Source organism: Physella acuta, unplaced genomic scaffold (assembly GCF_028476545.2).
Source record: "Physella acuta isolate Inbredline_101_S28 unplaced genomic scaffold, ASM2847654v3 ptg000562l, whole genome shotgun sequence".
NCBI lineage: Eukaryota > Metazoa > Mollusca > Gastropoda > Physidae > Physella > Physella acuta.
Genome location: NW_026732081.1, coordinates 698,499 through 842,677, shown reverse-complemented (window position 1 = coordinate 842,677; position 144,179 = coordinate 698,499). Strand labels below are relative to the sequence as shown.

The 144,179-nt window shown below is 37.8% G+C and overlaps 5 protein-coding genes and 1 non-coding gene across 14 annotated transcripts; 3 read left to right on the top strand and 3 right to left on the bottom strand.

Annotated features, from left to right (window-relative positions):
- Positions 1-6,718: 6,718 nt before the first annotated feature.
- Positions 6,719-16,877, top strand: LOC131946535 (RNA-binding protein 33). The gene is made up of 17 exons (XM_059307364.1): positions 6,719-6,748; positions 8,682-8,736; positions 8,850-8,965; positions 9,719-9,749; positions 9,884-10,134; positions 10,622-10,811; positions 10,994-11,062; positions 11,225-11,363; positions 11,511-12,571; positions 12,776-12,840; positions 13,125-13,308; positions 13,413-13,566; positions 13,878-15,004; positions 15,174-15,377; positions 15,659-15,781; positions 15,896-15,984; positions 16,221-16,877. Exons 1-17 carry the CDS (start codon positions 6,729-6,731, stop codon positions 16,267-16,269), a joined length of 3,927 nt encoding a protein of 1,308 aa, XP_059163347.1. The 5' UTR covers positions 6,719-6,728; the 3' UTR covers positions 16,270-16,877.
- A 7,253-nt stretch (positions 16,878-24,130) lies between these two features.
- Positions 24,131-38,313, top strand: LOC131946534 (protein FAM193A). Of its 4 annotated transcripts, none has more exons than XM_059307363.1 (22): positions 24,131-24,507; positions 25,787-25,937; positions 26,088-26,149; positions 26,616-26,681; positions 26,896-26,987; positions 27,105-27,245; positions 27,363-27,576; positions 27,902-28,023; positions 28,117-28,270; positions 28,592-28,779; positions 28,932-29,168; positions 29,535-29,736; positions 29,851-30,024; positions 30,209-30,448; positions 30,918-31,102; positions 31,337-32,420; positions 32,738-32,809; positions 32,988-33,197; positions 34,961-35,815; positions 36,154-36,217; positions 36,695-36,776; positions 37,073-38,313. In XM_059307363.1, exons 1-22 carry the CDS (start codon positions 24,274-24,276, stop codon positions 37,167-37,169), a joined length of 4,926 nt encoding a protein of 1,641 aa, XP_059163346.1. In that variant the 5' UTR covers positions 24,131-24,273; the 3' UTR covers positions 37,170-38,313. The 4 variants fall into 4 exon arrangements, with proteins under 4 accessions (XP_059163346.1, XP_059163343.1, XP_059163345.1 ...); XM_059307360.1 differs by having other exon boundaries at positions 36,151-36,217; XM_059307362.1 differs by having other exon boundaries at positions 24,132-24,507; positions 29,854-30,024; positions 36,151-36,217.
- Positions 38,314-38,580: 267 nt separating this feature from the next.
- Positions 38,581-47,717, bottom strand: LOC131946495 (leucine-rich repeat-containing protein 27). Of its 5 annotated transcripts, none has more exons than XM_059307298.1 (12): positions 47,105-47,717; positions 46,446-46,638; positions 46,022-46,171; positions 44,757-44,994; positions 43,725-43,883; positions 43,445-43,530; positions 42,379-42,461; positions 41,690-41,769; positions 40,952-41,078; positions 40,323-40,383; positions 39,475-39,542; positions 38,581-38,767 (listed from the first exon to the last, which is right to left on the bottom strand). In XM_059307298.1, exons 1-12 carry the CDS (start codon positions 47,522-47,524, stop codon positions 38,696-38,698), a joined length of 1,737 nt encoding a protein of 578 aa, XP_059163281.1. In that variant the 5' UTR covers positions 47,525-47,717; the 3' UTR covers positions 38,581-38,695. The 5 variants fall into 5 exon arrangements, with proteins under 5 accessions (XP_059163281.1, XP_059163284.1, XP_059163282.1 ...); XM_059307299.1 differs by having other exon boundaries at positions 38,585-38,767; positions 39,475-39,546; positions 47,105-47,716; XM_059307300.1 differs by lacking the exon at positions 39,475-39,542 and adding an exon at positions 40,050-40,082 and having other exon boundaries at positions 38,682-38,767; positions 47,105-47,716.
- A 78-nt stretch (positions 47,718-47,795) lies between these two features.
- Positions 47,796-132,339, top strand: LOC131946494 (serine/threonine-protein kinase 32A). Of its 2 annotated transcripts, none has more exons than XM_059307297.1 (13): positions 47,796-47,920; positions 48,242-48,540; positions 93,723-93,778; positions 97,055-97,240; positions 107,232-107,371; positions 121,768-121,805; positions 125,874-125,963; positions 128,942-129,045; positions 129,345-129,461; positions 130,683-130,808; positions 131,016-131,141; positions 131,599-131,666; positions 131,944-132,339. In XM_059307297.1, the coding sequence occupies exons 2-13, from the start codon at positions 48,432-48,434 to the stop codon at positions 132,158-132,160; spliced, it is 1,377 nt and encodes a 458-aa protein (XP_059163280.1). In that variant the 5' UTR covers positions 47,796-47,920; positions 48,242-48,431; the 3' UTR covers positions 132,161-132,339. The 2 variants fall into 2 exon arrangements, with proteins under 2 accessions (XP_059163280.1, XP_059163279.1); XM_059307296.1 differs by having other exon boundaries at positions 47,812-47,943.
- A 350-nt stretch (positions 132,340-132,689) lies between these two features.
- LOC131946469 (small nuclear ribonucleoprotein G) lies at positions 132,690-137,654 on the bottom strand. Its single transcript, XM_059307240.1, has 4 exons — positions 137,415-137,654; positions 134,638-134,660; positions 134,199-134,323; positions 132,690-132,949 (listed from the first exon to the last, which is right to left on the bottom strand). The coding sequence occupies exons 1-4, from the start codon at positions 137,444-137,446 to the stop codon at positions 132,899-132,901; spliced, it is 231 nt and encodes a 76-aa protein (XP_059163223.1). The 5' UTR covers positions 137,447-137,654; the 3' UTR covers positions 132,690-132,898.
- Positions 134,750-135,012, bottom strand: LOC131946567 (small nucleolar RNA U85). The gene has a single exon (XR_009387719.1). It is a non-coding gene; the product is annotated as a small nucleolar RNA U85 (small nucleolar RNA).
- Positions 137,655-144,179: the final 6,525 nt, after the last annotated feature.

The following is a 144,179-nucleotide window of genomic DNA, read 5'->3' as shown; positions in this document are numbered from 1 at the left end:
GTGAGACGGGAGAGGGGTGGAGGGGGGGGGGCATAGCACGCTGTCCTTGTTCAGGTGTGGGACAGGAGGGGGGGGGCGTTAATACACACTAGCATCAACGTTGGACTCAGTAATATAACAGTGTCAATGCGACTACAAGTGTGCGAAATAATGGCTAGTCAAAACACCGCGAAATATACTAAATTAAATGATTTGTATCAAAAGGCGTATCCTTCCAAATTGAAATATCAACTTCAAAAAGAGGTTAATAGCCTATGGCTTAATTTAAAGAGGCAGCCAGAAGAACAATTTAATTTACAGCTAAATTAAGGGTCTGACATAGCATAGTAGATTTTTAAACACAGTCCGATGTAGAAGCAGGGGCGTAGCGAGGGGGGGGGCGGGGGGTGCGGACCGCACAGGGTGACACCATTTAGGGGGGTGACACCAAGGCAAAAAAATAGCAATATATATATATATATATATATATATATATATATATATATATATATATATATATATATATATATATATATATATATACTTGAGGGGGGGGAAATCGAAAACTTGAAAGTTTGTCCCCGGGAAGGGTCGCGACGCCTCCGGGGGGGGGGTGACACCATTAAGTGCCGCACCGGGTGACACCCGACCTCGCTACGCCACTGTGTAGAAGTGTTGTTTTTTTAGGGCTGGCAGCTTTAGCCAAACAATGTACACTTCTGTTATATTCAAGGTTCAGATACTTTGAGAGTATCTAGCATCACCCATCTCTTTAAAGAGTTGACGTTTTGACCAAGTGGTTTAGAGAAAAAATCTGAAACATCTCTAGTTCAATGCACACTCTCACCTGTATTGGTTACACTATAGGAATTCCTAAACAGGCCAAGAGAGAAACATCCCATTAATAAAGGCGTGTCTGATGCCCTAATTGTAGACACGGACAGCGTTTTTGTCCCTGCGGTCCCGGGTGGTAATACAATACCGGATGAGACTCTTTTGTAGTGCATCACAGCCCCCCCCCCTCCCCACCACGACACGTCCGCAATTGTCTCTCCCCTTTCCAACCCCTCCCCCCCCCCCCCCCCCCCCAAGTTCCAACCATTTACTCCATTTGGATTTAGCTGGCTGTAGTCAACGTTTTCATCTCAATTAAGATAAGTACAATTTTTTAAATAAAGTATATATATATATATATATATATATATATATATATATATATATATATATATATATATATATATATATATATATATATATATATATATATATATATATATATATATATATATATATATATATATGTATTTATGGGGGGCATCTTCCGCTTGAGTTTGCCCCGGGCATCTACATAGGTCTGCACGCCACTGCTGTAGTTAGACCCAATAAATGTGTTATATACAACCACAGGCTTCTGTCGTCAATCTATTATAACTGGCGACGAAGGATAAACATCTACTAGAAAGAGCACCTACTTACGCAAAAAAGAGGTTTGCTAGAGCTTATTAGCTAATTATTTCTAGAATTATGGCGCTGTATGGCCAAATAAAAGAATTTGATGCGAATGATGAAATCATTCAAGATTACCTAGAGAGGTTAAGCTTTTACCTAGAAGCAAACAACGTGACGATAGAAGCCAAAAAGAGAGCTATTTTGTTAACAGTCATAGGGCCTCAACAATTTAGGCTACTAAAAGACTTATGCGCACCAGTTAGTCTAACTACCAAGAGCTTTAATGAGCTGAGCAAATTGCTAACAGACCACCATGCGCCTACCCCATCAAAGTTTCTATGTAGAGCTAGATTTGACAGTAGGACTCGTCAACCAAACGAGTCAATATCAGAATATGTTGCTGCTTTACGTCATTTAAGTGAATTTTGTGAATTTGGAGACACGCTGTCTGACAGACTATGTGAAAAGTTTGTGACAGGTGTAAACAGCCCTGATATTCAAAGAAAGTTGCCGCTCGAGTCAGATCTAAAATTGGAAAAAGCAATACAACTTGCAACTTCATACCAGCAGTCATCAGATGCGGCGAAATCTCTAACGCCTTCAGGGATCCATGCAGTAAACAGCAGGTTAGTCAATAAACATCAACCCCAACAGAGCATTCCAACTTATGCTAAACACCCTGCTCGTTCAAATCCTAGATCTAAATCTAGTAATAATTATCAAAAATGTCATCGATGCAAAGGTCCCCATGCATCTCATCTGTGCAAGTTCAAATCTGCAACTTGTTATAAGTGCGGTAAGCAAGGTCACATTGCTAAGGCCTGCTTTGCAAAGTCTTCGTCTGTTGCTAAATCTAGCCAGTCAAGACAGTACCGCAACCAAAAGCAGCACTATGTTAACTCTCACCAAGACTACCTAACCCAACCAATGAACCACTCTACCTGTGAAAATGCTCAAACTGATTCGCAGCCGGATTTCAACCTATTCTCTGTGAAATCAATAAGTCATGCTCCCATCAATGTACAAGTTAATATCAACGGTAAGAGCATCAGCTTCCAACTTGACACTGGAGCATCACTAACAGTCATCACAAAGAAAGATTTTGACGCTGTCACAGGAGGATCAGTGTCTCTACAGCCGTGTCACAAGTGTCTAACAACATACACTGGTGACAATGTTCCGGTAATAGGAGAGTGTATGGTTCATGTAAGTTATAATGGTCAAAGTGTTAAACTTCCTCTTCTTGTGGTTGAAGGAAATGGACCGCCATTACTAGGTAGGAACTGGTTAAGTGATCTTAAGTTAAATTGGGAGAGTATTTGTTCATTGAAGAATGTAAAAGAATCTAGTCTTACTTCACTAGATAAAGTTATATCTGAAAATAAATGTGTTTTTGGTAATTCAGGTTTACTAAATGATAGAACAGTGAAGTTAAGCATTAAAGATACAAATCCAAGATACTGCAAAGCTAGAGTTCCACCTTATGCAATGAGGAATAAAATTGAAAATGAGCTAAGTAGATTGGAATCCAATGGCATTATAAAGAAGGTAGACTATTCCGATTGGGCGACACCCATTGTGCCAGTGTTAAAGAAGGATGGTTCTATAAGAATTTGTGGAGATTATAAAACTACACTGAATAAGCAAATAGAGCTAAATAGGTACCCTATACCTAACATTGAGGAAATTTCTTTGAATTTGGCAGGAGGAGACAAATTCACTGAATTAGACTTTAGTCATGCTTACACTCAACTAGAACTGCATCCAGATTCAAAAGTCTATACGACAATAAACACACATAAAGGACTCTACCAATATGAAAGACTATGTTTTGGCATATCATCTAGCCCTGGAATTTTCCAAGCTGTCATGGACAGTATTTTTAAGGACATTCCAAATGTTTGTGTGTACTTTGACAATGTGTACATAACTGGTAAGAATGACACTGAACATCTTAAAACACTTAATAAAGTATTGAAAATTGTTGGTGAAAAAGGTTTAAAGATAAACAAAGATAAATGTCAATTCATGTTGACAGAAATTAGTTTTCTTGGTTATATATTAAGCAAGCAAGGTATCAGACCTCAACCTGAGAAAACAAAAGCCATTAAGGAAGCACCCAAACCTGAAAATACCCAACAACTAAGAGCTTTTTTGGGCTTGATAAATTACTATGCAAAGTTCATAGGAAATCTGTCTGGTAAACTATCACCACTGTACAAGCTGCTACAGAAAAATGCAACTTGGCACTGGGGTAAACAACAAGATACTGCTTTTAATACAGCAAAAGAGGCTTTGTCTGCTGACACCTTACTAACTCACTATGACCCAGGGAAAAGACTTATATTAACATGTGATGCTTCACCAGATGGTGTAGGAGCAGTCTTGTCCCACATGGATGAGAAGGGTGACAGACCCATTGCTTTTCCCAGTAGATCTTTGAACCAGGCTGAGAAAAATTATTCTCAGTTAGATAGGGAAGGCTTAGGCATCATTTTTGGTGTTAAGAAATTTCATAAGTTTCTGTTTGGTAGGAAGTTCACCATCTTTACAGATCATAAACCATTGCTAGGTTTATTTGGAGAAAACAAAACCCTACCTGAGCATGCCTCACCAAGAATTCAAAGATGGGCTATCACACTAACTGCATACAATTATGAATTGAAATACAAACCTGGATCTGAGAATAGTGCAGATAGTCTTAGTAGATTACCTTTAAAAAACCAAAGCCTGAGCTATGTACCAGAAGATGTATTTGTTCTCTTCACTATCATGGATAACTCCAATATAAATGTGAATGATATTAAAAGAGAAACACAAAAAGATGAGTGCTTAATAAAAGTATATGAGTACTGTAAGAATGGTTGGCCTGAAGAGTCTGTGAATGATGACTTAAGGCCATGTAAAATAAGAAATAAAACCTTTGTGAAGATAATATAAAAGATGGAGAAAATGCAGTCCATTATCAGTCAGAGTTGCCTAAACAAAGTATTTGTAACTTAATAAATGATTATGGTGATATGGCAATTTCAAATGTTTTAAAGAGAATACATTAGTAAGAAGGAATGTGATCATCAAACAACTTTGCTAACATCATTAGCACTTACAGAAACTAAAAGGGTAACATCAAAAGAAGAAAAAGATTTTTGCAAGTTAATACACCCACTTCAAATACTGGATCACAGTTGCAAAGTGATATTGTCCAGGATATTACTTTTAAACAGTATTTTTGGTTACCAGGAAAGCACTATCAGATTACCTGAGAAAATTGATCAATCAAAGAAATCTATGTCAATTAAGGATCTGAATAACAGCATAATACTTTCAGATGCCCATTCAAAAATAGCTCCATTAAATCATGACAAACATTCATTGAAAGAGAATTTGGTGTTAATAAGAATGTGTATCTAAGAAATTATGGGAGAAAGGAAAAATGGATACCAGGTCAAATTGTTCAATGTACAGGACCTGTGTCTTATAAAGTTAAAAATAACTTGTGCAGATAATAAGTGTGAATCTATCAATCCCACCAAATCTGAACAGTTCACACCAACTCAGTTGTTCCACAACCAAGTTCTGTTGATATGAGTGAACCAAGTTGTCTGGAGTCAGAAAATGTAAATTCTGGAGTTAATGATTTAAATCCTAGACCTCCTGAGATAGAGAATCCAGATGGTCAGAATCTTGAGTCACCAAATCAAAAGCCACTGAGAAGGTCAAGCAGGACAATCAAAGTCCCAAATAAGTTAGACCTATGATTTTAAAGGTCAAGAGGACTTTGACATTATTGTTTTGTATTTTGATTATGTTGTAGCATATTGTGCATTGTTTGTAAGGATGTAATCTACCATAGTGTTCATGTTACAATATAATTGGTGATTTTAGGATACTATCAATTGTTCTATTGAGAGATGTGTTATTGTGTTCTAAGGGTAAAGGGATGTAATAGATTGAAATAATTGTGAGGTCAAGGGAACTCACTCTTCTGTATTAGTTATATTTATAATATTGTTATCTTGAGTGATGTCCCTTGTGTACTTCCTTCCGTCCTCTCTGTGTGTTACCATCGTGCTGTAGTTAGACCCAATAAATGTGTTATATACAACCACAGGCTTCTGTCGTCAATCTATTATAGAAATCACTCCCGGTTTATTTATGAATTTTTTTAGTACTTTACATGTTTTTATTTACAATAGAGTTACATGACTAAAAACCATTGCGCGCCTATCGAACGTGATGACGTGCTATTGAACTTGATGACGCGTGTGGAATAGTTGGATAGGACTGCCTACTAATATGGTCTAAATTTTAATTAATTCATAAAAAAATTAATTAGGCAACCAATTAAGTCAAATTGAATGTCATTATGCATTGTTTTCATGTCTTGACCCCACGTACCAACTACGAACCGTATCTGTCAGGTAGAAGTGCCTGCAATTTCGCTCGGCCGTTTCGATCTAGACAGACAGACTGACGACAGAGGAAGCAATTTAAATAAAAAGTTGTAATAATTTTTTTTTCCATAAAAAAACGGTTTAATAACAAGCTTTTATGTACTAATGCACTAAAAAGTAGAAAATAAATTATAGACTAATTATAGACTACTACTTAAATAACTATAAAGAAAAACGTGGGTCACTTTAGTATCTATTGGATACCTTTACTAGTGTTTAGGAAAAGGCTAACAAGACATAAGGCCGACACAGACAAAAGGCCGACATCAAAATCGCAGACTGGACATAAGACCTACAGATTATAAAGCTGACAGCCAAAAGACAGACACCGAAAAGATGTATAAAATGTTTTTATTTTAAAACAAATTGGCCTATGGAAGGTAACACTGACGTTACTAAGGGCAGATAATTATGGATATATATTGCAATCTATTTTAGTCCTGTAGGGTCTCGACTTGATCACAAACTATTGGAATTAAAATTAGTAAACATGGTAAAGCTTCTAATTTTTTTTGGAAAAAAAAATCGATTTATACTTAGGGATCTTCCATAAACGGCGTCACATTTCTAATGTGGGAGGGGTAGGGGAATCGAAATTTATGACAGTTCTTATGAAGGTGGGGCAGAAAGCGTCACAACAAACTTTTGCATTTTAAAAAGTAATATTAAAACCGAGTTTTAGTCGTGATTATTAAAACTTGTAGGCCTATAGGCCTAGGTACATTAATCTTCATGCTTTAGGTTTTCGTTGTCTCCCTCAGTTATCAGTAGAAATCATAATTTTAAAATGTTGAATTGGCCTCACCCCAAAGAGTTTTGTAAAAATCTGGCCGTCATGCATTAAAAATGGCGGCTTCCAAATTAAGGTATACTTCTTAAATTCATTTTAACTATTCCCTACTCAGTATAAAATCTTTACTAGATCTATAGATCTAGATTTATATGAGTATATGGCATGGTGCATTTGAAAATCTTAGCAAAGGAATGCCTGATGCCTATTGGATTAGGCCGCTGAAGTACACTTACTTCACGTAGGCCCTTTTTTAGTGACTTCACTTAACTAAACTTAGGCTAGTCTTAGGCCTAGTCAGACGTCACTTTGACTTAGATCTAGATCTAGAAATAGATCTAGATAGTAAACAACAGTTAGTACACTGTCAGTACACTGAGTACAGTTAGGTAGATTACGATTTACTCTTAGGTAAAATCACAATATATAGCGTAGGAAATTATTGGGTAATGTGCGTTGAGTTTCGGTAACATTCGTTACTGTTAAACCATAGTTTATTTGACCGTTGGAAAAAAATTAAGTCAAGTGCATTAAATTAATGTTTTAACTTAATTTAATGTTTAACTGACAAAAATTAGCAACAATTAGTAAATCTAAATATTAATAAAAGAGTGTAGTAATTATTAGGCCTACCTAATGTTTTTTTTTAAGAAACAGAAAAAACCTGCAGAAGATTTGCGACAACCAGCTCTAGTTCTATTAGTAAAATAAGTCGATTAGATTTACTAAAGTTAAAAGTAGTAAGAAGAACTAGAATAATGTTTAGTAGCAGCAATAATTAGCACATACACTTAAAATAATTAGAAATACAAAATAATTAGCAAAACAGTATTTAAAATGCAACTAAAATCAATTCTTGCACATTTTTAAACATAATGTATTAAAAATAATATGGCGGCAAATAAATGATGGTTTACAGTATTTCCGGTGGTTTCCGTAACGGCTCGACAGACTACGCCATGGTTTTACTGTTTTTTACTGCTGTACAGTTCCGGAATAATAACCGACGCTATATCGTGATTTTACCTACTGTTACATATCTCAGTATACTTAACTATTCTAGATCTAGAATACTAAAGAATAAATAGTAGAATTGTTACTGTTACTAAATTCAGGGTTCCCTTGCACCCGGAAACAGGGAATTTTGATAAATAGCCGGGGAATATCTTAAAAAACGGGAAATCTTGCTTCTCGAGGTTTTTTTTCCCTTTCGGGTGTCGCGAGATTTGAACCGGGTATAGGCCTATCCAATCGCCAGTCTCGCCACATTTCGTGACCTAGTTTTGGCGGTACAAAACTAGTCTCGCCGGTTCTCGTGGTGCCTCTTTACCGTTGATTTGTTTTCCGCCCATTACACAAGCGTACATGGTACATCTACTGCTATGCTAGCTTAGGGTTACCCAACATTGGCGTGACGTCTTTTTTTTTCAGGATTGGTTTAAAATTTAGTTTAGGCTGCACGTGATTTTTTTTGGCTTATTTGAACTCACCGTGTTGTCTAGAGATGGACCTAATTATACTTTATTAAAGGACTAGGATCACGCGCGAGTACAGTCTTGTTTAATGTTATCACCTATGTTAATGATAACCGTTCTAGCAGACTATTTCACGGACCAGTGGTACTGAATTTGTGAGAAACACATTTTTAAAAAAAAATTTCGTACGCCCCATTTGGGTGCAATTTGGCGACCATGCTATCCCTTGAGCGCTATGGCGCCAACGTTTGTTTTAAACATTCCGATAGACTTCAAATACAATGGGGCATTATAATCTTTCACTAAACTGAATAAGGCACGTTTTGCCGAGGCCCCAGTACAGTGCTATTTCACACCCAGGACTATCCATTGAGCCGATGGTGCCTATGTTCGTTTTAAAGAGTGTGATAGAATATGGATAACAAGTAGTATTATAGTCGTTCACTAAATTGAATCACACATTTTTAACTGCTTTTCTTAGCTGAAATTCTGACCCATAGATCAAGACTTTAAAATCTGTTTAATTCTTTCCAGCGATGAAGAGCTTCTTAGTGACCCTGCAGGAATCACATTCCAAAAACCATCTGAGGTAAGTATACATTTTAAGTCTTCATTTCTGTAAGTTGATAATTTAATTTATACTTTTAATGCAGCAGAACGTTAAAATACTTTTGTGAAAAGTATTTTATTTATATCCTTTAGCTTGATCTCTTGGGAGAAGATGGAGAACTTGATGAAGATGCCCTTCTTGGCATGGATGAAGCTGGTGCAAAATCTATTTCATATAATAGTGAATCTGTTCGAAGTATGTCTTCAAGGTAGGTAACTGCTGGTTGTCAAAATAGGGTAATGAATCATGGATTTAACTATACTTAACTCACATTTTTTAAAGCAGCCTAAGGCTATTCTAAAAGCATAAATAAGGATGTAGCTTAGCTGCTATCAACATGGTTAATTTTTGTTCGAATGATTATTCAACTATTAATTCCGAAACAATTTTTAAAATAAATAGGCCCTAACAAATTTCAGCTTACCTGGTCCACTTAATTTTCTATCACATGAACTAAAACTTTCAAACTACAATTATGCTCTTTAATAATCAGATTTAAATTTAACCATGGGCATCTTTAAGTAAATAAGACATGATTTAAAATTGAAAATAAGAGTATAACTAGATTATTACAGTTGAATCTATCTTAATATTAAAATAAAATTTTGTTTCCATTTTTGTTAAATTGTAAATTTAAAACTTTTTAACAGATGTTTATAAGGGAAATATTAAATTGCAATTAGACAGGACTTTCATTCTTGTTTTTGAGTAACATAAACATATAAGCTATATTAAATTATTAATTAGTGCAATAATAGCATGAGACTGCTTTAACTGCAATAAAACATCTGAAAATTTCCTTTTATTCATGGTCTGGTCTCATCCCTACTAAAAAGTTTTCTGTAGCCGATTTACTCATAGTTTGGTATATTTTCAAAATAATTTGCATCCATTTCTTTGACATGTATTTCAAAACTGTTAACAAATGATGCATTATAAATTTTTTTTTTTTTTAACGCAGACAGAGATCTAGAACTGCAACAGCAAACCAGGTGTGTAAAGAAATCTTTTATATGAATATATTTTTAAAAATTCATTGTATGTAAGAATGCATTTTGGCATTCATCATTTGTTGAAAGTTTTTTGTTTACAGATTTAAAATATTATGTTTTGTTTATGATTAAAGCTTTCAGAAGCCCAACAAATGACCATCGAGAATGAGCAAGCATTTGTGTTTGAAGAGTCAGACACAGCAGACCTTGAGCATGAGCTCAGTGTTGTTGGAGAAGATGAGGGACATTTCCATGTTTCTGGTCAGGAGAATATTTACCATAGTGAAGGAGACTACTCAGCCATGTACCAGCATGTTGATGGAGATGGTGCCAGTTTAGAAATGGCATCTGAAGATAATCTTCATGTTGCATTTACCTCAGACGGGTAAGTTACAGATAGTTCTTTTCCAGTAAAACTATGATTTTAATTAAATCTTAGCTGCTGTGAAGCTTATGGTTGCAAAACCAGAAAGTCCAGTGTTCGAACCCCTGGGCAGATAAACCTTGATAGCTGAGAACAGCTACCAGTCTAGAAAAGAAAACTCCAAAATCAAACTGCCTTGAAGTTTGTTCTTGGACAAAGGAAGCAAATCCAGAATGAAATCAAGAGTCAACGGGCCATATGGCACATAAAATGTTGACACATAATACTTAATTTTGGTTGAGTAAATCTGACTCCAACACTACAATTAAGAATGAAGAAAAAGACATAAATATTTCAGTGTAATGCTAATTAAAATTTTTAAACATAGAACTGTATTAGTTTAAATATTGGGTTTAATGTTGATATTATCACTGCAGAATAAGCAATCTTTTAAATAAACTGTATTACAACACAATAACCTTAAACCTGTATAAAAATTATATTTTAGCATCTTACCACCAAATGACATGGGTTATGTTGAATCACATGATGATCAAAGTGGATACAATGGTGAACAACAAAGTGTTTTTGTAGAGGAAGCTGATGTAGGGTATGCTGAAAGTAACACAGATGGGACTATGTTAGAATCATCAGGTGTAGAATTGGGCTATGATCAACCAGTAGAACAAGAAGAACAGGTAAGCTTTGGTTTTAAACACTATTATGTTCTTTTCCTATTGGCCACTTGAAAGAATGCTCTGGTTTACTTTTACTAGAGCAGATCTATTAAGAGGCCAATAGAGTGAGGTAATATGACAAGTGGACATTTAAAATTACAAACAACAGCCTTTCAGTTTTTAATGAAGATGTTTTCTATTAGGTGCATCTTGAGTATGGTACACCTGAAGATAGCAGTCATAATGAAACTGAAGTGCAGGAGCAAGTTGAGGTAATGCTTAAGATTGCTTTTAAAAGGTTATTGCATAATTATTGTTAAACATAGTTTCAGGAAATGAGTATGTTGTATTGAGCACATAAAATACTGATGATTTTTTTTTTCTGTCTTCTGATTCTCTAAATTGTTCTTTATTGTTCTTATTGATATTTTTAGGCCACTGAGCATTTTGAAAGTGAGAGCGAAAGTGATGAAGATAGCTCAAGACATGGGAGAGGAAAATTTACCAGTGAACGAACTGGTGTCATTTCTCTTGCAGCTGCACCTGCCAGAGAGGCAATACCTGACACACTTGGTTAGTGCTGTAGTTTAAAGTCAAAATTTATTCACAGTTCATGGTGTCCTCTACAAAATATACACTTTGTTTTAATCATAAATAATTAATCTTAGTCTCTTGCCTCGTATGCATTTTTGTTTTGAAGACAAACAATATATTTTTCAGAAATCAATGAAGAGCAAGCTGCACAAATTGAACAGTTTATGACTGACAAAAATACGAGAGGCAAACATAAAACAAGAGGCCAAGGACGGCTGAGTGTGCACAGCAGATTGGGTACAAAGCCTGGGCCGATGAATAGTATTTTACAAGGTCCCCGGATGGTAATGTTTCCTAGAGGAATGGTCTCACAGCAGCACATGCGAATGGGTCCTCAGTTTCAGAATTCACAAAATAGAGGCCAGTTTCCTGGTATGATGAATCAGAGAGGGCCATTTCCCTTGCGATTAATGAATCAGCGGGGAGCTTTCCCCCAAGAACAAAGGATTCCCTTTCTTGGTGGGCCAAATAACCAAAGGCCTTCTTTTCCTGGAGTACCCAACTTGCTTTCAAATGCAGCACAAAGGACTATGTTTTCACCCCTTCTTTCAGGGAGATTTCCAGGCCCACCTAATCAGAGAGGACAAATTATAGGTCAACAGCAGAGGGGACCCATTTTACAAAATCAAAGAGGCCCAGTGTTTCAACAAAATTTAAGAGGTTCACAAACAGGGCCGCAGTTTAGAGGTCCTATGCCTAATCAGGCACAGGGACCTCAGAGTTTGTTCAACCAAAGAATGCAAAACTTGTCCCCAATGAGATTGCCAATGGGTCAAAACATAAGAATCTCTATGTCCGGCGGTCCTGGCCAAAGCCCTAGACCTTTAATGGGATCTAATAACCAGATGAGGATGAATCATCCTGGAGTTACACCTTCACAGGGACAACCCATCCCATCTCTTGTTAAGCCAGTATCAACACCTCCCCAGTCTCTGATGAATCTTCAGCCAGGAGAACCACCAAGGTTATCTCCGCATCAGCGACTTGGGAGGTTGCAAGTTCAAAATAGACAGTCCCAACCTAATGGTCAACAGGGGCCTGGGTTTTTTTTTAGAGCCCCAGGCCCTGGAATGTTGGGTGTGGGTCAGGTAGGATCTCAGTTTCAAGCACAGAATGAAATGCAGATGATGAAAAAGCATAAGATATATATCAATCCTCGCTTCCAAAACAATAATGTTAGACCTCAGGTAATTTTTATTTCTTTTTAGTATTATGAATGTTCCATATTTCAAAATATTTTATATTTCATCCTTATTTAACTTAGGGCTTCCGTTGCATTTTCTATTGCGAAATGGAATCTTGAGATTTTTTCTCAAACTATTGAGTTCTTACCTTCTCCTAATACTTACAATTCATAAGATTGACTACTTAAAATTATTTTTTTCTTTTAGAATCCACAAAATTTTCAAGGAATAACTAGAACAGTAAAAATGGGCATCCCTGTTCAGATCAAAAAGTGAGTTCCAACTGTTTTGTTAGTAAAAAACACTGCTATTGTGGCTTAACTTTTCATAAATATTTATTGCTATAAAATTAGATAGAACATAGTTGAGCAGTAAAAAAAACTCTGTTGCTAACCCATAAATCATGAGTCAGTAGGATGTGCTGAGTCTTCCAGCTCAGGTGGACATTTTATTTGAGCTAGTAAAGTACAGTGTTCAAAAGCTGGCCAACTCAACATCTTGAGTTTTTTCTATTAACACACCATGAAAATATTTTAAATCTTTTTTTTTTCCATAGAGCAAAAGCTTTATTAGACAAAGCTAAGCAGACTCAGATGAAACAGGTATCGCAAACATTAGGTGCTAAAAGAAAATCTACTGGTGGAGATGATGTGCCTGCTAAAGTTTTCAAAACTGAGCTGAAAGCAACAGACCAGGAAATTAAAGAGGATAGTAAAGTTGTTCCAGAAAAACCAGAGCAAGTATGTTCTATCAATTGTTTTACTTTACGTTTTATTCTTTCATTCTATAAAGATGTTCTATAAATTAAATGGCAAACTAAAGCTCTAAACTTTAAACTACTTAGGAGGAACCTATGGATGAAGAAAGTCGTAAACTGCATGAACTTCTAGAAGAGCAAAGAAAGCAAAGAGAACTGATTCAAAAAAAGAAAGAGTTGGCAAGGCAAAAACAAGCAGAAATAAAACGTAAAGAACTGGAAGAAAAGCTGAAACAGGAAGGTTTGTTTTGAATATTTCATTCTTTATTGTTTAAAAAATCTTAATTCTTAAAAATTATTTGCATTGTAATACAATAATTTTTATTTTAAGTTACCTTTAAAAGCCCTTCTTTAAACATCAGTATTGGTTACTTCCTATGTTATTTGTCTGTATTCTTCCAATTTTTATCTGAATGCATTGGTATGGTTAATTTAACTAGTATTTAACTGTTTATAAAATAAAATAGAACGTTCAATTCTGATTTTTTAAATTTACTTTTTCAAATTGAAATAGAATGTACAATGCTGAGTGTTGGTTAACTATTTTTTCAGGTAAGACAATTGATGATATCTTGGGGAGCACAGAGTCTCCAGAACAACAGGAGCAACAGGCTAATGCTCCTGCCAAGCCAATAAGTCAGTCTGTAGCAGCTCGTCTTGGTCCACCACCTAGTCACAGGAAAGAATCACTGACATTACAGCAACAACGTCCACCATTTCAGCAACAGAGACCCGTTATGCACCAGCATAGAGGTCCACCACAACAACTCTTTAGAGTTGCAGCCCCAAGAGCTAGTGCTGTGGGTCCAGCTATGATGCAGAGACCTCTAATGTCTCAAGGAAACTCTCAACAAATACAAAGATCTTACCCTAATCAGCCAGTTATGATGGTACAGTCAGAACAGAGAATGAGAATGCCCAATGATGCTCAAGTTCGGGGACCAGCATCAAATACCAATGTACAATATCAAGGGCCAACTATGGGAATGCAGTTCAGAAATGTACAGCAGAACATACAGTTTAGATCACCTGCACCTTCAGACCCCAGGTTTATGAACCCTGTTAACAATTCTAATCTTAACTTCCGGGGACCTCCGCCTACTAATGACCCTAGACTTAAAACACCATTTCAGCCAACTAATGTTCCAAGACCAGCTGTCCCCAGACAGTCATCTACATTTTCTGCACCACCACCCACTGCTACTCAGAATGTGAGATACCAACCACCCCACTCTGCACCCCTTCAAGCACCTATTCGAGCACCCCCACCTCAGCAGTACTCATCCCAGCATGGCCCAGCTAGTGCTCCTGTCTCTAAACAACAATACCATTACCCCCCTGTTAACCAGCCACCTCCAGTGTCTTACAGCTCAACTCAGTACTCAGCACCACCATACCAGCCCCAGCAGAGCCAGCCGCCAGTACAGCAGCAGCAGTACCAGCAGTATCAACAACCTCCTCCAAGCTCCCAGCAGTATGCTCAACATACAAACCAATATCAGAACTCAGCAGATCCAAATTACCAAGGCCATTTAATAGCCCCACCTGACCAGTACCAAGCCCCACAGCCTGTACATCAACATCCCCAACAGTACCAACAGCAGTACCAACAGCAATACCAACAACAGTATGACTATTATGGTCAGGGACAGCCATCTCATACGGTTCATACTAACCAGGTAACTAACTAGCAAAATTTATCAAACAGTTCCATTTCAACCATTTCTTTTATTGTTCAGTCATTCGGTGTCATTTGTTTCTGCATGTTATGTTTAGTTATGTCTTTCAACTTTTTAAATATAATTTGATTGCCTGTATCAAAATACCATCCATTGTCTTTATTTAAAGGCACAACCCAGTATTGTTTATGATCAACGTACTGTTCAACATTCACCTGTGGGTCAGCCAATACAAACAATAGGTCAAAGAATTCAACCAGTGACTGGAACACAGATGAGATCCATCATCCATAATGTGGCAGTGTCAACACAAAATACAGCTCCACAAAATTCTTCTGTTCGTTTAGTTCAGACACGTTCTGAAGGGAATCGGGTATACTGCTTGCAACCTATCGCATATTATTTCTAGTTTTTATATTGCTAACGTTGTTTTTCTGGGTTTTGTACTGCATATTTTAAAATAAATTTCTTAGTTATAAAAGATTCAATTTTCTAAAACTAATAATAATTTATGTTAAGTTCAAATAACTTTTTTTTCTCTTATGTTCTTAAGTAAATATGAATAAAATATATTTTGTTCTTTGTATGCATTTTACTCTGTAATTTGAGACAATTTTCCTTATCAAAAGTTTTTATGCCATTTTTGTAATTTAGGCTGTAGTGAGCGGTCAGGTACCAGTTTTAGATGGACCTCAGAAGGTTGTTATAATGAATGTTCCCCAGCTTGCCACTAGGGAAACAATAATCAAAATTTGTAGGCACTTTGGACAAGTTTTAGTGAGTACCTCATAACATTTTAAAATTACAAGATATTTTGACGGTTTATTTTTAGAAAGTAAAGATTTCAATAAATTTTTTTTAAAAACCAAATCAAAATACGTTGTTTGTTAGGGTGTCAACCTAATAAGAGAGCAAAACAAAGCAATAGTCCAATTTCAGAAGGGAGAGCAGGCTGCAAAATGTGTTGGGAAATGTGATCAGTAAGTCAATTTGTTTTATTTACTTGTTGAATAGTGACACACAACAAATCAATTATTTTAAAATATAATGCTGATCCTATTCATTTTGAAAAATAAAATCTTCAACTTGCTAAATTTTTATCCAAAATATTTTATTTATTGCAAAAAGCATAATTAAAATTGTGATTATTTATAGCAATTTATAAGTAACAACTTTAAAATTACTTTGTTTAAAAATAACATTGTTCCCCTTTTAGGAAATGCCTGCATAAAACAAGACTGACAGTGAGGCTTTTGCCAGGATGAAGAAAAACTTCTGAAATCTACATAAAAGAAACTGGAATAGATAAATATTAAGATTTTAATGTTATTGTGCATTTTGTAAAGTCATTTTTATATAATTTAAGGATTTATTTCAGAGGGTTTTGGCCTGCAGGTAAGAGAACATTTAAGCTTATTTTTTCACAATTACAATTCTTATTTTGGAGTAAATTTCTGAACTCTAATTCTGAACAAAGTCTGTGTTTTTTATGCTTAATTGTCTTGGTTTTAACTATAAAAAGAAATTAACCTTTGGTCTTGTTTTTTATAGAGTAATTTATCTGTATGTGTATAAATAATTATAAAAGAAACTAAAATGCAAAAAAAAAAACCCCAAAAACTGGAGAGTGGGGTACAAAGAAAATCATATTAATTTTAAAAAAAATAATTCATGTTTGATTTTTCTGTCCTTCATACATTTTTCTCAAGGTTGCCATTCTGCATTTCAAATTAAAACACTCATTCAAAACCCATAGTTACAAATTAATTGTTTTATGTTGCTTAGCTCAGACATTTTTCATCATGTTTTTCAAACCTAGACATGGTCACATTGTTGTTTTATTGAGATCATCCTAGCAGTGTTTCTTCCAGACTTTTTTCTCCGGGGGGGGGGGGGGGGGGCACTTGAAATCTTCGGGGGGGGGGGGGCGGTAAACTTTCTTCGGGGGGGGCGGACACTGTTAAAAGTATATATTTTCTATATAAATTATATAAATTTCATTTCGTTCGGGGGGGGGGCGGTAAAAATTTTTCGGGGGGGCTAAGCCCCCCCCCGAAGAGATGCCTGGAAGAAACTCTGCATCCTAGTAAGAAAAAGGTAGTTCTTGTAACAATTTCAGGAACAAGTTGATTTTAGACAGTAGTCTAAAATAATTTTACATGTACATTTCATTCTTTTACATAGTTTAAAGTTTTGAAATTGAAAGCTACCATTTCAAAATATTAGTTGCTTCACTAAAGTGAAAGTATTTTCTATGTAAATTACTTATTTCAATTACTGAAATAATTATAATATTAATGCTTTGTTTATTTTTTACATTTACATCTTTATTCTGTAAGGTACATCAAAGGTTAATTTACCATAAGAGGGATTTACTTCACAATTAATACATTTGGTTATAAAAAGATCTTTGTAAATGATCTGATATAAATGTTTCACTATATTAAAAATAATTAAAATCTGTCAACAATTAATGTATGAATCATGATAGTACCATGAAATGCAATTTATTCTTTGATTGTATTTCTCTGTTAATAATCATGTGTGTAATTTGTGTCCAAAAATTAATTGGGGCTAATCTTTTCATAATGCATTTATTGTTACATAATAATAAATGTTGAAAAATTAGTTTTTAAAAAATAGGTTTTATTATAAAGCTTTTAGATTTAGTATATATAATATATTTAAATTGCAATTATTGATATTTATTGAAGTGCTTATTTTAAAATTAGATTATAGAAAATCCAAAATTTGTAAATACTTCCCAATTCATTTACTCTATCTTAACTGGGATTTCTTCCATATTTTCTAAACAGCTGAACCCACATTTCTACTCCCCCTTTTTTAAGTAAATGTTTTACTCTTCTAAACAGTTGCTGTAAAATTGTGTTGAATAAATATTGTTTTTTTCTTACTAAGCATTTGTTCTTCACTTTAGATGTAATATAAGATTATGAAAACAGTTGTTAACTTGTCTGTAATTGTTCACAAATTTCTGTATTAGTGTAAAAGAAAGTAAACAAGCTGGCTGTGATTTTGGTTCAAAGTTTCATATGTGTAAAAAAAAATTGTATTATCATATTACTAATTTGAAAAGTATATTTTACCAGATACCAGTTTTTCAGCTTATTTGTATTGTTAGGACATACAAATTTTCACCTCCTTTGCCTGATTCCAATTCTGCTGTATAGTTAGCTAGTATTAAGAATAGGAGTTTAAATTAACAATACTGTTTGCTTACAAGTTATTTTTAATATCTTTTATTGTATAAGTATCTAAAGAAGAAACAATTTTAATTAAAATATCTCTCTCAACAACTTACTTTAGAATTAAAAAAAAAAATTTGATTGAGATTTAATCTTAAGAGGAAAGCTTAACTTTTTTTAAGCATTAGGGAAAGCATTTTAAATGACATTTAAGGTCGTGTAAGCTCTAGTCAAATAAATAATTATGCTCTTAATAAATCATGAATTGTCCACCTAAACACTTGGATTGTGCAGCCTATATTGCATACACTTACATATTCATATTTATTAAAGCACACATTTAAAACAGTATTAACTTCAATTAAAAAGACCTTTTTAAAATTCCTTATCTGTTGTTTTAAGTGAGTCCCGCTAGTTTTAGCTGCATCATAGTTACCACGTATAAGAGTGAAGTTAGTAAAACATGTAGTTTTGAATTGGTTATGAGAACTGAATTTTTTATTACTACTTGTGCAGTTTGGTTAAAAACATCCAAGGTTTCTTAACAATTTTATTTAAGCACTCAAAGCTTAAAATAGCTTTAAAATTAAATTTATCCTTTAGTCTAATTATGACTTGGTTTTAAAAAAAATTTCTATATGATAATGATGATTTTTGAAAGGATTTCTTCTACATGGAAAAGACAGACGTCTCAGAAAAAACCCAGCATCTGATTTGAAGGAGAGCTCAACCTGGATACCACAGCCTTAGAGTTAACTGACTGATTGTTGAACAGAATTATTATTCTTTCTAAAGAATAATGTAAATTATTGTAATTTCATTGTATAATACTTTCTAAAAATTATTTATATAATATAAATTATGGTAATTTCATGAATAATGTTTCATGACATGTATTTGTTATAATACCTAAAGAATGTTTTAATGGAACAATGTAAATTAATTTAATGTAATTATTTACTGACAATACTTAATTGATTGTTCAGATTTTAAAAAATGAGATGAACTTTCTATTTATTATTTATAACTAAGAATGTTTTAATGTACAAACTTTATAGTATTACAAATGTGAGATATCAGTTTTTAGATAAACACATTGTGTAGCTTAATTTTATAAGCAAAATAAAAATGTGAATGTAGTTAACTTTATTAATATTTTACAAGCTTTTTTAAAAACTTTTTTCTAAATCTCAGCATAGCATTGTAATGTGTTATAAATTATTTTATTGTAACTGATTTGTTGATATATATTTTGTTTTGATACTTTACTTTTATTTTTATTTTTTGGTAATACTAATACTTATTTTTTAAATTAGTGGCAATAATTAAGTAAAAATAACATTCGTATTAGTTGGCCAAGTAATATTTTTACTTGTAAAATAAAGTGTTCAAGTTAAATAATGTGAATTTTTATAAGTAAAAGAATTATGGTAAGGTTGGGTCACATGCTTTCTTGTTTAGACCCATATTATATTATATCAGCATAAATGTTACTGTTTTTATTTAAACTACTAGTTGTATATAAAAAATGTAAGCTCATTTGTAAATACTAGCTGTGTACATTTGATGAGCAACTAATGTTAATATACAGAAAATGTAAACATAAATTTGGTAACATAAGCAGTTGATGAAAAGAGGTGTAACTGCATTCAATTGCTTTGTTTTAATTAACTTGCTCTCAGGGAAATGGACATGTCAAAATGTTGAAACATGATTAATTACTGTCTAGTGGATATTGCAGCAAATTGCTGCACAATACAATGATTTGTTTTAATAAAACATTTAAGTGATCTTATTTTTCTCTCTTTTTTTTATGAATACTTATTTTTAGTTACAAAATATTCAAATTTAGATGTTGTTTTTAAAATTTAAAACAAATTCCTTATTGATAATATCATGGATGATTAAATATCAGGATAGGTGTCTTTTATATTACAACACTAGAGCTATTGTCAAGAATTTTAGTATGGCTTACTTAGCTATGTATGCTTAGGATAAATAACCTACCAATCAACTCCCCTTTCCCCACGCCCCCCCCCCCCCCCCCCCCCCACTCCTCCAATTCATTAATTCTAAAGCACTACCAGAATCCTGATTGTGTATAATATCCACGATAGACCACACAGGCAAATGTGATTCGGGTACCCATCACAGCTGGGTAGACTCAAGGATGCCCAGAATTCAAACTCGAGGCTTTCAGGTTAGGATTCGTGCGCTTCCTCTCCGACCATGCGTCCCATGACGCTAGTGTTTGGATGTCATTTTTTCTTTTCATTTTTATTCCACTTTCGCCAAAAATGTTTAACAACGGTAGTGTAGTATCAATTATTAAGATCTTTCACCGACCATTTTAACCTCTCCGTATGGGAGCCATCTTCTTATGGGTACTTGACTCACGTTATGGATGTTAAGGCGGCTGGGCATAGTGCTGACCAAACTATCCTTTCGTATGCCTAGGTCACACAAACAAATGGACTCTACTTCACTTGCCCCGTGAATCGTGAGCTACGAAAAGGGAACGTTACTGAGGATCTACTGCAAATCGTTTCTAGTATGTAGGCTTTACGTGTTTTGCCTCGTGGAGTGTGATGATAATAGCATTTCAAAAGAAAACTAATCAGCCTCAGCAGTCAGTAATTCTTATCATATGAACAGCAAAGCAATACATTATTATAAACAACTTTTCAATGCGAAACAGTTAAAAAGAGGTAAGGTGTGTAGCCTTATTTTTTATTTTTGTCCTTGACTAAAATTTGATGTATAGAGTGTATATGTGGCTATCGGTCAGCTTGATTAATTACACTGGACTAGGTCAATCACTGTAGTCTAACTTCTGTAACACAAAAGTAAAATTTGGAAGCTTTCATAAACTATTAAACGTAAGACTAAAAGACAGAAAAAGTCACAATCATACATTCAGGTCTTTCTGAATGCCATCCATGACTGACAATAAAAAAAAAACAGACGCTGGTAGAAACTGAAGGTTAGACAAATGCGCCGTTTTCATTCAACTCTATGTACTGATTGCTAATAAATTTGTGTCTTATTAGAAGGAGCTGAGGTCGGAATGCAGCTCAAAAACTATTATTGAAATATCAAACATAAATAGAAATATATTCCTGACTTGCATGAGGCATGTCAACTTCATGTTGAAAAAAAGACAGGTGAATATGGATTTGTTACTGCACATTATACTTCTTCGTTCTTAATTGTAATAGGGAGGCTTTTCTCGTACACAATTAAGTATTATTTGTGTTATGCGCCATACGGCCCATTGACTCCCGACTTCAGCCTGCGTTTCGTTCTGGATTTGCTTCCATGGTCTTTGGACACCTAAGAACAATCTGCAAGGCAGGAGTTTTTGATTTTAGTTTTCTTTCCTAGTTGTGTTGGTAACTAGTCGGGACTTCTGGACTTTAAAAATCATACGCCCTCCCCCCCCCCCCCTTCTCAGACCATGCCGTCCATGATCAGGGTACATAATCCGTTAACTTACGTCTGCATGCAGGCATACGCCTAGAAACCCATAGGATACCGGATATTGGACGATCACTAACACAAAGCAACGAAAATTGGAAACAGCACAAAGGATGAATGTGTATCAGCTGAGAAAAAAAGATCAGGACATTTTATATGGTGGCCCAACCCCAACATGTTTGATTAGTAGCAAACACATATAAATTATTATAAACCTATCAAGGGGCTTAATTCATGCAGGAGAGATGACACACATACGCTTAAACGATGTTGCTCACACATGCGTTGAAGACAAAGAGGGAAGTCACTAAAGATTCGGCTATTATTGGATAATATAATACATGATAAGCCATGGCGAATACGACCGTTGACATCGAAAAGTTTGTAAAATGCGAACTTTTCTCTTTTTACTAACAGCTAGAACGTGCTTAAAATATTTAGTAGAACATTTCTGAAAAAGGCGCTACAGTCTTCAAAATGATCGAAGTGCCCTTTCTATCTGGCAACTCAAACAAGCTACACCAGAGGCGTAGCGAGGGGGGGGGGTGCGGACCGCACCGGGTGACACCATTTAGGGGGGTGACACCAAGGCAGAAAATAGCAAAATATATCGAGAAAAATGACAATTTCACGTAATTAAGTGATTAATTCGAGTGTTAAATAGTCTTTTAAGAGGGGTGCAAATCGAAAATTTGAGGGGGGGGGGTGGTGCACATCGAAAGTTTGAGGGGGGGGGGGGTTGTCCCCGGCAGGTCGCTACGCCTCTGGGGGATGCCACCATTAAGTGCCGCACCGGGTGACACCCGACCTCGCTACGCCACTGAGCTACACGATCCCTAGTACGATTCAAGTTCAAGACTTGACTTACTGACTAGACTATCTCCTTTTTACACATTGTGAAGCCATTATCGTCGACTAGTTCAAATCCCCGGCGTGCATTTTGCCGTCTCCCTGGAAATCCCTGCGATCTTTAGTTTACTCGGGAGACTGCGCCTCCAGTTCCACTCGAGCGCCTGACGTGTCATATTTGTATGTATCTTTCCCAATGTGTGCCCCCCTCCCCCCCCCCCCCCCCGAGCCACTTACTCCTGATCTGCGCTGCCAAAGGCCCCTGCCATGTTCTGCATGTGTCTGTGTTCAGCACTTTGATCCCAGGTTTATCTGAGACATGTGTTAATGAAGGTCTGCATTTTGTCGAACGAACTATCAATTTTCTCCCTCCTCCCGCCCCTTTATACATGTAGTTAATCAAGTTGGTGAAAAGCGCCCCCCCCCCCCCCCCACCTTCTTAGTTGGAAAGGTTGGAGGCGCTTTTTAACAGTTACTATCCATCCCGTATAGGTTTTTTTTATTGTTGTAGCAACCGATTGATGTAGAGAACATTTAAATCAGTGCGTAAAGACTTTTACTTTCTTAACTTTAACTGTGTATAATTCAATACCTAACTTGAGCCTTAAAATATTTTTTTTACCCCTTTTGACGCCCCCTTAGGGTCGGCGCTCGGGACAGCTACCCCACCCTGCTACGCCACTGCCTTCATGTTTGAATTAAGAATCCAATTCCTTCTTTTTTTAACTTTTGTTCTGTTGCTTCTTCTTTGCAGATAGCTTCATCTTCATCTTAGCAACATCGAGGTGGCGATCAAATCCTATGTCGGATCCTCAATTAGATGCCACATCCTTCAGTAAAATTTTCAGCGACATGATCAGTCTGGTTGTCTGTATTATAATATGGTGGTATCTACATGGTCTTGTGATAAGCTCATTTGGGTATGTAATGGGTTTTTGTTCTCATCTCCTTAAATGTGTGTTGTCTCTGCCTAATTGTGGAATTTAAGTCTCCCGTGAGGATCTGCATGTCGCGTTTAGGTACCTCATTAATCACAGACTGCAGCTCTCCGTTTAAACCGCCTTTCTCCCTCTCCATAACATTCTTGGAGCGTAGAAATGATGATGAAAGCCTTTTGAAACCTGGATTCAAATCTAATGATGCGATCAGGCACAGGTTCCCATTCCATAAGGCTTTTTGGTGCCCCTTTGTTAAATACAAGGGTACATTTACTTTATGTGGGCTTTCCCCATTTTCTCTGACCGAGTTTTGTTCCCAGTCTGGATCTTCGTTTCTCAAAACTTGTTTAGCACAGGCCATGCACTGTAAGATGATATTGTTGAGGATATATTTCTAGCTTTGGGACTTCCATCCGTTTTCCTCAGTTGAAAAAGGAGCGTCGGTCTTTAGGAGCAGGAACACTAGTGTTCAGAGGGGAACACAAGCTATCCCATTAGAATGGTCAACCGTCAAATTCAGATACATCTTTCGAAATTGATCATTTTGATACCGCAATTAGATTGAAGGGGAGATAATGTCTTTTATTATTACATAGTAAATAAACATAAGAGTAGTCCTGCTTTTTTCTGCCTATCAACCCATCCCGTATTGCATGCCGGGTAAAATACTTTACTGTTCCGCCATTTTGCTTCTGTAAAGTTTGTATTTTAATCAGGAATCGAAAGCCCTTCCTCTTTTTCACTTTACTTTTATTAAGTTATGCACGCTATACTTTACTCGTAGGCGCGAAATCTAACAATGAGTGGAAAAGACGGTAAACGAGCTAAGGGGCGCAGAAACCAGTATTCTCATTCTAAGAATGCGACGTCGACTTCCTCCGTACAGTCCCGTGTTGGTGCCTTTGGCCTTGGTGTATCAGCTCCAACTACTCCTAACCCATTCAAACCATTTGGAAGCAGCGTTACTATGAACGTAAATGACGTTGCAACAGAATTTGGATTTACTTTGAAGCCTTCACAAGAAGATGCCATGGTAATATATTTTCTTCTTAATCGATGCTGTTTATAAATGTATTGTCATTGTTTTTTGTTATTCAGTTTTTTAGGCCTAGACAACATTTTCAAGTCTAGATTCTAGTCAATCTCTCTATGCCTATTCTCTATTGACCTAGACTAGTGATGTAGTCTCAGTATCTACTATCTAGATCTAGATCTAGACTCTATTCACTAACCTAGAATTGAAGATCTAAATCTAGAAAATCTAGATCTAACCGAGAAGACTTAATCTACTTATTTATTATTTATTTAAAATTTAAATGAATTCAAGAATTAATCAACAGAGAAAGTAAGTTGTCTTCATTGATGCAACTCTGCTAACACTACACTAATGCACTTAGTGACTTAGTGTTAGTAGGCTAACACTAGCATTAAATCATTAAGATGTTTGTATTTTAATATTTATATATACAAAACAATCAGTTGTAAATGTAGTAGGCTAAATATAGAAAAATAGATCTAGATTCTAAGCCTACTTTAGTACTTTACTCTTAGTATTTAGTCATAAGACTTAGGCCCAGTTAATAGTTATTAGCCCAATCTTACACTTATTAAGTCCTGCTTAATATTCAGTTATTGTTTTATCGTATTTAAAAAAAAACCCTGCATGCTACACATTAGGCCTATTTATTATTATTTTTAGGTTTAGTCAGTTTAGAGCCAGGAATGTCTGGAATTACTTTGGTAATGATTAGACCTAGTTAAATACATTATTAATTCTGTGCACAGAGGACACTACCTACTGGTTGAATAATGACAACCAGATCTATTATTCTTAAATAATTCTGTAGAGAATTCAAAGAAATTGGGCTGTTTGGTCTTAATAGTTTTTACTTAGGTTATTGGGCACTGCTTGAGCTTGAAACACCCTTAATTGCTTTAGTAAGTTTTGGTGTGATGTGTTGGATGTTCAATGTAGCTATTCAGGATTTGGGTAGTAATGCTAGCAAAAAGTTTTGTGTCATGACCTGCCAGTTTTCATAGTGTAACACTGAACCCATCAACAATGTCCCACTTTTATTAGAATTTTCCATTCAACTTCATTACATTAATAGTAAAGATTATGCTATTAATACTTTAGTACAATTTTAGGTTTTTCAGTAAAGCATGTTATTAGGATCCTTGTTTGCAATTGCATAAGGGAAAGCAAGTTCAAAGTACTAAAATTTCTGTTTATAAGCAGAGTAAACTGGTATATTTTCTTAAGCCTATGATTATTAACTAAAATTATATGTATTTTAAAATCTATTTCTTAGAGAATCACAGAACTCATGGATGCTCCTGTTGACTTGGATATTCCTGTACATGCCATTAGTCGAGGTCCTAATCCTTATCTTGATAGGTGCATGTATTGTAATACTCCACGTACCACATCTCAAGATGAAGATGATGGGCTGGAGCTTTTAGGTATGATCCCTTAAATTGTTTAACAACAGTTTAAAAACATAGTTAAATATAAATGATATAGTTGTAAGTCTATTTTATTATGCACATCTTTTAATATATTTTCCAGCATTATTGACTATTTTTTATAATTTAGATTTCTTTTCTTTTCAGATCTTCAGCTGGATGGTAATACTGTAATTAGCAGCCCTACCAATCCCCAGTCATATAGCTCGGTAACTATTATAAATTACTGTTACCTTTGCTTTGTTTAATAATTAATAATACAGCTAGAACAGACTTTTTTTTGAAATTATATCCTTTGTAGTTTGTTGATAGTAGGTAACTGTAAACTATTATTATGATTTTTATCAACCCTTTCATTCACCCAATCCAAAACACCCTAAACAAATAATACAATTAACTACCTAAACCCTTATTTGTTGAATTTTCATTGTTGTAAAACAGTAGACTAGTTAAAAGATTCTATCTACATGTTTTTAGTTCTGTAATTTTTGTAAAAGTAACTTAAAGAGCTATATAAGCTACAGAACAGCTTGAATTTACCATAGGTTTCTGATAAATGCATTTATTTGAAATTTGCCACTTTATAACAATTTAGTTGGCTATGCATTTCACTTGCATAACAAAAATTAACTGTTAACAGAACTCTAATGGTATACCTTGCTTATTTATTTCCAGCTGAAGCTAGAAATTTGGACTTGTGTCAATTGCAGGAAAGTTGCAGGGAATTTTCAATCTTTTTTGGTGAGTATTGTATTAAATGGGCCAGACATACATGTTGTTTATGCTTGTTTCTCAGCAACAATTGTAATATAATTATTTTAAATGGTTATGTAAATCCTCCATAAACTATGAAGTGGCACACAGTGCACATAAGAGCAGCAATCATTTGCAAAACATAGTTCTGCAGCATTATAGATATTTAAATCTGTTTTTTTCATCTGTAACTTTTACACAGGAAGCCAACTTTCCTCAAGCTTCCTATGACTTACCATTTTTGCATGAAAGATGCATTGATCCATTATCATGTGCAAGATGCCAGGAAGAGCGGTATGAAAAGCATGTATATTATTTAATAAAAGAAAAGTTTCAACTGTATTCTACTATTAGAAGCTAAGCTAATGTAAATTTGATTAAAATTGAACTATTTATGATTGTATCTATCAGTGAGAACCATGAAAGAGAAACACAAGAGCTTCAAGAAAATTGGGTAGAACTGCGTTCAATTGTAAAAGATCTGTACAGTAGCAAAGAAGAAATAGTTCTTTCAGAAGAACAGGGTCAGAGACTTCAGTTTCTAGTTGACAAGTAAGTATATTTTAAATGCTGACTGTTAACTATTTAGTCTCATTAAAGTATATTCAGTTTTTTTCTTTAAATATGATGTTTGCAGGTTATGACAGTAAATATTAAATTTATTTTTAGACTTTGTAGTAGAGATCCTCATCAGCTCTTTCTGCGTCTTGAGTCTCAAGTTCGAGAGATAGTTATGGATATGAAAACAAGTTTGCTAAACAAGCTTAAAGAAAATGGCTGTGATACCCCTGAACTAGCTCTTGATTTCACCCGTTCGCTTCTGTCTCATTATGATTTACTAACAGAAAAATCTTGCCTCCTTGCTCGATATCTAGGGGGATTGGTAAGTCTGATTTCACAAATTTTTAACTTTATATTGTTTAAATGGACAAGCTTGATGAGTTTTTTCCTCTTAAAGTTAACTAAAGAACTTTAGTTCACAAGCACTTTTTTGCATCTTGCAACATACCAGATGGCAATCAGCATAAAGTTGCCTTTTTTATTGTACACATGGTCTGTAATAGTTTATTTCATTTGTGGAATCTAATGTTTACAATGGTAATGATTGTTGATGTTTTTGATGATGGATTTTTAGCTTACTATTTTTTTTATTCCAGCACTGCTAAGTTATTAAAAAAACTTTTAAGACATACACATTCAAATTACAGAGTGAGCATCTAAGACGTTTTAAGGTGACATGGGAACTGTTAAATAAGCACCTGTTTCATTCAATAGCACACAATGATCCTGCCATCAGCAACAGTGGTCCAACAATACTAGAACATTTAAGGTTAGTTAAACATAGTTCCATGTATGTGTGTACCTCTTACTAAAAAAGTAATAGCTTATAATAATTGACTAAACTTAATATTTTGTTGTCTAGGCAAGGCTCTGTTCAGTATGAAAGATCTAAAGAAGATCCATACTGTTCTGTTAGAAAGCGTCTACTCAAGTTTCAGGAAGAAATGTCAGTGGTAGTTGTTGTTTGGAGAGATTGTCAACAGTTGATAGAAAGTTATTGTCAAGAGGAGGTTAAGGTATAATTTTTATTTCAACTTAATAAAACAGCTATAAATACTAGTGACTCTAATTTGCTGTATTTCACTGTAAGATCTATTGATAAAATGTCCAAAATAAATTAAATCAAACTTAAATTAATCAAACTTTTCCTACTTAAGAATGATTGATTAAAAAAAGTATGCTTTACCAATATTGAAACATTTTAAATTAAAATACTGATGATAATCCTTTCTGTCTAAATACCTTTTTGGATGTGCCGTTCGGAAGCAGATCACTTAAAATTATTTACCCAATAGTTTAACAAATTTTATTTACATTTAATATTTTCGTCTTTACAGAATACTCAAAAACAGGTGTCCAGTAAAGCACGCAGTTTTATAAATCAGCAGAGGCAGTTCTTAAAAGAACATCTAATGAAAGAGCCTCTAATAATGGACAAAGCATTATCTGAAACTATGAAAAACCTTATGTCAGGACACAAGACATCAACTGAGAAAGTACTATGCCATCAGTGTAAACGTGAGAGGTAAAGCAGTTTAATTTTGCTAGGCTATGTTCTTTTATTAAAACTAAGTTTATAGGTTTATCTGAAAAAAGTAATTTCAGACTAATATTTTCAGATTTTAACATTTTTCTAATTATATTAATAATTTAGCAATATTAATTTTAAATTTTCAGGTGTACATGTGATGAATGTACTATAACTCATATGATAACTTGTGGCATAATAAACAGTGACAAAGGGGAAATACCACCTCCACCAAACTCATTCAACTTTGCCCTAGACAGAACAATTAATATTATGGATCTCACGCCACCCTCCATGTCTAGCACAACATCCAGCAGTGGTTCTGTCTCACCCATCAATATTGAAGATAAGCTCACCACTTTTTACAACTGTGAAAGAGTGCTACAGTATGTTATTTTTATTTCTAAAAATGTTATTTTAAAGGAATTATTGTTCTTAACAAATAGTTTGAGTGTAATAAAAATAACTTTCCTAGGTTCCACCATGTGGTTAAGCATTACAAACCCTAATACACTTCTCTCCTTCCACAAACCCCACACCTTGCCTACAGATAACAAATATTTAGGTAGTTTTATCAAAGCATTTTTACACACATACTCATTGAGCTAACTGCTTTAAAAAAATGTTTTCTTTTTTTTGAAGTTGTTGTTCTGGGGTTTAATAAATTAATAATTTTTATGATTGTGCTTAAGCAAATTGGTGTTTAAATTAGATGAGAGTAATACGGTGAAAACCTATTCTTTCCCTATCAGAGAGGAATTCAGGGATGAATTTGGTGATGTTTTAATGAATTGCAATGAACGTGAAGGCAAGGCACCAAGTTTGTCAGAAGATGCAAATGATGATATTGATGATAATGCAGGAGATGATGAAGAAGAGGATGATGATGATTATGGAGATGATGATTCTACTGACAATCAAGATGCTGGTAGTGATGAACCTCATGCTTTACAGGTAAGGTTTGATTAGGTTTAAAAAGAACTATTTTTCAATTTAAAAATCTTACTTAAAATTTAATTGCATTACATTCAGACACAAGAAATCTAACATAATTTTTTATTATACAAGCAGATACCCATTTGTGAACTTAAAGACGATGAACTATGGGAGGCTATGCAACGCCATCACCAGCAACAACAGCATCACCAACATCAACACCACCAACATTTACTTTGTGATAGAATGAGCACCCAGCACAACTGTGTACAGTGTCATCAAGTGAAGCAAGATCAACAGTGTCCTGTAAGTATACCCCACAATTTTTTAGAAAAATTTAAATTGACTATATTTTTAGAATTTGATTTTTTTAAAAACATTATTTGACAATTTCTTCTGACTAAATACCTTAAAAATTAACATGTTAGAAATATTTTTAAAATATATGACATATATTTCAGTTTTTTTCTGAACAATAATGTTTCTTTAGTTTCAGCCAAGAATAGATCCTGAGTTATCTAGACAGCTAGATGCGGAACTGGCAAAGTCAGGTTTACTACCTGGTGGTGCAGGAGACTATGGAGGGGACACTGTGGCTGGATCTGGGGATAATACAGCAGATAGCCAGGGGAGTGGTGATAGTATGAACTCAAATGTTTGTACCACCTGTCAGTGTCATGCTTGTCTCAATCAGAGTGGGCAGGTTATCTCCACATCTTTGCCTTTACAAGTGAGTGAGGAGTTTACATTGTATGTCTACTTTCTTTACCATGTTTTTGTTGGAAACTTAAATTTGGTTTGTACATTATCATAAGGGTCAGGAATTGATTGCTCAAAATATCTGACCTCTTAGGATGAAATGAAGGTATTATTGCAATCTCAAGGTTGCACTTGACAAGTAGTGTTTTTCCTTTCATCTGAAAAAATGATTGGATGCATGACATTCAAATCAATATGATTGCTTGTCTTTTGGTATTATTAGAGACCATATTAGTTTTTATATATAGTTCATAATAAATTACCTGTTAGCCAAATTAATCAGTCTTAGGCATAGTTCTTGTGTGTTTTAGCTACTATTCAAATTTTAATTTGTAATGAGTGAATTTTGTTTGCTATTATTATCAGACTATTCTTAATTAGCTTTGCAACAGTTGCATTTCATGATTTTGTATAAACTAATTTTGAAACCTATTGTTCAGATGCCAGTATCACCATCACCATCTGAGCTACACTTGTATCCTCACATTCATGGGCTTCCCCAACATAGTCAACAGAGATACATGTCAGATCTGACATCTCAGTTAATGTCATCTATCAAACTGCCTGTGAAACTAGACTTTAGTGATGCACCTGGAATGCAGGACCATCTTTATCACGCATACAGGTTATTTATTTTTTTTCTTTGATAAAAAAAATTTTAACCAAGTTTTATTCAGGCATAATTTGGCTATTCTTACAATTACTAATGATACCAAATACATAGATCTAATACTAAATACATAGATCTTTTTTTAACACTATGTGTTTTAATTTTATATAATCAAATAGTTGATTTAATTTAAATAACAGGCCTGGCACTTAAAACAGTAGATTATGAGAATTTTGTTAATTTTTTTAGTGACTGGGATAACACCATGCCACACATAGGATCTCTTGCTGCTCATCATCACCAACAGCATCAACAGCGGCTATCATCACTGGCTACAGAGCTGCCGCATCCACCATTGGTTACTTCTGCATCTTTTACATTTGACTACGCTTCGCACCTGGCTACACACACAACAAACACTTCTACTACAAACACTACTAGTGCATTCAAATCAGTTGCTGGCAAACATTTTACCTCGTCAATCCTGCCAACATTTAACAATGTAGAAAACATGGCTTCTGAGGGAAGTTCTGTTGATCCTAGCAAGCCCTTAGATTTTGCATCAATGGCTAAAATTCCTCAGTCCTGTTTAAATTCTCTCTCGCCTGCTTCTTTCTCTCTCTCTCCATCTTTCACATGCCCTTCTTCTATAAACCCTTCTTCACCTATGCCTAGTCTGCCAGTGACTTCTAAGTCTTCAGGACCCTGTCATGGTCCACCTCATTGCTCTAGACCAGCTACATTGGGTGGCAATGCCACCTCTAGTAAATGGGAAAGAAACCTCCTCCATTGTAAGAAAACTGCTGGCTCAGGTTTCATCAATAAACAAATGTCAGGGGTCCAGGGGCAACAGCAACAGTGTAATTTAGGAGTATTACCTTTTGCTGGTGGATTGCAAACAGCCCAAACATTACCTTCTTCTCAAGCTTCGAAAAACCCTTTTCCTGCTCATCATCATAAAGATGAAGCTGTGCGACCAATCAGAGCGCCACTTCCTTGTTCTCACTCTTCCAACTCCGTGTCTCGGCCTGGAGGATTATCACCTCATACCACAGCAACTGTCTCTTCTACTACCAATGTACCTACAGCAAGTGGATCCAGTGCAAATTTGTCATGTAATAGCAGCAACAGTCTTTCTACTATGGTCAATAATATTGGTGTAGGAACATCCACACCATGCAATGATCCTGTCTGTGAGGCGCACCATCATGATGATAATTGTGACAGTGTTGATGATAGTTGTTCTGAGAAAAGTTCCAGCACCTCTACATCAAACCAAAAGGAAGGGAAATACTGTGACTGTTGCTACTGTGAATTCTTTGGCCATAATAATGTAAGTTATCTAGTTTTTGTATGTGTTGATTGTGAGTTCTGATTTCTAGTATTATTATTTATATGGAAAGTGACCCATTTATATTATGGAAGTAGTAAAGTGTTCATACTTAAATATTATTTGTTTTTATTCATTTATCATTTGTTATTGTGTTGACTATAATTTATTCTTTAAAAAATGTATTGAAAATAAGTATAAAATTTGGGATGCTGTTAAATGATTCTGAAAATATTCGATTAAGCAAGTTTTATTAAAATAATTTTTTAGTTACACATCGAAATGATATTTATGGTTTTCTCTCTTCTCTATTTTTTCAGACTCAGGTTGCAAAAACAAGTACAAACTATATAGAAATGAAAGACAGGCTGAGAAAAAAGTTAAAAAAAAGGGTAAGGAGCATTAAGCAAATTTAATAAAATATACTACCTGAAACTACTATTTGAAGCAAGGTATTAAATAGAAATGCTTATTGTTTTAATAATGCTTATTTTTTAATACTCTTTTTCTACTGAAATACTAAACAATTCTTTTTATTTCCCCTCATTCCCGTCCCCATTTTCTGTGTAGCAGAGCGAGAGCAAACATAAACAAATTGGTCCAAAGAATGGAGTTGTCCAAGAGACTTTCAAGGAGGATTTAAAGGATCCATTAGAAAAGAAAGGGCTTGAAGGCTTACTTAGTTTTATCAATGGAACTGATGATTCAAACCAAAACAAATGCAAAGAAAAAGAGCTAACTGCCAAAGCAGCAAAACGAGCTCGTCAGAAACAAAAAAAGGTAATTAAAAAACTGCATATTGAACTAATTTTTATTAGTCTCGTTGATCTTTTATCATAAAGTGTTATACAATGTGTGAGTTGCATAATTATAATAATCTAGAGATTAATCTTACTTCTTTACTGAAACAAGTTAGCACCATTCTCCTGTCTCTAGCTATAAATTTCTGGTGGAATATTGGGTCTCTTTCCTTATTTTCTTTTCTATTTTGGTGTTCATACAGTTAATAGTTACATGAATATCTAGTTTCTTCATTTGAGATAGTATTTGTTATAAGAGCAGTACTGTTGACTACAGTTAATAGTTACATGAATATCTAGTTTCTTCATTTGAGATGGTTAGAAGATTCAATTTTAGTTACAAGCAATTATTCTGAAAAGCTACTCTCATCTCTATTGCATTGGGTGTGAAGACACTAAGCACACTTTTGAATGTATATATTTTGGTAGTTCAGCTTTTATTATGACTCCACTTTCCAGATGTATAGATTCTCCCACTTGCTCTAGAAAAATACTTCCTTATAAAATTTATTGTTCTTGAATATATTTCTTCAAAAAATTGTGTGCACTCAATGTCATTCAAGTTTCTTTGTATAAAATAGTTTTTGTATAATTAAAAATAATGCAAATATGGGGAGATAGTTAAGATTAGGTGGGACAAAGCACAAAATGTGGGGAAATTGTTGTATACTTTCTATTATGACATTGGAACAAAACACATTGATGCCAGTTCAGCAGTAGATTTGCCATGCTGATGTAAACAATGTAAACATGTCTGAGTTCACTCAGTACAGCAATAACAATGTAATGTGTCATCAGAGCACTTTGTTGTTTACAACTGAACACACTTAAAGCTTAAAAGCTTTTTGGATAGCAGTCAATGTGTTGTGTTGCTTTTCAATGGTGAAAGGAAATTCAATTCATATAACACTGTTAACTAGACACACAATTTTTTGTGTGGTATTTGTTTGTTTGCTGAATAATATACACTGAAATAGAAGAAAAAAAACCAGTGTAAATCACTTGGTTTTTGTGGAGCTAAAACAAATTTTAGAAAAATCAAATGGTAGTATATTTAGTTTTAACTGTTTTTGAAACTGTCAGAATTTATTCCAAGATACAGGAGTATATTTAATTAAATTACAATTCAAGGCTGAAGTTGAAGTTCACTATGCAATGATGTAAAGTTTCTTTTGTTGTCAGCTAGTTGCCCTACACATTTAATAAGAGTATACCCATTGATTTAGAAATTTCAGTTACTTCTATTAACAACTGGCAATTAAAAATAAAATAAACTTGGCTTTGTGAAAGATGCATGTCTATTAGCCATACCCAATCATAGCAAGTATCAATCACTCATCTTCAAAGCCATCAAGTATTGTTACTTAAATCTGGGCATGTCTAATCCATAATTAATTAATCTAACCTTTCCTTATTGACTGTCATAAATCAAAGTATAGCATATATTTAAACCATAATAGAGGTGTGACAAATTTAGTTTCCTTTATTATTGTAGGAACTTAATAGGAACTTTCTGGTAGCAATCTTGCAGTGAAATTCTCAATTACATGACAATTGTTTATATATTTTATATTTATATATTAGTTTTCTTTATAAGCATAATTTTAATATGCAACTACTTTTTTCTACTTTCATTAGCTTGAAGAAAAAGCAAGACAATTTTCATTACCTTGTATATTGTTATATTAGTTTTCTTAATGAGCATAATTTTAATCTGCAACTACTTTTTTCTACTTTCATTAGCTTGAAGAAAAAGCAAGACAAGAAAAAACCTTCCCTTCTGAAAAAAGCCATCAGCTTGAACCAGAGAAAACTCTTAGACAGCTGTTGTTAAATCAGACATTAGGGTCAGAGTTTGATAATCAATTTAAAATGGCTAAACCAAAGTCCAAAAGAGCTCAGATGCTTTCTGAGAAAAAAGATATCCCTGTAGAAAAGACAGAGCAGTTGAAAGTGTCAAGTTTGCCTATCAAACAAGAAATAAATAGATCTTCCTTAATAATTGAATCTACAAGATCAACAATCAACCCATCTAAGGATCTAGCTAGTGCTCAGCAAAGGTTGTCTAACAATAATAGCAAGGATTCTTCTCAACAAATTCTTGGTGTTTATCAGTCACTGAAGCAACAGCAAAAAGTGAAATCCCAGTCTGATAATAATAACAGCACACCTAGCGTGCCCATCTCTCAAAACAAATCCAATGGGACAGTCAGTGGATTATCAGCCAAGGCTGGGCCAGAGGGTAATAAAAGCAATGGGACAACCAAGCAGCAGCCAGAACAGCGCCCTATTCAGCAGAAGCAACAAACTGTCAAGAGTGTCAATGGCAAAGTCTCAGCAGCTTCACAGCAAGTTGGGAATGGAAACCATGTGCTCAATGGTCGTGGTAGCCAGATAGATAAAAAAAGCCAGCCCCAACCTGCGCTAATGAATGGTGCACCAGTTAAAAATCAGGTTGTCTCCACCACCCCATCTGTACCAATTACCGTGATTGCTTCAAACAATTCTAAAAGTACTGTAATTGACAGTCCAGGTGCTGGTAGTGGAAGCTCAACCTCTCAGTCACCATCCTGTGGGACTAAAGCATCATCTGATCAGGTAAATAGATTTTTAAATTTAGCTTTAAAGTGCTTGATTTTAAAGTTCTATTGTATCAGATGTTAATGTGTTTTGTATTATTATTTTAGGAGTTTGGCATACTTTATTATATAATTAAAGAAAAGATGTAATATCAAAATTAAGAAGGAAATTTTTTTTAAAGAAATCAATCTCAATTGGGCTAATGAAATTTTTTGCATGAGTTTTGACAATTAAACACTGGGCTTTTTATGCAAAAACAAACTGTTTAAATGCTATAAATCCATGGTTTAATGAGTTAAGTTTTGTAATGAGTTGTCTAATTAGCAATTTTAAAAATTAAGACATGTTTTTAGCAGGGAAAATCTAGCAAGGCCAAGAAGAACAAAAAGAAAAACAAAAATGGGGATATAAATGGTGTCGGTAAGTTTTTAAAATACGTTGCTTATCTGTGAAAAATTTTTTTTTATAAAGTTTATCATGGAGAAACTAATTATTAAAAAAGTATCTTAATATTCTTTTAACAATAAGCAAGTGCAGCTCTATTTTAACTGGTTAAATTTGTCTCCATTGCAAACATTTTTTTGCCTAACATAGTTTCATTCTCTAGTTTTGTGACAAAAAAGTTAAAATGTGAGCACAAAACTAGAGATGTAGTTAAGGGCATGAGCGGGTGATGAAAACCAAATTAGCCAAAATGATTATTTATAAACCTAATGCTATCATATCTAGAATATAGTTATAGCTCTGAGTTCTTAGAACTGAATTTACTTTAGAGCAAATAGTCATTAACTCTATGCATCCTTAAGTTGTGCATGGTCTTGATTGTGCAAAATTGTAAAACTAATATTTACTTAGTCACTTTGTATTGAGTGTAATTTCTCATCTGAACTTTTTCAGATGAAATTTTCATGCCTAAATCAGAATCTGAATTAGATGGAGATGTTGATGAATTTGAACGTGAGTTGGAAGAATTTAAAAGGTATGTTTTTCAAAATGTTATCATTCAAGGATTTCTGGCTTTCGAATTCATACTGGTATCCCTGCTACATTGTATAATTTCAAGTTGTATACACACATTATCACCCTCTATCACCAGTGGATCTAAATAACAACCTTAGTGTAACTGTTTCGGAAGTGTGCTACCTACCTTAAAATGTTTTCTTTAGTTTTTAAACTAATTGGCTAGAATTTAATTCACTAATTAATGTAGAACAGTTGTTTTCATTATAGAGTTTTTATGTGAGATGAAGGTTTAATATTTCTCTCTGTCTCCAGGTTTTGTTTTGAACCTGCTGAACCAAAAGAGAGGAGAAAGATAGCTGTAAATGTGAATCTGAAGGATATCTTCAAGAAAAAAACTGGCTTGGTTTAAACATTGACACAATCACTTACATTGACAGAATATTTGATTGTGGTAACTTTTGTATCTATTGGTGTAATTATTTTGGAAAGTAGCACAAATTATGCATACAGTACCTGATAGTTTTTATTTCTTTAAGTGTAAATTGAAATTTAAGCAATTAAAAATAGTGCTTTAAATTAAAAGCACAACCTTGGTTGACAGTTGTGTTGTCATTTCAGTTTTTAAGTTTTGGCTTTGTATTTTTGAAATTTTGTTATTAGAACTAAACTAATACAAATTAAGAATATCAGATTTCTATATTAGCTAATTATAGAATCAGTTATTTTTAAGTTGTGAAATAAAGCTTACACAGCAACAAAAATTTTCGAAAACAAGAGCTGAAAATTTCAAGAGATCAATGAAAACAAGTATTAAATGTTTTTTATAGACTAAATTGATTACATTTACAAACAAGATAGCTAAATGTATATATTTCTAGTTAGAAAATTCTTTGGTATTAGATTTCATTGTTTTAATATTTTATTTTAATGTAAAAAAAAGATGCAATCAATTTTCATCCTTATACTTGTTTCAATTGATCGGCTAAGCCTCAAGTTTAAGCAATTGTTGTTTTAACTTAAAAAAGGTTTGTTTTTAAATTAAGCTGGTTGAAATGTTAAATTTCAAATTAGCTTCCTTACAAGAATGAAATGTTTTTGTATAGAGCAATTACCTAAGCACTTTCTAATACTTGTTAGAATCAGTATTCACAATTTAAAACTAATGATGCTCCATACAGACTGTTAGAAAACAAAATATCAGATTCAGATAATAGCAGTGGTGTTGGCACTGCTCTTGCACCAATAATGAATTGTTACTTAAATCTTGTAATGTTAATTGGCATGCTTTGAATTTGTGCGGATATATTATCCCTCATAAATATAACCCCTATTTCCCGAGAAGCTTTGCTCATTGATGAAAAACTGTACTGTCTTGGAAATGCTGGTTGTTTAAAATGGCATGATTCGCTTCTTATTGACTATTTGATTTACCGCCCTTTCACTCGTTACCCAAATTTGCTGTAGACTTCACTCTCATTTGATAGGGTGGTGGCGTTATACGTCCTTCATGCATTAACTATGAATTATTAATACATAATGTACTTTTTCACTTGTATCTTGAGTTGGTTTATTTTTTTAACTTTGTGTGTTGTAGTACAGTACATTTGTTTTCAGTTTGTTGGATCTATAGAAAAAAAGGCCTTCATGACTAGCCCAAAAGACTATCTTACACAATTGTGTTCTCATGGGTCCTATTTTCAGAAATAATTCCTCACTTAACTCTTTGGCCAAAAAAACTTACCCACTAGTACACACACATTAAAATGAATGATAAATTCCAGATGTACATGTATTTATTGGTATAAATATTTTTTTTTTTTTTTTTTTTTTTTTGTTTTGTTATTGTGGCATAATAGCAGTAAAATTGTCTTTATTATCACAGTCAAATCAAATTTCAGAAGAAAACACTGAAATATCTGTACTCTCACTCATCATTTAACAATAAGATTTAAACCGGTACTCCATGTCTTTTCTTTTTTCCAGTAACTCCGCATGCATTTTTTCAGCCTGTAACAAAACAAATGTATGAGAACTTAAGTAAATTGAGATCTTAAATCATCAGTTTTAACGAGACCAATGCCTGTGATAGAGATAAATCATCTTTTGTAAACAACTTAATTTTGTAAAAAGTAACCAATTATTTGTACAGAAATAGTCCATTAATGTATGAATTTTACACCTTTGGTCTAGTATTTGAGACAGAATAAAAAATATAAACTAATGATAGTATATTAAGATAGATTAAAATTGTTTACTGAAGGGAAGCAGAACATTCTCTTAAAAAAAATATAAATTTTTACTGAATAACAAAACAAAATACAAACTACAGCTAGATTCTATAACTGATTGTGTAAAAAAGAAAAACAGCAGCAAAATGCATTTTGTTACTAGAGGGAGCGAAACAAGTAGCAAAGAAGCCAAGCTAAATGGTAAGCAATACAATCTAACTAAAGTTCTTGTTTTAACACGTTTATGCAGTTCTGATTACACTGGCAGAAAAAATTGAAAAAACAAACTATGCTAAGAAGTTATAAATAGTATAAACAAAGTAAATGAAAATCACAAGAATACTTTTAGGGTAATACATTTTTTTCCCCTGAGAATTTAATTTAAAACTTGTGATTTCCATTTTAGTTGATGATAGTGAGGCTAGTTTAATGTCATTTAAATAATACAATGCTGACTATTTCTATGAGCTCTTCTACTCTCCTTACCATCCTATGCCTAAAATCTAAAACCTGCACTTGCTGGTCTAGAAAAATGATCTCTGTAATTCTTTGACCTGGCTTTGTGTAGAAAATGGACATGGTCAAGCCATTTTAACTACAGCTAAGCTTAACTCTTAATAACCTTTATATTGACACAGTTCCTTTTAAAGAACATTACTAAAAAATGTATAAGAAGTTTTCAAATGAGCTTTAAAAAAGTGTAAACAAATAATATAAAATTTTAAGATACAAACTGCTATTGAATTAATTTCTGTTTTAATTTATAAGTATCAGTGTAGATGCACAGCAAATCACTCCTTTGTGTCTTCAAGCTGTGAGTTTGGAACTTTTATTTTAGATAAATGTGAGCAGTTTTAAACAGTGGTGCAAGTATAGTACATGCCTTTACATGTAGAAAACTGTGAGGGTCAGACTATCGGTGCACTGGTACATTGATTATAGTTTCTATTCGAAGATTGTTAAACCTAATTAGCCCTTATAGTTGATTAAATACTTGGGTTTTTAGATGAAGTAATATTCCTACAGGTGGGTAACAAGTGTGATTTTTAAAGATAGAAAACCTTGTAACAATTTTCACCGCTTAAAGCAATACTCTGAAAATTGTACAAAAAATATTCATTGCAACTCATATATAAGAGTATATATTAAGAACACAGTATGTTTGATTATAAAATGTATTAATTGGAGAAAGTTTCATTTGTATTGTGAAATCTGATAAGTGTTTTATCCACATGTGCACTCTGTTGATTAATTTTGATACAGTCTTATAGTGTGTACCTTCCCCGAGTATTTGATTAATTAAAAAAATGGCTAACTCTAAAACTAATGGTAACCTGTAGTCCATGCTTTCAGTTCTTGGTAACGTTGCATCAGACCTCTTTGTAAATTTTTTACCTAAATGTGGGATAAGTAATCAGTAATTAATAAACTAGGTTGTTTCCCCTTCCCTGTTCTGTTTTTACCACACCTGGATTAGGAATTTTGTAGGAGTAAAAAACCTCAGCCTAAGCAATAACATATTTGTTAAAAATAAAAAAAAGTTTAATGACATAAAATTAAATTAAAAAAAATAGCTTTGATTAACTTTTAATAAATTGTAGAATATAAAAACAAAATTAAAATAAGTAAAATTAATAAGTAAACTTATTTTTGTGTAGTAGTGGATGTGGAAAATTTATAACTTGGAGGTGTATACAACATTTGTTTATATTTTAACAGCAAAGCAAAGTGATGATGCACTTGCATTAAATTACATATATGCATATTGCAATTCACTCTTCTAAATGCAAATAAAAGAGCAAGGTTGAGGTAGGCTATATCCCAAAGTGCATTAATTTAAAAAAAGATTGTGTTAATACTTAATAAAATAAGTGGTGAGAAATAATGGTGATGCATTATTCTTAATGCGAATTTTATACTGGAGCAAAGTAAAAGGGTCACATAATAGAAATAAAATAGCTACCATTTCCATTTCCCTCCTTGCGATTTCCATTTCCTGTTGAGGAGAACCTTTAGGCTGTCTTCTTCTCTCTACCATCCCAGCTGTGAGATCCTTAATTCTTTTTTCAAGCTCACAAATTCTAGCCTGTCTAATATTGTGATAACAATTTGTTGTTTATTTTATTTGTTAATGTATAACAGCAGCAAACGTATATAGTGTTCTAAACACAAAGAAGCATAACTTTGATCTTTTTTAGTTTAAATATTCTATATAGGATCTGCAGACAATTTCTTTAAACCTACTGAATTTTAATTAAATAAAACATTATTAATGATAGAAAGAGAACTGAAGCCAACAGGGATGTCTTCGGAGGCAGCAAAATTAATAGCCGGGGATCGGATGAAATGGAAGGAAATGGTGGAGGTTTTATGTTCCATAAGGTGCAAAGAGGTCTAAGTCTAATGACAGAAAGAGCTTCCGATACATTAAGATTTTATTGGTTTTACTGAAGTAAAATTTATGAATATTTTAAAGTTTCTAAGTTGTGTAAGTTACAATAATTTATGTAAATTCTTTGGGGTAATGAGCTATATACACCATCTATAACACTTGTAAACTGTTTGTCTATCAATTCTTTGTTTTATTTACCATTCCCACAAAACCGCCAACTTAGCCATTCAGAAATTATAACATGATTTGAATAGCAAAGGTGATGAGTTTAATTTAACTGTGAGCAGTACAAAATGGTGAAAAACATACTTTTCCTCTTCTATCCTATGACGAGTGGCAGGGGAAAGATTTCTTTGTTCTTTTAACTTCTTTTCTTTCTGTATATCTGCCTGTGTAAATTAAGCCAGAGTAAAGTAATTGTTTTAAAATACATTTTCCCAAAATTTATTTCAAATGCAGTTATCTTAAATGTTAAAAACAAAAGGAATAGTTTCTATCAGTCTATCTATTCTATAGTCTAGTCTGTCTAAGCAGACTATTGAATCATACAAAGAAAAGCTACAATAAAAAATAAGCTGATTGGCAGACTATTATAATTGCATGTGAATGTATCATATTAAATTAATTAAAACAGAGTGATAGTAAAGCATAAGTATGGCAATTTCATAAAGTTTTTACCAAGATTAAGATGAATTTATCTTTATATTTTGTCAAGACTGAACCAACATTCTAATTTAACTAAACTTCAAGTTGAATACATCTTTATATTTTGTCAACAGTCCAATTTAACTAACCTTCAAGTTGAATAAATCTTTATATTTTGTCAACAGTCCAATTTCACTAACCTTCAAGTTGAATAAATCTTTATATTTTGTCAACAGTCCAATTTAACTAACCTTCAAGTTGAATAAATCTTTATATTTTGTCAACAGTCCAATTTAACTAACCTTCAAGTTGAATAAATCTTTATGTTTTGTCAACAGTCCAATATAACTTACCTTCAAACGCTCCTCTTTAGAAAGAACTCTCTTCATATCAGGATCTATATCAAATGGTGCTTGTTCTACTGGTTCTTTGAAATCTAAGAAAACAAGTATCATTATTGAACTTTACACTCTTGTATATAACTATCTGTATATATAATATATATATTGAATAAAAAGGTGAGATTAAATTATGCAGTGGTGTCACAGTGCCAATTGTTACCAACATCAATCAACATCTCTTCTGTAATAATATTATCCACCATGGACTGATTGACATTTACCTAGTAATTACTTTAAATGTAACAAGAAAAGTACCAGTTCATCAACACCAAGAATAAACAAAGATTTACACTAAGAGACGTTCAGCTACTTAGCATTTACAGTATCAATTTGCAATGTTCCATAGTGGTGTCACCTCTATCCTTTTTTGGCATTTGGTGTGTTAAATTATCATTAAAATTACAAAATTATTAATGCAAGTGGAAAAAGAGCAGGTTTCTCTGTACATTTTTCAATATGGTGTCACCATAAACAGATTAAGGGAAATATTTTTTGGGAAAAAGTGGCTTAAAACATAATAGAATAATACTTGAATTTACTGTGTACAACAGAATAAAGAAATATCATAAAAAACTCAGCTAATAAAATACGACTACACTACATTGATGACAGTGGTTTTGGTGATATTTGATTCTCTTAGCAGAAAGGCATCAAGTCAACTAACAAACACAGAGGTGTATGTGTTGTTAGTGTGTTTATGTCTAATTTTGTGTGATTGTCTAGTTGTTTAATAATCTATTTATTAGTGTGATAATGTCTAGTTTTGTGTGAGATAGTCTAATGTTATTGCATGAATGTCTAGTTACTTGTGTGAGATAGTCTAATGTTATTGTATGAGTGTCTAGTTACTTGTGTTGATTACGGTCTATTATATTTCTTAGTGTGTGAAAGTCTAGTAGTTAGGGAGCAAAGATCTAGTTTTATGTGTGAAGGGTTGGCTAGTAGTATATCAAGGTTGATTGTAGTTGTTAGTGTGAAGGTAAAATAGATAGTGGTGAGTGAAAAGTTTACTTTTTACCTTCTCCAGGCACAAAATGCTTTGAATATTTTTTCTGTTGTAGTATTTTTGCTTCCTCTCTCCAGTTTTTAAGCATCGCATCGTCCCTATTAAAAAGATTCTGGACATGAATAAAAACATCACAAAACAAATATAGTAACATTTTATGTAACGCTATATTAATGGATTCAGAATTCAAATTTTTAATAAGGTAACTCAAAGGCAAAATATATAGCTGTGATTGGCTTATTTATTATCTATCTAGCCTTTACACTGCACACAAAATATATAAAACTCTCACTTTCTTCGCTGTAAAATTGCATCTGTTTTTTCTTGAAATTCTTTTACTCTTGCCATCTGCTTTTCTTCATTCATTTTAAAAGTTACATACTCTTGTGTGGGGGGTGAAGGAAAGTGATTCACTTTCCAAGCCATCTTGCTCTCTTTCATTTGTTTAATTCTGCACAGACATGTATTTTAAGTTGCAGAACCAAATTTTAAATTTGAAAATGAAAGAAACAAAAATTTTTGAAAATTATAACTTAGAATTAAAAAAAAATACTTTGAACAAATAATAATTTAAAAAATGATAATAAAATTGTGAAATTTAGACAGGAAATCAACAGCCTGCATTTATTTATTTTATTAGGCTTATATTTTGGTTACATGTTTAAGAAAGAAACAATACCAATCAAAGATAAAAAAGACTTAACACAATGCCAGGTAAGTATTCATTTGTTAGTAAAACTGGCAAAATAAATAAATTTATGTATATAAGAATTGAATTTTTGCTATGCGATGTGTGCAATTGTAAGTAATTTGTAGCTGTAACAGTTAAATAGCTGAGCTTTATTGAAGTATAGGACATTTGTTTTAGATTAGTCCTTTAAAGCTTGCTTGAAAAATGTGACAATGTCATTACACAACTCAGATGATAATTTTCGTGTAATTGGAGCTTGATTAATCTTAAGACAGTTGCTGGCACCAAGAATCTGCATATCCTCATGAAGAAATAGCATTGGGCTGAGGTGAATTGTAATACAGATTTTCATAACAAAATTGCAAATGTTGGTATTGCAGATAATCAACAAATTAAAGCTAATCCCACATAGGTTATGAAATGGTCAAGCAAAACAAAGTACATCAGAAGAACTTATTAAATTTCATTAATTTGCCCTGCTAAAAGATTTATAATAGTGAAACATTAAACCAAAATACAACAGTTATTTTAAAATAAGTATTCTACAATTAAAAAACTTTAAACATAGTGTTCTAAGGGAGGTAAACTTTAAACCTACTTCTTTGCTCTAAGGGAGATAAACCTAACACTTACCGCTCTAAAGGAGGAAGCTCTCCAGTTTTCTTGAGTTTGTTCTTTTTATGATGTCTTTCATTAAGTTGAGAAATAGAAGGTTTGACTTCAGAATCTGTGGACGCTCCATAATGTTGTGCTGCAGACACCTGAGCCCTTATTCTAGCTATGTCCATCATACTAGCTGTTGTGTTCCAATCATCAGAGCTGGCACTGATCTGTTCAAGGCTATCTGGGTGGTCTTCACTTAACTGTAAGTCTTATAGAATAAAAAATGTAAAGCAAAGTTACGCTTGCTGACTTGACAGTCGACAGGGCAGATGAAGTAGAGTTCACCTGTTTCTGTGACTTGAGTAATTATGTGGTCAGGTTTTTACACATCACTTATGACAGATCAATGTGTCTAGTGATGACCTACAGGCTTGAGTCTGGGATATGAACTCAAGATTTTAGGGTTAGCAGTCACATGCCCTACACCACCCAGCCATGCTGTTCCTTAATTCTAATTTCAGATTGGAATTAAAAATGCTAAAGAATGCGTTGTGACAGTGTTATAGTAAAATTTAAAAAGAAGTTAATTATGCTATTTTAGTGTATGGAATAAATAAATAAATCTTAAGTCAATTAAAAATATTAATTTGTTATTTTCAAAAGAGCTAGTTTTGATATGCACTGAACTATTTTAGTATACATTGTTTTCTATTTTCTATTTAACTGCATCCAATTATAATAGCCTTAGAGTCATCCATAAATGACGTCACACTCGTAGGGGGGGAGGGGGGTCCGTAAATTTGTGACGATGTGTGATGAGGGGGAGGGGTTCAGATGTTGTGACGTCACACTTTTATATTATAAAAAAGCAATGTTAGAAAACGAATTTTAGACGTTATTTCACATTTTAGATAACTGTTTTAATAAATTGTAATAGTTTAGACAAGATTTTAGAAAAATATCGATGTTTTAAAAAATTCAACTGCAATTTTGAGGGGGGTTGTAGGTTGAGGTGTGATGTCATTTTAGGGGGGTCTAGCTTTTTGTGACAACGTGTGATGGAGGGGAGGGGGGAGGTAAAAAAGCGTCAAAAAAAGCATGACGTCATTTGTGGATGACCCCTTAACTATAAATGAAAGCTGGGATTTCTATAGATACAATAAAAGTACAAACAAGTATGTTAATAGCATTTAGAATTCCACTAGGGCAAACAAGTGAGTTATGTTAAATAACTAACTGCACAAGGTGATAGTTTCATTTCAACAAAAAAGAATTCCAATAACATTTAACATTACCTAAATCAGACATTTTAGCAGACATTTTAGCATCTATCATGTCCCTGAGGAACTGAAGGATGCCTTGAGTTCCTGTCTCAATGATCATCTGTGGAGGAAAGTCTAGTGGGTTTCCAGCTATATTTAATCCATGAAGACTCTTGACTAGACCTTTTCAAATAAATTGTGTGTTTTAATAACAAAACTTACAATTGTTTTTATAAGACTATAGGCCTATTTTCTAATAAAATAAAATATTTTTGAAAATTAATTTTTACACAAGTATTTGTATATCCTGCTTCCTTCTAACTCTAACGTAAAAAAAACAATTTGAAAAGAAAGCACAGTATAAAATCATTTAGAATCAGAAATAAAAAAGGGTAAAAAAAACTGCTTTAATTGAAATATAGGCTAATTATAAAAGCTATTAAATTTATAAACATACCTAACTCCAATGGAAGGTTACGGAGATTGTTTCCTTCCAGCAGGAGATTACGAAGACATGTGTGGCATGAAAGATACATTGATGGTATTCGACTTAATAAATTATTCCTCAGGTCTAACCATAAAAGATGAGGAAAACACTTGAAAAACTCATCAGGTAAAAATGCTATTTCATTGCCTTCAAGATACATGTACTGAAATAATAGTAATTTATTACTTAATATTACCGATGCAATGGGAGGATTCAAGGCCATCACATTAAAATAAAATAAGTGGCTAAATAGTAAAATTAAGCATTAATTTATTAAACAAAAAGTGAAACTATTTTTATCCAGCAAAAATCACCAAATGAGATGGATTTCCAATCTAGAATACTAGATCTATGAATGTTAAGGAGACTAATGAAGCGAGTTCTTTCTAGTGTTAGTTAATTATTCAGAAAACAATTACAATAATTATTGGGGCTTAGAAAAAACAACAACACCTGTCTACTCTTTAGACCAGGTCTATTACCTAATTAAATAATAAATACTATTAATATTCAATAAAATAGACCTAGATCTACTTAAGATATTAAAATTAGCCTAGACCATGTTGGCCTTATTATTTTTAGTATAGATCTAGCTGATTCTATCTAGTATTAGACATTAGTATTATTACCTCCAAATTAGATAAATCCAACAACATTTCAGGAAATGATTGCAAACGTTTTCGACTAAGCTCAATAGAAGAAGTTCGCAAACGTTTTGTTGATTCAATAATTTCAGCAATTTTATTTTGTTCTTTTTTCGTTTTTACAAATGCAACATCAGCTGGTGTTTCGCAAGTATCAGCTTCGCCTTCATCGAAAGAATTGTTGGCTGTTGTGCTAAGGACCATTTCAGTTTCTGTTTGAAGTTCTTCATCCTCAAAACTATCGTCATCATTATGTTCTTCGCCTTCAACCGCTTTATTACTATCAAAATCATGAGTATCTGAATGAGAATCTGACTGAGGAGCCGAAACGGAATGAGAGCCGCCCTGAATCAGCGACTCGAAATTTGATGAATGAACAAAAATCTCCGAATCGCCACTCTCCATTGTTTTTAGTGATAAAAGTTCGAAACGAATTCTTTTATTGTTGTCCTGTAGATTATTTGTAAATATGGTAAAGCATGTAGAGGGCCTACTACTGCCAAAACCTCGTGTCGATCATTTACAATTTACAATAATAAAAACATTCGGCCATGCTTGAAGCTAAAATAATCGCTATGCAACAAGATCACGTGACAAGCATTTCCGCTACGTTAAAAAACAAACTTTATGAGAAGGTGAGTAGTCATGTGACTTTGAAATCGATAGTTCCAGCTCTAAAGCGAGTACGCTTCGCTCAACTCGCGCGCTCTGTTAGCAATGTTCTCCCCTCGCAACAAAAATATGTTTTAGCTAAATAAAGCCGAATGCAGCATACTATACCTGAAGAAAGCATTTGCAAAGGTCTTAACATGCTTAGTTTGATGGTATTCCCTCCAAATATATCATTGCTATCTGTGTCTTAGCGAGTTGGGAATTAATTCGAAACTTAATATCATAGGCCGTATACATATTATTATGTCATAGATATTTTATCCGGTGCTTGTATTTTTTCATAGATTATTTAGTGTAAAAACTAATAAAAACAACAGTTCTTCGTACATGGAATTCTTATGCTAACACTAGTCAAGTTATTGATAAAACGAGCTTTTTTATGTTTGTTTCTAAAGTAAATAGTAAGTGGCATTTGACTTCAACGGTGCAATTATCCATTTACTCTTTCAGGTGTGAGCTCATCATAAGGATGGCCGTGCTTGCAGTTTGGTGAGGATTTACAAAATCAGACAGTGAAGATGTTTGAAAGAAGTGAGAATCAATTATTTCGTTAAATACTGGATTGGATTTTTACAAACGGTTCAAGTCTTTGGCTGAGCGAAGACTAAAATAGGTTTTTTCTTCCTACGCCAGTCAACGGATGGTGATCACGTTGTCACCCCGTGACCCTAAACAAACCGTCAAAATTGGTTGTACTATGGGATCGGGACACTCATCTAAGAATGAGACGTTTGATGGAACAGGGACAGGTAGGCTTGCATGTGTTTCTCGTTTCTGTTTTCATCGGTAGCCTAGGGGGTTGTTGTCTGTTACAGACAGGCTACGTTAGGGAGCTCTTCACAAAATATTGTCTAAATAACAGTCAAGACAAAGCTGAATGTAGGATATATATATATATATATATATATATATATATATATATATATATATATATATATATATATATATATATATATATATATATATATATATATATATATATATATATATATATATGTATATCCTACATACGCATGTATATGTATTTAAATGAACATCTATAACCTATATATTCATATATATATATATATATATATATATACATAAATATAGCCTATACATATTGTTTATATATATCCATATATATCATATACGTAGGCCTATATATTTATATTGGCCCTATATATATATATATATATATATATATATATATATATATATATATATATATATATATATATATATATATATATATATATATATATATATATATATATATATATATATATATATATATATATATATATATATATATATATATATATATATATATATATATATATATATACACACACACACATATTCATATTATATATAATATGTGTGCGTAGAGTGTGTATACTCCGTAATTTTTTTATTGTTTGTGAATATCACGAAATGAATCACGATATATCTTTCGAAATGTATTTATAAAACAAAGAGGATTTTAAGCAATTTGCTTCCCCCCATCCCCGCGTAGGCCCTAGGCAATCATAATCTTCGGCCTCCTTATGTAATTATTTAGCAAACAGGTCTACACCCCCAACCTCGCCAGCAATTATAATGATTGAAGTAGTGTACACACAAGCTCCGTGTAACGAGACCAGTAGACAGTTTCTAACTAAGCTGATTAGTTAATCAATGAGGAGTGAGTATTGTTTGTTTGATGTAGGTAGTGTCCCTTGAGGATGCTGACTATACTACAGTATCTGGGGCGTCGTATTAGACTTGCACTCGTATTTTATGTAGCACACACACATTTCATTCAAAACACTAAATGCAAACTCGATTTTGCGTGATCTACCGTTCCCTAGGTTCACTACCGTAACTAACTTTTACTACCGTAACCTACTTTCACTACCGTAACCTACTTTCACTACCGTAACCTACTTCACTACCGTAACCTACTTTCATTACTGTCACCTACTTTCACTACCGTTCCCTACATTCACTACCGTAACCAACTTTCACTACGAGCGGTAACCTATTTTAACTACGGTAAATCTACTTTCACTACCGTTCCCTAATTTCATTATCGTAACCTATTTTCACTACCGTAAGCAACTTTTATGGAACGGCGTGGCTGAATGGTAGAGCGCCCAATTGCTAGCTCGAAGGTTCCGAATTCAGATCTCGGTTCGGACTAAGGACGTACCTGAATGCACACAGCTCTTATAGGTATTTGACTCACGTTACGGAAAGTAAAGGCGGCTGGACACAGTACTGACCACACCATTCCTTCATATGCCGAGTTCAAGAAACAGGTGAATTCTAATGCATCTGCCCTAAGGACCCCGAATATATCCTCCCAAAGGAAAGTTCTCATGCTCATCATGCTCAGTGTTTCGTTCAGGCCTCTCCCCCCCTTCACCCGAGCCAAACAAGATTTATATACAAGATATATTCTTTTACCTGTGCTCGCTCACCCCCCACGTAGAAAAAAGTCTGAAAGAAACACTTCTCACGCTAGGTTACATTTGTTGGTGTGGGCACGCTATCGTCACTCTATGTCTAGTATTTCAAAATTTTCAATGTCATACATTTTTCCCCACCCCCATGACCAAGTTCTGCCTACGCCACTGACAGAAGATAATTCTGATCTCTAATTATCTGAAGATGTATATTTATATTTGATCAGCATCTGAACTATTAGATTAACATTACGTCTGTGCCCTTGTTGGTTCACAATCCACACATATCTAATGTAATACATTAGCTTTAATCCTCTGGGAATGAGTACAGACCTATCTCCCCGTGCCAGAAACTGTTCCAGGAAGGGGGGTATGGCGGAGATGACGACCTACAAAGATAGCACGTTCTTAGACTGCCGCTGGGCTAACCCAGTTTATTTTTTTTGTGCCACTGCGCATGTCATATTGAAATACCGTGTAGCCACCGGTGACCACCGTGTGCACTTCCTCACGGATTTCCGGCCGCCGTCTGCTCAAGTGTCGTGAGCTGTAGCTCACTGATAAAACGCGTGTCAGATAGTGTGTACTCACTTTATATTGAACACGCTGAAAACATTATATAAATACCTACACACACGTTTCTTTGTGCGCACGCAGACACGCCACACACGTATGTGAAGATAAAGAAAATAGAAAGACGGTTTTTATTTACTTATGTGATGGAGGCGGCCGCATTTTACGAGTTGGGAGCGACCATTATTGTTGACATGGATTAAAAAAAAGTGTTTTTGAAAGTTAGATTTTGCCATCAAAGCGACCGTAAAAAAATTATAAATAAAAACAACTTTTTAAAAAAAATGTGTTTAGTTACCGAAAATACTAAAACATCAAATACATCCAATCTTAAGTAACGTCCGTCAAAAATCAATCGGCTTTTTATAACCCTATTTATTTTAATAACTTTTACCAGATTAAAAAAAAATATTTTATACACAATTTCCTGATCATTCACGTTCGCCTCCATTAGTAAAATGAGTAGAGAAATGATATCAAAACATCACCCGTTTTTTAAGTATTGTATGTTACGTCACATAGCATAATCTGTCATGGGTCGTCACATATCGTCACCCGATAAAATTGACTATAATGGCCAGCTTGTTCCATATATATATATATATATATATATATATATATATATATATATATATATATATATATATATATATATATATATATATATATATATATATATATATATATATATATATATATATATATATATAAATTTCATGGTAGACTGTCTTCGGGCGGGCTCTGCCCCCCTCGAAGAGATGGCTGGAAGAAACTCTGACCATAATATCATTGTGCAAATGGGAACTTTTTTGGTATCAATGTAACTGAAGTATGGTGATTAATTATTCCGATTGAAGCAGGTAATTACATATCCGAATTACCGAACCATTTTTGTGTGCACGCGTGAAGCAGACTTATCTCAGAGCATGAGTTAGCTTCGATAAAATACAGCGACGTAAATTTTCAAGAAGTGAGGTTTGAGTTAGGTTTAGGGTTGCAAGAAATACACTAATTGTGGAGGGGTTTGTTTTAGAGTGATGAGGACATGTAAGTGGAAATAAGATCAGAGCAGCATAACTCTTCTCTCGTGGACGTCTGTTGGATTCATGCCGTCTAACCGCATTATTGTCCACAAAATGTCGTTTGGGATAATGTCCAGTTGCTGAATGGGTTCAGTTTAAGATGACCAAGGGAAGTAACACGGGTAGGATCTTGGCTGGAACTGGCGCATTGCACTGCAGAACGCGACCCTCGATGTGAAAACGTGACGCATTGCACTGCAGAACGCGACCCTTAAGGTAAAACGTGGCGCATTGCAGTGCAGAACGCGACCCTCGATGTAAAACGTGACGCATAGCAGTGCAGAATGCGGCTCAGTGTAAAATATCAAGCATAACACACCGAAACGCCACCCACAATGTGAACAATTACAAAACATTCCCTTGTATAATGTCTCGACCGTCTCAACTTGTTTTAAGCACAAATATTTTGTGCTTGGCGGTTTCGACCTTGACCCTAGCCGTGTGCTTTGTGACAGAGAGTAACGTATCATCAGATACAATGGTGGATCATTGGATGTCTGGCTCAAAGTATCCGTTTTTTTTCGAAAAGTTAAAAAAATGTCCCATTGCAGTGCTTACAGATAACTACCTAGCTCTACGTTTTTACACACATCCGACTGTAAAGCCCCCCCCCCCCCCCCCATAAAAAACAACTAAAAATATTTTCAATGTATTTCTCAGAATTTGAAAGTTTACAATGACTTGCAAGTAACTACTCACATAATTTTACACTAATTTCTGCAATTTAACACTTACATATACATTTACAGTAATTTCTTCAAATACCACACACAATTTGCACTTACAATTTTACAGTAATTACTGGAACTTAAAACTGATTGGCTGTGTGTAGGTCACGTGAATTAATTTTGACACATGCACATGCGTATAATCGGGCTGCATTCATCTTTCATTCCCAGAGATTTCTCTAACGAAGGGAGACCATCGCCCAGGATCTAGCCAGTGTATGCACATGTTTATACAGAGATCGCATTGATGCCGCTATTCAGAAATGTTTCCATTAAAATAGTTGGACGCAAGATTCAAGAACGAGAAGGCTTGCTCAACATTTCAATTTATCCTTAAAATATTTTCACTGACTAGCATGTCGCACAAACATCTGCGCTTGACAATACGGATAAATTTGTGACAACGCCAGATTCAACTTGGTATAAACTAGAAATTGGGTGTTGAAGTGGAGTCCAAATGGAGTCCTGCCGGTTGGCGTTTTTTTAAACCAAATCTGAATATTTTTATTAAATCTTTTTTTTTTTAAGTTAGGAAAGCTACTTTCGCTTTTGGCTTCAAAACAAACTCAAGAATTTAGAATCAGAATTTCGTGAATTTAGATCTAGAAATCGAGATAGAAAATTAAAATCTAATCTAGATCTAGATTCTAGATTCTAAATCTACTTCTAGATCTAGATAAAGAATTGACTTTTCAGATTTTAATATAGTCTAGAGTCTAGAATCTAGATTCTAGAATTATATTTAGAATATATAACTATAACCGGCTCGTTAGATTTAGTTTTAGAGTTTTAGTAACTTTTAGTAGTTTTAGATTTTAGAGGTAGATCTAGATTCTACTAACTCTAGATCTAGAAATCTAGATCTTGATCTGATCTAGGGACCGTAGTCTAAACCGATTTTATTAGAAGAGTAAAGAAGAGGTTGTAAAGTCAAGTGACCAAGTCTAAAGAATTAATTAAAGAACTTTAGTAATTATATAATATATAGGCCTAATTAGTTACTAATTACTAGGCCTATAGTATAGTAATTAATTAGAATTAGATTCTACTTTAGTGTACTAACTTAGTACTAAGTACTAGGCCTAAAATTAATATTAATTATTAAATATTAATGATACGTCATACACTCATACTTTAAGTTTAATTATTAAATATTAATTAAGTCTAAAGTTTAAGTTATAAACAGTAGATCTAGATACAATAATAAAAATATACATACCCTATTATAACAAATCGTCAAATAGTATTATTTACTAGATTTAGGGCCTATGTATTTTATTTAGATCTAGATCTCAGCCTTATTTTAGTTAGACCTAGATCTATAATAATAATAATAATAGTATTAAGTATAGGCCTGTTACTGTATATTATATAGACTATAGCGTATTTTCTTTTATAGTGAACTAGGCCTATATGATTAATATGAATACTTTTATTAATATAATAGTAATAGGTGTTAGTATTAGTTTAGTTAGCTAGCTAGTATTTAAGCTAGAGTTAGTAATAATAGAATAATTAGCTAGATTTATGTAAAACAGAAACCTTTAGACTTTAGACTTAACTTTTGAATGTAGGCCCATAAATTTTTTTCTAGACTTTCTTTTGCTTAGAAAGTTAAGAACTGATTAAATTAGTTATTAGGCCCTATGTATTAATCATATTATAGTTAATTATAGGCCCCTAATTTAAATTAGGCCTATTTAGTTATAAAGACTTTGCCTTTATTCATTTTAATAAATAGGCCCCTATTTTAAATCAATGCCATATTTTAAAAAAAAAAATCCTTTTCCTAGTACTTTTTCTTTTAGTACTAGATCTAGATCTAGATAAACTAGATATTACACGGTGACAGTAGGCTAGACCTAATAACCGTAATTACTAATTAGTCGTCTGCTTAGTAGTTAGTCCTCGTAGAGATAGTTATCGTTATATATATATAGACAAGTTATAGTGTACCAGTATTACTAGATAAAATTCTATATCTAGTAATAGCTCTAGAAATTCCAAATTTGATTTAAGCCCAAAGTGGGCCTAAAAATTGGATTAATCTAATAATTACTAACATTAGGGCCTAATTAGTTTAATTGTAATAAGCTTTGTTTGACTTTGTGTTACTGTCATTGAGCTTTTAGTTTAACATTGAAAATTTAATTCAAAGATTTAAAAAAAAAATCAGCAACTTCAATTAATCTATATAGCTAGATTCTAGATATTCATACTGTTGTACAAGGCTTACTTAGTAGAAATTAAATATGCTATAATTACAGAATTCTGACTATATCACTCAGAATAAACAGATATGACTAAATAAACCTAATGTATATTACATTGTTTTAGAAGAATTACTTTTGCTTTACAGTAAGCATGTATTTTTAGTGTCTGTGTACACTAGTTAATATTTATTTTTACTGTTAATGAAAGTATTATTTCACAGATGAAGCATGTTCCACTTGTAATAATATTAATAATGTCTTGTTTTTTTTACTTAGACCAATAAAACAGTTGTGTAGTCTCTGGTTTATCAATTGTGTGCTCTACTGCTTGACCAATGAATCCCAATTTAGTATTTGTAGGTCATTGTAAAAATATATATTGATATATCCTAAATAAATCTTTTATCAAGTGTTAAGATTTATGTTATTTTTATTGAGTGTTGTTTTAATACGTTCTTTGTGTTTGTGTGTGTTAGTTCAGTGATTTTGGAAAGCTGTAGTGATTGAGGAAACTAAACAGTGTTTAACTTGCAAATTTTATATGAAGAAAAACACACTGGCGCTAGACTGCCATTACTACTAACCCAAAGTCTCAAGTTAAATTGAGGTTTAAGTCAGTAAAAAGTCCCTGTGTGCACCCAGCAATGAGGGGTACCTAAGTAAAGGCATTGTCATAGTGCTGACCACATCATGGCTTCGAATGCCAAGTTCACAGAACAGTTGAACTCTTTGTAATCTGATCCATGGACAAACAGGCTAGAAACAGGAACTTTACAACTCTCACTGTTGTTTACAATATTTTCATACACTAACAATAACATTAACAATTACAATCAATAAACAAATTCAATGATTAAGACAAGTTCAATTTTTATTAAATAAATTAATAATTTATTTAGTATTTAAAGATAAAGGCATTTTATTTAATGCAATATTTGTCCCATAATTTCAGGGAATTTAATTTTTTCCTGCATCAAATATTGTTATTCATAAATTGCAGACTCAGATGAAATCTTCATTCTAAAACACATTTTGATTTCCTATGTTTTGTTGATAGTCTTAGTTAAGGTTGTCTGGAACATGTGTAGGGTACTTTCTTCTGTGTTTACTAGAGGTCTATATGCACTGATTTAATTCAGGTATTCTGAAAAATAGATTTACACACAACATTTATACTTAAAATTTTGTCTTATAATCAGTTTACATTTTTATACATAATAAGCGTATCAAAAATATAAATAAAATTGCAATCAAAACTAGCCATTAAATCTATAACTTCAGGTCAATATTGACAAATCTCTTACTAAATCTAAACTCTAGATCTAATAACCATAATTCAATGCCTACTAAAATAACTGGGTCTTGCTAGATTTACACATAAACTTCCTACATCTAGATTTCTAAGTAAGCATATGCCTACTACTCTAGTTAGTAGCAGACTTTCTTAATCTTTAGCAGTCAACTAAACTTTAAATCTACTTCTTAAATCAAATCTAGATAGGTTCGCAGTAGCAACAGATGTCAACATTTTAATTTTATTAATATTATAATATTATTATTTATAATTATTGCCTACTAAATTACTAAATAAATCTAGATTTCTCTAGACAAGTTACTAACTAGATTTAGCACTGTTGTTAACTAGCTACATCTAGAAAAAAAAAATATATAGACTCAGAGACCTACTCACTGGATCTAGAATTATAGAAAAATCTTATTCCGGCTAGTCACTTTGTCATTAATTATTAATTATCATTAGGTCCCATTATTAACTTTTTAATTTATTACACTCACAATGTTGCATTCACTCTCTACTCTACTTCAGTAACTATGCTCAACTGAACTACACTAACATCCTCAGTAGTCTACAGTCTGCACTTAGTTAGACTAGTCGTAGTCACTACTTCTACTTGTACTTAGAAGTACTTACTAACTAGATATTAGATAAGTACTTGCAATCAGATCTCTACAATCTACAAACATACACTACTAACTAAATCAATCTTCACTGTCATTTTTTATTTAGAGGGATCAGTATAGAATAATAGATCTTAGACTCTAGTTAAGGAAGTATAAAGAACAGATGTAGGATCAGGTAGATTGAGATCTATTACTAATAACTATTAGATATCTAGATCTAGTTGCAATATGCTGAAATAAAGTGTAAAGTCGAACTTGATAATCGTTTGTTTACTGTTTACCAAATCGTCCAGTAGGAGTAATGTCCCCTGGGGCTAGGCTTGCTATGTCTTAGATTTAACTTTTAAAAATAATTAATTTACTTACCGCCACAAAACTTTTCTGTCAGAATTGAATGCAAATACATTACTTCCCAACCGTACGTACACAATAGACTTGAAATTTTGTATATTTGTTGCATATTGGGAGTTCATGATGAGTTTAAAATCTTGAAGCGAAGTCAAGAAACAAGCAGCCGCCATGTTTTTTTATCAATAGGAAACATGATCACAAAAATTCATTTAGTTTGAAAAATTTTATCTCTCCCTGGCGGAAGTTTTTCCAAAACTTTGAATGGATTAATGAATTAATATTATTAATTATTTCAAAAATTATTTTCAATAGTTTATCTTGAATTAAAAAATTCAAAACACGTAAAAATCAATACTTAATATTTTGTTTTAATTTTTGACAGCTAAAACATAATTTTAGCGCTTGCCAATTAATTTATATAATTTTTTGAAAATTAGCATGTTATATAGCAAAGTATTACTGCAACACCCAATTGTCTCATGGAAATCTAGTATTAGTTGTCGGCTACTACGGACAGGCGTAAACAAATGATTGTGTATCTTAGAAGTGTTGAGGGATTAGGGGGGGGGGGGTGAACAGAAAATGTTTTTCTGGAACTGAAGTGGGAGCAAAGTGTAGCAAGTACAATCAGAGCCGTACAGAGTTTCTTCCAGGCAACTCTTCGGGGGAGGGGGGTAGAATCACAACCACAGTTGGGCGTGTCACTATTTAATGCTATTTTTATTCTGAGCTTTTATAATAATTTGAATCGACGGCTTCGTGTAAGCTGATAATGCGTCGATGTATTCAATTATCGTAAAATTTGATAATATTAAGTTAATTAAAATGAATTTTAAACCGAAGCTGCGTCAGTTCAAAAAGTTTACTCAATTTTATTGCTACCGAAACAAAAAGATTTTATTTCAAAATACGGAGCACAACCAACATGCCTGGACAGAAGAATAATGTTCCAAGAATGAAACGGAAATAGTTATAACAGCAAATATCAAGAAGTTTAGTATCGTCCCTTATAATTTCACTTTCGCAAAGTATTAAGAATTTAATTAGGCTAATGAATCCCTGACTTACAATAGTGTAAAATTACTTGTCATTTTTAACTGGCAGTTTCAATCCCCATATTAGGTTGGTAATGACATATTGGATCTAGTTTATTTGTTAGGTCAGTGAATAATACTCCGTCACCGTGTGTGTGTGTGTGTGTGTGTGTGTGGAGGGGGAGGGGGAGGGGGGGCGACGGACCATATTCGGGATGGTGTTTCGTTTATCTAGAAGATATTGGTGGTTTTATGAAATCCATGATCGAGTGTTTTTATCAATTTAACGTTGGGGATGGTCATATCAATTTAAGGTGGGGGTGGAGGGGGGGGGGGTGGTGTATCAATCTGATCTATCAAATCATTCGTGGGTGTGGTAGACTATATGTTTGTTATTTTTGAATTATGGTGGTCTTATGTTTTATTATGTCAAGCACCACAAAGATAATTTTCATTTTTGTTTTGACCTTTTGTTTTGACCTTTGTAATTTCCACAGCCCAGTACCTAAAATAAGTTGCACACACCTACACCAAATAACACAAGATATAAACTCCTGGATATAACACTCTGGCAAACCACTCACACATAACCCCATAGATTTAACCCCTTAGACTTAAGTGATGACGAGGGGTCAATGTCACAATTGATGACCAGGGGTTGGTTTCACAGGGGATGATCAGGGGTCGTTGTCCACAAGTGACAACCAGGGGTCGGTTTCACAATTGATGATCAACGCACAATGTCAGAAGTAATGGCCAAGAATCGGTGTCTGTATGCCCTGTATTCACACAGCTAACATCCCCCATTACGGAGCACATGTTTACAACTCTACCATTAAACGATCTAGCCCCCAGCTAAAGTTTTACATTTGTAAAGAACCTTTAAATACCCGCCTTGGGCTAAAACTGACTTAATGGCTGGAATCAATACGCACGATACTAAATCACGTTTCACTAATTGACCAATTACTTGAAATTATCTAATCGAATTGCGGCCCGGTATTGGCTTTTATTCTCCAATAGGGGTCGCTTTACCCTGTGGCCTAGACTTAATTTTATATTTTAAATCGGGGTAAGTAAATTGATACTGTGATGCATGACCCCTTGGGATATATCTTTAGACCCTCTCCTTAATCTTTCTTGTCTACCCCTCCCCCTCCCTCACCTCACGATTATACCTGTAGCCATCATCTAAACAGATCTTTTGAACAATAATTGCAGGATGAAATAACAACGGTCAGTTTGTTTATTTTGTTACAACCGAGTTGATTGGTCCAGAGCAGAGGCCAATCAATGTCCGTGTTGTTATTACAGCTGTAGAAGGATTCCGCCTTGTGATTAGGGAATCCTAAAAGGTTTGAAGACTGGCATTTTGATGAGAGGGGATTTGTTCTTTAGCCGCGGTGTTTGTTTACCCTATCGAAGGAGAACCATTTCCGGTTTTGTTATTTTTAGATTGTTCTTCAAAATTCTATTGGCCAACACTTGCCTCGTGATGTCAACAATCGGCAGTGCATGATCAACATGGATGAGGATATAGAGGTGTAGCTGCCCATTTCGGCGCCCAGGGCGAACTATCAATTGTACGCACCCCCAATTTACATAGAATTATTCGTTGACGAAAAAGCGTCCCCGCCCTATGTGGAAAAGACGGCGGCGATTGCTTACCAGTCACTTAACATTTTTTATTTTGGTGTCACACAATATATGTAGAAAACAAATCAGTCTGTCATGGTAGCAGTGATTCACTTAAATTAGAATGTGTATAATTCAGTAATCCAGCTCAGACTTAGCGTTTAATTTTTTTAATTTGGCGGGCCCTCGGATTAGCCCTCTAGATGGCCACCCCACCCGCCCACCCTTGATTTCGCCTTTGTGAAGAAACGGATGTGGGCTTTGGATCTGGTTTTATGATGTGGATGGGGATGTGCGGTGTTGTTTGAGGCAGTGGTTGTGGGTTGGGGCAGTAGTTGGAGCAGTGGTTAAGATGCCCCTGAGAAAAGTGAGGCTGAAATTGAGTGCGAGAACGTGTCTGAGAATGCTGATTTCACGAGGTGTTCTCGCGCGTTAAGCAGAAGATGCACAAATAAAAACTGCCTCCTTCAACATTTTCCCTTCCTTATTGTTGTCATCAAAACGCGTCTTAAAATTAACACTGTTAAATGTGATCTTTATATGTCGTTACGTGTTTGTCTATAATGTTAGTGCTTTTATCTCCAATTTAACCACAATTATTCAGTTTGTAATATATCGTCTTTAAATTGCTTTTTGAAAATGTAAAGAATAAGTGATGGATCAGTTTTACGTCATTCTGAATACAGAACTGTTTAAAAAGAATGTGTCGTTTTTTAAACTCATTAGCGTCAAATCTGCTGACGTGATTGGTTATTGCTCGCCGCAGTTATCTGCTCTTGTGTTTGTTCTAGTTATCATCCAGGCAGGATTACTGTAAGGTGGGGGATGGGTGGGGAGGGGGAAATCAAACACAGTTGGCAGAATCGGTGTAAGAATTGATTGTATGAATTGATTATTCAAACATGATCATCTATGGCCAGTCAGTCTATCGGCAGTTAGTCTATCGGCCCGTCAGTCTATCGGCCGTTAAGTCTATCGGTCAGTCAGTCAGTCTATCGGCCAGTCAGTTTATCGGCTGTTAAGTCTATCGGTTGTTCAGTCTATCGGCCGTTCTGTCTATCGGCCGTTCTGTCTATCGGTCATTCCATCTATCGACCAGTCAGTACAGTCAGTGAGTTCCTGTCCAGAACTTGATGAGATCATGTAGCCTTGACATTCGATATTCCACGCGCGACATTAGAAAACGTGACTAGAACTGACTGCTCCAACCATCTCCGTATTCGTCCCAGGTAATCAACCATCATGAGTTGTACTGCATTTATCTACCATCATGGTTTATATTGCACTACCATCATGATTTGTACTGCACTAATCTACCATCATGGTTTGTACTGCATTAATCTACCATCATGGTTTATATTGCACTACCATCATGATTTGTACTGCATTAATCTACCAACATAGTTTGTACTTCGTTAATGTACCATCATGATTTGTACTTCGTTAATCTACCATCATGATTTGTACTTCGTTAATGTACCATCATGATTTGTACTTCGTTAATCTACCATCATGATTTGTACTTCGTTAATCTACCATCATGATTTGTACTTCGTTAATCTACCATCATGATTTGTACTTCGTTAATCTACCATCATGATTTGTACTTCGTTAATCTACCATCATGATTTGTACTTCGTTAATCTACCATCATGATTTGTACTTCGTTAATCTACCATCATGATTTGTACTTCGTTAATCTACCATCATGATTTGTACTTCGTTAATCTACCATCATGATTTGTACTTCGTTAATCTACCATCATGATTTGTACTTCGTTAATCTACCATCATGATTTGTACTTCGTTAATCTACCATCATGATTTGTACTTCGTTAATCTACCATCATGATTTGTACTTCGTTAATCTACCATCATGATTTGTACTTCGTTAATCTACCATCATGATTTGTACTTCGTTAATCTACCATCATGATTTGTACTTCGTTAATCTACCATCATGATTTGTACTTCGTTAATCTACCATCATGATTTGTACTTCGTTAATCTACCATCATGATTTGTACTTCGTTAATCTACCATCATGATTTGTACTTCGTTAATCTACCATCATGATTTGTACTTCGTTAATCTACCATCATGATTTGTAATTCGTTAATCTACCATCACGATTTGTAATTTTATTTCAACGTTGTTTCTGTGTTGTCTGGTTTCCCGTCTGCCTCCCATACGTCACCGTTGCAAGGTTTATCTCGATGTCACGGATTAAAGATAATCCGACATGAAACTGATTGGTTTTGATCGATATCCCTTTGATCACAGCCTGCTAGAGCCGGCTGGATAGCGGCGCCGCCCCTGATAGAGACGTACACAAAAAAAAATCCGCTGTAATGTGAAGATGGCGGTAATTAGCGGAATGACGCTAAGCGTTATGCTTATGTGAAGCTGGGAAGTGGGATGGGATTCTAAGTTCCGGCCAGCGAGTGTCGTTGTGGTTCCACCTTGTTCGATATGTGGCGACGTGTTGTGGTTTGATCCTGGTCATTACGTGGCGACGTGTTGTGGTTCCATGTTGGTCATTACGTGGCGACATGTTGTGGTTCCATGTTGGTCATTACGTAACGACGTGTTGTGGTTTGATGTTGGTCATTACGTAACGACGTGTTGTGGTTTGATGTTGGTCATTACGTAACGACGTGTTGTGGTTTGATGTTGGTCATTACGTGGCGAGGTGTTGTGGTTTGATGTTGGTCATTACGTGGCGAGGTGTTGTGGTTTGATGTTGGTCATTACGTGGCGACGTGTTGTGGTTTGATCCTGGTCATTATGTGGCGACGTGTTGTGGTTTGATCCTGGTCATTACGTGGCGACGTGTTGTGGTTTGATCCTGGTCATTACGTGGCGACGTGTTGTGGTTTGATCATGGTCATTACGTGGCGAGGTGTTGTGGTTTGATGTTGGTCATTACGTGGCGACGTGTTGTGGTTTGATCCTGGTCATTATGTGGCGAGGTGTTGTGGTTTGACCTGGTCATTACGTGGCGACGTGTTGTGGTTTGATCCTGGTCATTATGTGGCGACGTGTTGTGGTTTGATCCTGGTCATTACGTGGCGACGTGTTGTGGTTTGATCCTGGTCATTACGTGGCGACGTGTTGTGGTTTGATCCTGGTCATTACGTGGTGACGTGTTGTGGTTTGACCTGGTCATTACGTGGCGACGTGTTGTGGTTTGATCCTGGTCATTACGTGGCGACGTGTTGTGGTTTGATCCTGGTCATTACGTGGCGACGTGTTGTAGAACAGGAAGCTCTTCAAGTATTGATTTCATCCCCAGCGCCCCCACGACACTCCCGAGCTGCCCCGCTACACAAATCCCCACCCCACGCGACCCCACCCCTCCCCACAAGACCCCCACCCTACCCCACTCGGCACTGGACCGATAAGACACGGCCTTTCTCTCGACAGTCCTCTGAAGCACTCTTCACCCAAAAAGTTAGAGCGGTATGTAAAGGGAAATAAGCAGACATTCCCCATCTGGTAGAGCTTTTAAGTAAAGGGAAATAAGCAGACACTCCCCTTCTGGTAAAGACGATAAGTAAAGGGAAATAAGCAGACATTCCCCATCTGGTAGAGCCGATAAGTAAAGGGAAATAAGCAGACATTCCCCAGCTGAAAGAGACAACAAGTAAAGGGAAATAAACAGACATTCTCATTTATAAAACAAATAGAAGCATACATTTATTATCTGGTATAGCTGATAAATAAAGGGACAGAAGCAGGCTTTCCCATCTCGTATAGTCGATAAATAAAGGGAAATAAGCGATAAGTATAAGAATGAAGCAGACATTCCCCATCGGGTATAGCCTTAGGCTCCGAATGTCCTGACAGGCTGTAAAAATCTGGCAAAGATGGCGGCGACTGATTCCCCGATGTAAGTGGTGCAGCTAGGTGGGATTTAAACTGTGGTACTTTCGAGAGTTAGTTTATTTCAGCGGGGGGTTAACTTTTGGCCAGTTAAGGGTTAGGTTTAGGCAATTACTCTTGTCATTGTAGAACTAGGAATCCAACAATCAGAGTTTCTTTCAGACTTTTCACGGGAGGGGAGGGGGGGGGATCTTGAAACTTTCAAGGGGGGGGGGGGGCTGAAATAAATTTTGCGAGGAACTGGGTGGACACTGGTGAAAGTATGTATTTTCTATATACATTCTATTTCGTTTGGGGGCGGGGGTGGGGGCGGTAGACGTGTTTCGGGGGAAGGTGGGAACAAAAAACAAAAACGAACGACAAGGTTTAAATGAATCCACCTGATTCTACTCACCTGTATGTATGTGTGTATACATAGATGTATGCATATATATTACTCACCTTATTTACCTGTGTTCTGGCATTTTAAAATTTGTTCACTTTGATGAATTCTATTTTTAAACATCAATTCCCGTCCCAGTTTACCGAGATCAGTCAAATATTGATGAACTAATTAAGTTCTGGACATTTAATTGGCTACCAGGATCTAGCAGTGCTATATAGTTTTACACGAACTCAACGATTGAAGATAGCTGAAAAACACGAGAGCGATTGCCATCAGCTATCAACTAGCTGTGGAGAGTGGAGCTAGATTAGTGTGGCTGTGTTCTTTAGCTGAGGCTGTTACATGGGTGGTGGTGTGTTGTGTTGTGGAGGGTATTAGTTGGTGGAGTGATGTGTTGGGGAGGGTGTTAGATGGTTGTGTGGTGTGTTGTGGTGGGTGTTGGCAGGTGGGGTGGTGTGTTGTGGAAGGTGTTAGATGGTGGGGTGGTGGGGTGGTGAGTTGTGGAGGGTGTTATATGGTTGTGTGGTGTGTTGTGGTGGGTGTTGGCTGGTGGGGTGGTGTGTTTTGGAGGGTGTTAGATGGTGGGGTGGTGTGTTGTGGAGGGTGTTAGATGGTGGGGTGGTGTGTTGTGGAGGGTGTTAGATGGTGGGTGGTGTGTTGTGGAGGGTGTTAGATGGTGGGGTGGTGTGTTGGTTGTTAGGGAGGGTGTTTGGTTGTGGGGTGGTGTGTTGGGGAGGGTGTTACATGGGTGGTGGGGTGGTGTGTTGTGGAGGGTGTTACATGGGTAGTGGTGTGGTGTGTTAGGGAGGGTGTTAGATGGTGGGTGGTGTGCTTGAGAAGGTGTTGGCAGGTGGGGTGGTGTATTGGGGATGGTGTTCCGTGGATCATGGAAGTGATGTGTTAGGTGTGGGGATGGATAGGATGAGTTGTTTTTATGATTAGCTGGATGTTGATACTAAATGTGGAATATCAGCAACTACTACCTTGCAGATGCTCTTGGGTGAGGCAAATCCAGAAAGAAAAGCAGGCTGACGTCAGTAGAGATATGTCGTGTAAACTATTAGCACTTGATGGATGGAGAAAATCTACTCCAACGTTGTTAACATTAAGAACGAAGAAAAAACAAAACAGAACAATAAATACAAAAACATATTTCTCTTGAAACAACAGATCTCTGTCGTCTGCTGATTGCCGGACTTGATGTATCTGGCATGAAAGACTCACTGCCTGATTGTCTTATAAATATTTGATGAGCTCGTCCATTGTATTTTCCTGGACCAGTACCACAGCCCTACACATTCCTTGTTTTATTTATGGACGGATACACATTATTAGCAGACGACAGATCGTTCTATGGCTATTGGACCAGAATATTACGTCTGCTCAACTCGCTGGCCTTGTTTTTACCCTTGTATCTACGTACCGGATGAAATGGCTTGCCGGATTATGAATGGAATAGTTCTTCGCTAACACGCTTGATGACGCCATATTGGACGCACATCTCCAGAAAACTGATCTTTTTTCCTGCAAGAGTTCCAGACTCAATCCTATAGTCCCACTCGAGTGGCACTTGAGAACTTACGAGGCTGCAGTCAATCAACGTCCAGAGTTATAATCGAAGATTCTAAAACCGGTTTTTTCCGGTTTTAGAAAACATAATATATTGAAGAATAAACAAAGCACTTAAGTTGCGGGCATTTTTCGTAGTGCAGTCGCACTGGGAGAAATACTAAAGACTCGGGGATACAGGGGGATGGTGTTTGTGTTTGTAAGTCATTGTTTGTATGTAAATCAGGTGAGGTTTTACATGTTGTTTGTATGTGTTGTTTGTAAGTTAGTAAATGTTCAAATGATGTATGTGATGTTTGTAAGCTAGTGATTGTTTATATGTTGTTTGTATGTGTTGTTTGTAAATTAATAAATGTTCAAATGTTGTATGTGATTGTTTATATGTTGTTTGTATGTGCTGTTTGTAAGTTAGTAGATGGTCATACGTTGTATGTGATTGATGTTTGTACGTCAGGTGATTGTTTATATGTTGTTTGCATGTTTGTTCATCAGTTTATGTTCATATTTTCTTGGCTGTTTTATTTGAGGAGTAGAAGGGAATTTTTTTTTCGAAGTTTGATATCTGCTCGCCCTAAAATGTCGTTAAAAATCTCCGGTTATCGCTCTTGGCAAAAACGGACGTACAATTTATTCGACGGTTTCCCGAGACCCCCCCCCCCCCCCGCCACCCCAATTGCTTCTACATTGACATACATCGTCTTCTTGCAGTCTAGAACCCGACGGCTAAATCCTCGTCGGATGCATGCTGGTGCTAACGGGAAACATGTCCTACTCATGTCCTACTCATGTCCTGCTCATGTCCTACTCAGGTCCTACTCAGGTCCTGTGTCTGCTAAACCTTTGTCCTTACATGGTATACATTATCTGCTGATGTTCTGTCTGTTGTGTTTGTCCTATCATGGGATACAAGCCTACTCATGTCCTACTGATGTCCTACTAATGTCATGTGTCTGTTGTGTTTGTTCTTTCATGGGATACAGGCTTCGGATGTCCTACTGATGTCCTGTGTATGCTATATGTTTTTCCTTACTGACAGTACTGACCACACTATCCTTTCATTTGCAGAGGTCGTACAAACACATGAATTCTACTTTTTAGAAACAGATGAATTCTACTTCATACAAACACATGAATTCTACTTTTTAGAAACACATGAATTCTACTTCATACAAACACATGAATTCTACTTCATACCAACACATGAATTCTACTTTATAGAAACACATGAACTCTACTTCACACAAACAGATTAATTCTACTTCCTACAAACAGATGAATTCTACAAACAGATGAATTCTACTTCATACAAACAGATGAATTCTACTTCATACCAACACATGAATTCTACTTCATACAAACAGATGAATTCTACTTCATACAAACAGATGAATTCTACAAACAGATGAATTCTACTTCATACCAACACATGAATTCTACTTCATACCAACACATGAATTCTACTCATACCAACACATGAATTATACTTCATAAGCGCCATATACATGTTGGTCTCGAATTGTACTTAAAAAACTTATAGCGGAAAAAAATCCCAAAGTTAACCCCATGAATCTATCACAGTAAATAAAAAAATACTCAAACTTTTAAGTGCTCGAACTTACATCTGTAACTGTAGTGATAACTTCAAGCAATATGTTGATGGGGGTGGGGGGGGGGGGGGCGGCTAGGGGTAGGGGGATGAGTCTACACGTAACAACCCCAACAGAGACCCTCTGTTCTACCCAAACACTGTTTCTTTGATTGAGTTTTCCTTGCTCAACTTCCGGCAGGAAAAAAAAAGTATCGTCTGCTGGTCTTGTGTTAAACGCCGTGGGCGGGACAGACGGGGGTGGCTGAGTCCCGGGCTGGGAGATTGGTCCCCGGTAAACCTCTGTGTTTGTGACCCCAGATTTATGATCCCAGGGCCCTAATGATGCTTTCAATATGGCGCCTCGTTCACTCTCGTTCCGTTTATTGGTTGTGACGTAAAAATCAATGAGACATTTTAGTCGCCTTCCCGCCAAAACAAAGGGACTTCACTCTGGCTAACAGACTGTGAGATGTCCATAAGCAGACGTGTCTGGTCCCGGAATTATCTCGCCTGGCGTGGGGACGCTTCCACCACAAATAACGTCAACAAAAATATGTGAAGAAAACCCTAAGAAAACATTGTTCTATCACGCTAAATCTGGCCACAACGGTTAAAGAAAATCGGTAGAAAAATAATATCGGACAGAGAATAGCTGATATCCTGTCTTAGAGCGAATCAAATTAATTCAAAGAAATGGGTAGGATCTTCCCACATGCGTTACTTGTTTGAAAAATATTGACGTCAAGGTTTCCCTGGAAGAAATTGTTTTAAAAATGTGCACCATTAGATACGACTGCTCATGCGCAACTAGCCTGCTATGACGTCTGTCGCCCTACGCGGAATGACGTCACATCCGTATCATTCTACACTCATAATTTTCGGGTCATATCGAAAATGAAACAATTTTTTTTCTCATTAGAATATGTTAGAAATTTACATCTGATGAAACTACTCTAGTGTATGTAAAAAACATTTTGTTAACACTACGGGTTAAATTTGTGTTAACATCAAGCACAACACAAACATTTGTTAACGTCAATTACACGTGTTTGTCTGCTGCACTGTCTAACCTTGTCATGGAGAAGTGATGGGGTATCGGAGGAGTAGAACTAGCCCATGGTACCGGGGGTCAGGCAGCGCTTTCTTACTGGCACGGCTAGGGGGGGGGGGGCAGTTATTGAGGGGTGCATACATCTCTGAAGGGCCCGTCAGATAGTATTTTTAAAAAATCTGGCCACCCCTCTTGTTGTTCCATTCAGTGTCAGATGATTTTTACAAACTTTTCGTCTAACACACGGGTTCCCAACCTGGGGGTCGCGACCCCCCTGGGGGTCGCGAAGGGCTTCCTGGGGGGTCGCCAACTGGTATACTAAACCTTAGTAATTTGAAACAAAACATAAATATTTAGAAGAATTTTTGAAATTCGGCTTTACTGACATCACTGGAAAGGGAATAGAGAAGAAGCAAAGCGTACTGTACAAAGTTGTTCTCGGTCACGAGTTTATGAAATCTTCAAAACTAAAACGTCATTTGACACTAGTTATTCGAAACACACCAAAAAAGATAAGGAGTTCTTTTGTCGGTATGAAGCTAGTTGCAAACGTCAGAGACTTGATCGAACAGGAAGTTTTCACCAAGGAAACACGGCATTAGTGCAAGCATCACATTAAGTCGCGACAGAAAATGCCAAGCAAAAAAAAAAAAACACAATAGGAGAAGATCTCATCAAACGCTGAATGTTGAAGTTGGTGAAGTTAATTCTTACATTTCCGTAGATGTTAAATAACAAATTTTTATTGAAATTAAGCTTTCACCATTGTTTGCTTTTCAAGTTGATAAATCAACAGACGCGAGTTCGTGTTCGCAGTTGCTGGTCTTTGTCTATATTTATTCAGATGATAGCAAAGATGAATTGCTCTTTTGTGAAGATAGCATGGAGAAAATAAATACGTTTTTTTTAAAATTGGATGATTAAAATGGGTTAAAACGGCTGTGAGGGTTTGTACGGATGGTACACCATCTTTGTTTAGGTCAAAATCGGGCTTTCAGAAAGCAAAAGATTTAGCTCCCTAACCACTGCCCTCACCAATCGCCATCAAGACTCCATTGCTAGTATAAGTCGTAAATTATATAAAATCTGGAGCCTTCAAAGAACTGAGCAAAGACCTGAATAAAGATCACGAGGTTCTGCTCTTCTACCCTACAGTGCGCTGGCTGTCAATTGAATTGTTGTGAATCGTGTTTTGAATTGAAATCTCAAATCAAATTGTTCTTGGAAGTGCAAAGGAAACAAGACCTTTAGGTATACTTAAAACGACATAGAGTGGTTAGAGAGAGTATCATACCTAGCAGATGTGTTCGAACATCAACATAAGCTTAACCTGAAGCTTCAGGGAAAATGAACGAATATTATCACTTTCCATGACAATCTCGGGGCATTTTTATCAAAGCTGCAAAATCGGCGAAAATATTGTAAATTTGAGAAACTCTGCCGTGTGGTAGATGAATCTAATTGTAAGATAATTAAAAGTTTGAAAGAAGAAATTTCTGGGCATCTTGAATCTATTGAAAACGAACTGCAGCGCTATTTCTCTGAGCGGAAAGAAGAAGAATCTGCATTGACGCATTACCCATTCTCTTCTTCCCTTGATGTTGCCAGCATTCCCGAGAATTACAAGATGAATTCTTTGATTAGTAGAAAGATTCCGCTTAAGATGAAAAACTGCAGACACAATTTTGGTGTAGTATTAACCATTTATATCCAAACGTAAAATTCATTGACTTTTCGAGAATATAATTCTATTTTGAACACTATTTTTCGATTAAAAACACAATTAAGATAATGATAATGACATAGGTTGGCGTTAACAAAAAAATACTTAAAAAAAATATTAACCGCGAATGTTTAGTGAATAGTATGCAATTTTACTCATGGTATTAAAACAGTTATCTAGAGTAGTTCATATTGAAAGTCTACTAGAAAATCTTATTTTAGTGCTTATTAATTTCCATACTAATTTCGGCTTTTTAATTCTATGGGGGTCGCGGGTCACTTAATTTTTATAAAAGGGGGTCGCCACTCGAAAAAGGTTGGGAACCACTGGTCTAACACGTTATTTTGTGTGGCATGTATGTTACCTTGTGTGATCAGGGATAGCTAGCTATACATTGCTTGCTATTCAGGGATAGTTAAATAAGGATGGCTATTCGGGGATAGTTATATAAGGATAGCTATTCAGGGATAGTTATATAAGGATAGCCATTCAGGAGATATTGAAGGATAGCTATTCAGGGATAGCTAGTCAATCATAGCTATTCAGAGATAAATATTTAGGGATAGATATTCAGGGATAGATATTTAGGGATAGATATTTAGGGATAGATATTCAGGGATAGATATTTAGGGATAGATATTTAGGGATAGATATTCAGGGATAGATATTCAGGGATAGATATTCAAGGATAGATATTCAGGGATAGATATTTAGGCATACCTATTCAATCAAGGATGTTGTGGGATAGCTATTCAGAGATATATATTTAGGGATAGATATTCAGGGATAGATATTTAGGGATAGATATTTAGGGATAGATATTCAGGGATAGATATTTAGGGATAGATATTTAGGGATAGATATTTAGGGATAGATATTCAGGGATAGATATTCAGGGATAGATATTCAAGGATAGATATTCAGGGATAGATATTTAAGCATACCTCTATTCAATCAAGGATGTTGTGGGATAGATATTCAGCTATAGTTTATTATAATTGATGGTCAAATCGGCGAACATGCAGGCCACTATACCAATGACGTCAAGCACTCCCAGTGACGTCACAACAGGCGACCAGGAACCTGCCATTTCGAATGCTGGTTTGTGTTTCACAAACAAGTGGGGGTAATCTCCCTTGGTCTCGTGTTTTCTCGGGCCCGTCGAGAGGCTGAAATGAACAAATAGGTCGGCCTCATGCACGCGACTGACTCACGCGATACTCTTTTGGTGGTCTCACGTGCGCTATGTCTTTGCTCACTCGCCAGTATGCTGGAAAGCGCATGCCGTTGGGGTGAATGGTGGGGGTGTTTGTGGGGGTGGTTGTTATCATACAAAAAAATTTGATCAGAGATGTTGTAATACACCAAGAATTATTAGGTCGCCACGAAAATATAAAAAAAAAATGGCGAATGGGAATGGGTGTTCCGAATACGAATATGATGTCACAATGATGGTTTTTACAATAGGAAATACTATGTAACAATTTACAATGACAATTATTAGGTCATAGTCAGAAGGTAATCAAATACATTTAAAAATCCCTAAATAACAAGGATTTAAATGCATTAAAAGAAAAGAAAAGACATTTTCTTAAGCCATAAACAGAGATAATAATCATTAAAAAAGTTTAAAAAAACCCACGTTTTCTGATTGAACTAAAAAGTAGAAAATAAATACTATACATCACAATAATGCATGCGATCACTCTACTATAAGCTATCAAAAACGTGGGGCGCCGTGATTTTTCTTACAGTTTCTTATACTGTTGACTCTCTACAAGCTCCCTAATAAAAGTCAATAGTATTATCTAATCAATAGTAATATAACTTTTACTTCGGCGCCCCACGTTTTTGATCGCTTGTAGTAGAGTGATCGCATGCATTATTGTGATGTATAGTATTTATTTTCTACTTTTTAGTTCAATCAGAAAACGTGGGTTTTTTTAAACTTTTTTAATGATTATTATTTTCTACTTTTTAGTCTTTGTCTGTTTGTTTGTATTAAAATCTTGCTATCGATTTTATCTTTTCACTTTTTTTTGGGTAAACGAAGACAACTCGTAAAAAGACAACTCGTAAAAAGACAACTCGTAAAAAACACAACTCGTAAAAAGACAACTCGTAAAAAACACGTTGTGTGAATACGTTACTGACTAGAACACATAGATTTGAACCCGTGTCAAGTGGGATAGCAATCGTGTGCCCAACCACTCGACCATATCGTCTCCCCCATACTGGCCACCAGTTGTTACGTTATGGTTGTTTGTACACAAACACAGCGTGACAACTACTCAGTAAGCAAAAAGAGGGGGAGTGCCGAACCTTGTTTTCATCAAATTACAGTTACTGGGTAATGTCCCTTTTTCCCCACGTTTTTTGGTACAATTATATAGCGGTCTAAAATGATCAATAAAATGTTTCCATGGATTAATTTAGTAATAAAAACAATAGAATATTCAATTGTCATCCAAAACAAAGCTTCCCTGAAAATTTCAGCGCGCTAGCTAACTGGGAAGTGCCAGAAATTTCGATCGCAAGATTGGATTGGAAAGACAAACAAACACACAGAGAAAGCAAGTTAAAGAAAACGTGGGAAAAAATGTGCTGCTCTTATTAAATTATTCTTGTAATTTAAGTGTTTATGTAAATTTATAAATGTAATTTTAAGTTTGTTTTTAAGATTAAAATAAATATGCATAGTTTAATTTAAATTCACACCCTCCGACTAAAGTTATTTGTTTTACTTCCGATCTGTAATTAAATGCCCCTTTTGGTATTCTTCTCGGCTCTATAAATATAATCTCTAAAAAAAAAAACAACATTCGTGAACAGCCAGCTTACCTGGCTAGTTATTTCCCTTTCGTACTTGAATTTTGAAATTCTCTAATTAATTTCTATTTAAAAAAAACTTGAAAACCGAATTTTTTGAAAAATGAGATATTCATGCGTTGTCATCGGAGACGCGCTTATGAGAAATTGAAAAAGAAATATTTTAAGTAGAAATTGATGTACATTGAGACAAAAGATGATCAAATACCCAAAGACATTGTGACCTTGACCATACGACAAGAGTTAATCACAAACTCTCAGACATTGTGATCTTGACCTTGAGACCAGCGTTGATTACAAACCCGCAGACATAGTTACCTAAGAAATAACTTTTTTCAAATGACTCGGTAGGGTTGGGTTTCAAATAAAAAAAAACCCAACTGTCCCGCGGAGTTGGGTTACATCACCGTAAATGTAACGGCGAGTTTCGCACGCGCATGACAATGCACGTGACATTTCAGATATCAAATCCTGCCATCCTACGAGCGCATTGCATGCTAAACTTTCATTTTCGAACGAGTTGATCTAAAAAAAATTTTTTTGTTTAATCCAAAGGGGAGGAATCCGTTCGTGAATGTATTTAGACATCAAGAGTTGTCCGTCCTTGTTGTTATTGGGGATCTGCCAAGAGGGCTGTGGTGAGATAAGGATGAGTGTCAATGGACGGTCTTTGTTTTGTCTCTCACGAACGGTCGAAGGTGATCCTGTCTTTGATCAGGAGCCGCTGGAAGTAATCGTCTGCATGTGTTGTAGACGCGTGTTGGTTGTTGCATGAAGTCGTTTGGTTTTAGTTTTGTTAGGCGGGGATGTTTGATGTTAGTTATGTGAGATGTTTGGTTTTAGTTTTGTTATGTGGGGGATGTTGGATGTTAGTTTTGTTAGGCGGGGATGTTTGATGTTAGTTTTGTTATGTGGAGGTGGCGGATTTTTAAAAATTATGTGGGAGATTATGGATTTTAATTTAGATATATTTATGTGAGGATGCATACTAATGTTCAATAGTTTTTGTTGATTTTCATATGTTGGTCTCTCTCTCTCACTGACATACACATTTTATATATATATATATATATATATATATATATATATATATATATATATATATATATATATATATATATATATATATATATATAAAGTCTCCTACACAGTATGTTGTCTTCCAGTTACATAAAGAATTGTCATCTACCGGTCGTATACACAATCTGACACATACTGTAATCATTTACACTCCTTTATCTGTTCAATGGTAAATCAATGCAGCAATACACAACTTTTATATGTTGCATCTTAGATGTACATACAACCCATCCATCATAATGACACTAGATACCACAGTCTAGTGGCCTTGTTTAAATTACCCTTCAATGCTTGTACTGTCTGATGTTGGCCGTGGCCGTGAGTTATATTCCATAACTCTTGGTATAGCTGTGAGTTATTTCCCTTAATTCCGGGTATAGCCGTGTGTTATGTCCCCTAACTCTTGGTATAGCCGTGTGTTATGTCCCCTAACTCCTGCTATAGCCGTGTATTAAGTCCCCTAACTCCCGATATAGCTCTACTGAAAAAACCCCACTGACGGTGAAACAGTCGGACGCATTAATTCCAGCTTAACGAACGAATGTGTGGAGTAAACTTGGCATCGGCTTAACTCCCTTTTGTTTGGGACGTTGAATCCCGATTACCGCCCCTAAGGACCCCCGATAGCCGCACGCGCTAGCTACTCGATAGCTATGTTCTCGGGAACAAAATGCGGCCATTAGCGGAAGCAACGTCAGCATTTACTGTGTAATACGTCACCATCGCAACCCATCTGCACTGGGTAAACATCAGCGGATGTTCTTTGATAAAATACACAGCTGTTGTTGATGTTTTTATTTGTTGGGAACCTGTCACCTGTAGGGAACCTGCCCCTGTCAGCTATGGGGAACATGTCCATATCACCTGAGTTGAACCTTTCCTGTCATCTGTAATCTGTCCCTGTCAATTCGAGAGAATCTTTTTTCCTGTCATCTGTCGCATGTATATCATGAGGCCTCATATACCTGGAGCACAGAAGCCACCACACACTAGAACAATATTCTTACAACAATTTCCCAAGTCTAAGTTGATAACAATAGTCCCATCTGCTTTAGGACTCCAATACCCCCCCCCCCCTCCTCACACATAAATATAATTAGACCCCAATAAGCGGCCCTGCATCAGGATTTCTATATCCCCCCCCCCCCATCAACACACTTAATTAACGATCCCAACATACGTCCATGTTTCAAGACTTCCTACCTCTCATCCACAAATACATACAATTAACGACTCTAAAGACGGCATTGTTTCAGGAGTTCTACCCCCCATCCACACACTCAATTAACGACTGTAACAAACGGCCTTGCATCAAGACTTCCTACCTCCCATCCACACATACGACTAACAAACGGCCTTGTTTCAGGAGTTCTATACCTCCCCCCTCCCCCACACACCATCATTAATGACACCACACATTTGACCTTACATCAGGGCTTCTATTTACCCCCCCCCCCCCCACCGCCATTAATAACACCCAACAATTGACCTTACATCAGGACGTCTATCCCCCCCACCAGCCCCCCCCCACACACACCGCCATTAATGACTCCCCACAATTGACCTTACATCAGGACGTCTATCCCCCCCACCAGCCCCCCCCCCCCACACACACCGCCATTAATAACACCCAACAATTGACCGTACATCAGGACGTCTATCCCCCCCCACCAGCCCCCCCCACACACACCGCCATTAATAACACCCAACAATTGACCTTACATCAGGACGTCTATCCCCCCCCCCACCAGCCCCCCCCCCCCACACACACACCGCCATTAATGACTCCCCACAATTGACCTTACATCAGGACGTCTATCCCCCCCACCAGCCCCCCCCCCCCCACACACACCGCCATTAATAACACCCAACAATTGACCGTACATCAGGACGTCTATCCCCCCCCACCAGCCCCCCCCCACACACACCGCCATTAATAACACCCAACAATTGACCTTACATCAGGACGTCTATCCCCCCCCACCAGCCCCCCCCCCACACATACACCGCCATTAATGACTCCCCACAATTGACCTTACATCAGGACGTCTATCCCCCCACCAGCCCCCCCCCCACACACACCGCCATTAATAACACCCAACAATTGACCGTACATCAGGACGTCTATCCCCCCCCACCAGCCCCCCCACACACACCGCCATTAATAACACCCAACAATTGACCGTACATCAGGACGTCTATCCCCCCCCCCACCAGCCCCCCCCCCCCCACACACCGCCATTAATAACACCCAACAATTGACCTTGCATCAGGACTTCTATCCCCCCCCCCCCACCCACACACAATTAAGACCCACCAACCAGCGTCCCCTCACAGCTGTACATCCACCCAGCAGACGAGAGAAGAAGTGCTTGGAGCAAGGCTTGCAATTCTCGGCCAAGCTTTGTCCTAGATCAGCTTCGATCGCCGACCGCTGGACCCCATTCATCCTGGCCCCACAGTAAGACAGGCTAAGCAGATTTGTCCCTGTTTTTTTTTTTAACGGCCCGTGTCACACTTACAGGGGGGACATCAGAACAAACACAGAGGCGGGTTGTTCCAGAACCTTCTGCCAGAATAGCTCGCATCTAATTTTATTTTGGTTGGGGGGGGGGGGGGAGGGGTATCAGAGGTGGGTGGGGGTGTCTTTGTTTTGGTACCCACAAGTATAAAAAATAACATTATTTAAAAAATCAAGAAATAGATACTTATTAAAACAATATATATATATATATATATATATATATATATATATATATATATATATATATATATATAATAGATTTATAATTATAGTTGCTCAGTACGTATCTAATAATGTAAAGTTACTCTATGGTAGTTCTTTCAAAATAACAAATTGCTGGTGTTGCCAAATACTCTTCGTCGTTGCGAAACACTTTTTAAAATTCGTTTCTATTGACATTTGTTAGAGCGATGCCATTGTTATGTTGGTATCAGGGGAAATACTGCTATAAAATATTTAAATTGACAAAATCTATTCAGTTCACTTCTTTAAGTTTTGTGGCGTTGACAGCGGCTCCCCAGGCAGGGGGAGAGGTCACCCCACCCCCCAGCCAATCCCAGGGGGTTCCTAAAGATATTACCACCTAGAGAGACACGTCTCATTTGCATCTTGCGATTGAAAAATTGGAAGACACAACCTTAAAAAATTACGATTTCGAAAGTTGTGAATTAAACTTGAAAGGAATTTTAAATCGAATGTGATTTCATGACTTGAAGCGAATGTGGTTTGATTAGGTAAAGCGGATGTGATTTAATAATGAGAGCAAACGGCTTAGAGCACCAATTGAAACACAAGAGGATAAATTGTTATGCAAATTTATGCATGACATTTTTTTATTCAGGGCCTGTTTAAGGGGATGCGATGGTACTGTGTAAACAGTGGGGCTTCTACTGTCTCATCAGACGATCAGTGTAGACAGACAGTTATAGTATAGACAGAAAGTCATAGTATAGACAGAAAGTCATAGTATAGACAGACAATTGCAGTGTAGACAGTCTCGATATAGACAGGCAATCACAGTATAGGCAGACATCAGAAAATCACTTTCTGACAGACAGTCACTGCGTGGACAGACAATTACAGTATAGACAGACAATCACAGTATAGACAGACAGTCACAGTATAGACAGACAGTCACAGTATAGACAGACAGTCACAGTATAGACAGACAGTCACAGTATAGACAGACAATCACAGTATAGACAGACAATCACAGTATAGACAGACAGTCACAGTATAGACAGACAATTACAATATAGACAGACAGTCACAGTATAGACAGACAATTACAATATAGACAGACAATCACAGTATAGACAGACAATTACAATATAGACAGACAGTCACAGTATAGACAGACAATCACAGTATAGACAGACAGTCACAGTATAGACAGACAGTCACAGTATAGACAGACAATTACAATATAGACAGACAGTCACAGTATAGACAGACAATTACAATATAGACAGACAATCACAGTATAGACAGACAATCACAGTATAGACAGACAATTACAATATAGACAGACAGTCACAGTATTAGACAGAAAATCACAATATACAGACAATTGCAGTATAGACAGACAATCGCAGTGTAGACAGACATGAGACAATCACTTTCTGAGAGACAGTCACTTTGCAGACAATCCCTATTAGACAGACAATCGCAGTGTAGACAGACAACCCCAGAAAAGACAACTAGCTCTAGACTAGCCAGACGATCACCGTCTACCATCTGACGAGAGTCAAGTCACCTGACGACAACAGAGATAGCCAGACTGTCGTGATAAGACAATTGAAAGACTTAGCGCTGTTTCAGCTGGCTGCCTGATGCTATCTACACACGTGACCTAGTGGACGTCAGTGGACAACGTTGTTTTAGTGGACGTTAGTGGACAACGTTGTTTTAGTGGACGTTAGTGGACAACGTTGTTTTAGTGGACGTGAGTGGACAGCGTTGACCTAGTGGACGTGAGTGGACAACGTTGTTTTAGTGGACGTGAGTGGACAGCGTTGACCTACTGGACGTTAGTGGACAACGTTGTATTAATGGACGTTAGTGGACAACGTTGTTTTAGTGGACGTGAGTGGACAGCGTTGACCTAGTGGACGTGAGTGGACAACGTTGTTTTAGTGGACGTTAGTGGACAACGTTGTTTTAGTGGACGTGAGTGGACAGCGTTGACCTAGTGGACGTTAGTGGACAACGTTGTTTTAGTGGACGTGAGTGGACAGCGTTGACCTAGTGGACGTGAGTGGACAACGTTGTTTTAGTGGACGTGAGTGGACAGCGTTGACCTAGTGGACGTTAGTGGACAACGTTGTATTAGTGGACGTTAGTGGACAACGTTGTTTTAGTGGACGTGAGTGGACAGCGTTGACCTAGTGGACGTGAGTGGACAACGTTGTTTTAGTGGACGTTAGTGGACAACGTTGTTTTAGTGGACGTGAGTGGACAGCGTTGACCTAGTGGACGTTAGTGGACAACGTTGTTTTAGTGGACGTGAGTGGACAGCGTTGACCTAGTGGACGTTAGTGGACAACGTTGTTTTAGTGGACGTGAGTGGACAGCGTTGACCTAGTGGACGTTAGTGGACAACGTTGTTTTAGTGGACGTTAGTGGACAACGTTGTTTTAGTGGACGTGAGTGGACAGCGTTGACCTAGTGGACGTGAGTGGACAACGTTGTTTTAGTGGACGTTAGTGGACAACGTTGTTTTAGTGGACGTGAGTGGACAGCGTTGACCTAGTGGACGTTAGTGGACAACGTTGTTTTAGTGGACGTTAGTGGACAACGTTGTTTTAGTGGACGTGAGTGGACAGCGTTGACCTAGTGGACGTGAGTGGACAACGTTGTTTTAGTGGACGTGAGTGGACAGCGTTGACCTAGTGGACGTGAGTGGACAACGTTGTTTTAGTGGACGTGAGTGGACGGCGTTGACCTAGTGGACGTTAGTGGACAACGTTGTTTTAGTGGACGTGAGTGGACAGCGTTGACCTAGTGGACGTTAGTGGACAACGTTGTTTTAGTGGACGTGAGTGGACAACGTTGTTTTAGTGGACGTGAGTGGACAGCGTTGACCTAGTGGACGTGAGTGGACAACGTTGTTTTAGTGGACGTTAGTGGACAACGTTGTTTTAGTGGACGTGAGTGGACAGCGTTGACCTAGTGGACGTTAGTGGACAACGTTGTTTTAGTGGACGTTAGTGGACAACGTTGTTTTAGTGGACGTGAGTGGACAGCGTTGACCTAGTGGACGTGAGTGGACAACGTTGTTTTAGTGGACGTGAGTGGACAGCGTTGACCTAGTGGACGTGAGTGGACAACGTTGTTTTAGTGGACGTGAGTGGACGGCGTTGACCTAGTGGACGTTAGTGGACAACGTTGTTTTAGTGGACGTGAGTGGACAGCGTTGACCTAGTGGACGTTAGTGGACAACGTTGTTTTAGTGGACGTGAGTGGACAGCGTTGACCTAGTGGACGTTAGTGGACAACGTTGTTTTAGTGGACGTGAGTGGACAACGTTGTTTTAGTGGACGTGAGTGGACAGCGTTGACCTAGTGGACGTGAGTGGACAACGTTGTTTTAGTGGACGTGAGTGGACAGCGTTGACCTAGTGGACGTGAGTGGACAACGTTGTTTTAGTGGACGTGAGTGGACAGCGTTGACCTAGTGGACGTGAGTGGACAACGTTGTTTTAGTGGACGTGAGTGGACAGCGTTGACCTAGTGGACGTGAGTGTACAGCGTTGACCTAGTGACGTGAGTGGACAGCGTTGACCTAGTGGATGTGAGTGGACAGCGTTGACCTAGTGACGTTAGTGGACAACGTTGTTTTAGTGGACGTGAGTGGACAGCGTTGACCTAGTGGACGTTAGTGGACAACGTTGTTTTAGTGGACGTTAGTGGACAACGTTGTTTTAGTGGACGTGAGTGGACAGCGTTGACCTAGTGGACGTGAGTGGACAACGTTGTTTTAGTGGACGTGAGTGGACAGCGTTGACCTAGTGGACGTGAGTGGACAGCGTTGACCTAGTGGACTTGAGTGGACAGCGTTGACCTAGTGGACGTGAGTGGACAGCGTTGACCTAGTGGCGTGAGTGGACAACGTTGTTTTAGTGGACGTGAGTGGACAGCGTTGACCTAGTGGACGTGAGTGGACAACGTTGTTTTAGTGGACGTGAGTGGACAGCGTTGACCTAGTGGACGTGAGTGGACAACGTTGTTTTAGTGGACGTGAGTGGACAGCGTTGACCTAGTGGACGTGAGTGGACAACGTTGTTTTAGTGGACGTGAGTGGACAGCGTTGACCTAGTGGACGTGAGTGGACAGCGTTGACCTAGTGACGTGAGTGGACAGCGTTGACCTAGTGGATGTGAGTGGACAGCGTTGACCTAGTGACGTTAGTGGACAACGTTGTTTTAGTGGACGTTAGTGGACAACGTTGTTTTAGTGGACGTGAGTGGACAGCGTTGACCTAGTGGACGTGAGTGGACAACGTTGTTTTAGTGGACGTGAGTGGACAGCGTTGACCTAGTGGACGTTAGTGGACAACGTTGTTTAAGTGGACGTTAGTGGACAACGTTGTTTTAGTGGACGTGAGTGGACAACGTTGTTTTAGTGGACGTGAGTGGACAGCGTTGACCTAGTGGACGTGAGTGGACAACGTTGTTTTAGTGGACGTGAGTGAACAGCGTTGACCTAGTGGACGTGAGTGGACAGCGTTGACCTAGTGGACGTGAGTGGACAACGTTGTTTTAGTGGACGTGAGTGGACAGCGTTGACCTAGTGGACGTGAGTGGACAACGTTGTTTTAGTGGACGTGAGTGAACAGCGTTGACCTAGTGGACGTGAGTGGACAGCGTTGACCTAGTAAACGTGAGTGGACGTCAGTGGACAGTGTTGACCTAGTGGACGTGAGTGGACAGCGTTGACCTAGTGACGTGAGTGGACAGCGTTGACCTAGTGGATGTGAGTGGACAGCGTTGAACTAGTGGATGTGAGTTGATAGCGTATACCTTGTGTTGGTACATACGCCGTTCATTGACGTTGTTTACATTCCGAAGTTGGCCAGAACAAATATCTGATGAAGCTGCCACTTTAAACCGGATCCTTTTATCTGAGGACACACGTCTAACATTGAGGGCGGTGATGGGTAGCCTGGGGCTGTGGAGTCGCGTTTAACTCTACACACATGCGGCTCTTTTCATTAGGTTTTAGAACTTGTTACTAAATAATTATGGGAAATACTTTTACATGCAACCGTTAGTGTTAGTTATGTTGTTGTGTAGTCTTCGATGTCTTATCAATATTCGGTCATCGATATGTGATCGGTGTTAGGTCATTGGTAGCTGATCACAGTTAGGTCATCGATATTTAATCAGTGTTAGGTCATCGATATTCTAATCTATATTCGGCTATCGTTATCTGATCAGTGTTAGGTCATCGATGTCTGATCATTGTCAGGTCATCGATATCTGATCACTGATCACTATCATTGATAGCTGATCACTGTCAGGTAATTGATAGCTGATCACTGATCACTATCATTGATAGCTGATCACTACCTCCCCCTCAACTACTTGTAAGACACAGCACTGTTTAAAATCAACAGGAACAAATAGAGATAGATGGATTGATAATCAATAGAAAGATAATTAGATGGTCTGATGGGTGTGTTCGTGAGATGGGTCAGATCAGTGTTCAATACAGGGGGGAGTGGGAATGGGAGGGGATGAAGGGAAGTGGGGGAGGGAATTGGAGGGAGGGAGAGATATGCTTCTTGGCTTATGTAAGTATGTTGAGTGTAGAAAACAAAACTTGCTGACATATTGTAAATCCTCATCAACTTTGACTCAATGCTTATAACCTTGTACATACACTAAAACTGAATGGGTGCAACTATATTTGTGGTGATGTGTTCGTGGTAGTAGAAAGTGATGCGCTAAATGCGAGCAACATGGATGAAGATTATGTTTGAATATGGGAGTGTTGTGTTCTAGTTCGTCTAATTGTGTGTGTGTGTGTGTGTGTTTGAGTGTGTAGGTTTGAGTGAATGACGTTTAGATTAGTTTTTGTAATAATGTTAGATAGAGCGTGCTTGTGTGTTAGATTGTGAGTGCCTGTGTGAGTGCGTTTATGTGAGGTGTGTGTGTGTGTGTGTATAAGTTCGGGTATGAGTGTACATGTATGTGTGATAATGTGTAAAAAGAGTGTAGAAGTGTGTATTTTTAAATTTTTTAAAAATATGTGTGTGATTATGTGTGTGTATGTGAATGGGTGTGTGAGTGGGTCTAAGTATGTGGGAGTGTGTGCGACTTAAATGAAGGTGTGTGTGTGCGGGGGTGGTGTTTGATTGGGACGTGCAACAGAGCATGCAATCCCTGAAGGTTTGCCACAATTTGAACTTTTTAATGACAGTAATGAAAGTTTCTTTTAAAAAAAACATAATTAATTTAATTCCTACTTGATTAATAATCACAGTGAATCATCTTATAAAATTTAATCTCTTCCCTTCATTTAAGTAATTTAAAACCACCACTAAAAAACAAAAACTATTTTAAGAAAATAATTTAAAGTAGTAGTTAATTGAGTAAGGGTAGTTTAATTACCAAATTAATTATCAAATCCAATCATGATATCATCCTAATTAAATCCCCACTGATGAAGCCAAACCTAAAAAAATCAATTTTTCAATGATATCAAGCTATAATTATTGTTGGTGAAACGAAGTTTAAAAAAAACCCGGATTAAATGTCAGAGTATCACGCACTGGGGTGGTGTAGGGGTGGTGGTGGTGGGGGTGGGGGTGATAACATTTACTTGCCACGTGAGGGTGGGAGGGGATTAATTAAGGATTGTGAGGTGGCATACGCTTTGATAAAACTAATTAGAAGCATTTAATTTTGTCGGCGGTATATATTGAAGTGTGAGGGGTACAAGTTAAATATGACACAAGACAGGGAGGTGGGGTAAAGGCTGTGGGTTATGGAGACCCCTAACGCGTCTGACCCCCTTACCGTTGTATCCAGGTCACAAAGGCTTGTCTGACGACGACCCCTATCTGACCCCCTATTGCAAAGGTTTCAGATCACAAAGGTTTCTCTGGGCGGGGGATGGCGAAATGTCTTCTGTCCACCGCTGACCTCTCGCGAGAAGACAGGCGAAGGAGCGGAAAATGAGAATGTAGCCATGTAGCAGTGTAGCATTCCATTCGTACTTCTCATCACATGTACTTGGTAGCCAGTAAGTCACGTGACTACATTAGTGCTACTACCCCATAGCTTACACCCTCTACAACTTTAACATTGGGAGCATTGCTCAGGTAGAGGTCAAGTTAGGCTTTCGTCTATAAAGGGTTAAAGTAATGTGTGCTGCAGTAAGTCTTGTCTAGTCTATACAGGGTTAAAATAGTGTGTATTTGGTTAACGTTTGATTGGGATAGGGATAGAGCATATTTTGGGATAGGGAAAGAATATCCGATACATTGTGATTGGAAACCTTGCGAATAACAATTTAAATTGGGCCGCTGGAAACATCGCGTTCTTTTGATCTTGTTAATCGCCCATTTAAAGCAATGTTCAACATTGTGTTTGAAGTCTGCTTCTCTAGGTCTGCTATGTAGCGTTAGTTTACTGAGTATGTTCTCACGTCTGCCTGCAACCCTCTCGTCTGCTGTCTTGATGTCGCTGCAGAATTGGAGCGGCTCGCATCTTAACTCGAGCAGCCCACAGCGAGCAAACATAACTCCGGCGTTAAAATAAAATCTCATGTTCATTGATTATTTAATTAAATTCTGTCTGGGAGGAACCAAGAAATTCAAGACGAGGTGAGAATTTTAATGAAGTCAGCAAAATTAATTGCTCAGATTCCAATTTGTACTTTTGATGATTTTGAAGAAAAAAATCAATTTTCAAGGTTGCTGATTTAAGACTCACATTACGATCTGCTCGAAAAATGTAGGTTTAATTTAAAGTATGTTCGGTTTTAAAAGGGGGAAAATGTTTTTTTCTTTGCTATGTCTGCTATTGTTGTTTTAAGATTTTAATTAGGTTGGATTTCGCCTATATTTAGTTGCTGGATTTTCCAGAATGATTTGTCTAAGCTGGACAAGATGAGTTGGACAAAGTACTGCTTGTAAGACAAGACTAAACAAGATTAGTGTAGTGACGTAGTTTTTGTGTAATGTGTGAGTAGACGTGTGAAATGCTGGACAACCTTGAACCCGCGTCCCACCAAAAAAGTCTAGGCCCAGGAGTGTTCACTTTTGGCCCATCCACCAACTTAATTTTGTATGCAGTTTACTCATTTGGTATAATATGTGATTTGGTTTAATATGTGGCCCACCGATTTAATTTATTCCGTGGCCCACCAACATAATTTATTCCGTGGCTCACCAATTTGGTTTATTCAGTAGCGCACCAATTTGGTTTTGTATGTGGCCCACCGATTCTGTTTATCCCGTGGCCCACCGATTCTGTTTATCCCGTGGCCCACTTTCCCCTTTCCCCCAGACCAACCAAATTTATCTCAACAAAACAAATTTATCTCAACAAAACAAATTATTTATACACCGGTCGAACATTTCTTAACATCCGATGACGTCATTTGTTAATAATTAAAATTTTAAAAGTCGCCTTTCTTAATGATGTGCCGTAACATGTTAATTTATTTTTGTTTAATTTAGTTTTTGTCGATTCATTATTTTTATTTTTCTTCCGTTTAATATTCTCATGTCATTATTTCAAAACTTCCCGCTGTTTTTTTAATTTGCCGAGTAGACCCATTATTCGAGGCCTCATTTATCGCTGTCTTGAGAGGAACTCATTTGCTTCGTCATTCATTATTTCACAGTTTACCTTTTGAATGTCTTGTTGAAATTTGTTTTCTTTTATTTATAATGAGGATTGACTCCTTGGCATGGTGTGGCGGAGTCAGGTTAGGTTGAGGAGTCATCATGACTCCAGCTTCTTTTTTTGTAAACTCTCTCTGCTTGGACATTTATCTTTAGTCACAAAGACATTTGATATTTATATTGAGTTACAAGAGTCATTTAAAATGTTTGTATAGAGTCACAAAGGCCATTTTAAAATTTACATTGACCCACAAGAGTCAGCAACATTTATATTGAGTCATAGAGTCAGTTGATATTTATATCGAGTCATAGAGTCAGTTGATATTTATATCGAGTCATAGAGTCAGTTGATATTTATATCGAGTCATAGAGTCAGTTGATATTTATATTGAGTCACAGAGTCAGTTGATATTTATATTGAGTCACAGAGTCAGTTGATATTTATATTGAGCCACAAGTGTCAGTTACAAGTCGTGAGTCACAAGAGTCATTTAAAAATTATCTTGCGTCACCAGAGTCAGTAACATTTATCTTACCCCTTGTTCTTATATTACAGACCTGACTCCGCCTCCTGTAGTAACCGGACATTTCTTTTCACGGCATGATATCTAGTTATACGATACCAAAATCACGATACTGGATCCACGAAATCCGCTAAACGATACACACTCGCACCACGATATCGGACCTACGATACTAACCCCACGCTATTGGCCCCACGAAATCCACCCAGCGATACTGGCATCACGATACTGAAACTTAATATCGGCTAACACATCTACAACTTACAACAACTGTTCCCCCGCCCCCCCCCCCCCCCTCCTATGTTTCAGTGTCTGGAAGAAAAACAACCCAACCACCTAAGATTAATAGTTCCCCTACTTCTCCTAAAATGTGGCACAAATTAAATTTACAATCCCGCACACACTGACATTAATCAGCACAAATTGGACCAAGAAAATAAAAGGAACCGACAAGTCTCGTCGAAATGTCTTCGCTATATCCTCATTAATGGCGGGGAATGAGAAACCCCCACAACAAAAATCCATTTCTTCTCATCCTTATCTATTGCATTTCTTTATCTGGATATACACCTATAATAAAAATAGACTTCTTAGATTACATTCCAAATGAGTTTAAACCAATCAGAAAGTTTATTTAAGCAATGAACACTCCCCTAGTGACGTAAATTTCCGGGAGAGAAAAGGTGGATGTGAAAAGGAGGGAGCGAATTTTTCTCGAGCTTCGCTAGTTGTTAGGACGTCAAATACTGTAAGACAAATTAGATGTGGATCGGGATGTAAGATAATTCCGGTAGACGGAAAATGAGGAGGAACAGAGTCATATATCTGGGTGTCAGTTAATCTAGCGGAACCTCGAATAGCCCCAAATATCGAACTCAAGGATACGAGCTCAATGATACAGCGACGAATGTTTCACGATTTTTCTGTTTTGTTTTTTAATGATGTTAACAAATGTATTTTGTATGTCGGTTTCTCAATTTTGTTTCGTAGAAAAGGGCAGCGTTAAAATTTCATGAAGGTTTTTGAAGATTGAGGATAGTTTAGGGAGTTGGGGTAACAATAGAGTGAATGGGAGTTTCTAGGAGTCGATTTCGTTAAATGAATGTGCGGGTGTGTGGGGATGTGTGGACGATGATGTATTAGTGGGATAGATTTCTTCTGAGATATTTTGTATGAGATATTTTTTGTCTGAGATATTTTGTCCTGTGACATTTTGCCCTCAGATGTTTTATCATATTACACTGTAGTAATGGTTAAAATCTTGTGTGGCGATAGTTATCGTGGTGTAGGGTTAGGGATGTTGTGGTTGTGTGAGGTGGAGAATGTTGTGGTTGTGAGTGTTAGGGGATCTTGTGGTTGTGTGTTGTGGAGGATGTTGTGGTTGTGTGTGGTGTAGGATGTTGTGGTTGTGTGTTGTGGAGGATGTTGTGGTTGTGTGTGGTGGAGGATGTTGTGGTTGTGTGTGGTGTAGGATGTTGTGGTTGTGTGTTGTGGAGGATGTTGTGGTTGTGTGTGGTGGAGGATGTTGTGGTTGTGTGTGGTGGAGGATGTTGTGGTTGTGTGTGGTGGAGGATGTTGTGGTTGTGTGTGTTTTAGTTGTGTGTAGTGCAGAATGTTTTAGTTGTGTGTGGTGGAAGATGTTCTGGTTGTGTGTGGTGGAAGATGTTGTGGTTGTGTGTGGTGGAGGATGTTGTGGTTGTGTGTGGTGGAGGATGTTGTGGTTGTGTGTGGTGGAGGATGTTGTGGTTGTGTGTGGTGGAGGATGTTGTGGTTGTGTGTGGTGGAACATGTTGTGGTTGTGTGTGGTGGAGGATGTTGTGGTTGTGTGTGGTGGAACATGTTGTGGTTGTGTGTGGTGTAGGATGTTGTGGTTGTGTGTGGTGGAGGATGTTGTGGTTGTGTGTGGTGGAGGATGTTGTGGTTGTGTGTGGTGGAACATGTTGTGGTTGTGTGTGGTGGAGGATGTTGTGGTTGTGTGTGGTGGAGGATGTTGTGGTTGTGTGTGGTGGAACATGTTGTGGTTGTGTGTGGTGGAGGATGTTGTGGTTGTGTGTGGTGGAGGATGTTGTGGTTGTGTGTGGTGGAACATGTTGTGGTTGTGTGTGGTGGAGGATGACTGTGGAGGACTTATATTTAGATAGTGCAGCCCTTACATATACATATCTTCCCTTTCGTATTAAAAAAATTTACAGTCATTTCCAAATACATCAAGAATTAAAAAAAAAATTCAGAAATTTGTATGAAACGAACCGTAATGAAGCAATCTGTAGCAGTTCTCTCCCCTTGTCTCAAGCGCTTGTTAAGAGTTATAGAACTTTGGAAGATCTGGAGTGTCTTATCTTGTATTTCTAATCACCGGGAACATTCCCAATGTTCCCTATAAATAGTTCCCACAGCGACAGTTACTGGCCGCTGTGTCCACTGTAGTCTAATTAACTCACTGGCCAATCAATACCACAATGCCGTAGATTTGAACAACAAAGTAATTATTGTATACATAAATAAACATATGGCAGGACGTATTGTGAAGGTTAATAGCATTAGAGGTTAGTTATAAGACATATGTGACGTCTTTCTTCAACAAAAATATTACGCAAGTTTTTAGCGCAATTTCCATACGGACAATTGCGATTATTAACTCGTTATTTCTGTATGGATGGATGTGTGTCCGCAATGGATGGATATGTGTCCGCAGCTTTAAGTCGTATCTCCTCCTTAACGAAGCAATATCGAGGACTAGTTCCAAAAGCAAATATGTTAAGCAAGTTCCGAGGATGATTGTGGGCCAAATAAATTCCCGGAATTCCTTCCTGGATTTCCCGGAAAAGCCAAAAAACCTCGTTTTTTTGTGGATGGATGGATGTGTGTCCGCAGCTTTAAGTCGTATCTCCTCCTCAACGAAGCAATATCGAGGACTAGTTCCAAAAGCAAATATGTTAAGCAAGTTCCGAGGATGATTGTGGGCCAAAAAAAATCCCGGAATTCCTTCCTGGATTTCCCGGAAAAGCCAAAAAACCTCGAAAAAATGCAGTTTTTGGCCCATATCTCGGCAACCAGACCACTTAGCGACTTGAAACATTTACCAATCGATTTCTGCCATAATTTAGAACAATATTGCCGAAGAAAGTTTTCAAAAATATCCTTTCGTTCGGTCACACATTTTAAAATTACATAAACACCTACAAACCGATCGTTCTCCTAGCTTGAACGCACCCCAGCATTATACGTCAGAGCTATTTTTAGATAACATAAGGAAATTGCGCTTAAATTGTCACTAGACTTTTTAATTAACTTGTTTATTCGATAATAGCATCTAACATGTTTTCATAACATCATCATTATAAAATAATATGAGGATTGTATCCAGCTGCTATATCATACATTCAACCAGCATCAAGATTCTATCACCACCAAACGACATCTACTACCAACATACGACAACTGTCACTATCACTTGACATATATTATCAACATATGACATCTACCCCAATATACTGACAACTACACCACCAAATGACAACTACTACCAACATACGACAACCACCAATCAACACCTACCACCAACCCATAACATCCACACCATCACGTGACACCAACCAACCACTCTACCATCTCATGTACACACGACATTTGTGCAACATCTCAGATGCTGTAGCTCATGAAGAACTCACCAACACCATCAATATTCTAACATTACAAAGCTCTCTACAGTTTTTACAGTGGTGTTTTTTTGTGAGAAAAAAACGAACGAATAGGTTTTTGTAAAAAAATCACATTAGCGGATTTTGTAATAATTAAATAGCAGCATTTAATATTTCCATGTTATTAATTATTTATCGTGTTTTTTATCTATGTTTTTTATTAAAATCCTTGGGGATATTTTATTTTGTGATCTATTTGTGTCTGTCTATTACAAGCGCACATCGATTTACAAGCATTGTCTTCAACCAGCCTGAAAGCCATTGTTATCATCGTCCACAGAAAGCCCATATCCCATTGTAATCATTGTTTTAACAAGCCCATATCCCACAGTAATCATCGTCCCTGGAAAGCCCAGCCCATATCCCATTGTAAACAGCTACCCCAGCAAGCAAATATCCCACTGTAATAATTTTTTTTAACAATCCTACATCCCATTGTAATCATCGTCACCAGCAAGCCCATATCCCATTGTAATATTATAGTCCTTTTAAAAGCCCACATTCCTGTGTACACAAGCCCAACTCACACCAGACCACCCACACCAAATCCCATACACCAGACCACCCACACCAAATCCCATTTCCCCCACCAGATCCCATTACTCACACGACTGTTTAACGTCAATCTATGGCGCTCACGAGACTTAAGATAACATTGACACAAGCCCTCGTTTTTTACAGGTCCGTGTCATTACGTCACACGTGTGTGTCATGTCGAACAGCTCAATGAAATATAATCGATTCCGATCAAACTAGTGTTTGGGGACTTAGAACATGACAACTTTGAGACAAAAGAACATGACAAGACAGAAACAAACCGTCAATACAAAGAGAAATATTAGTAACTCAAGAGTTGTAACAAAAAGTTATTGATACAATTGAATTATTTGGAACTTTTACGTTAAGATATATATATATATATATATATATATATATATATATATATATATATATATATAAGAATAAAGTAGAATTCGGGATAATTATATTATAGATAATCTATTTATGAATTATAAAAATCAAACATGAAAAAGTACGAAAAGTAGAACGAAATTTAAGAGAATATTGAAATTAATTAGGCCTAAAGAGATTAAAATAAGTTTTAGTTTCATAGAGTGTCGATAAGATTCAACACACATTGTTGCAAGAGCGAGACGAATAATACAAGCGAACATAGCAGGGATGTTGTGACGCTGCTTGTGTTGTGTGGTTCTCGTCATTTAGTTCATGTCGAACTGCAGCAGCCGAATATTTCCATCTCGTTTCGGTGTTTACATCAACCGGGGGCTTCTGTTTACACGACTGTCTCTGTTAGCCTGTCTCGTCTCTTTGTTGTCCCAGCTATTTGCTCTCCCATTTCTCTGTCTGCTGCTGTCCCTCTGTATATATATATATATATATATATATATATATATATATATATATATATATATATATATATATATATATATATATATGTGTGTGTATGTATGTATATACATATATTATACAGAAGCAAGTCCGTACTATGAAGAGCATCCTCTCAGCACAAACACACGCAAACAACCTCCCCCCCCCAAGCCCTTCTCCGCAACAATCCCAACTTCTATATCTCCCCCCCCCCCCAAACCTTTATTTTATCTCATACAAAACATGTACATCAAAACATGTTTTATGGTTAAAATTGTCTGCAGAAAAACACACATGAAATTTCTGAAGCTCTTACATTTTCCGTTCCGCTTTTTTTATCTGTTGTGAGCCATCTAACGGGATGTAAAACATTAAAAGAACGGGAGGGAGGGGAAGGGTGTGTTGAGACTCGTTATAAGAAAAATGTCAAACAAAAGAAAAATGTTCAATGTGACAAAAAATATTTCTTTATATGTATGGGAGTATTTGTATACGTGGGTATCTGAGTTATGTTCGTATTGTGCGGACGATGTGTAGCCTACCAAACATAACTAGGATCTTGCATTGAGAGTTATGTTACGGACATAAATACACGAATGAGAAATTGAATTGATGTACATTGTTAATATGGGACGGGGTGGCCTAGCGGTGGAGAGCTGGACTGATAATCCGTAAGTCTCGATTCCGGGTTCAAGTCAGTAGAGCGTCCCTGAGTCCACCCAGCCCCGATGAGTACCTAACTCACGTTAGGGAAAGTAAAGGCGGCTGAGTATAGTGCTGACCACACTATCACTTCATATGCCGAGGTCACAGAAACAGGTGAACTCTACTTCACTTGCCCCATATACCGTCAGGGTTTGAAAGGGAACTTTACTTACATTGTTATTATAAAAAACATCTGTTCTTTACTAAGTACTAGAACACATATATGACAGTTACATTGTCATAGGTGATTGTAGTCAACAGTACCTTCACATTCATAAAGCTTTCTTACTTTCTCGTATACGTCATATAGAGGAAGTATTACAATCGTGCAAAAAATCGAAATAGATTTTTGACGTTTTACACCTGACTGAGTCAGGAAAATTTAGTTTTGCAACTTTGTCTGTCTGTAGATCTGTCTGTCTGTCTGTCTGTCGAAACGAAGTTTAATACTAATGTATAAATCTTATTCTCTCGATTCTTTCAAATTTTGAGTGATTTCCGGTTAACGGAAGTATGACTTTACGCTAATCCAAATTTCTAAAAAAAGATCACTTCTACCGGACCCATTTCTTTAAAACTTTTCACGTAGATCTAGACTCGATGGCAATGCATTTTGACGACATCACATTTTGCTGAATTAGATGTTTAATTAACATTTTAAAAATTAATCAATGTTTCCTTTATTAGGCACTAATTTTCCGCTCTGTTATAAACACATTGTTTACGTTCATTTGTTGCGCAATACTTTTTTTTTTCTATTAAAAATGTAATATACAAGAAAGTTAAAGGAAGATGACTCCCGCTTTATTACATGCTTTTATTTAACTCACTTCCTCGTCAGTATGTCGTCAGTCTAGATCGAAACGATCGAGCGAAAATTCGGACACTTCTAACTGACAGATTCGGTTCACAGTTGGCACGTGGGACAAGACATGAAGACAATGCAATCTGAAATTAAATTTGACTTAATTGGAAGCCTAATTAGTTTTTTATGAATTAATTAAAATTTTGACCAAATTAGTAGGCATTTCTATCCAACCACACCACACGCGTCATCACGTTCAATAGCGCGTCATCACGTTCAATAAGCTCGCAATGGTTTTTAGTCATGAAACTCTATTGTAAATAAAAACATGTAAAGTACTAAAAAATTTTTTTCATAAAAAACGTTTTAATAACAAGCTTTTATGTACTAATGCACTAAAAAGTAGAAAGTAAATTATAGACTACTATTTAAATAACTAGAAAGAAAAGCGTGGGTCTCTTCCTAAACATTATTAAAAGTATCCAATAGATACTAAAGTGACCCACGCTTTTCTTTTATAGTTATTTAAATAGTAGTCTATAATTTATTTTCTACTTTTTAGTGCCTTAGTACATAAAAGCTTGTTATTAAAACGTTTTTTATGAATTTTTTTTTTGATGAGCGTGTTTGGCATCTCGTTTCGTCATTGTGTTTACGTGGTCGTACCACATTTAATACTCGCGTAAACAGAGTGTTTAAAAACTGAACAAAGGCGATTGTGTTTGATTAATAATTGAAAAGCCTCGCCTCCTTTGATTCGTTTTTATGAATAGCTTGTTAACTTAATGTAGCGTGCTGATAATTTGAGATAAAATAAGCTGCGGTTTAGGTATTTTTTTGTGTAATTTAATAACGTCGTTTAGATTTCCATTTAAGGAAGAACAAGGTCGCTTTAATTTCCATTTTAGGAAGAACAAGGTCGCTTTAATTTCCATTCAACGCTCCTTGTTTAGACATTGCGTTTTAGCGACGATTTAATAGTATGATTAAATATTAAAATAAAAAATTACATCAAATAATATTTTATAAGCTTTTAATAGTTAGAAAAACTCTTTTGTTTATTTTTTACATTTTTGTATTACATTTTAAAAATTATCAGTTATCAATATCACATAAAATAAGAAAATTAAAAAAAATCAATTTCAGTCAAACGTAGGCTGCAACAGCATTTGATATTTAATTTATTTCCAGACAATGGTCCACGCGATCTATTGTTTATTCGGTCAACTGTCCAATTTGGGCAAACTCCATTCGGTAAAAGCCCCGGTACACATTTATATTAGTATGTATTTTAATTTCAAATTTTTGTACTAGTGGCTTATACCAACTCCTTCTATTTTGTCTACTTTCAGTTAATTTTGACCATTTCCAAATCCTTCGGGCAATCGGCAAGGGAAGCTTTGGAAAAGTGAGTACATTAGTCTACATGTGAGAGCTTTTTTGTCCAGGATTATCTCGAGTTTTTCCGTGATGTCTCGTGTCTCATATTGTCTCTTGGTGTCTCGTCAGTCTCGTGTATTCTCGTGTTGTCAAGTAGTCTCGTGATGTGTCGTTAGTCTCGTGTTTTCTCGTGATGTCTCGTGTATTCTTGTGTTGTCAAGTAGTCTCGTGATGTCTCGTATAGTCTCGTGTTATCTCGTGTAGTCTCGTGTAGCCTCGTGATGTCCCGTGTAGTCTCGTGATGTGCTAACTACCAACCACACCATGTTACGCATGTCCACATCTACCACGGACCAACTAACTGCAGCATCTGGTAGAGCGCAGGTCGTGAGAGGGGAAAGATAAGACTTACTGCCACTTTTGGTACCAAGTACAAAAAGGAAACAGACTAAAAAATGACGCATACGAAAATTTGGAAAAATGAGCGTTCATAAAGAGGGCGGGGGCATTGATAACGAGACTACTACACTATAGTTAGGTTAAAAAAATCGATGGGTTAAAAAAGTGATGTTCGCTGAGAGAGCCCGACAAGCCTTGTAGGGGAGAGTGTGATGGCTCAAGGGACACTGGTGGCTCATTAGAGCCTGCCAACCTAGGCGGCCCTCTTACATCACGGCTCCTGCTTGCTAAATGGATGCTTCAGTTCTGGTCAGATGCGTTTTCCTGGCTCCGACAACCGTTTCCTTCTTTTTGTCTGAGTGATAATTCGGTCCTTTGTAGCCAGGTTTTTATGCGTGTCAGTAGTTTAGCTTGTTGATATTTTACTGCTGAATATTTGCTCTTTGATGATATGTTATTAGTGAATATTTTAGGTTGGTGATATTTTACTGCTGAATATTTGGTCTTTGATGATATGTTATTAGTGAATATTTTAGGTTGGTGATATTTTATTAGGGAATATTTAGTCTGTTTCTTATATTTTATTTGTAAATATTTGGTCTGTTGTTCATAGTTTACTAGTTAACATTTGGTCTGTTTTTATTTATATTTTATTAGCGAATATTTTTCTGTTTTTGATATTTCGCTAGTTAATATTTGGTAATTTGTTGATATTTAAGAAATGAAAGTTGGTCTTTTATTGATATTTTGTTAGTGATTATTTGGGCATTTATTGATATTATACTGACTTATGTTTGGTCAGTTGTTGATATTTGTTCTTTTGATTTTCCTTAAACTTGAAACTGTTAAAACAACATTGTAAGTCACCACAGGCTAAGCGTGTTAAACATTTTACCAGTGTCATTATGTGACTATGTGACGTATTTTGTCTGAACTCATTTATCCTTGGGTATTGTATCCGGTTATATTTTGTCTCAGGATATTTTTTAATGTCACCCCGGCCCTCTAATCTTGTCTTGTGGAGAGAGCCCGTACCCGGGCCATACGCTTCCCACATGAGACCAGGAAAACCCTCGTTCTCTCTAATCTCTAATGCTGTTGTAACGTCTTTATCCTAGTTTATTGTTGTTGTAACGTCTTTATCCTAGTTTAATGCTGTTGTAACTTCTTTATCCTAGTTTAATGTTGTTGTAACGTCTTTATCCTAGTTTATGTTGTAACGTCTTTATCCTAGTTTCGGTAATGTTGTAGCATCTTTATACAAGTATAATGATGTTCTAACGTCTTTATCCTAGTTTGTGTAATGTTGTTGTAACGTCTTTAGCCTAGTTTGTGTAATGTTGTTGTAACGTCTTTAGCCTAGTTTGTGTAATGTTGTTGTAACGTCTTTATCCTAGTTTGTGTATTGTTGTTGTAACGCCTTTATCCTAGTTAGTGTAATATTGCTGTAACGTCATTAACCTAGTTTCTGTAATGTTGGTGTAACATCTTTATCCTAGTTTGTGTGATGGTGTAACGTCTTTATCCTAGTTTCTTTAATGTTGTTAAAAGCTCTTTATCCTAGCTTGTGTAATGTTGTTATATCGCCTTTATCCTAGTTTCCGTAATGTTGTTGTAACGTCTTTAACCTAGCTTATGTAATGTTGTTGTAACGTCTTTAATCTGGAGTCGGTTCCCCCAACTGGTTAGAAATAACAAAGTTCATGCCGGTGTGGAAGTGTTAAATTATTTAGAATCAACAAGAGAGAGAGAGCGTTCTGTGGACTGCTGGAGTTTGAGAGGTAGTGGTCGTTTGTTTTTGGAAGTGATTACAAGATAGAGATTGATCCGTTGACGGTCATGAGCAGGAGGGAGACTGGTTGTCACTTGATGGTCGGGTTGTGTGTGTGGTTGCAAGTTAAAATATCTTAAAGTTCGGCCAGTGAGGTTGTGTTATATTTCGGTGTTTTTTTGGTAAATGTGTTGTTTCGATATAGATCAATATTTTTATATCTTACTATGAGACGACAGACAACTCTTTGTCTGTTTACATAGCAAGCACTTCTGTAGGGCTCACTTGGTTAAAGTGTATATTTTCTATATATATTTTATATTTTTAAGTACTCTTGCGTGTAGAAAGGGGGGGGGGGGTCGGCGTACAACCGAAGGGATAGTGCCCCTCCCCCCCCCCCCTACCCCGAAGTGTTGTCTGAGAGAAGCTCTGAGATATGCTTAAAAAGTTTTTTTGTCTATCTATCGTCAGGGTGTATGTCTGTCTATCATGTGTGTATCTATCTATCAGGTGTGTACCTGTCTATCAGGTGTGTATCAGTCTATCAAGTATGTATATGTCTATCAGGTGTGTACCTGTCTATCAGGTGTGTATCTATCAGGTGTGTATCTGTCTATCAGTGTGTATTTATCAGGTGTGTATCTGTCTATCAGTGTGTATCTATCAGGTGTGTATCTGTCTATCAGTGTGTATCTGTCTATCAGGTGTGTATCTATCTATCCCCAGGTGTGTATCTATCTATCCCCAGGTGTGTATCTGTCTATCAGGTGTGTATTTGTCTATCAGGTGTGTATCTGTCTATCAGTGTGTATCTATCAGGTGTGTATGTCTATCCCCAGGTGTGTATCTGTCTATCAGGTGTGTATCTGTCTATCAGGTGTGTACGTGTCTAACAGGTGTGTATCTGTCTATCAGGTGTGTATCTATCAAGTGTGTATCTGTCTATCCCCAGGTGTGTATCTGTCTATCCCCAGGTGTGTATCTATCTATCCCCAGGTGTGTATCTATCTATCCCCAGGTGTGTATCTGTCTATCTGGTGTGTATCTGTCTATCAGGTGTGTATCTATCAAGCGTGTATCTGTCTATCCCCAGGTGTGTATCTGTCTATCAGGTGTGTATATGTCTATCCCCAGGTGTGTATCGTGCAGAAGAAGGACAGCAAGAAGATGTTCGCCATGAAGTACATGAACAAGGCGGCCTGTGCCCAGCAGGACGCCATCTCTAACGTCATCAGGGAGGTCGAGATCCTCAAGCAGGTGGAGCACGTCTTTATCGTCAACCTCTGGTACTGCTTCCAGGATGAGGAGGATATGTTTATGGTAGGTGGGGGGTCGTTGGTGGGGGGGGGGGTCGTTGGTGGGGGGGGGTCGTTGGTGGAGCACGTCTTTATCGTCAACCTCTGGTACTGCTTTCAGGATGAGGAGGATATGTTTATGGTAGGTGGGGGTCGTTGGTGGGGGGGGGGGGTGGGGGGGTCGTTGGTGGGGGGTCGTTGGTGGGTAGGGGTCGTTGGTGGAGCACGTCTTTATCGTCAACCTCTGGTACTGCTTCCAGGATGAGGAGGATATGTTTATGGTAGGTGGGGAGGGGGGTCGTTGGTGGGGGGGGGGGGTCGTTGGTGGGGGGGGGGGGTGGGGGGGTCGTTGGTGGGGGGTCGTTGGTGGGTAGGGGTCGTTGGTGGAGCACGTCTTTATCGTCAACCTCTGGTACTGCTTCCAGGATGAGGAGGATATGTTTATGGTAGGTGGGGAGGGGGGTCGTTGGTGGGGGGGGGGGTCGTTGGTGGGGGGGGGGGGTGGGGGGGTCGTTGGTGGGGGGTCGTTGGTGGGTAGGGGTCGTTGGTGGAGCACGTCTTTATCGTCAACCTCTGGTACTGCTTCCAGGATGAGGAGGATATGTTTATGGTAGGTGTGGGGGGTCGTTGGTGGTGGGGGGGGGGGGGGTCGTTGGTGGGGGGGGGGGGGTCGTTGGTGGGGGGGGGTCGTTGGTGGAGCACGTCTTTATAGTCAACCTCTGGTACTGCTTCCAGGATGAGGAGGATATGTTTATGGTAGGCGGGGGTCGTTGGTGGGGGGGGGGGGGGGGTGGGGGGGTCGTTGGTGGGGGGTCGTTGGTGGGTAGGGGTCGTTGGTGGAGCACGTCTTTATCGTCAACCTCTGGTACTGCTTCCAGGATGAGGAGGATATGTTTATGGTAGGTGGGGAGGGGGGTCGTTGGTGGGGGGGGGGGTCGTTGGTGGAGCACGTCTTTATCGTCAACCTCTGGTACTGTTTCCAGGATGAGGAGGATATGTTTATGGTAGGTGTGGGGGGGGGGGGGGTCGTTGGTGGGGGGGGGGTGTGGGTGTGTCGTTGGTGGTGGGGGGTGGGGTCGTTGGTGGGGCACGTCTTTATCGTCAACCTCTGGTACTGCTTCCAGGATGAGGAGGATATGTTTATGGTAGGTGGGGAGGGGGGTCGTTGGTGGGGGGGGGGTCGTTGGTGGGGGGGGTCGTTGGTGGAGCACGTCTTTATAGTCAACCTTTGGTACTGTTTCCAGGATGAGGAGGATATGTTTATGGTAGGTGTGGGGGGGGGGGTCGTTGGTGGGGGGGGGTGTGGGTGTGTCGTTGGTGGTGGTGGGGGGGGGTCGTTGGTGGAGCACGTCTTTATAGTCAACCTCTGGTACTGCTTCCAGGATGAGGAGGATATGTTTATGGTAGGTGGGGGGGTTGTTGGTGTGGGGGGGGGGTCGTTGGTGGGGGGGGGGTCGTTGGTGGTGGTGGTGGGGGGGGGGGTCGTTGGTGGGGGGGGGGGGGGGTCGTTGGTGGTGGTGGTGGGGGGGGGGGTCGTTGGTGGGGGGGGGGGTCGTTGGTGGTGGTGGTGGGGGGGGGGGTCGTTGGTGGGGGGTCGTTGGGGGAGCACGTCTTTATAGTCAACCTCTGGTACTGCTTCCAGAATGAGGAGGATATGTTTATGGTAGGTGGGGGGGTTGTTGGTGGGGGAGGGGATCATAGGTGTGGGGGGTCGTAGGAGGAGCATGTCTTTATAGTCAACCTCTGGTATTGCTTCCAAGATGAGGAGGATATGTTTATGGTAGGTGGGGAGGGGGGTCGTTGGTGGGGGGGGGGGTCGTTGGTGGAGCACGTCTTTATAGTCAACCTCTGGTACTGCTTCCAGGATGAGGAGGATATGTTTATGGTAGGTGGGGGGGTTGTTGGTGTGGGGGGGGGGGGGGTCGTTGGTGGGGGGGGGGGGTCGTTGGTGGAGCACGTCTTTATAGTCAACCTCTGGTACTGCTTCCAGGATGAGGAGGATATGTTTATGGTAGGCGGGGGTCGTTGGTGGGGGGGGGGTCGTTGGTGGTGGTGGTGGGGGGGGTCGTTGGTGGGGGGTCGTTGGGGGAGCACGTCTTTATAGTCAACCTCTGGTACTGCTTCCAGAATGAGGAGGATATGTTTATGGTAGGTGGGGGGGTTGTTGGTGGGGGAGGGGATCATAGGTGTGGGGGGTCGTAGGAGGAGCATGTCTTTATAGTCAACCTCTGGTATTGCTTCCAAGATGAGGATATGTTTATGGTAGTTGGGGGGAGTGTAGGTTTGCGTGTGAGGGGGGTCGTTGGTGACGGGGGGGGGGGGTCTATTGGTGGAGGCTCATAAGTGTATGGTCATTTGTTGGGGGTGTGTGTTCATAGGTGGATGGTCTTTGGGGGGAGGTAGCTTAGGTAGGAGGGTCGAAGGAGTATGGTCATTTGTTGAGGGTCATAGGTGGAAAGTCATAGATATTTTAGTTATTTGTTGGGGGATCATAAGGGAAGTGTCGTGGAGTGAGTTGGCGTAGCTAGGAGTATCGAAGGTGGGTGGGTCACAGTTACTTGTCGTATGTGTGTGTCCATTGAGGGAGGGGTCGTAGGTGGGGTCCTCGTATATGGAGTGTCGATGTTGGATCGAACTGGGGGCGCAGATGGGGGTCGTAGGGGAGAGTCATATTGTCGAGGGTCGTAGGTGAGAGTCATATTGTCGAGGGTCGTAGGTGAGAGTCATATTGTCGAGGGTCGTAGGTGAGAGTCATATTGTCGAGGGTCGTAGGTGAGAGTCATATTGTCGAGGGTCGTAGGTGAGAGTCATATTGTCGAGGGTCGTAGGTGAGAGTCATATTGTCGAGGGTCGTAGGTGAGAGTCATATTGTCGAGGGTTGTAGGTGAGAGTCATATTGTCGAGGGTCGTAGGTGAGAGTCATATTGTCGAGGGTCGTAGGTGAGAGTCATATTGTCGAGGGTCGTAGGTGAGAGTCATATTGTCGAGGGTCGTAGGTGAGAGTCATATTGTCGAGGGTCGTAGGTGAGAGTCATATTGTCGAGGGTCGTAGGTGAGAGTCATATTGTCGAGGGTCGTAGGTGAGAGTCATATTGTCGAGGGTCGTAGGTGAGAGTCATATTGTCGAGGGTCGTAGGTGAGAGTCATATTGTCGAGGGTTGTAGGTGAGAGTCATATTGTCGAGGGTCGTAGGTGAGAGTCATATTGTCGAGGGTCGTAGGTGAGAGTCATATTGTCGAGGGTCGTAGGTGAGAGTCATATTGTCGAGGGTCGTAGGTGAGAGTCATATTGTCGAGGGTCGTAGGTGAGAGTCATATTGTCGAGGGTCGTAGGTGAGAGTCATATTGTCGAGGGTCGTAGGGGAGAGTCATATTGTCGAGGGTCGTAGGTGAGAGTCAGATTGTCGAGGGTTGTAGGTGAGAGTCATATTGTCGAGGGTCGTAGGGGAGAGTCATATTGTCGAGGGTCGTAGGGGAGAGTCATATTGTCGAGGGTCGTAGGTGAGAGTCAGATTGTCGAGGGTTGTAGATGGGTGTCGTAGATGGGAGGTTTCCATCAGAGACGTTTCCTAAACCAAATGTTTCAGTTATAGAAATCTCAGCAACCAGTGCATCTTTTGGTTCACGTTTTAAAAAAAAAACGTCCCATTTGCTACTTGCCCGAAGAAGATTTTGACTAAAATACCTAGATTATACATATAGACCAACGATGCAGGGTATTCGGGGATTGTAAAATCACGTCTTTCCTTTAAAGATTCGATGAATATTTTGTTAGAAACAGTCGTACTAGAGACCTTCGAATATTCCACGGTAACTTCCCCTTGCAGAAGACAGTCACTTGTATAAAAACAACTAAACACAAAGGGCGAACTTGAGCGTCTTTTCAAGCCTTTTTGTGACTAGAAATAAAGATCATTCTAGACTAGCCTAAAACAGACGAAAGTTTCTCCTTAAAAAATCACGCGAGCTGATTGATCGACCTGTTTGATGCCCTCAGTTGCTCATTAAACTAGAAGACAGATAGGGATCGACACAATCTTTCGGTCAAGTATCATTTCCGAGCAGAAGTTGAGCAGACAGCTTTAAAAAGTGCAACGGAAATAAGTTAAAAAAACGAAACTTATTATTTTTTTAAATTAATTAAAATAGTTGTGTCTCTTATAGATTGCCAATGGATGGGTACAGTTATTAAATATAACTAGTGGTGTAAGCCCGTACACACTGAGAACCACTGGGCTAGATCGTTACCATGGAAACCAGTGTTTATGTTTCCATTAATTTTTTCTCTCTCCATTTTGTCAATACATTCCGATCGTTGTTTTCTTTTTATTTAAAATAAAATGAAAAATCGGCTTTAAAATCTTAATCAAAGAAGTTCTTTTTAAAATAGGAGAATCTGAACACTATCTAATGAAATTTGAAGTTGACGAAATGTACATTAATAGGAACAATCTAATTTAGTCTTTCTGTATATTATTTAGTGAACTCTAATCGAAGCAGTTTGTTTATTAGTCCTTGAACTGTTGTATGCCGTACATTGTAGTACAAGCATTTAAGTTTTTTTATTTAACAATTCAATTCCATCTCACTAATTAACCGAAGTTTCCGTTAATATTTAATCAATGAGCTATCTCCCCACACGGTATGTGAGGCAAATAAATGGTTAGATTTGTGGGGGTTAGGCCGTAATCGTTAACATAAACGTAGTAATTAACATATTAATCATTATTACAGGCACATTGAGATTTGGGAATTTAATTAACTAATTGCCTGCATATCATATATAGTTAATTGGGGTGTAGGGGAGGGGTGGGTGTGGGGTAGCGTGTGAGTGAAGGGGGTGGAGTGGTGTAATAGGGAAGGGGGTGGTGGTGGGGGAGGGAAGGGGATGGGGTGCGTTTGCTTGTGAGATAAAACGGAATATGGCGTTTGAGGGAAGGGGTGAGGTGGGTGTGGGGGCGGGGCCTGGAAAGGGAATGGGGGTGGATTAGCGTTTGAGGGAAGGGAAGGGGTGAGGTGGGTGTGGGGGCGGGGCCTGGAAAGGGAATGCGGGTGGATTAGCGTTTGAGGGAATGGAGGTGGGACTGGGTGAAGGAAATGAGGGTGGGAGTCGGGTGTGGAGGAGGAATGGGGGATGAAGCTGGGGACGGGAATGGTGGTGGGATTAGGGTGTGTGAGAGGAAATGGAGGTGTGTGGGGGAAGGGAATGATGGTAGTAGTGTGGTGTGAGGAAGGGCATAGGGGTGTGAGTCTGAGTGGGCATGTTTCTCGCAATGCCGTGATGTCCCTTTGACAAATGCTGCTCATTTCTTGGGTGATTCAAATTATAAATATAAATATTTTTTTTTCCATTTTTAAGAATTAAAATATTTTCTGTCATCGATTTAAAAAAAAATATATAATCCAGATCTTTCGCTTGCGTGTAAAAGCTATTGATCTAGCTTTAGAATCAAAGGTGAAGAAATCATAGCATTGTGTTCGATGATTCTCACCTATTTTACACACAACTTACATGTGTTGATCTATAGGGCTGGTTAAGTTTACTGCAACAGTGAACAGAACTAGATTAAGATATGAACCAACGACACACAATCATGATTTCACTGACGATCCCAATTTATTTACATAATTTAAAACTAAATATACATTTCAGCTCTACAGGAATACATATAATTTCACTTACCATTAAACTATAAACTGTTTCGGCCGTGATATATTTTTTAATGTTATATTGAAACAACATGGCTGCCTAATTAATTAGAAGTCGTTTGCATGCTACTAAAAACGAGTGCAAAAGAATAGGATGTACGTGTTTAAAAATGTAACGTACGTACGATGGTGAATTAATGCAGATTTTTTAATTTTAAGCTGACAGTTAACATACACTTTTTGATTGGCAGATAACCTTATAACAGATAAAAGATGCTCTTTATAAATTGACTGTTAAAAATACATTTTTGAATTATCCGCTTGATGTATAGATATAATGGATACAATGGATATGATGGATACTGTATGTGGTAGTCGAGGCGAGTGTGAATGGATATGTTGTGGATACAGTGATACAACACTAAGCCACACCAGCAGAGAAAATAAACAACGGGAAGTCCCGAAGATAGGGGGGAAATCCCCTCCCTCCTCCATCTTATTTGATCTGTCTGGGAGCCTCACATCGTTTCCGGTTTGCATTATCCTCGTTTCAAACCCCACCGGAAGTGATTTTCAACCTGAGAAGTTGTCGGTCCTTTCATGACGTCCCGAGCGTCAGTTGGGTTTTATGATCGGCTGTCCTTCGTCCCTTGTGGAGAACTGTGGCTTCAGTAGTAAAATATTCATCGTTGTACTCATGGGAAGTCAGCGCTTGACATAATAGTAGTGTACAGAAATCTAGTCGACACTATTAAACTAAAAAAATCTAAAAGTACACGCAACTATCTAAATATCCATATATATATATATATATATATATATATATATATATATATATATATATATATATATATATATAGGACCAGACTGTTCTAACTCTATTTTTGAGCTTTATACACCGTTGAGTTCTGAATCTCCCAAAGCATTATGGTTGAGAAATATGTGGCTACACGTCTTACCATATCACACAACAATTGTATCCCACCAAGTGATGCTGATCACATCTACTCTCTCATATACCGAGATCAATGCAACAGATGAACTCTACTTCATCTGGCCCATGTATCTGGGACACCAACGGAAAAAGATGACGTGTTTGATACAGAAATGTTTAGGGAAACAGAACTTCAAAGGAGATATTTGTAATACACACAGACGCCTACATATTTATATAGGCTCTCTCTCTCTCTATATATAATATGTATAATATGGTCTCTCTCTCTCTCTATATATATATGTATATATATATGCATATATATACATATATATATATATATATATATATATATATATATATATATATATATATATATATATATATATATATATATATATATATATATATATATATATATATACATCCACACATATACATTTTGGTAAGAGAAAACTGCCTAACTCATAATTTTAAAATTTCAAATATAAATGATATCCATTAGCATTTGATATCAATGAAAAAGTTGACCGAACTCTGCCTCCTTGTTTTTCCTACAGTAAAAAGAATCGATGTGGCTACAGTTACAATTGTCATTGATTGATCATATCGTCAATTAGCCCAGGGTTATATCTAGGCCGTAAAACTACACACCCACACACTCTACACACCCTACCCCACTTACCCTAACCCTTAAATAGCCGTGTATTTATCTAACCGAACATGACGTCACACTGTCCACTGGTCTACTAAAAGCGGCCTGTTGCGTGTGATCTAACCCCTTGTTAAGTGCCCCCCTAGGTCCGGCCATTAGGAACTGCACTTAGTGGAAGTCTGGAGGCCGAGCTTAGAACCTTTCATTATCTGGCACGAGAGGGCGCTTATTGCCCCCCCCCCCCCCCCCTTGCGTGTACCCCAGTTAGCCAGACAAATTGTAAATGAGGGTTAATTGGCCACCCTGGGTCTACAGGAATTTAGGGTTAAAAGTATGTTTTGTTTTGGTAAGTACTAGACAACCCCACCTAATCTTAGTTTAAACTCGGTGTCTGGAGCATTGGTTCATGACCTGATGCCGTAGCTCATGACCTGATGCCGTAGCTCATGACCTGATGCCGTAGCTCATGACCTGATGCCGTAGCTCATGACCTGATGCCGTAGCTCATGACCTGATGCCGTAGCTCATGACCTGATGCCGTAGCTCATGACCTGATGCCGTAGCTCATGACCTGATGCCGTAGCTCATGACCTGGTGCCGTAGCTCATGACCTGGTGCCGTAGCTCATGACCTGGTGCCGTAGCTCATGACCTGGTGCCGTAGCTCATGACCTGGTGCCGTAGCTCATGACCTGGTGCCGTAGCTCATGACCTGGTGCCGTAGCTCATGACCTGTAGCAAAACAGGAAGACTTAGAGCATTAGTTCATGCATTAGTGCACTAGTTCATGACTTAAAGCACTAGTTCAACAACTTCCGGCAACACAAATCAACTGACCAGTACTGACATCCTCACATCACCAAATGGCCAACTCACCAAATGGCCAACTCACCAAATGGCCAACTCACTAAATGGCCAACTCACCAGATGGCCAACTCACCAGATGGCCAACTCACCAAAAGGCCAACTCACCAAATGGCCAACTCACCAACTCACCAAATGGCCAACCCACCAAATGGCCAACTCACCAAAAGGCCAACTCATCAAATGGCCAACTCACCAACTCACCAAATGGCCAACCCACCAAATGGCCAACTCACCAAATCGCCAACTCATCAAATGGCCAACTCACCAAATCGCCAATTCATCAAATGGCCAACTCACCAAAAGGCCAACTCACCAGATGGCCAACTCACCAGATGGCCAACTCACCAGATGGCCAACTCACCGACTGATATCTAGCAGACTTTCATTTACTTATCACAAACAACCGTTTAACTAACCAGCCGCTAACATGCTTCTAAAGCCACTTATCCTAACACAACACAACCAACTCATAAATCACACAACTGACCATCTATTCTCCACTAACCCTCAGTATCTTATCCCCAATTGTCTACCAATATTCCACTCTTCCAGATTTTATTAATACACAAAGACCATTTAGCCTTCAATCCATCTTTATCTTATCACCAAATGTCTAACCAATATTCCACTCTTCCAACTTTTATTAATACACAAAGACCATCTAGCCTTCAATCCATCTTTATCTTATCACCAAATGTCTAACCAATATACCACTCTTCCAACTTTTATTAATACACAAAGACCATCTAGCCTTCAATCCATCTTTATCTTATCACCAAATGTCTACCAATATTCCACTCTTCCAACTTTTATTAATACACAAAGACCATCTAGCCTTCAATCCATCTTTATCTTATCACCAAATGTCTACCAATATTCCACTCTTCCAGCACTTAATAAGAAAACTCCTTTAGTCCTGCCTCCACATAACCCAACCGCCTATAATTCTGCACTAACAACCACTGATCAATAATCTTAGATATGTACTTAATTAAAAGAACGTATTCCAGTGTAATATTGATACTATTATCGATATTTATACTAAACGGAGATTTATTTGCGCACGTATTAAATATTAATGACATAGAATTACGCAAGCAGAAATCGATGAAAAGAACTGCAGTAGCAGATGGGCGTTATCACTAGTATAGACTAGAGTAAATCATTGCTGGGTAGATCTAAATATAGAAACAACTCACCACGTGACCAAGATAAACACGTTTTCATTGGTCGATATTTTTTATAGCCGTTTTATGCTTACAGTTATCTCGGAGAGAACGTTCAATGCGGTTAGACGTACATAAAGATCGATTGTTGGTGAAAATATAGCGAGTATTTGTTTTGATAATTGAGTATTCTTATAAAAAGAAAAAGACAATGTCTTGTACGACATAATTATAAAACATCAGCAGTCAAAACTACTGAGACTTCTTGAAATCTTGCCCACCTGAGTTTACTTTTTGTGTGTAAACTGACCTATCACATAAGTATCCCGGTAGTGGGGATTGTCACGTGTTGACATGGTCACGTGGTTTGGCACAAAGAGGTAGACCCCCCCCCCCCCCCCCTTATTTACTAAGGTCAAAACGGTTACAGCCATTTTGAACACATTCAATAACCCACTGAGGAGAATAAATTTAAAAAAATATTTTTACTCTCTTAAAAAACAATCTGTATTAGTTATTGCACAATTACACGTCGTCACAAAAGTATGAAATAAAACCTGCATGAGCCATAGAACTGGTTGGTGACATACTTATCAGCCCTATTCCCCCTTGGTATGATTGTTCTCTAACCTAGAGCCGCCATCTTGTTGTAGGTGGTTGACCTGTTGCTGGGCGGTGACCTACTTACCAGCCCTATTCCCCCTTGGTATGATTGTTCTCTAACCTAGAGCCGCCATCTTGTTGCAGGTCGTTGACCTGTTGCTGGGCGGTGACCTTCGCTACCACATGCAGGAGGACCTGAACTTTACAGAGCAGCACGTGCGTCTTTACCTGGCCGAGCTGGCTCTAGCACTGGACTACCTGAGGAGTCAGTTTATAGTGCACAGGTGAGTAGTCAATTTATAGTGCACATGTGAGTAGAGTCTATTTATAGTGTACAGGTGAGTAGAGTCTATAGTGCACAGGTGAGTAGTCTATTTATAGTGCACAGGTGAGTTGAGTCTATTTATAGTGCACAGGTGAGTAGAGTCTATTTATAGTGCACAGGTGAGTAGTCTATTTATAGTGCACATGTGAGTATATTTATAGTGCACAGATGAGTAGTCTATTTATAGTGCACATGTGAGTAGGGTTTATTTATAGTGCACATGTGAGTAAAATCTATTTATTGTGTACATGTGAGTAGAGTCTATTTATAGTGCAAACGTGAGTAGAGTCAATTTATAGTGCACAAATAAGTTGAGCCTATTTAGAGCGTACAGGTGAGTAGAGGGGTCACTTTAATGTGCACAGGTGAGTAGAGTCCATTGTAGCTTGGAATTTATGGGAGTAGATCAGTATCAGTACATTCCTACATTCTTTGTTGGTACATTCCTACATACTTTGTTGGTACATTCCTACATACTTTGTTGGTAATTCCTATACACCTTACTCACAGTACAGTCCTAGATACCTTATTCACGGTACAGTCCTACGTACTATTTTCATGTACAATCATACATAAGAAGTTGACTTTAACTACATACTACATATTTATTCAATGATCATATCATAGATATAATCTAGTACCACCGTCCTTTAAATGCATTAGTGACATTCTGAAAGAACCCGCTGTAGAAAAATACGAGTTAAAATTTTAAAGCGAACGATTTTTCTCCCAAGAGAAGACGAAAGAGCCAATCTACAAAAAACAATAATAGAAAAATTAATCATATTTCACGTGCATTGATTCCAGGCCTTGACACGCTGACCTTCTGTCTGACCTGACCCGACCTCTAATCTATTCACTGCAGGGTTGCTGTCTCACGTGCGATGAGCGGGGGTGGGGCTGAGGGGGGGGGGGGGTTGTTTAATATTGCAAAACCTATTTTGTTCGAACTGTTTTGTGGGGAATGTTTTCACAAGATGAGAGCTAATATGTCGGCTCTAAGGGAGTCGATGTAATGGAGACGTGCTTGGATATCATGCTTTATATATATATATATATATATATATATATATATATATATATATATATATATATATATATATATATATATATATATATATATATATATATATATATATATATATATATATATACATATATATATATATATATATATATATATATATATACATATATATATATGTATATATGTATATATATATATATGTATATATGTATATATGTATATATATATATATATATATATATATATATATATATATATATATATATATATATATATATATATATATATATATATATATATATATATATGAATACACATATAATTGGCCTTAGAGTGTGCCCTGAGAGTGCCATTAGTAGGCCTACTATACTTTGCTAGAACTTAAGCATGTTTTTGTGACAGATCTCTCGCCATGAGCTATTTGCGTTGCTCTTTTCCCAAGTAAGTTTCATCTCTTCTCCCCCACCCCCCTCCACACACACCTCCTTAATGCTATTTTAAAACGACAGTGTAAACGTAAGAGGAAATTTTATATTACGTTATTGTCGATTTTTAATTAGCTTATAAAAAAAACTGACAGAAGAGTCTATTTAAGTAAAATCGATAGATGGATTATAATATTTTAATTTCGATCGAAAAAACTAATTAGTCTAATTTAAATCTAGCATATCCATTAAAATAATTACAACGTTTATGCTTCACAAATGCCATTTAATTTTTCAAGCGTTATTTTACTATTTATTTAAAAGTCATTTAGCCATTTCATTAAATGTCATTTAACCATTTCATTAAATGTCATTTAACCATTCCATTAAATGTCATTTAACCATTCTATTAAATGTCATTTAACCATTCCATTAAATGTCATTTAACCATTCCAATCAATGCCGTGTAACCATTACCACCAATGTCTTCTTACAAGTCGCCCAATTACCGTCTCTATTAATTTACCCTGTCACCCACACCCACATTTACACCCACCTTCACTCTCACATCCACACCAACCCGCACACCCACCGTCACATCTACACCCACCTTAAAATCTACACCTACCCTCACACCTACACCCACCCCCACATCTACACCCACCCCCACATCTACACCCACCCCACTTCTACACCCACCCCCACATCTACACCCACCCCCACATCTACACCCACCCCCACATCTACACCCACCCCACTTCTACACCCACCCCCACATCTACACCCACCCTCACATCTACACCCACCCCACATCTACACCCACCCCCACATCTACACCCACCCCCACATCTACACCCACCCTCACATCGACACCCACCCCCACATCTACACCCACCCCACTTCTACACCCACCCCCACATCTACACCCACCCCCACATCTACACCCACCCCCACATCTACACCCACCTCACATCTACACCCACCCTCACACCTGCACCAACCCTCACATCTACACCCACCCCCACATCTACACCCACCCTCACATCTACACCCACCCTCACATCTACACCCACCCCACATCTACACCCACCCCCACATCTACACCCACCCTCACATCTACACCCACCCCACATCTACACCCACCCCCACATCTACACCCACCCCACATCTACACCCACCCTCACATCTACACCCACCCTCACATCTACACCCACCCTCACATCTACACCCACCCTCACATCTACACCCACCCTCACATCTACACCCACCCTCACACCTGCACCAACCCTCACATCTACACCCACCCCCACATCTACACCCACCCTCACATCTACACCCACCCTCACATCTACACCCACCCTCACATCTACACCCAACCTCACATCTACACACAAACTCACATCTACACCCACCCTCACATCTACACCCAACCTCACATCTACACCAACCCTCACATCTACACCCACCCTCACATCTACACCCACCCTCACATCTACACCCACCCTCACATCTACACCCACCCTCACATCTACACCCAACCTCACATTTACAATCACCCTCACATCTACACCCACCCTCACATCTACACCCACCCTCACATCTACACCCACCCTCACGCCCACCCTCATACCTACCCTCACACCCACTCAAACCATCACACACGCCTCACACTCTCCCTCACACCCTCCCTCACACCCTATCAACAAATAGTTCCATTCCTCTCCTGCAACTCAATTTCGCCCCACCCCACACATCCCCCCACCCCCTACTGGGAGATTTAATAACTCTTTTGATCACTTGTCTGAGGCGCTCGTCTGCCCGCTGACAGCCAACATGCTCTCAGCACGTGACCGTGTTTTGATGTCAGCCACAAGTGTCACGACATGTCAAAGGACTGTTGTCATGACATGTCAAATGACTGTTGTCATGACACGTCAGCTAGGCACCTTCACACGAACACCCACCTAGCGTCTGTCACCACACACTAAACCGACACTCATCAAGAATTCACCTTCCATCCTGCATGAACTAGACTGCACTAACTAAACACACCCAAACACAACACAACACGACCAAACACAACACGACCAAACACAACACGACCAAACACAACACGACCAAAAACAACACGACCAAACACAACACGACCAAACACAACACGACCAAACACAACACGACCAAACACAACACAACACGACACCAAACACAACACGACACAACACAACACAACACAACACAACAAACACAACACGACACGACACGACCAAACACAACACAACAGGACACCAAACACAACACGACCAAACACAACACGACCAAACACAACACAACACGACACCAAACACAACACGACCAAACACAACACGACCAAACACAACACGACCAAACACAACACGACCAAACACAACACAACACAAGTCCAGAACTGAACGAACACCGAAGAACAGTTACTCACGATTGTGACCTAGATTTCTAAAACAACCTGTCGATGATTTCAAGGGCAGATCAATCTAAAAGATTCAAGTTTATATTTTGGTTTCGATTTTCTCGCTGTCGTTCACGTAATGCCCGTGAGATCGCGATTTGAAGTCTTGTCTTAGTGTAGGTCTACAATCTTACAGCACAGCTAGAAATCTCGTTAAGACAGTGGACTGCTGACCAGGCTATTTATAGAAAGAAGTACAGTACATCTGGAATTAGTCGTATTGTATCAGGGGTCGGTATTTAGGCGAGTCTTGGAAGAATTGGCACCGCGATTTGTACGGGTCGCCTGTACTGGCTGGACCTAGCAGTTACTTGAAGCAACATCTCGTTAGCTGGCGTAGAGTTTAGTGTCGCGCTGGGTCTAATTACGCCAGGTCACGTGGTTCCCGTAGGAGTTAAATTAGCTTCCAAGTGGCAGAGTACTGGGCTGTGGGGGGGGGGGGGGAGGGGGTAGTTTTAGTTTGAGATCTTTACAAAGAGTGTGTGCAACTAGGAACAAAACTTTACCGGGGCAATAGTTGTTAGTAGCAAATATTTGCAGGAGTTTGAGTTGCAAATCTTGAAACCCGTTTTAGACATTGCACATTTTTAAAAATCTGATGTGAATTGTGTAAAAATAAACGTATAGGCCTACATACACACAAACATGTTTAGCCAGTGATTATATATATATATATATATATATATATATATATATATCTATATATATAAAGCAAAGTGGTCAGGTGCCCGATAGGGCACTTCCCGGCGCCGCAGGCGCGTCAAATTTGGCACAGTGGTGCCTTGGGGCCATAGAACATGAGGGCCGGTGACGGTTTGCCGAAAAGTCTACGGAGAGGGGGTCAAAACTGACCTCGACTGACCGGCGCCTTATATGGGCTATATTACGAAAAAAAATTTCCTCCGACGACCCCCCTTGAAATTTTGTGAGGTGGTAGGAGAACGCCTTGGGGTGTCCCAAAAAACTCGCCATGTCCGGGAAAATTCGTTAAATGGGTCAAAACTGACCAGTCGTATTTCCCTATATAATCTTTGTATTTTATGGGAAAAACAGAGGGTGATTTCAAAACGGATTTTAGGGCACTTACCGTCTTTACATCTGGCTAATTTTTTGCATGCTCTTAGGTAAATGGCTTGACCTTTAGGCAAAACTGTCGGTTTCACTCAAAGCCCTCGACGAGGGCTAAAAAGTGACTGCGAGTGAAATTCTCTTTATATGAGCTCTATTACGAAAAAAAATTTCCTCCGACGACCCCCCTTGAAATTTTGTGAGGTGGTAGGAGAACGCCTTGGGGTGTCCCAAAAAACTCGCCATGTCCGGGAAAATTCGTTAAGTGGGTCAAAACTGACCAGTCGTATTTCCCCATATAATCTTTGTATTTTATGGGAAAAACAGAGGGTGATTTCAAAACGGATTTTAGGGCACTTACCGTCTTTACATCTGGCTAATTTTTTGCATGCTCTTAGGTAAATGGCTTGACCTTTAGGCAAAACTGTCGGTTTCACTCAAAGCCCTCGACGAGGGCTAAAAAGTGACCGCGAGTGAAATTCTCTTTATATGAGCTCTATTACGAAAAAAAATTTCCTCCGACGACCCCCTTGAAATTTTGTGAGGTGGTAGGAGAACGCCTTGGGGTGTCCCAAAAAACTCGCCAAGTCCGGGAAAATTCGTTAAATGGGTCAAAACTGACCAGTCGTATTTCCCTATATAATCTTTGTATTTTATGGGAAAAACAGAGGGTGATTTCAAAACGGATTTTAGGGCACTTACCGTCTTTACATCTGGCTAATTTTTTGCATGCTCTTAGGTAAATGGCTTGACCTTTAGGCAAAGCTGTCGGTTTTACTCAAAGCCCTCGACGAGGGCTAAAAATTGACCGCGAGTGAAATTCTCTTTATATGAGCTCTATTACGAAAAAAAATTTCCTCCGACGACCCCCCTTGAAATTTTGTGAGGTGGTAGGAGAACGCCTTGGGGTGTCCCAAAAAACTCGCCATGTCCGGGAAAATTCGTTAAGTGGGTCAAAACTGACCAGTCGTATTTCCCCATATAATCTTTGTATTTTATGGGAAAAACAGAGGGTGATTTCAAAACGGATTTTAGGGCACTTACCGTCTTTACATCTGGCTAATTTTTTGCATGCTCTTAGGTAAATGGCTTGACCTTTAGGCAAAACTGTCGGTTTCACTCAAAGCCCTCGACGAGGGCTAAAAAGTGACCGCGAGTGAAATTCTCTTTATATGAGCTCTATTACGAAAAAAAATTTCCTCCGACGACCCCCCTTGAAATTTTGTGAGGTGGTAGGAGAACGCCTTGGGGTGTCCCAAAAAACTCGCCATGTCCGGGAAAATTCGTTAAATGGGTCAAAACTGACCAGTCGTATTTCCCTATATAATCTTTGTATTTTATGGGAAAAGCAGAGGGTTATTTCAAAACGGATTTTAGGGCACTTACCGTCTTTACATCTGGCTAATTTTTTGCATGCTCTTAGGTAAATGGCTTGACCTTTAGGCAAAACTGTCGGTTTCACTCAAAGCCCTCGACGAGGGCTAAAAAGTGACCGCGAGTGAAATTCTCTTTATATGAGCTCTATTACGAAAAAAAATTTCCTCCGACGACCCCCCTTGAAATTTTGTGAGGTGGTAAGAGAACACCTTGGGGTGTCCCAAAAAACTCGCCATGTCCCGGAAAATTCGTTAAATGGGTCAAAACTGACCAGTCGTATTTCCTTATATAATCTTTGTATTTTATGGGAAAAACAGAGGGTGATTTCAAAACGGATTTTAGGGCACTTACCGTCTTTACATCTGGCTAATTTTGTGCATGCTCTTAGGTAAATGGCTTGACCTTTAGGGAAAACTGTCGGTTTCACTCAAAGCCCTCGACGAGGGCTAAAAATTGACCGCGAGTGAAATTCTCATTATACGAGATTTGATCATTTGGTCTATGAACAGGGGAAGTAACTTTTTAATGTAATAATTTTAAAAAATTTTGTATTCTCTTTTCAAGAAAAAACAAAAATCATAGAGTATAGCATTGATTTAAATAAATATTTTGTTATAAATTAAGTTTTGCATTGTACTGAAATTGTAAAATTTAATTGCGAAAGTAATTTATTATAATATTTTTATTGATACTATTGAGAAACACCTTGCAGTTCTTATAACCGTGCGAGTAATATGTTTGCGAATATTCCATCAATAGCTGTGTGTCGTTAGATTACTCCACTGTATAAATTTAGGCCCTAAGCATTTAAGATAGCAGCCAATCACCTATTAATTAATTATTCAATTCCTCATTTTTTTTTTTTTGAAAACCTAAGCGAAGCTAGGCAGTATGCCTAGTATATATATATATATATATATATATATATATATATATATATATATATATATATATATATATATGTATATCCCTACTTATATGCACATCATGACCACCTCCTGCTATTCCCACCTAGCCAATCTATCTACGCCCACCCACACATTTCAATTTACCTCCATGACGTTCCCCCATTTACGCAACGATTTCCCCCTGTTTCCCCTACATCAATAATCCCCCCCCCCCTCCCCCATACACACAAGTGCCACTGCTAGATCGCGATTTCTTCCACCAGCAATCTTCAAATTGTTCGGTCACGAACTCTCCTCCTCAAATATCCCCGGGTAGAGGGTGGGGTGGGGGGGGGGGGCATGTCTCATTTACTGTCACTGCTTGTAGTTAAGGAAGGAACTCATATTTACAACAAATCCACGCTTGGTTTGAGATGTCTGTTATAGAACCCAGTGGAGCGTACAATCACAATTCTGACCTAAGGAAGGCGACAGACATAGCTTACGTACATGACATATAGCTTGTAATGTAAAGATGGCATTGGTCAAACAAGAAAGTTCGCTGTCCTAAATTGTAAGGGAAACCTCTCCATTGCTTTGATAGGTAGAACTTATACTTCAGAATCAGATAGACTATACATAATTTCTATCTTTCTATATTCTTTTATAACTTATATAACACACACACACACACACACACACACACACACACACACACACATATATATATATATATATATATATATATATATATATATATATATATATATATATATATATATATATATATATATGTGTGTGTATGTTGGCTGTATATACACCACGTTTACTATAATGTTAATCATTCAACCTATGAACAAGTAGTCTATAAAAATGTTAGGGAATATTAATTATGTTATTGGCGCTATAAATGACTTGACGCCTCCATTTTTATAAGTACAGATTAAAAAAAACAAGTACATAGAGAATACCAGTTTCAAAGACCCCCCACCTCCCATTTTTGTGCACAGATAAATATTTTAAAATGCGAGTTGCGTCCCCTGCTGATCTGCATCGCTAGAGAATAAATAGGAGCTCTGGAGAAATGACAGTCGAGGGCCAATTTTGACTCGCTCCAACAGAATTGCATTTTTCTGCTAGCAATCGCGTATGCAATAACGTATATTACATCTACATTTCTTGGTGTTAAACCACAACCGTAAGCAGAGTTTCTTTCAGGCAACCCTTCGAGCGGAGCCCCCCCCCCCCCAATCCTCCGAATGTTATACAATTTGTATAGAAAATATATCCTTTTATCAGTGTCCGCCTCCCCTCCCCCGAAAATTTCAAGCGCCAAACCCCCGAGAAAAAAGTCTGAAAGAAACTCTGAACTTAACCACTTTCAGCGCGGTAAGATACGAGTGCCCCGACGTACGAGATTTTTAAGATACGAGCTGTAGAACGAGCTAAGATTTGCTTAGAAATACGAGCGCTATTTGTGATACAAGTAACCGGATTAGCGGGATTACACAGTTCGTGGAAGAGAAACAACCCGAAAAAATTGCAACTGATTGTGCATTGGTGCTACTTAAAGACACTTACCTAACTTACCTAACTCCGAAACATTTTAAAACAGAGGAAAACAAACCTCCTTGTACGACCTGAGTGGAGAAGTGGGGAAAGTTAGGAGAGCGTGACGAAAATGAAGCGAAAATAACAAATCATTACCAGTAACATTTAGGTTCAATTATGCTCATTTAAGTAAAGTGCTCTTAAGTTTATGGATAAAAAGCTGCGTTAAGAGTGTAACGGGAAAGTGAATTTAAAGGAACCGAAAGAGCTTAGCGTTAACGCAGTAAGTGAACCTCCTCCGCCCATCTCCCCCACACTAAGCTGGGCCTACACCTCCACCAGCAACATCCTTAAGCTCAAGTCGGCAGATTTTCAAGGTAAAACACTTTATAAAACTCGTTATCTTTGCATTATCCCACATTTTTTATGTATAAATAAACTTTTTACTGGAAAAAAGATCCGTATAAAAATACTAGGGCAATTAGACTCGTATCTCGAGGTACCACTATATATATATATATATATATATATATATATATATATATATATATATATATATATATATATATATATATATATATATATATATATAAATATATATATATATATATATATATATATATATATATATATTTCGAAAAAAATTATTTTCGTGTGTAGAAAACAATTTCGCAGATCTCATGACAACGAAAAACGAGACTATTAAAACATATTACCACAATACCCTTGTACTTGTAGTATTACGCCACCACTGTGGCCAGACAAAAAATACCACGAAACTCCCCCCCCCCTCCCAACGCGATTGTTACGTCAATAAAATACCAATGTAAACAAAACTCGCAATAACAAGCCAGAAGAAAATATTAACCATATTGATTTTGGTAACGGAGGGGTATCGATTATCCCCCTCTATGAAAGGACAATAAGGATTAAAAGACATGGGGGGAGGGGGGATATTTCAACTGGCAGTGACGGACACGAGAAGAGAAAAACATACACGGAAATGATGTCTTACCGGCAAAGCCGGACAAATGGGTGCCGGCCTAATGTGGCGCTTCAGCATAACAATCAACCTAGTCCGGCTTCATACGGACAAAACATTTCTCTAAAGCTGCAAACATCCTTTGTTAGTCCGGTGTTTGTGACTGATTAAACCAGATTAATGAATGATTAAACTAAAGTAGCACGTTTATTAAACTAGATTGGAGGATTATTAAAATGAAATGAAATTATTGAACTAAAGTGGAAAGGTTTTTGAACTTAAGTAAACAAACTGATTGAATTATACTGGACAGATTATTCAACGGAACTTGGCAGTTTATTGAATTAAGTTAACTTTATCTCTTTTGCATTCTACCCAGACACCAGCGCCCTCTATTACCCAGACACCAGCGCCCTCTATTACCCAGACACCAGCGCCCTCTATTACCCAGACACCAGCGCCCTCTATTCTATTACCCAGACACCAGCGCCCTCTATTACCCAGACACCAGCGCCCTCTATTACCCAGACACCAGCGCCCTCTATTCTATTACCCAGACACCAGCGCCCTCTATTCTATTACCCAGACACCAGCGCCCTCTATTCTATTACCCAGACACCAGCGCCCCCTATTCTATTACCCAGACACCAGCGCCCTCTGACTATTCTATTACCCAGACACCAGCGCCCTCTGACTATTCTATTACCCAGACACCAGCGCCCTCTATTCTATTACCCAGACACCAGCGCCCTCTGACTATTCTATTACCCAGACACCAGCGCCCTCTATTCTATTACCCAGACACCAGCGCCCTCTGACTATTCTATTACCCAGACACCAGCGCCCTCTGACTATTCTATTACCCAGACACCAGCGCCCTCTATTCTATTACCCAGACACCAGCGCCCTCTATTCTATTACCCAGACACCAGCGCCCTCTGACTATTCTATTACCCAGACACCAGCGCCCTCTGACTATTCTATTACCCAGACACCAGCGCCCTCTGACTATTCTATTACCCAGACACCAGCGCCCTCTGACTATTCTATTACCCAGACACCAGCGCCCTCTATTCTATTACCCAGACACCAGCGCCCTCTGACTATTCTATTACCCAGACACCAGCGCCCTCTAATTTTTTATTACCCAGACACCAGCGCCCTCTGACTACCTATTACCCAGACACCAGCGCCCTCTGACTATTCTATTACCCAGACACCAGCGCCCTCTGACTATTCTATTACCCAGACACCAGCGCCCTCTGACTATTCTATTACCCAGACACCAGCGCCCTCTGACTATTCTATTACCCAGACACCAGCGCCCTCTGACTATTCTATTACCCAGACACCAGCGCCCTCTAATTTTTTATTACCCAGACACCAGCGCCCTCTGACTATTCTATTACCCAGACACCAGCGCCCTCTAATTTTTTATTACCCAGACACCAGCGCCCTCTGACTATTCTATTACCCAGACACCAGCGCCCTCTAATTTTTTATTACCCAGACACCAGCGCCCTCTGACTATTCTATTACCCAGACACCAGCGCCCTCTGACTATTCTATTACCCAGACACCAGCGCCCTCTGACTATTCTATTACCCAGACACCAGCGCCCTCTGACTATTCTATTACCCAGACACCAGCGCCCTCTGACTATTCTATTACCCAGACACCAGCGCCCTCTAATTTTTTATTACCCAGACACCAGCGCCCTCTGACTATTCTACTACCCAGACACCAGCGCCCTCTATTCTATTACCCAGACACCAGCGCCCTCTGACTATTCTATTACCCAGACACCAGCGCCCTCTGACTATTCTATTACCCAGACACCAGCGCCCTCTAATTTTTTATTACCCAGACACCAGCGCCCTCTAATTTTTTATTACCCAGACACCAGCGCCCTCTGACTATTCTACTACCCAGACACCAGCGCCCTCTATTCTATTACCCAGACACCAGCGCCCTCTGACTATTCTATTACCCAGACACCAGCGCCCTCTGACTATTCTATTACCCAGACACCAGCGCCCTCTAATTTTTTATTACCCAGACACCAGCGCCCTCTAATTTTTTATTACCCAGACACCAGCGCCCTCTATTCTATTACCCAGACACCAGCGCCCTCTATTCTATTACCCAGACACCAGCGCCCTCTATTACCCAGACACCAGCGCCCTCTGACTATTCTATTACCCAGACACCAGCGCCCTCTGACTATTCTATTACCCAGACACCAGCGCCCTCTGACTATTCTATTACCCAGACACCAGCGCCCTCTGACTATTCTATTACCCAGACACCAGCGCCCTCTATTCTATTACCCAGACACCAGCGCCCTCTGACTATTCTATTACCCAGACACCAGCGCCCTCTATTCTATTACCCAGACACCAGCGCCCTCTATTCTATTACCCAGACACCAGCGCCCTCTATTCTATTACCCAGACACCAGCGCCCTCTATTCTATTACCCAGACACCAGCGCCCTCTATTCTATTACCCAGACACCAGCGCCCTCTGACTATTCTATTACCCAGACACCAGCGCCCTCTATTCTATTACCCAGACACCAGCGCCCTCTATTCTATTACCCAGACACCAGCGCCCTCTATTCTATTACCCAGACACCAGCGCCCTCTATTCTATTACCCAGACACCAGCGCCCTCTATTCTATTACCCAGACACCAGCGCCCTCTGACTATTCTATTACCCAGACACCAGCGCCCTCTATTCTATTACCCAGACACCAGCGCCCTCTGACTATTCTATTACCCAGACACCAGCGCCCTCTATTCTACTACCCAGACACCAGCGCCCTCTGGCTAATCAGCGAGGTTCCCTACTCAGAGCACGATCTGCCAACAAGAGGAACACAGGACCCCCCAAACATCAGACGTGGGCCACGGAGCCAACAAACATTAGTGGTGACCGCTCCTTTGACGTAACAACAATGCTAGAATTGTCTCTTCCTGTTTAGTAGTCCTGACCCTTGGGCAAGCATTCGCGTCTTCAAGCCCCCCCCCCCCCCCCCCCCGACTTCCATTCGTGTCTTAGATACCCCTCCCCTTCTGGCAGCAATGTGTGTCTTGTAGTCGTCCACCTTCCACACCCCTTCACCCCCACTCCTACCCCCCATCTCCACCATCACTCCCTACCCCACCCATACTATCACCCCCCCCCCCCTCCCCCCACCTCCGCGTTACATGAGAGCCAAGGGTATTTCAAAATCGGCGAGACAGAAAATCAAGAGGTCAAATGACACGACGGTAAAGATGACCTGGAAGTGACGTCACCGATCTCAGTCCGACTTGAGCCGATCTTCTCGTCTGCCACCGGCTTGTACATTCTCCCTGGCGGCTTCACTAAAATACCGGAACTCGGTAACACGGGCATTAAGAAAAGAATCAAATAATGAGTTCTGGGTGCCAGCCGTCCATCCCCCACCCTCCTCCTCGCGTGTTTTAGGGTGGAATAATTAAGATGAAATTACAGATTAGGATTATGGGTTATCTTCTCCTGTTGTTAGGGGTAGTTGCAGGGCGCGATGACATGATGAGTTTAGATTTCCAATGGGTTTAAGATTTCCAATGGGTACGGGGGTCACTTTACATCACAGTGGAGTCACGTCACAACACTGCGTCACGGTGCAATGGTAACGTTACTACCTGGTGTGACATCGTCAGTATTTCGTGTGACAACGTCACTATTTCATGTGACAACGTCACTATTTCATGTGACAACGTCACTATTTCGTGTGACAAAATCACTATCTTGTTTGACAACGTCACCATCTGTTGTGACAAAGTCATTGTCTCTGTTCTTTGTGACGATACTCTCCCGGTGACCCTAGTAAAGACACAGGGTAAACGTAAATATTTCAATAGAAACCGTACAACCTCATCTCCCACGATGGGAAGATGTGGACGGTGCTGCTCACAATTCTGGGGTTATGTAGGACTTGTCATTAAATGAAGAATCCATACGTTAATGCTTATATTTTGTTATCTATATTACACACATGGGATTGTTTTGAGTTTGGTTTTACGATGTTTGAAAATCTGATTATTACCTATATAAACATCAAACGGTAGCGGGGTGGAGTGGGGAAGGGGCTTTTCTCATAGGAGGTTTGTCACGATAGTTTTTGTCACGATAGTTTTTGTCATGATAGTTTTTGTCACAATTTTTTTTGTCACGATAGTTTTTGTTAGAAGTTTTTATTTTGTCACGAGGAGGTTTAGCTGCGATAGGGTAAAGTCACGTGGGTATTTGTCACTCTGCCAAGAATCGACACTCCCTTCCTGTAGCACATCTGCCGAGCTGCTATCAGTGCTGATAGATCACAACATTAATCCCTACCCCCCTCTCCTCCCCCTCCCTCCTTTTTAAAAACATCTTATCAGTGCCCTCGATGCCCCCTTATCTTCTACATCATCCTCGTAACCTTTTGTTGTGTTTACATCTCTCGTCCATTAATCCATATTGTATTGAATCAATTCTATATTTAGCCTGTGATTACAGAGTGATTTCCCTTTCTTCCACAGGGATATCAAGCCAGACAACATTCTATTGGATGAAGAAGGTAGGTCAGCAATCACGTGATCACACGTTCAATGTAAATACATACAGCAGCAATACAGAGGTTTCTTGTAGATGAGTTTTACAGCCAAAAGACAATGGCTGTGTTAATGGCACCAATTGAATATCATTGATTAGGGCGGCGGTTGATGAATCAAACAAATTAATGGAGTTATTTGTTTACATTGATGGAGCGATAACGTCAGGTATGGATTATACCATCTCACTGCCTCAGTGTGTTAGTCGTGATCAAGATAGAGGGCGACGGCAGTAAGACATGGGGGGGGGGTAGTAGAGGGGAGAGGGAGGGCGCCAGTACAGAGTTTCTTCCAGGCATCTCTTCGGGGGGCGAAGCCCCCCCCCCCCCGAAAATTTTTTACCGCCCCCCCCCCCCCGAACGAAATGAAATTTATATAATTTATATAGAAAATATATACTTTTAACAGTGTCCGCCCCCCCGAAGAAAGTCTACCGCCCCCCCGAAAATTTCGAGTGCCCCCCCGGAGAAAAAAGTCTGGAAGAAACACTGCGCCAGTAGGAGGGGTGCTTCTATGAGAAAAAGCCACTAGTAGGAAGTTAATAGAAAGGGTGCTAGTAGTAGCGTCACAAGTTGGGGCGAGTGCGGGGAGGGTGCAGTCCGCTTTCCATGGGTTGACATCAATTCGAAGTCTGAAGTTAGGGCGCCATTAGGAGGGGGAGTCTAAAGTGTGGGCGCCACTAGGAGGGGGGGTCTATAGTGTGGGCGCCACTAGGAGGGGGAGTCTTAAGTGTGGGCGCCACTAGGAGGTGGAGTCTAAATTTGGGGTGCCACTAGGAAGGGGAGTTTAAAGTGGGGGCGCCATTAGGAGGGGAGTTTAAAGTGGGGGCGCCACTAGGAAAGGAAATATACCAGAAATGAGACATGTAAATATCTTCAACTCTGAATGGTTGTCATTTTTTTTTTGACTTTTCAAAATACTGTTTCGCGAAGACATTTAAATACCAAGAATTTCGCGAAGACATTATTCAAAATAATAAAAATTTCCTCAGAATACCATTTTATTCTTAAATTCATCCCCTAAAATTCAAAGTATTTCGCAAATATCCCTCCAAATCACATGTATTCTAATTACTGACGGATTACACACAGTAAGAAATATATTTTTAAAAAATGCACAGCTTACATAGATTAATCTGAGATTAAAACAAAATATCAAGTATTCTTTTATGAGAGCCACAACCTTCTTATGCTACAAATTTTGGTTTCCTGTGACATGAAAATTTATTTAGGAGAAAAAAAAATTCAACATCAAACTAAAAACTAATTTTTGTTTTCATTCTATGTCGAAAATTTGAGACGAAAATTCCATCACAGAGGCTTACGTCTAAATTCAATGTATCTTTGGGATCATTTTTCTTGCCTCTTAAGCCGCTAGACTAGACAGGAAATCACACACATTCTCGCGTAGAATAATTTGTTTAAAAATTGAAAATTTTGGCCAGTGACAGGGTCGAAGAAAGTAGGGAATATTTTTTTTTTTACACCAGTGGTATACCCGGCACAGGATAAACTGACATCGGAGATTCCAAAGCTCTTTTCACATTTGTAACATTTAAAAAATGAGTTCTTCAGACTGCTGAAGACGAGCGTACCCGCTGACGTTTTTCTCATTTGTCAGTCTAAATACCCGCCAGTTAACGAAACCGTTAGTTACCGGGTTATGCCTTAACTTTTCTTTAATTAGTAAGATTAAATTTTCTGAATTTATTTTAATTAAATAAATATATTTTATAAAAAAAAGCGTAAAGTAAGAATATAAATCAGCACTGTTAATAATCTTTGGCCGCAAGAGTTCAAAGGTCAATCATTCAGCCCAAAATGTCAATTTTAGCTTCAATGTTGTGTGAAACAACTACGCTTAGCAAAAGATAATTGTAACGGCCTGTAAATTACATTATCCTTGTTACACATTTTTAGTGGTGTCCAGTGCTGCTACGTTTAAATAAAGTTGATCCCAAAAGCACTGGGTCATGTGACAGGGCTGTGGGGTGAATAAGGCTCGGGGGGGGGGGGGCGATGGGAAACAGAGCGAACAGGGTTTTGATAGCGGCATAAAAACGTCGTCTGAATTAAGCCACGTGTATTTGTGCGTGAGAAAGCGCCAGATTAATTTATCATGCTGGAAAGATAAAACGCCAGGGCACATATCTTAGCAGACATTTTTTTTATAAACTGACAGGCAAGACAGGCAAGAATGAGATGTAATGTCTCCCAGACTCAACTTTGACAGCTCTTTGTCAATGAGATGTGACAATAGTCAATGAGACGTGACAACATTTAATGAGATTTGACAAGTCTCTGTCAATGAGACGTGACAACATTTAATGAGATTCGACAAGTCTCTGTCAATGAGATGAGACAACAGTCAATGAGATATGACAAAACTATATCACTGAGAATATGAAAACAGTCAAGACATGAGACAACAGTCAGTGAGATGTGAAAAATTTCAGTCAATGAGATGTAACAAAACTCAGATGTAACAAAAATGTCAGTGAGATATGACAAAACTCTGTCAATGAGAATGTGACAATGGTCAATGAGATTTGAGAACCGCCATACGAAGCTTTACGAAGCACCTACTAATGATCATCCTTATCTAAAGATGTATACGACTAATGATGTACACAGTGCTAACGATTTGTACAACACACATACCAATGAAGTGTTTAAGCCACACATCACTAATGATGTATAAACACCGCTTATGATGTACACAAACCGCTAATGGTGTATACACACCGCTAATGATGTATACACACCGCTAATGATATATACACATCGCTAATGATGTACACACACCGCTAATGATGTACACACACCGCTAATGATAACGCTAATGATGTACACACACCGCTAATGATGTACACACACCGCTAATGATAACGCTAATGATGTACACACAGAGCCAATGATGTAGACACCCCTTACAGCACCCAGTAACAAAAACACGCGACTTTAAGCGCCTCTCGTCTGTGCTCGAGATTAGACAAGTTCAAAGGTCAACACTAAATACGAGAAAGACAACAAAGAAACGGATGAAGGGGTTGATGGAGGGAACTAGAATCTTGACAGAATTCAAGAAGGCTAGGGTGGACCGAGGGAGGGGAGGGGGGGGGGAAGACGCGTGGAGTGTGTGACAAGAGATGGGTGGGGCAGGAGGGGGGACGGGTAAATAAGGAAGCCGTGATGTTGACAATGGATTGTGGGAACGAGTTGGATGCCAGAGATTTATGACGTGTCTGCCGGTGTGTTAACACGTCCGGTCACTCGATTGTGCACAGGGCATTCTGGGAGCCGCAAATGAGACGGAAGTGACGCACGAGTATTCCAGAATTGCTTTTTTTTCTCTTTTTAACTCTACCAGGAGCCGAGGGCTTGCGATCTCGCGAGGGTAAATAGAAAGGTTCTCCAGGTAAAAGATGCTTGGGTACGCCCGGGGTCATTTGTGTCCGGGGTAGCCCCAGGGTGGATGAATGGCGATCTATACCAGACAGGGCGGGGGGGGGGGGGGAAGAATCTTAAACAGATTTGTGGAATGGAGAAACATGAAAACTGTGGCGTTGAGCCCGGAGAGGTAGGGATCAATGTTTTCTGTTTGCTTGGACTTGAAGGTTTATATTCAAAGGTGTACCCACGGGATCTGCCTATGTTGGCCTTTGTTGTTTGTCTGGGATCGCCATTATTAAATTATTGCAAATAGAATATATGCAGCATAAAGGAAGTCTAAGTCTATATGGGCAAGACATTATGGGTTCAAATGGTGTAATCCTTCCTGTGCAGTTAATATCCCCCCTATACATATTTTACATGTTAAAAAATTGTATTTCAGGTCACCATTCATAGATTTTAAAAATTTAAGGACACGTTCATATCATAGATTTTAACATTTTCAGGGCACGTTCATGTCACAGATTTTAACATTTTCAGGGCACGTTCATATCACAGATTTTAACATTTTCAGGGCACGTTCATATCAGAGATTTTAACATTTTCAGGGCACGTTCATATCACAGATTTTAACATTTTCAGGGCACGTTCATATCACAGATTTTAACATCGCCTCTGAGATGAAACAAGACGAACTAGCGACTTCGCTGTCAGGCACCAAGCCATATATGGGTAGGTTTCTTGCTCGAGATATACTTCTATGGATAGTTATCTTGAAGTAGGTAGGTTTACTTTTGTATGTAGGTTTACTTCTGTGGATAGTTATCTTGAAGTAGGTAGGTTTACTTCTGTATGTAGGTTTACTTCTGTATGTAGGTTTACTTTTGTATGTAGGTTTACTTCTGTGGATAGTTATCTTGAAGTAGGTAGGTTTACTTTTGTATGTAGGTTTACTCTGTGGATAGTTATCTTGAAGTAGGTAGGTTTACTTTTGTATGTAGTTTTACTTCTGTGGATAGTTATCTTGAAGTAGGTAGGTTTACTTCTGTATGTAGGTTTACTTCTGTATGTAGGTTTACTTTTGTATGTAGGTTTACTTCTGTGGTTAGTTATCTTGAAGTAGGTAGGTTTACTTTTGTAGATATTTTTTCTGCAGTAAGGTTTACTTCTATAGGTAGGTTATTGCTTTTGGTAGATTTACTTCCGTGGGTAAGTTTCTTGATGTAGGGAGGTTAACTTGTATGTGAAGCTTATATGGGGCGGGTTTACTTCCGTACATTTTCTATTGGTTGTTTTTCTTCTATTTTATTCCGTGGGTATGTTAACATAATGATATGGATGGGATTTTTTCCTCACATGCTCAGATATAATTTAATAACCATCCATTAACGACGTGTTTATCAGGGTGAGTGGGTACTAGATGGGGAGGTGGAATTAACTGTGGTCGACTAAAGGTTGCTAAAATGTGGGTGGGGATTTGTTCTGTGATGTTAAGTTCGACATTCACTTAATGACGTTTTAAATCTTTTCATGTTTGTCGTGCTCATGCTCAATTAAAATGGACGTCTTAATTAGTAGCGTCCTTAACTACCCCATGATGTTAATTTCTGTTTTCTTTGACTCAGTATTTAATGTCTTTCTTGTGCAGGTTTAGAGTGCTTGCTAAATGACGTTCAGCTCTTTGTTGGGAAGGGGAGGGGGTGGATTCCAGGGCAAAAGCTTTTTCACATTACAAATGACGGGATTGCTTTTTGCTGTAATATAATACAACAAAACGGAGTGGATAATAGAGTTAATATACCCTTAACAACTGGCGCCAAATATAAGGGTCTTAAGCTAGTCAGAAGCCTATTTAAATCAACTATTCCTTTCGATATTAGGTTAAAAATACATTATTAAACCATCCCCGAATCGATGTAAAAAAAACGTCTTTCTATGAGATTGTGTAGCTATTGTTGTAAACCAGCACTGTAATGACTTCCCTTTGTGCTATTATTTGCTGACTTAGCACTTCTGAGACGAGCAACGCATGTAGGAAGTAATGAGATATGTTTTCCTTAAGTCCTGGCCCAGAGAATATCGTGACCATACTCTGTAGATACATGTACTTTGGGTGGACCAAAATAAACTGGTGCTGACATTGTGCACGCGACACAAATGAGCAATAATCGATACTGCTCCGCAAATGGAATCGCCCAGTTTGATTTGGTTTAATGGGCAGCAGTTAGCTTGAGCACAAGACAACTGGGGGCGTATTAAATTTCTGCTTAGCCAGTGGTCCTCACACTGTCACAAGCCCAGCAGCCAGTGGTCCTCACAGCCAGTGGTCCTCACACTGTTACAGCAAGTAGTTCTCAAAGCCAGAGGTCCTCACAGCAAGTGGTCCTCGCAGCCAGTGGTTCTCACGCTGTTACAGCAAGTAGTTCTCAAAGCCAGAGGTCCTCACAGCAAGTGGTCCTCGCAGCCAGTGGTTCTCACACTGTCACAGCAAGTAGTTCTCAAAGCCAGAGGTCCTCACAGCAAGTGGTCCTCGCAGCCAGTGGTTCTCTCACTGACAGTCCCCACAGCCAGTGGTCCTCACACTGTCACAGCAAGTGGTCCTCACACTGTTACAGCAAGTAGTTCTCATAGCCAGAGGTCCTCACAGCAAGTGATCCTCTCAGCCAGCTTCAGAACCCTTTTCTTACAACTTTTATTCCACAGCCAATTTTTGTTGTTGTTTTTATTCGATGATGTGGGATTGTGGCATAGAATATATGGAGGGTATCCATTTTTATATTGTGTTTGTGTTGAATGGGGTTAGTTGGTTCTATAGGGTGACATTGTATACAATTGTCTTCTGTTATTTTTATTCCTATTTTAGAAAATTAAAATTGACATTCAGAACGGTGGGGTAATTTTTTTTCTCTTTTCAACACAAAATAAGACTTTACAACTGTTTTAATATTATGAGTTTGTAATAAAATGAGTAATTTTGTTAAAATTGATGCTTTCTTCCTTAATCGTGTTTTTAGTACGCTACTCGGTTGTGTTCAGGGGGAGGGCAGGAAGATAAGGGGAAATGATTGCTAGAAATCTTAGATGGGGGGGGGGGGGGAGAAGGAGGGGGAAGTGGAGGGATGTCTGCTAGAAATCTTAGATGGGAGGATGAGGAGGGTTGATGTCATGGAGATCTATGGAAATGTGATGTGTTATCATATCGGGTAGTGAGGATTCAAAGATTTATGTTTTGTATTCATGTTATTAATCCCTGTCAAGTTAAGACATTTTAGCACTGAACTAGGTTAAATATTTAATGGAATCACAAACACAGAACTAATGCATACAAATATTTACCATTGATAAAAATTGATTTAATTCTTGTGAGTCAAAAAAGCTAATTCTGCTATTAAAAAAACTCAGCAAGCCTACTTTAATCAATAAACACAGTTTGTTCTGGAATCTATGACTTTAATCAATGGCATAACCTTGTACTGGAATCTAACATAACCTTGTACTGGAATCTTTAACACAACCTTGTTCTGTAGTCTATAACACAACCTTGTACTTGTACTGTAATACTATAACACAATCTTGTACTGTAATCTACAACACAATCTTGTACTGTAATCTACAACACAATCTTGTACTGTAGTCTTTAACACAACCTTGTACTGTAATATATAACACAATCTTCTATTCTAAATTTACAACACAACCATATATTCCAGCTCCAGAAATTTTCAGCACTGCCATTGGGGAGGTCAAAGGTTACAGTTACCCCATAGACTGGTGGGCTCTGGGTGTCACGTTATTTGAGCTGCTCAGAAAGAGGGTAAGTCAACACCCGCCCATCCCTACCCAGATTTATTGAGACTTGAGCTCATAGAGAGGACCCAACAGAAAATGGGATGTCTTCAAGTTTGTCCCCATTCAGGAAGCTACTCTAAATTGTATGGATATCCACAGTATTGATGGTTTAAGTTTATGGTCTAGTAAATGGTTCTCAAGGAGTATTACCCTAGGTTTAGCAGTTCTAATGATTAATTAACAATTATATAAATTGATTTAAATAACCAACTGCCTAGCATAAATGAAATAATGTTTTAAAATTGCCAAATTTGCTTGTTTCAGAGACCGTTTAATATTTATGCGGACACCAGCCCACAAGAAACCCTTCACATAATCTACAACAGCAAGGTTCATTACCCTTCTACTGTCTCAGACCAGATGAATGACATCTTGAGGCAGGTCAGAGATTCATTTTCACCTACTATCCAACCAAAGTCTATGTAACAACTTTTTTTTTCTTTCAAACCAGTCTCTATCATGTAACACCTTTTTCTTCCCAACCAAAGTCTATGTAACACCTTTTTTCTTCCCAACCAAAGTCTATGTAACACCTTTTTTCTTCCCAACCAAAGTCTATGTAACACCTTTTTTCTTCCCAACCAATGTCTATGTAACACCTTTTTTTGCTTCCACACCAGTCTCTATCATGTAACACCTTTTTCTCTCCAACAAAAGTCTATGTAACACCTTTTTTCTTCCAAACCTATCTGTATCATGTAACACCTTTTTTTCTCTTCCCAACCATTTTGTATGTAATACCTTTTTCTTTCAACCAAAGTTTATATGAAACACCTTTTTTCTTCCAACCAAAGTTTGCATGAAACACCTTTTTTTCTCTCAAATCAGTATGCATGTAACACCTTTTATGTTCCCAACCAATGTCTGTATGGCAGCCTTTATTTAACAAGAATTCTCTGTATGTCTGTCTGTATGGAATCATGCATTCATATACATAATGTAAAATGCGACCAGACCAATTACGACATAATTGAATGGAAGTGGACAGAACTTTTTTTACTAGGTCTATAGATAAAAACAACATTCTATAAAAATCTAATGTATTAAAAGAAAAAGATAAAATTATGAATGAATCAATAAAAAAATCTAAATTGAATACATTTTTTCAATTCCTTTATCTTTTCAAAATGTTCTATCCTTTTGTTAGAAATTATACTGAGAAAATATAAAACTATTTTTATCCTAACCAAATTCTATCTAAAGCTTTATGACCAGTTCTGAGACTTAAAATTCCTTAAAATATTAACCCCATTGGGACTGGGCACCACGTGTACGGTGAGGAAAAGCCAATTTCCTACTGAGTTGGCCGCTGTTTGCCAGATGTGACTTCCAGCTTGAGAAAACAAATGGTGAAATGTCAAAAATAATTGAATATAATATTTTCAGGAACCCATTTTTATCACATGCAGCATAAAAATAAACTTCAAGAGAAAAGAGCTGAAAAGAAAACTGCTCACATGAAGCATAGCTTGTTACAGCTAAAGCCTGACTGACAGAGTAATTGTCCTGTTGTTTTTTATCAGAAAATATTTCAGCTTTTTAATTCCTGGTATGTTTTTTTTAATACTTGTGTAATGAAAGAGAAAATTTTAAACTTGACAGCTTCTCCATACCAACCCTGAGCAAAGGATTCAAACGCTGCAGGCCGTCCAATCACATCCATTAATGGTCAACCTTCACTTAGATAAAGTAAAGGCCAAGGCCATCAAACCATTGTTTGTGCCTTCAGTAAGTGTTTAGTTATAACTTACTGTAGACAAATAGAAATATTTTTTCCTGGCTCTAAAAAGAAATTTCCATAGTAAAAAAAAAAAAAAATAACTAAAACCCATGCAAGGGAAATAACTGAAAATTAATCACCTCACAAAAGTACTAAATGAAAGTTATGGTTATTTGTAGGCTTGTTTGATTCTGCAATTCTTTGTTTCCCCACAGAAAGACCATCTCAATTGTGATCCAACTTATGAACTAGAAGAAATGATCATAGAGACAAAACCCCTCCACAAAAAGAAAAAAAGGCTAGCAAAACAGTCATCTAAAAAAGACAGTTTATCATCTGAGGTACACTTGATTTAGCATCAGTATTAAAATTAATATCTTTAGAAAAATGAAATATTCAAAAAAAAAAAAAAAATAGAAAACCCCTATTGTTAAATTAACATGTTGAACACTTCCCTACCAGTGTTAATCAAAACTGACAAATGAAACCAGTCTCAGAATGAAAACTTGGGTTGGTTTATCTTTAAAAAAAAAGATCAAATTGCAACAAGCTGCTACACTAGAGTTTTGAGAACTTAGTGGTATAGATTAGGTTACAGCTAGCAAGTATCAAATCTAAGTTATATCCGTTTTCAACTTGTTGATTAATAAGTATGAAATCCTAAATCATTTCTATTTTGGGTGTAACAGTAGTTTTGTCGCTATCATAAGACTTGGCTATACAGAATTATATTGCCATATTGCTTAATGTCAGACCAGCCAATATTTTTCTGTCAGTAATTCTTTGTGTAAATGCCAGATGGTGAACAAATCAGCTGATGAGAGTTGCGACCTTTTTAAAGCCTTCCCTTACTACAACAGAGAGCTGTAAGTAGATATCATTACAATTGATAACTTTACTAGTGACTAAATAAAATTATTTTTATGTCACAGATAGTAAAACTATTTGTAAAAATTCATTTTTTTCATATTGCATAATCATTGATAACGTAGTCTACACCTCCAAAACAAGAATCTAAGATAAATAGAAATTATTTTAAAAAATGCTAATTCAAAACTTGCAAATGTAATTTTCATCAATACCTAATTGAATTGAGAAAACCAAGCTTTATTACAGGCAGCAAAATGCTATCTAATTTTTCAGAATGTTCAATGGCAGTTCTTCCAGTGGTCAGAATGATTCCAATATGAATCCTGAGCCAGTAGAAAACAAATCAGCACAAACAGTTGAGTCCAGCAAATCTGCAGATGTCATCAATTCCAACTTGAGCCAGACACCTAATGTAGGAGATAACTTAGAGAAGACAAGCAACCTCAACAGCGCAACTCTTAGCCATGCAACTCCTCTTAGTTCTTCATGATACTAATTTGCTATAAAATTTGATTATCTTGTTTTGTCTGTACATAATCATGTCCGCTTACAATAACTTTCATTTTGTTCATGTTTTTAATGAACTTTTTAAAAACTGTACACAAACCATGGTTCAGTAAGATAAAATATTGTGATTTGTAAAATTTGACAATCATAATAGATGTTTCAATATACCAGATCTTTTGTTATTACTTAATTCACTATAATTACATGTATGGCTAAATTAGCCAATTCCCCTTCCAGACAGATACTATAGTATCCAGGCAATCGGTTTTAGGTTACTTAATTAAAGTAATATGTTTTGAAAGTGCTATGCAGCTTACAACATTGGTACAGGGCAATATTTTCCAGAAGAGGGAAGTGCTTAGCCAGCTATAAACATATGAAATTACTGCTGGCAAAAATATATCAAACAGCACAATCAGAGAAATATAACTTGCTACAACTAGAACAAAGATCCCCCACTGAATTACGTGAATACAAGAACATTATTGGTAAAAGAAAAGTAAACAAGTGAATAACAGATATTTTTTTTATTTTTAAAAACAAAATTAATGACAACAAAAATTTACAAAAGAAACCTCTCATACATGATCAAACAGAAGAGGCTGTTTTATGTTAGATATATACACAATACAGCATGAAGGATGAAACATTTGAACCACACATGTTGAGATGATAATGAACCTTTATACAAATGAAGTCAGTGGTGAAATAGATGGACTGATCAGATTCTTTCTTGAGACTCTAACAGTACAACACTGTTACCACGAATGACCTGTGAAAATAGAAATACATTGCAGACATAAGAATTAAAATAAAAAAAAGCACAATTAACCTTGTACCTATTGGGGCATCAAAACTATTTTACTTTCCCTAAGGTCAGGTGAATTAAGACAACATTTTTCAACTTGGAGGCATTTTAATTAGATTGGTAACTTTGAAATAAAAATCTGAACTGTAGAGTAATCGTAGAAGATAAACTACTAGTGATAGAACAAGAAAATAACTAAAATAAAACTTATTTCCCGTCTCTGCTGATATCTTCAAAATATCATAACCATCAAAACTTGCGCTACTAAGCATCAATAAACTTTCTATACATATTTGGATAACCAAGGACGCACTGGATTGTACCATAAAAAACTGACCTCTTAGAACAAACACTATTAACAATTATGAATATGAAAAGGAAATTATTTCCTTATAAAAAAGGTTTCTATGAAATTGTAAATATAACTGTATAATAGAAATTATGAATACCAAAAAGCCCATTAACTTGCAGACACTAACACCATATTTCTTTTAATACTTTGTGACTGGAGTCTTGTAAAGTAGGAAGAGTCACACATAAAAAGAGGAATTTGAAGCAAAACAGAGGAACATCCATGCAGGTGTCTCTGCTATTGCTATGCCGTAACTAAATAATTAACAGGCTTTTAAAAAAAAATATACCCCCCACCCGAATAATAAAACTAACTTTAGCTGCTACAACAATGTTATCCGTTTGATTTACCATTAACTAGCAGTAGAATAGCTGCATGTGTTCCAGACTCACAATGTACTAGATTTATTCTAATAGTGGGCCATATGAACAAGAAACCAATTGTGACAATTTAGTTAGTGTGCTTTTGGTCATGGAATAATAGATTGTAAAGTATTGTCCTCATTTTTATTAATTTGTATATTTCGCTTACAACTCCCAAAGAACATATATTTTAATATTCCTTTTTGTTTTGTAACTGAATTTTTTAAAAATTCCTAAAATAATGTTCTTTTTAGAAAACTCCTTGAAGTCCTAATGATTGGGCCTAATCTTTGCAGACGACCTTTTCCACACTAACAAGTTAACACTACGCAAATAGATTAAATCACATTTTCCTCTCTCCTTAATATTTGACAATTTAGCTGAACAAATTCAGACGAAAGGTGGAGCAAGACATAAATTTTTATTTAGCAGAACAATTCCACTATTGGCCGGACAGTATGCATGTCTGTAAACACCAAAGAAAATATGAAGCACTTACCACCATGCCAATGTTTCTCTTTTCTCCTGATTTTGTTTCTTCAATAGCATCATCAACAACAAGATTCATAAAAGGGTCAAAGCCTCTGAGAGTACCTGTTACTTTTCTGTTACCATTCAGCTTCACTGTGAGGATTAAAAAAAAAAAAAAACATGTTAAAAACCTGAAAAATTATTCATACCTTCAGTTATATAATTATACAATGGTTCCTTCAATACAAATAGGTTGCATAAAATTAGTTTACAAAAGAACAAAAACAAATTTGATATTGTCCAGTATGCGCAAACTGTAATTTCTGGGGGAATTAAAGGGTTGTATTTACAAGTACTGGTCTAATAAAATCCAACATTCGCAAAAAGATAAATCAGGAATAAAGTAAGAATGGCACTGTATGGCAAACATGTTTAATTTACAAACATATCTTTAGCTATATACTCACATGTTAAAACCTTTTCCATATACCTGTAGAATTAAAAAGAAAAACATTAAGAAATTAGTTTTCAATGAAAAATACACTTGATCATGGAAAATGTAACTTTTTACAAAACAAATGCCATCAGATTACTAAAGAGACTTCATGCCATCTTTGAGATTTAGAAACTGAAAAAAAAAAAATTGCCTTAGGCTGTATGTTGATTATATATCATCCTTTAAGGTCTCTTAAGAGGATGAAAAAAAGAATCAGCAGAACAATGTATGTCTGGCCTTACAGTCAGTGTGGAAACTCTCCACAGCAACCAAGATTACAGACAATGGTAAAACTCTGGTTTGAATTTCAAAGACAGAATCTGGTGGCTACTTATCATCATATGGCAATTGCAAATTATTTTACAAGTAGGACTAATTATAATACTATGTTAACTTTGAAAATATAGGCATAAATTAAATGCACATAAAATGACACAGATCACAAAAGGTCAATGCAAAACAAAGTTACAACTTTACCATTCACAAAAAATGCATTTAACAAAATATAAATAAATGGTTTAGATAAATGCACAGGTCAACAAAAAAAAATGTCAGCAATTTTAATGTCTGTAATAATTAGATACTAGTAGATGTAAAAAAATTTTAAGAAATCATTTTTAGAGACCTTTTTTGAACCTACAAGGTAAATAAGTTTATGTTATCACATAGCCTAATTGATCAGCATAATGATAACTGGCTAGGCCTAAGTAACTCAATTTACATTTAGGCCTATGTTAAAGAAATGGACAAATTGTGATTTTATAGGCCTACTAGTCTCCATGTACGATACTTCCATAAGAATAATAAGATTCCAGATTTTAAAAAGATAAAAATTCAGAACGTCATTTTTTATTTCACCTCATTATAACTTCATAAATAAGTAAGCATGTCCTTACAATACTTACATGATCAGTCTTTTAATGAAAGAGATTAATAATCCATATCTCCCTGCACATATACAAGTCAAAATGTAGGCCTAATTTCATAACCGATATTGGATGATTTTAGATAGGCCTACCACTACCAGTAACCAAACACCCTTTTTTTTTTAAAGAAGATTCTATTATCAGACACTGGTATAAAAAATTCCCCTCCAGATATTTATTACAACTCCAGCCTGCTGTGATATGGGGAAGGGGGAGAGAATAAAAAATTCTGACCAGACCAGGAACCCCACTAATTTATGTTGGAGACTTGAATTTGACTTAAGGCAAAAGCATAAACTTTCAGGCAATAACCAGGTTGTCATAAGTGTAAAATTACGGGGCATAACAAAAGGATAGGCAGGCCTCATAATTGGAGTATCCAGTGTTATCATGTTACTTGTGTCTGACAGTACTACACTTCAGAAACGTTTTTATAATGTGTTTATAATTAAAACATGCTCAACTGGAGGTGAACGTGAAGTGGGGAATAAAATTAGCTAAAATGGAGTTTTACCCAATCAACAAAGAGATCTAGAAAGCCTAGATCAGATTCTAGAATAGAATTAATAGAAAAAAAGAAATAGGCCTATCAATAAATAGCTCATAGTTTAGATTTGAACTCTAGATCGGTAAAACTCCATTTTAGCGTATTTTATTCCCGCTTCACCTCCAGCTGAGCGTATTTTATTATCAACACAACCGGAACATACAAAAACGTTAAGAAAACATTGGGCTTATTTCTTTACGAAGTTTTGTTTTAGTTTTGATAAATTACATTTGTCTAAACTTGAGAAAAACCAAATTTGGAATATTGAATGTGCTATGTTCGTGTGTCAGTTAAAATTTAAGATATTCAGCGCCAATGGGCATGGGTGAAGTACAAAACTCACAACTGCAAGAGGTGGTTTAGTTTGTATTGCTACAAGTATCTCACATGCATCATACTATAAATAAACTTGTATGAACTCACCATGACCCCAAAACTGGGGCCAACACCATTTCAAATAGCTATTGCCCAAGCTATGAAATATGCTGATAATAAAGTCAATATGAACTGACGTTGAACACTCTATGTGTAGGAGTGTAGGGATTTTTCTCCCGCTGACGATCACACACTATTAAATTGTAACTGTCCTAATGCATTTTTTGTTTCTTTTTTACCTTTTCTAATTAAAACTCACATTTAAAAAAAATAAGTAGACCTAGAATCTAGAATAGATCTAGCTCTAATCCTAGATTTTTCCTAACGTTTTTGTGCGTTTCAGTTGTGTTTGTAATAAAATACGCTCAACTGGAGGTGAACATGAAGCAGCCAATAAAATTAAAAATATGCTTAGGCCCTAAATATAGTTTTACCCTCTAGATCTAAGCATTTGACTTGTCTAGATCTAGAAGTCTCTAGTCAGGAACTCTAGATCTAGAAATCTAGATCTAGATTCTTGGCCAGGCCAACGCATTTTGTAGTAGGCCTATTGTTTTGACTTGAGTTTTGTTTGAAGTATGAGGGTGGGCCCAGTCTATGTCTTCTGGAGATTGGCTTAGAATGCCCTAGAGAGATAATCTTAAGATTTTTTTTAAAATATAGAATCAAGATCACTTTGTTTTTTTTCCTTTTGCAGGTGATTACTTACACGGACTAGATCTAGATCTAAAATTCTAAATCTAGACTAGATCGTAGGCCTAGTTTAAAATAGTGGCCTTTGATAGCCGGTTAGCCTATTATCGATAGCAATTTTAACTGCTTATTTAGATCATTCATATTTAAAGCACGATTACCCATACACAGCGAACAATTTATAACGTTTGATATAAACCAACTTACTTTTTCAACTCTGGTGGATGAGCTTTACTCATTTTAGAACTTTTGGGATTTTAATTAGCGCCAACGAAATATCAGGAAAATAAACTATTTTAGCAGAACCGGAAGTACACAAGTTCGATGGTTGAGTTTGAATACTGTGTATGCTAGGCTAGGCCCAGGTTCGGCAAGGCATAGACCTAGGCCTAAGCAAAAATATTATTTCTAGGTTAAGCCTAGGCCTATTCAGTACAAAATACCATCGATTGAAAATTGTTAGGAATTTTGTAATTAATTAGGCCTAATGTGGTTATTTATAATGTTTTTTTTTATTAAAGACAATCCATTTGAGAACTTAGCTCGAAGAAAGGTAGGCCTATACGGCCTGTATTAAAAAAGTATATATTTTCTATATAAATTATATAAATTTCATTTCGTTCGGGGGGGGGGGGGGGGGGGCGCGGTAAAAATTTTTCGGGGGAGCTTGGCCCCCCCCCCCCCCGAAGAGATGCCTGGAAGAAACTCTGTTTGCGCCCTCTTAATGTCGGCGCCCGGGGCGGCCGCCTTTAATTTACTTAATTTAGGCTAAAACTTATTTCGCATTTTAATTTTAAAAAATGAATAAATTTAATAGTAATAAAAATTGACAAATTTACCCAGTGGTGACCGAGGTTAGATAATATTTTAGAAAGAAATAGCTGTTTGGAAAATCAAAATTGCAACGAGGGCGACGGTGTAGACTGAAGTAAGACGTCATAGCAAGGGGTTGTCTGATTGTTTGTGGCAATGTGTTACCTGTCGCATCTCTGTCCTTTGTTTGTCTCTACAACTGTCCCCAGGTGTCTCCAATCATCGTCGTGTCTTCTTCCAGGTCACGTCTTTAGGTCTTCCTTAGTCGGCCTTTTTTTTCGATTTGCTGTGTGGATTCATAGTGCGGCTTTCTGGGTGTGTGGCCAACCAATCTCCATTTTCTCTGTAAGATATCTTCTTCAGCAAACTGTTAGCTTGTCCGTTACCATAGTAGGCTTACCTCATTTCTGATGGTGTTAAGCCAGCGTATTCGAAGGATCTTTCTGAGGCATGAATTTATAAATTATTCTATTTTTTTTATGTGTGGCGATGTATGGTGATAATAAATAAAATAAAATTAAAATATATCAAATAACCTTAAATGGTCGCCTTCCCGTTTGGGAAGCCCTGCGATATGATCTTAACAAAATTAACTCCACTCTTGCTCTTATCCACTATGTCGTTATGGACGACCCCTAAGTAACATAAGACAATCTGAAAAAAATACACGTTATAAAAAGAACTACCGTATGACTAGTTGTCATGACAACGATATCTATCAAAACAACGGCCGTTATGTCCACCACACATTGCCAGGATAGCGGCCCATGTTTTAAATTCTGTTACATTTCCCAGCCATCGACCATCTGTGCCTATGTGGGACCCCATGTATATTTGATAAGACGACCCGGGGTTGTTGTGGGGGCCGTGGGGGTCTGCGCTAGGGTAGAGCGTCTTGTTAGATCACCCCAGATGAATTATTCACGAGCTGAGGCAATAGGTTTGATCAGACCGTTAATTAGTGAGGAGTAATTAGTGCTTAAGTTGGGTGAAAGAAGACAGTAGAGATGGATTTCATGATAGAGGAGCTCATATTTCATTTTGATGCTATGAAAGAGGATTAATCTTTTCTTATGAGTGAGTTATAATAGGATTATCTAAGGCGATAATCTGACATTGAGATTTAAGATGCCAAGGCTGGTTTTTCGCCAAGATGGCGTCGTTAGATACCATTCTACAAGACAAGATAGCGTCGTTAGATACCAACCAACAGCGGAGACGCAGTTATGGCAGTGTTTGAAGGTTAGCACTAAGACTATCGTCGATTCTAGAGCTTGTTTACCTACCAGTCGTCTGAAGCCAGACAAGCAGACGACAGAAAGATGCTCTACTGCTCCTAATGGAAACTCTGGAGAAAAGCTGAAAGGAAATTTTCTACCAGACAGACCGAAGACAACATGCGAGACCAGACCTATGTGGAGGAGAAAGGAAGCGCCAAGCTCGACAAAGAACCATTTTCAAGAGAACCAGTCTCTTGCTACTGGCCGGGGTAGGTCAACCGGAATGGCATCAGTTCGGTGCCAGATTGGGTCTGACTATGATGAAAAGTTATCAGTAAAGCGTCAAGGGTTAGAGGCGAGACCTTCTACGTCAACAGACACGTCTGCACGCCGTTATTTGGCGTCTGCTGCGTATGGGAGAACGTTGAGGTCGAACAATTTCACGACGAGCAAGTCCAGGCCAAGCACAACTCCTGAATTCAGGGATCCTCCCAGGACATTGACCGCTGATTCCAGGACACTGACCGCTGATTCCAGAACACTGACCGCTGATTCTAGAAAACTGACAGCAGACCTTTCATTAGCCAAACGTTGGGCCTCTAACAGACAGAAGAAAACAGGGTAAGTTAAAGTTCAACCTTTTTCTAAACCGTAACGAAAATGACTTTTGCCAACAAGTCAGCTATTTTTTCTGGGTAGTACACGTTTAACTGTAATACTAACATACTAGCTGTACAGTACTAGCATGAAAGTCGATAGTGTACATTGGAGATCAGGTGACCAAGATACATGGGGCAGATAAAGTAGAGTTCATCTGTTTCAGTGACCTCGGTATACAGATGGATAGTGTGGTCATCACTATGCTCAGTCGATTCCATAACGTGAGTCAGGTATCCATCAGACCTGGGGGGGGGGGGGGGACGGGGGACGACGACGACGACGACAACACACGACTTCTACAGTTGAACCCGTGGCCCGAACACGAGATTTTCGAGTTAACAGTCGTGAGCGCTACCACCCGACCATGATGCCCCCTCAGGTATAGGCCTACAAATGCCCAGCCCAAAATTTCAGCCTGTTAATTTGGTGGCTCGTCTGGTTTCAGGTTTAGCACCACTTACCCTTCTCTCTGCGACCCTTGCTACGACCAAATCGCCTCCAGACTTTACGACTATCTCCTACACGACGACACTGAGATGTTCCTGGCGACCGTCTATTCGGTTGACATGGCAACGCGTCAACAACTGGTCAACATCAGACCTGACCAATCACCGTCCAGCTCGATTTTCTTCTCGGCCTGTCAGCTGACCCGAATGCACCTGATTGACCTCATGCTCAAGGACTGTTTGCCTGACCTTGAACTTACAGGCACTTGTACTCTACCTGACGGCAGTACTGTACACCAGGTGAGATCGTTGTTCCAGGTTTGTTCCAGGTTTTTTCTAGGTTTGTTCTAGGTTTGTTCTAGGTTTGTTTTAGGTTTGTTCCAGGTTTGTTCCAGGTTTGTTCTATGTTTGTTCTAGGTTTGTTCTAGGTTTTTCTAGGTTTGTTTTAGGTTTGTTCTAGGTTTGTTCTAGGTTTTTTCTAGGTAGTTGCAAGAGTTTGTGGAAGTTCGAAACAATTTGTAACAATCAAAAACAGTTTGATCTAGGAAGTACTTATCATCTTGTTTATTTTTGTGTGTGCCAGAACAAAATGTAGATCAGTATGGCTCACTGAGATATTAGAAGAGTAAAGCAGTATACCAGAATGGGTAGGGGAACTTAGTGTATTCATTATATGGTATGGGCATGGGGGTCTAGGGATTCATTTCATGTAAAGAAAGGTGTATTGTGTATCCATTTCGCTTTTTTTACAAAGAAAAGGCGTTCCTCTTATGTACATGGCCAAGAATTAATTGAAATTCTGTACTAATCAATTTGTCATTATAACAGTATTCATGTTCCCATTTCAAGGCATTGGTCAGATATTTGAGATATTTTATTATTAACAGTAGAACACCAATTTGATTTTGCCCAACATTCCCTATTCCGTAAACACCTCATGCACTTGGATACCATACAACTAGACCAAATATTGTATCAAGTAGATCTATACATTATAGCACCTAACAATTGTATACGTCTCTCCTACCCCCCCTCAGGTGACGCCTCTGTGGTTCGCTGCTGCCGCGGGTAACGTAGACTTGGCTCGTCTTCTGCTCAAGTTTCGCGCCAACGTCAACACCACGTCACCAACCGGCTCTTCCGCTGTCATGGCGGCGTGTTGTGTGCCACACGTCGAGACAGTGTCACTGTTGGTGTCACACGGTGCGGACATACACGCCAAAAACATGCACGGGGTCACGTGTTTAATGAACGCTGTGCTCAACACGCAACTTGTCAGGTTACTGGTGCGGCACGGTGCGAAAATTAACGACGCTGATTTATCGGGAAATACCGCACTGCACTATGCAACGGAAGTGGGGAGTATGGAGACAGTCATGTTCCTTGTTGAGAAGGGAGCTAATCCTTTCATCCCCAACAACGATAACATTAATGTGATACAAACAGCTGCTAAACACAGACACCGAGCTATTGTTGAGTATCTACTAAGCGTCACAGCACCGAAAATATCCGAAATTGTTGACGCGTACATTGTTCTTGGCGCTATGACTATTATTTTAGACAGTGATTTTACAAACGGCGTGGTTTATTGGGTTAAAGCTCTGACGTTACGTCGGATTAACCCTTCATTGCTGCCTCAACCGCAGGTTAAAAATTCGATTCTTATGGAGTGTTTTAACGTCAAGGAGATAACGACGCCAGAGGAGCTGACTCGGTTAACGTCGGATCACGACGCGCTGTGCGTGCAGGCTTTGTTGATGTACGAGCGAGTTCGAGGGTGTCTGCATGAGAACTTCATCAACTTGCTGATGTACCGGGGTGCGGTTAGCGCTGATGAGGACAAGTTTCTGCAGGCCGTGACGTTGTGGCGGGCAGCGTACAAGTTACACCTGCAGAAATACCTGGACAGGAGACTCGAACTGCAGCCTTTCAACAGGAACATCATGAGGAACTTGCAGTTTCTGGTCAAGGTGCTGTTTCATGCGTGGACAGTTCGCAACACGGGACATCACCCTGTGCGACAAAATGACCAGAGCTGTATCCCCGAGGTCATTGTCCGAGATGTATTCGGGCTTGTATGTCAACATATCTCATATGTTTGTGACGATAGCAGCGGTTTTAAGAAAGAGGATAACTTTTATTTACTTTTGAAATGTTGTCTTTGTTTATTTTTATTTTATTTAGAAAACTACACCGCCGAGGAGCGGAGTCTAGACTTTGGGAAATGCCTGCAGAGTTTGGTCAGGATTAACCCTTTAGGTGCCAAAGGTCAGAGTTTATTGCATATGTGTTTGGACAAGGACACTCTGGAACCGTTGGAATGGGACGGGTCAAACGGTCAGTTTTGGCCTTCACGTGCCATGGTAGAAATTCTGCTGCTGTTTGGAGCCGACCCCCGGGCACAGGACACCGAGGGTAACACGCCACTCCATTACCTGACTCACCTGTACAACAAAGGTGTGCAGGTAGACCAGGCGCTGCTGAAAGTTTTACTGACCTTCAGAGGTCATGCTGACCAGGTGAACTACCAAGGTCAGACTGCCGTTGACCTTCTACACGCAGACGTGAGTGTAAGAGCCCAGTTGCAGACGATATCCCTGAGGTGTCTGGCGGCGCGGGTAGTCGCTACCCACGGGCTGTCGTATGTGGGGGAGGTTCCTGTCTCGCTGTACTCATTCGTTGAGCTGCACGCTACGAGACCCAGGTGCCACTAAATTGTCACATCTACCTTAGTACTTTTTAAACACAAGAATAAATATCATTGTAGAAGCGAGTAAATCTGAAGAAGCATTTCAATAATTTGGAAATTGTATTTTAAAAAAATCATGCAACAAACTTTAAAAATATATTATTACAAAATGTTGGATCTAGATGTTGAAGATGATTTCAATTGTGTAAACATAGATAGCAATAAAAAGCCTTTAATGCAATGTATTCTCTTCTTATTTATTTCATGACCATCCATTTGCCTCATTAAATAAAATTATGCTTATTTGGCCTGTTTAAAAATAATTTAAGTTACGTTTTGTTTTTAAAATTATATAGGGCCTAATTTTTTTTTCAATAAAATTAATTTTTTCAATAACGGTAACAACAGTAGGTACGGAGGCCTATTTTCACATTTGCCGTTAAAAAAAGTAGATTAACTTTACTAAATTGGTCATGCTAATTGAAATAGTGATTAGTTAAATTGAAAAATGCAGACATACTAGATTTAAGGTCTTTCAAAAAATTCTTACTAGTGAAAAGTAAACCGGGAGTGATCTCCCCTAAACTTTCTCGAATTTTCTTTAAAAAACAACAGGGGATGGGAACTCGGGATATAGACATGATTTTAAATTCAATTTAAAATTTCTTAAACTTTTAAAAATAGAATCTAGTAGAAAAAAGAATTCCGCACGAAGTGAACGCCAAAAAATATGTGTATAATAGTGCGGAATATTATTAGTACTTTATAAATGCACATGTGTTTTTTGAGAAAACGGAGATAGCGTAAATTACTACTTCCAGTCAACGGAATTTGACACAAGGCAGAGAATTGGATCTTTTACTTATTTGTGAAATTTCATTTATCTATCTGAAATAGTGGTCAAGTTATAGGCTTTTGAAAAACCAAAAGTAGAATAAGTTCCACTTCCGGTTACTGGAAATCGCCGAATAGTTGATACAGAACTACAAATTTGATATAATACTTGTAGATCTATATGAAATTTCATCAACCAAGCTGTAACGGTACTCTATAGCCTACTTCGTATACAAGAAAGTAAAAATTGACACATTTTTTATAGTGCAGGGGAAGCTATCGTGGATATTTATTATATTTTCATAAATTG

Excerpts from the sequence above, each read along its gene's own strand:
- LOC131946535 (XM_059307364.1), top strand. The coding sequence starts at position 6,729 with ATGGCGGCTTCCAAATTAAG. Across the intron at positions 10,135-10,621 it reads GTTGCATTTACCTCAGACGG|CATCTTACCACCAAATGACA; the intron begins GTAAGTTACAGA and ends ATTATATTTTAG. Across the intron at positions 12,572-12,775 it reads ACAATAATGTTAGACCTCAG|AATCCACAAAATTTTCAAGG; the intron begins GTAATTTTTATT and ends TTTTTCTTTTAG.
- LOC131946534 (XM_059307360.1), top strand. The coding sequence starts at position 24,274 with ATGAGTGGAAAAGACGGTAAACGAGCTAAGGGGCGCAGAAACCAGTAT. Across the intron at positions 25,938-26,087 it reads TGATGGGCTGGAGCTTTTAG|ATCTTCAGCTGGATGGTAAT; the intron begins GTATGATCCCTT and ends TTTTCTTTTCAG. Across the intron at positions 27,246-27,362 it reads CTTCAGTTTCTAGTTGACAA|ACTTTGTAGTAGAGATCCTC; the intron begins GTAAGTATATTT and ends ATTTATTTTTAG.
- LOC131946495 (XM_059307298.1), bottom strand. The coding sequence starts at position 47,524 with ATGGAGAGTGGCGATTCGGAGATTTTTGTTCATTCATCAAATTTCGAG. Across the intron at positions 40,384-40,951 it reads CAAGGAGGGAAATGGAAATG|GTAAAAAATTTACAAAGAGG; the intron begins GTAGCTATTTTA and ends TCCCACATTTAG. Across the intron at positions 39,543-40,322 it reads ACTGAAAGCATGGACTACAG|GTCAAAGAATTACAGAGATC; the intron begins GTTACCATTAGT and ends ACACAAAGCCAG.
- LOC131946494 (XM_059307297.1), top strand. The coding sequence starts at position 48,432 with ATGGTGATCACGTTGTCACCCCGTGACCCTAAACAAACCGTCAAAATT. Across the intron at positions 97,241-107,231 it reads ATGAGGAGGATATGTTTATG|GTCGTTGACCTGTTGCTGGG; the intron begins GTAGGTGGGGGG and ends ATCTTGTTGCAG. Across the intron at positions 131,667-131,943 it reads CCTTACTACAACAGAGAGCT|AATGTTCAATGGCAGTTCTT; the intron begins GTAAGTAGATAT and ends CTAATTTTTCAG.
- LOC131946469 (XM_059307240.1), bottom strand. The coding sequence starts at position 137,446 with ATGAGTAAAGCTCATCCACCAGAGTTGAAAAA. Across the intron at positions 134,324-134,637 it reads TATGGAAAAGGTTTTAACAT|TGAAGCTGAATGGTAACAGA; the intron begins GTGAGTATATAG and ends TAATCCTCACAG. Across the intron at positions 132,950-134,198 it reads AGAGAAACATTGGCATGGTG|GTCATTCGTGGTAACAGTGT; the intron begins GTAAGTGCTTCA and ends CTATTTTCACAG.